We start from the raw sequence: 130,979 nt of genomic DNA, 5'->3' as shown, positions 1-130,979 counted from the left end.
GCGTTTTAGATGAGCACTGTAGCTCCTCTCCATTTACAAATATGTGTCAATTGTTTGAGTCAGGTTACTGACAACTTACTAGGCCCAATCCCAATTTCCCACTTTGGCTAATATGGCCGAGGAAATTAACATAACAAAGGATAATGTAGTTCACTGTACTGCCAGTCTCTCCCTCGGCAGGCCAGACTAAACTGAAACCCATCTAGTTGCTTTCATTAGCTTTGTGAAACAATCTAATTAGTTTGTGAGTGAAGAAGATTGGTCTCGACAATTACGCCATAATCATTCATCAGGGTTCCTGTTACAATCACTGGGCATTTACCCATGAGGATAAGTTTGCATTGTCCACAGAAATGAGGCACAGAAAAAAAGAGCTGTATATGCCAAAACACATTAAAAAGGAACAAACAAACCAAAAGCATGAGCTCAAATATAAGCATGTATTATGTCATGAAACAAGGTAAAGATCAAAAGCTTTTCATTTTAAACTTGACAGTACGCAAGCAGCTGTTTACTGTCCATGCTTGTGTTTGGTTGGAGCTCTACTGACTGAGATCATTGGAGCATTTGTGTTTTTTTAGCAGAAATACTCTTCAGTAGACCAGCAGCAAACCTAGAGTTTTCTGATGGATGTGAGGAGTTATGTAGGGTGAGAGGATGAGAATAATACACTATAAATGGGAAATATTTCAGAATGTCACAGGCAATAGGCAAGAGATAATGAACTTGAATGCTGATTAGTATTTCATTATATTCCTTAAAGTCTGATACAGAGGCAGACGGGCAATCTGTTTTTATTTATTTGTTTCTTTTTTTTTTTTTTGATTTGTCAGGAGAAATGAATTTGCGTGCCGCTTCATTCATATTTATTAATTCAGTTTTTACTGCCTGCTTTCCTTGGATCGTGCCTGAAAGTGATTCTCCAAAGGCCAGTGCTTTGTGTGACTTCTTTGATGGAGGTCTGGGGAAAAACAGATGTTGCCCTCCTTTCAGGCTGCGCTCGTCAATGCACGCTTCCGAATCAATTAAGCTTAATAATCAGAATTTACATCAGACTGGAGACAGCCATTCATTCCGACGTCTCGCAATGAAATCATATTTGAAACGATTTCACTTATTCTATTGCTTTCCTATTTATTTACTTATTGTGGCGAGGCTTGAAAGCCATTTCCTTGTGCTAAATTATGCAACTTACAGCTACAAAGGCAGAGCAAGAATTTTCTGGGTTGAATTCATACAAACATGGACTCCTCAGGCTAATGTAAAGGTGTCAGAGGGGCTTTATACGTATACACACACACACGGTATATATGTTTATTTTCAGCATACACTAACTCATACACAGACGAGCACTTTTATCTTCTCCATGCTTGCAGTCTTTGACCTGGATTAATGTTTTCCTGTGATTAGGATGCACTAATAGGAACATCTCCAAGCACCAGTGCTGAAGAAGTTCACTTTCAGAGAGTTCCCAGATATGCAGATACCAGACTATCTTCATTTTCACAACTTTCCAATCACCTTTACTGACACTTTATTGGTGTATCCATCTCCTTAACACCATGCAAGTCTTCTACATATACAGGAGGTTTACATTTCTCATGGTGCACCACCTCCTGTGCTGTGTGCCTTTTCCTATGTATGCAACAGCGCCTTTTTGTGCTCGTGAGAAGCCTACGCAAAAAACGAGATCTCTCTATGCGGTCACGATATTCTGGGATCATTCTTGCCAGTTTTTTCTTTTTCTGAACACTGTTCCATTTCATTCTGCTTCATCCTGCCATTATAAAATGGATTAAGATCTTGGCATGGGCCCTGATGCACCCTCAAGTTCAGAATTGCGCTGTAATGGGCAGCTGCGACCATTCATAAGACACTCAAAATCAATCTGGAAAATACTCCCAACCTTAGGAGGAGAAACCCTGTTTTAAAAATCTTACAGAGCTTCCTATGAGATTTAGCTTTTCTCTTTGAGGTCTATATTTTTTTCTTGGCAAACCCCAGCCATGTTAATAACATTTTACTTTTGTTTGCTTGTTTTCATATAATTTCTTTATCTAGATAAATGTTTTATATATAGGTAATCAATACCTGCATACGGTTCTTAGATATTCTCAGATATCATTTACAGTTATGGGGCATGATGTCCCATGATTACTAAATTAATTTGTTACATGATTACTAAATTAAGATATCCATCATAGTGAGAATTATTACTATTAATACCTCAATAAAGATTTCAAGTAACTTAGTTGGCAGAGTATATAAAGATGAAGAGTATTTCATGAAGGAAAAAAATGCATTTAAAATTATATATATATGGCTAAAAACTGCTGAACACTGTATCACCTACTGGATTTAACATAGAACTACAATATAAACTTCATTTTTAAGAAATATTGATTCAGTTCCTAATTTAGATTTACCAGCCTGCTTGGAAAACCATGATTGATCACTTACAGTATTTATGATAGAATTATTTTCTGAAAGGTATTTGGACTACTGCTTGTTATATGCAGTCATTATCAGATGAGGTTGTCTCATACACTATTTACTCATTAATCTTTTTTTTTCAAACTATCTGAATCAAGGTGGACAAATTATTGACATGTTGAGTAATGTTAGTGGGGTTGTGTGTTTGTTTTCTGTATATTTGTTTGCAATTGTTCAACAGATGTGGATTAATTTTGATCTTGTATTCATTTCCTTCCAAGATTGTATGAGACTTAACTATTTATGTTGATCAATTAGATATAGTTGGTATTTTCATAAGTATATTCAGATTGTTAGTGACATTCAATGGGAATGATTGATTTATTGAGTGGTTTTCTGTTTTAATGGATAATTTCCAGAAGTTTTTTGTCAAGTTTTGTCATTACACCTGCTATGAATTGAATATTTAATTAAACTATTCACTTGATAAAAAGATGTGTTTAAGTCTTGAGATTCAATGTGGCTGTCTGTTTGACTTTTTAAACTGCTGAGGATGACCACAGTTGAAATGTATTGCTTTATACTAATTTTAGATGTAAAAAGATTAACCGAATGCCTACTTTTCTTAAAGTGTAGGAATGGAAAATAAAGACAATGGCAAAGATTACTGACAGATATCATTTTGTTGTGTTTGGTCAGGGGAAAACATCATAGACAAACTTCTGTGAATTAAAACAATCACCTTACGTTTTGCCTTTATATTAGGTGACATTTAAATGTAATCAAAACCCCCTACACTTCAAATGATCGTCGTTCCAGTTGAGACGTGACCCAACAACAACAGAAAGAGAATGGACACTGTCTCTGCGTTTCAGATAACGGTCTGGTAGGAGGCCACCATAAACACCGAATGAAAGAATCTCTGTGGTTTATCGCTGCTCTCCCAACAGGGTAACAGGGAGTAACAACAGGGATCGGGTTCACAGCCCTCCGCTCCCTTGCATGATTTGATTCCAATCAATGTGTTCCTATGATGCCTGCTGAAAGAGCCAGGGCTTCAGGGGTCTGTCTACACCTTTGTGATCGCTTAAAGGCAAATACTGAAGTCCTCTTTATCTCCTTCCCCTCTCCCTCAGTAACACGGTCTGGAACAGTTGCACAGTTTTTGGGGGAAAGAATAATACAGCCTGGTTCAACCCATGTATCTTTGAGTGCTTTTCACAGTTTTTTTCTTGTCACTTTTTGAGGGAACAATATCCATTAAGTACATCCTTTACTTAAGTCGCCATTCTTCTATATTATTTTTGGAGCAGAAAGGCAAAGTTTTCTGTATTTGTTTTTCAGCCCATACGTGTACATATTTGGTGGGTTTCCCAAAAATTGAAAGTGCCTGGAAAGTGGCAACACAAAACTGATGGGACGGGTACAAAAGGTAAAATAAAAACAGGTTCACAATTCCCTCTCTTGATACGAGAAAATGTTGAAGTTTAGCACATTGCATCTATGCTCAGGCTACATTTAGCTGGCACAGCCCCATTGTTCCAGACAACAAAACAACACTTAATTAAACAAAGAGAATGATTAATAGAGACATCTGATTACATTTAAAAAAAACTTTAATCGAGTGAATGACTAGAAACGTTACACATTTTGTAGCATGGCACCATCAACAGTGATTCACAGTGAGATCAAAAGCTATCCAGGTACTTCCCCAAAGAAAAAAGGGAGTGAAACATCAACATCTAAAGTAATTCACACTGGTCTGTAACACTGATGGATGGGTTAGAGTCACACTTTAACAAAAATATTTGTTTTTTGGTCAAGCCAGGGGAAAGGGGTTCTCACACCCAATTAACCAGAGTTCCCCTTCCCTATCCTCACTTTCACAATGTGCCATATTGTGTTCTTTTGAGGAACTTGTGGTATAATGCATAACTCACATCCCAAAACCATACATTTATACATCAACATGCATGTGCATATTATTAGTGCGGACATAAATCATAAGGAAGTGAAAATTCAATTTCTTAACAAAGGTCTTTAAATACAGTTACAACATATAATTCAATCCATCTGAGCTATCAAAGGTCGCAGATTGCATTTTAAACACAGATTTCACTAGGTTATACCTTGTAAACCATATGTGATCAAGTATTAACTTACTGATTATTCATTTAATCAGACTGAATAAATATTAATAGTTTAGTCAGTCAGTTATTTCTAGCAGATCACTCCTCAAAGCCCATCCAGCGCACAGACTGACACCACGCTTACGTGCGTGTAGCGCAGATGTGTTCAAATCCGCCTCTCCTGGCCGTATTTCCAGCTGCTGTGTGCACGGCGGAGGCTGTTTCTCTGCTTGGCTCACACCCTTTTCTTTCCTCCCTTGGGATTTTCTCTCAGTATTTCATCCTGACTTTTTTTCGTGTGTTTTCCAGTCCTCCTCCCGGCTGCAAACTGCCCCCTGACGGCTTAAAAGCACATCGCTTTGGAGTTGCAGCGCAGCCTGTGAAATTAAATGCACAGTGATTGCGATGACACTGCTGGAGAGAAGGCTGAAGGAAGAAAGATGGCTTCAGAAAGCCAGAGTAGTCATGAATAAAGTTTTTTAATTATTATTTGATTTTCCCTTTCCCACGAAATGCACAAAATGCTCTATGGATTATCAAACAGTGAACTGTACCGGTGTCATGTATTTGGGCTAATTTGCAAGTGTAGACTATGGTTTTTCAAAGAAGACAAGTGTAACACACATGACACATTGTGTTCAGTTACACCTGTATGGTGACGGTGCAACTCAAACGAAACTTTTCTTTTCATCAGCGCATCAACTTCATTTTGGGGAGAAAAACGCAAAAATAAATTACTAAAAACAATGTCGCGCTATTCCTGCCATTTTGGGCAAGCATGTTCAAACAGCTCATTCGTTTTTGGACTGTTGTAAAGACGACTTTAAATATATAATATAGTTAATTCATTCATTATTTTCTTTTAAAGTACGCACCATTAATTTGCATATTTTAATTTAGTAATTAGCACTGTTAATGCATTTGATGAAATTGTGATTATATATAGAGATTAATCTTATTTTTTTGTAGCATTTGTGTATTAGTATCACCTTTATTCCTTGTGTATTTATGTGTAGAGAGAGAAAAACATTTGGCAACACAGTATATGTGACAAAGCGCTTTTGCTTAATGTTTAAAGTATCATATTAGATATTAAAGGACAAGGTCCGACAGCTAGTGAAAGGATTAGTAACCCACATGGTAAAACAGTTGTTGACAAAGATTCAATCTGTCGCAACGGACTGTATACACAAATTAATTAATCCTTCAAAACGGCTTTTTGACAGTTTACGGGGTTACAGACAGCCCCCTTTAAAATCCTTCCAGGCAACAAAGGTTAATTATTAATGCGTTATTTCGAAAGCATACTTCCCAGAAATGCATTGCATAGCCACTCACTTGTTGCTGCTCATGATCGGATCACTAGCTTTCCCATGTATTTGAATTGCCACATCTGCCCTTCAGTCAAATATATCTTATCTATCTAGTCCTCACATTGACTGAGTGGACCTGCCACAGCTGATTACATCATATCTCTTGTTTAAAGAACAAAGCAACCTAAGTAAGTTAAACTATTTTTGGAGCCTGGATCAAAACTATCAGTGGACATCCATCTTCAGGAACCTGATCCTTACCGCCTGTCTGTTAAGTTTACTGATCAAACTGACCATTGAAATAATAATAGTAGCACTGTAGTATTAGCTTTAGTATTGTTATTTTAGTGATTTTAAAACCATGTAAGTGTTTTACATATTCCCTAAAAGCAAGAGAGAGTCCATAGGCTATAACTCAGATTTTTCTAATAATGTATTAATAGACTTACATTCTTGGTTGCTGTTTTTAAGCTATTTCCCAAAACATCAAAGTCAGGGGAGGTTAGATTCGGGTATTGGGAGAAGGATCGCAAAAATTCACGCTCAAGGGTCTCCTGAATTTGGCAGAGGAAAATAACTTCTTCAGTAGCATTTCAGCATGAAAAGAGACAATGATCGCTGGAGTTTATTTTGTATCTTCTTTTTCTCAGGCTAAGGATGAGCCATCCATTACCAAACCAGAGTAGTAAATTGAAGTGTCAGCTACTTTCACATTGTGTTGACATATTAATTTACTGTTCCTGTATGGTGAGGCCCTCTCTCTTATTGATGAGACCTGAAAAACATAGTGTCCATTTGTGTGTACATGGGGGTGTGATTGACCATCTGTTTACCACAACATCCAGTAAATTACAGTATCTCAATTCTGAGAAATGGATATGTGAGACAAGATAATTTTACCTGTGAGAAAGCAGGAGGTGGTGGCACTAGTCTTTGTCATGTCTTGGATTTGCAGTGCGGCTCAAGAAAGCAGGTGAAGTGAATGTGAATCTGATGCTTTGAAACATCAGCCTTAGTTGTTGTTTAGTGAGCAATTTCAGCAGTAGAAATAAAATAAATTAAAGATATACCATCAAAATGTAATTCTCAAATCTAATGAATGAGCCGTGGCAGAGACTTATTCAGTTCTGAACTGGGAGCGTCCTTTGTCGTAGCTTTAGCTTGGGAGACCAGATGGTACACTAAAGATGGTTCTCACAGTCTTGCAGGTTCACAGAGTAGCAGTCCTTCTTGCCCATAAAGTGAGAAAGAGGAGGGAGTGTCACTTTTGAAAAATATGGTTCACACTCTTGATACTGTTAATATTTGCATACCATATTGACTTTAACACAAGACAACTCTACAAGGTTTGATGGACGGTGGTTCCTCATTTCATATAAGCTAATGAAAGCAATGCAGCATTCTTGTCTTTGACCATAAACATGGACTTTTTCGACAAACGATAAGTGCATTTGTGGTCAAGCAAAGGGTGGACACCCTATGGAATGAGCTTTAAATACATCACTGAGCTGTTTTATGTTTGAGTTGTTTTGTGGTGGGAAGTTTCAGTTGCTGTGTATCATTTAAATATTGTGCCTATGTATTTACAGGGGGGATGATTTTAGGCTACCGTTCTGAATGCCCGACTGGGTTTGGTGTGTTTCTGTGCATATGACATTAGGGTTAATGCTTCTTGCTGAATGCAAAGTCTCTTACTTTGATGTGTGCTGTGTGGTTGAGTACAAAATGTATAATACTCAGCCCTGGTTTTTCATCCTTTCATTTTTGCATGTGTGTTCCTCTGGAGTGGCCACTGTCCTGATCTTAAAGAGATGGCCCAGTTAAAATTAAATGTCAGAACAAACTCTAGCCACCCCTTTCTATTAATATCCCAACTTCTTTGCTTTACAAAGCATCAGGGAAAATTGACTACTGATTTAAACCATCATCTTCTGTGCTGAAATGCACCCATCTGCCATTCATGTACCACCCTCCATGGTTTCTTTAAACCACAAGCCAAGAGAAGGAATGGCCAATAAAAAAAAATATGTTCTACTGTTTCAACTTGAAAAAGCTTTTTTGGTTCCTGGTAGTTTCTTTAAACCATTCTTTAACATACTGTATATCACCAATTGCACATATTCAAAAGCATATTATATGAAGACCTTTTGACTCAAGAGTTCAGCATCCCTCATCTTTTGCAAAAAGATGTGTTATTCACCAAGAAGGTGACTTGTTGAACCTGAAAGCTGGTTTTATAGGTAGACATTACATTGTAAATATATGTATATGTTATTTAAGTTATTACAAACTTTGAACTGTCAAAACTACAGAGGTCTGATCATTTTTCCACTTGACCTTTCACATTTTACTATCCTTCTTACCGATTCATCTACATATTTAAGTGTCAGTTTAAACACAGGTTTTCTTTATAACCTTGTCAAAATTGCTGTTGTGTGTGTTGCAAACTGAAAGAAGTACAGTACTTGCAAATATTGTAGTCTTCTTTAGTGTTATAATATAGCATAGCATAGTATAGTATGTTTTTCAGAAAGGTAAAGCATAAAGAGACTGAGTTTTCAAATTCGTAAATGTGAGTGTTGTAGATTATTACTGGAACAGTCTAAATGGAATGTTCTATTCATTTATCAGCAAGGCCATGACATGATCTTCATAATCCTTACGTGAGATTAATAGAGTGCTTTTGTTATGTCATAGACGATACATTTAAATTGTAAAAACATGGTATTAAGCACACTGTCTAAACTTCTTTGTCACTTCATGTCCTGACAGGATAAAATCTAACGATGTTGTAAAATATTTAGTTGGCAGTCACATACAGTAAAAAGAGACTTTCTTTCCCCATTAGGTTTATAAAAAATACTTTTAACTATTATTATTATTATTACTAACATCTTGATTGTTTTATTTATATAAATTGTAGATCAACATTTATCCAACAACAAATACTTTAATTAAAGCAACAGCATTATCATATACATACATATGACCCAGTCACGGTGACAGAACAACTTCATTACTCTAACAATTGTTATCTAAAAGTTAAGGAAACATATAGCACATGACTAAAATGTATGGACTGTAAGGTTTTCCTGAGTAACACCCATTCCTAAGTTTAAAACAAGTTGTATTTATGTATGTATGCATGTATTAGTTAATTAATTAATGTATCCGTCTTTACGTCCAGGTTGGTTTTGTATATGTATAACGTTGGTACGGACTTATCTTCCTTTGTATGCATGCATGTCTGTATGTATGCGTAGTATATATATACGCATTTTCCATTGCAATGCACATGCACGCACTAAACATTTACACTTCTTTGCCAACGCAAAATACATTGTACATGCAGTACTACAAAACCTGTGTACTTGATTTCCCCTAGACTGGTTAACCTTTACTTTACAGCTAGCCTATACACGCATACCTACTCTGTTTTTCTTACGAAAGGCAGTTATCAAGTCCTCGATTACCAGGAGTTGGATTCGACTAGTTTCCATTCATTGCCCATCCTTTATTGTTCTCGTTGGTGACAGTTCATATCATTATCATCACCGCTATCACCATAGTAATCATTGGCCAGACTTGAGGCTGTCACGTTGTCTATCCTTCATATCTTTTTTGTTGTCTATACCTATAGCAGGCTGCCCGGGGTTGGGCAACCTTCTGTGGGTTTGATGTATGTGCGCCTGTGCGCTTCCCCTTTCTTAACTTTAAAGAAAATCAGCGAGCGCCAGTCCCCGTCTTTAATCAGGGGCTGAGGGAGGCGGTCCAAGGCGCACAGTGTAATCCGAGCGCTGCCTTAATGCTATTACATCCACATGCTGCCGCAGAGCCGGAGTCGACTCAGACGCGCAGGAGGAGCACAGGGGCTGCCACGGCGCACAGCACAGCCTGGAAACCAGTCCCTTCTGATAAGGGAACCGAGGCGAACTTGATCCGGGATTCATCCGAAAGAGACCCGTTTTGACCGGTGATGCCGTATTCGTCGCGCCTGTGCTGAATCAAAACCAATGCCACATTTGCGGAGAGAAGGGGAAAACAGCATCTCTGTTACTGGATTGGAAACACCCGACGGAGCCCAAGACAAGAAACTGGCTGGAGCCTCTCAGTCCACCGGAGTTTTATCAGCTGGGGAACTAACGTACAAGACCAGCAGAAACCAGTCGCTGTGGGTCCCTTCTTGAAATGTACTGAGAGCAAACTATTTATTTAAGGACATCTTTTTTTTCTTCTTTTTTGTGTGTTATCGGAATGCTGAATTTATCATCTGTGAAGCACCTCTTACGCAAAGATTAGGGAAACGATACTGAACTACAGTAACCAAAAGTTGTTGTTTTTTTCAGTTTTTCACACCAGAAAGCACACTCCAAGGGTGTTGGATAAGTGTGCGTTTGGAGAAGGAAAATAAACAGTGCACTAAACATTAAGAGGACAGTTTGACAGCAAGCCCCCCTGAAGAAGGAACGGGAGAATGAACAGCACCAAGATGGATTTATTCACGTCTCTGTTTGGATTTGTATTAATTTGTGCGTTAACGTCCACAGTACACGGGGAGGAAAGTAAGTTGTCCTAAGTTGCTTTTATATTTTTCACCTTGTTTTAAATAGATGTGTAAATATATTTTCCTCTTATAGAAAGGTCCCAGACGTATTTATTTGGGTACGTTAACGCCCGTTTATAGAGTTTGTGCGCTTTGCTCTGCTTGACAGCCTGAGCGCCTGTTTTCTCAAAGCTTCCCTTTTGGTGGAACCGAAACATCTGTTGTAAATCAAGGACTTAAACAGACACAAATCTGGTAAATATTTTCAAAAAGCCATTGTTTTTTCCGATAAACATTCCCACATGTCTCCACAAGGTACAACTCCGAAACGCTGCACGGTTAACGGTACGCGATGTAGCCAGAAACATAACATTAACAGAAAAGCCTCTGCGTAATCGTACGTCTTCCGCCAAGTGTCGGAGCGTGGAGAGGTTTTTTTCCTACGCCAAAACGATTTCCACACTTCAAAGGGTGCACAGATGAAGGTTTTTTTTTATGTAATAAAAAAAAACATTGCCTACATCGAGACAAATGTATTTAAGAAGTGTTGCTGAAATGCTTATAAATCCTATATTTCCCCCCAAACTGGACCATTCTTAAACCGCTGAACGGATCTGGCTCGGTCTGTGTGTGAATAACAAGGCGATTGTGCTCATGTTTTCAGACACATTTCCCTGAATTCTGGAAATGTATCAATCGCTATTCTTTTTGTGATACGTCACAGTTCGTAGTCATTTCTGGCATTTCATTTATCTACGTGCATATGCATTATTTTAAGTCACAGAACCGCACAAAACACTTAGCTTCATTAATTCGTCATTGCGTATTATTGTAATATTTTCCCAGCAATTTAAGTAGCTGACATATTTAGTCTGAGACCGGGGTGTTTTAGCTTACAGATAGCAACATCTTCAGAGTGAATTTGTTGATATGTTGATGTTTTTGCTCCACTTCGAAACAGTCGAAATTATATTGTAGCCTATATAAGAATTATTACTTTAATAGTAAAGCTGTATAGATAGGGGAATACAGACAGGTTGTTGTGTGAAAGTTGGGGTGCCCAAAAGTGTGTCGTGCGGGATCGCAAAATTCCAGGCAGCAGATGCGCAAATATGGCTTAACATTCACAGTTAATGATTTATTTTAATTACCTAGTAGCCTCCTCTAGATTTTAACTATTTTTTTTTCTTTCTTGTTTCACAATGGAAAAATAAGATATTCACGCGTATAGGTTGTTAGACATGGGAAGTTTACACTTTGCACGTCTAGTTGTGATTTTTAAGACTGTCATAAGTTGTTAATAATGCATAAAATAATTCATAAAACATGTATAACAATATATTATTGGTAGCCTATTTCTGACATGAGGAAGCTTTGTACATTTATAATGCTTATCTGTAACAAACGATCATTTAAGAGCAAGACAAACCTTTTAACACATACGATGCATGCTCGATGAAACAGTTCCAGTGGGAGACATAGCCTACATCAGTAAACAACTATTGTTATATGATTATGGTTGTTGTTAAGACAAGCAAAACACAGAGCTCTGAGATAAACATGCAGAATGTGGGAGTCTAACCAGAACCACGTTACCCTGGCCAGCAAAAGAGCAGTGGGACTCAGGCTGCAGTCTCGGCTCGGACGCGTGTGTGTCGGGATGTGCGGTGTAAACAGTCTGCAGCTAAGACCCTGAGCCTGGGGGGGCAACTCAAATCACTAATGTTTCCACGCGTTGTATTTATGTATGCTTATTAATACATATTTTTTCGGTCTTATTCTGTTTGCATATCAAGTTCGTGTGCCACTACATTATTTTAGTGACTAAGTTTATGTGTCGTTGGTTTTCCATAATAGAAGTAGAAGAGTGACAAAAACGAATGCTAATATGTGTGTATATATATATATATATATATATATATATATATATATATATATATATAATTTTCACTTCCTTTAAACTATGTAACGAATGAGAGACTTCTAAACTGTTATTTGTATTTTTTTAGAGAGAGTCTTCGGTTCATAGCAGTAGCCTATCACTCACCACAGGAGTGGACTGTAGAAGTTCTCAAAATTTGTTATTATTATTTTTTTAATTTATATTCCATATATCCTCAATTTTTCTTCCTAAAGAAAAGTCAAGTTCAGATACCATCATTAGTTTAATAATTCAAGTCACAGAAGATGCCAGGTGCTCTACCCTGCGTTTATTGTGACTAGAAATCATTCTTGATGCATTTAATATTATAAATGTTTTAAAATTATGTGTTATCAGAACTAAAACCTACGTAATCGACACGTGTTCTCAATTACAAACGTGGGGATTGTTGGGAAAAAAAAAGATTGTGTTTGAAATTAAAGTGGTTGTCTGCCGGTATAATTACAAAGTTAACTTGGCATTAGAAGGAGAGAACCATTCAAACAGAGAGGGTCTATACGATAGACCCTGTATATATAATAGACTCTATAGGATGAATACTCATCGCATGGGGCTGTCTAAGATTAATGTCTGTACTCTGTAATTTTAATATAGTTTAAATTATCTAGCGGCCGGTGTTCATGAAAAACTAGGTAGTTAAAGCTGATGACGAAATGTAAACATTGTACTGTGTCTTTACAGTAAACTGTCCATATGTTGTTGTATCCCCCCCCCTCCCCCCAGTGGTTCGGTTGATCTATCTATCGATCTAATATAATATTATATTTACATAGATATAAAAATCTACAATATTTCAATAGGTTTAGAAAACAATCTTTATCATTTGAAGTACAGTTTTACGAATTTCACTAGCAAGTGATAGTGCAGGTGTTTATGTAATGATGAGTATCTGTCTAAACAAATTATGCTGCAGTTTATTGTCCACCAAGGCAATTAAAGCATGCAGTCTTAAATCATCAAGCCATACATTCGACATAGTGGAATGGGCACGATTATAGGCTTGGCTAATCAATCCCAACAGTAGCATCGGCTCTTTCTTTGAGACAACATGATTCCTGCTTCTTTTGATTACTTAATAGTATTGATCAGCAATGAAATTGGCTACTCACCAGCCGCAGTTACTGAGCCATCCCACTTGTTACCGCCTGTGGGCTGCGGTGTGGCACTGACCACCTGCTCCCTCCCTCATTTAAAAACCCCGTTCCCGCTATGAGCTGGATGCTATGCAAGACCTGCCCAAGGGCAGATTCGCGGGGCTGTTTTTAATTACACAGAGGCGTGTCTTACTTATGCAAGTTTAAGAGGTAGCACTGTTACAGTATACAGTGGGGTAAATGCTTGGATAAGCTTTGTTAGTTTATATACTAATTTAATTTTACTTCATTTACTTCTTAAATCGGCATCACCTGGTCCACCCTGACTAACAGTTGTTTGGGGAAAAGAATGCATGACGCAGACCGCCCGCCCTGCGATAAGTCAAGTCACACTTAACTACACCTCCGTGATGAGATTCAGATGTTCGTCTTTGGCAGGCAGCGGGGCTTGGATCTCTTCCTGTGGAGTACTTCATGTTCTACCTTCCTTTGCAAAAACAACGTGTCAGACATTTTGGATCAAAGCGTTAAGGAAACAAGCATGCTCCTGGGCAGATATATATCTTAAGCATAAGAAAGCATTGCACTGGTATCTGGGACCGTGATTTCCAACGCCGAACGCCTGAGGACCGGTGGCCTCGTTCTAGAAGCGCAGGTTTCCGCAGTTCTGCGGGGCTCCACCAATGGGATCGGCGAGATTCTGCAGATCTGCGCAGAACTGCGTCTAATGGTTCAATTAATTTGACCGCTCACATGGTGTCTTATGTCTCCTTTTTGCTTAAATGTGTTAGTGGACAACTACCTCTCTAAATCCTGCTGCGGTAATTCAACACTTGTGGTTTATGGTGGTACCGACACACTATCAAAAGGTCGACACAAACCCGATCGCTTTTAAACCTTTATATCCATGAAATAATTCTGTAATGTTCCTTTGCGTCATTTGTTGAACAAAGGAACTGTTAAGTTTAAACCTAAACCTCAGACTATGTATGAGTGACGCTTTATCCTATTATAATATTAATATGCTAACTGGAATTTCCAGTGGTCTGATTTCTATAGAAACATACTGAATTTAGCGCAGGAAATTAAGTATTTCCCTCCTCATTGTAGTCTTTCAACGTTCAATGTCTCAAGTCTGCATTCATTAACACAATGAAAATATCCTTGTAGCCAAAGTTTTAGGAAAGAGTCTTCCTCAGAAGTCTTCTACAGCTTCTCTTTTTCCATGTCACGTCTGGAAAGTTTATGATTTCATCTTCCCATCTTCTATGTCGTCGTCTTCTAGGTCTTTTTTCATATCTTGGTATCCATTCAATAGCTTCCAATTGTTCCGTTGCAGTGTCTGGCCCATTGCCATTTTCACATTTTCACTCTTTTTCAGTGATGTCACATATTTTGGTTTGTTGTCAGATCCATTTACTTATCTCTTGTTATTCCAAGCAGACATCTTTCCATGCTTTCATATGTATACCTTAATGTAGTCTATATATACAGTTTGGTTGTTGTCTTGGTTATTCAGCTTTCTGTGAGGGAGTATAGTATATACACTCACCTAAAGGATTATTAGGAACACCATACTAATACTGTGTTTGACCCCCTTTCGCCTTCAGAACTGCCTTAATTCTACGTGGCATTGATTCAACAAGGTGCTGAAAGCATTCTTTAGAAATGTTGGCCCATATTGATAGGATAGCATCTTGCAGTTGATGGAGATTTGTGGGATGCACATCCAGGGCACGAAGCTCCCGTTCAACCACATCCCAAAGATGCTCTATTGGGTTGAGATCTGGTGACTGTGGGGGCCAGTTTAGTACAGTGAATTCATTGTCATGTTCAAGAAACCAATTTGAAATGATTCGACCTTTGTGACATGGTGCATTATCCTGCTGGAAGTAGCCATCAGAGGATGGGTACATGGTGGTCATAAAGGGATGGACATGGTCAGAAACAATGCTCAGGTAGGCCGTGGCATTTAAACGATGCCCAATTGGCACTAAGGGGCCTAAAGTGTGCCAAGAAAACATCCCCCACACCATTACACCACCACCACCAGCCTGCACAGTGGTAACAAGGCATGATGGATCCATGTTCTCATTCTGTTTACGCCAAATTCTGACTCTACCATCTGAATGTCTCAACAGAAATCGAGACTCATCAGACCAGGCAACATTTTTCCAGTCTTCAACTGTCCAATTTTGGTGAGCTTGTGCAAATTGTAGCCTCTTTTTCCTATTTGTAGTGGAGATGAGTGGTACCTGGTGGGGTCTTCTGCTGTTGTAGCCCATCCGCCTCAAGGTTGTACGTGTTGTGGCTTCACAAATGCTTTGCTGCATACCTCGGTTGTAACGAGTGGTTATTTCAGTCAAAGTTGCTCTTCTATCAGCTTGAATCAGTCGGCCCATTCTCCTCTGACCTCTAGCATCAACAAGGCATTTTCGCCCACAGGACTGCCGCATACTGGATGTTTTTCCCTTTTCACACCGTTCTTTGTAAACCCTAGAAATGGTTGTGCGTGAAAATCCCAGTAACTGAGCAGATTGTGAAATACTCAGACCGGCCCGTCTGGCACCAACAACCATGCCACGCTCAAAATTACTTAAATCACCTTTCTTTCCCATTCAGACATTCAGTTTGGAGTTCAGGAGATTGTCTTGACCAGGACCACACCCCTAAATGCATTGAAGCAACTGCCATGTGATTGGTTGGTTAGATAATTGCATTAATGAGAAATTGAACAGGTGTTCCTAATAATCCTTTAGGTGAGTGTATAAAACATCATTATTCTTGGTTTTGATCCATGACAAGCATTATGTTTACTGCATGTTAAAAATCCATATTACGCCCACATATAGGGACTAAATCTTTAAATGTGTGAAAAACAAGGTCACATATTTGCATTCGGGGCAACAAACAAGTGCTTATTTAATCTTCAGAGGCACAGAAAAGTGCTGAAACCATGCTATCAGTAAGAAATTCAAAACAAGCACACAAAAAAACTAAACCTATAAATAATGCAATGGCATTATTATTTGCCACTTTGCTGCTTAGAAGCATTTAGAGTTATTTATTGGGTGCAGAGCAACACTAGGGATAGAATGCACAATGCACAGACAACAACAAAAACTCTTTAGATATATTAACTTTGAGGCAAAAAATAAATAAACAGATAAAATTAATCGTGACAGAGCATATGTGCTAGATTTGATGCTCCGAGTGACAAACCTTCAGCAGCTTCACCATCTCCATTTTTCACTTTTTTTAGTGTGCAAATGTCCTGTTCCATTCATACATTAAGGCTGAAAAGCAAAGCACTTTTATCTTCCTGTGTTGAAGTGTAGTTTTATTTTCAAGCTCTTTGCAGCAATGCAAAATTTGCTGTCTGAATGTAATCATGGATTCTGCAGAGGTGAAAATGTACCTGTACAAAACATAGGAGAGACACTGAGATGATAATTCGACCCACTGGCATGGGAAGAATACAGACAGCAGCACTGTTTAAAAACTTTCTGATCTTCATGCTGCTTGTTATATTGCCTGGAGGGGAGGCAACCATTTGGCCTTAAGCCATGGACCCCCAGAGATTTATTTTCTCCTATAGCAGTTTATCATCCTATAGGAGTTTTTGTTTTTCTCTCCTCTGTGCCTAATGGTTTGTTTATTTATTGCTACACCTTGTATTAATTGTTCAAATCCGTGTTCTGTGGCTACCTTGTGAAGGGCACTATTAATCAGTAAATATTGATTGATTAATTGATAGTGTAAGCACCTATTTCAATTTATACATTATGTGGAGAGCCTTCCTGCCCACCCTTTAGTCACAGTTGCACACCGCGACCTTAGATTAAAGCCACTAAAGAAAAAAGCCACAATTAAAGAAACCTGAGCAATTGTACTCTGAACCAAGTGTGCTTAGAAAATGTTTGAGAGTTAACTCCTACCTGAGGCAGCGGAACCTATATACATATATATCATATTTATTTTAATTGAGATGGGAAAATAAATTATAGAAAGGTTTATCCTGCCCTCAGCACATGTCTGATTGCTTTTCTAATGCATGGAGGTGAGATAATTCTAACTAATAATTAGGCTGCAGACTTAGTGGCCAATGTTTAGTTCAATGAAATGAGCTTTACTGTTTTTGTTTTTAAGTTATTTTTTTAAAGCACAAAACGTTTCCGTTCAATAGTGTTTCCTCAGAACAGTTAAGTGTAGCCTATGATACCAAATTCACTCTGGGACCCAGGTGATGGGTTTTGATCTTATGTGTTTATATGTTTCAAAGCAGAATGCAAAAGCAGAAAAGGACAGCAACAATCCCTCACTGCTTCCCGTGTGATGAGATTGCTCTCTCTCTCACACACGCAGCACCCGCACTGTATGGATGTAAGAGTCAGATAATAACATATGGCAGTCAGGGAGATAGAGAGTGTGCTCAACTCAGGAAGACACAATAATTCATGAGGTTACAGCTAGCTGAGTTACAGCATCCATTTCTCCCGGGTGGAAATTAATTCTTTTTTCTTGCTGACTGTGGCCACGTGCTGCCATGTTTGCATCGGCAGGAGATCTGAACAAACCTGATTAATTGGATTCATAACTTTCTTCTTCTTCATCTTCTTCCTTCCCCCCACCGCAAGTCGAAACAAAGTTCAAGAACTGCAGAGTGCTGAACACACAGATTTCTGTCACAGCTTAACCTCAATAACAAGTTGAGCCGGGCGAGAAGCATGACAGCACTGCTGTTGCATTCTTGTCAGTCAAAATGGATTCTTGATAAAGGACCTTTATGTCTGACTTAGACATGCAAAATGTATTTAATATATGCAAGAGGGGGTGGATTCTAAAGCAAGAGAGCTAGTGCAATAACACACATTGTAAAGCAGTGTTTAAAAATATGTTTATTATGTTTATGTAGATTTTTTTTTACCACTTGTGTTATATGACATAAAAGGACAGGCATATAATATCATGTTCACAGTTGTGGTATTCAGTGTTGTTAATGAACTAAGTTCCTCTCAAGGAATGTGTATAATTCTGCTGCTGGTATTTAGGAGATTAAATTGTTTTGAATGGAATTGACCCACAGTGTTCATTATAATTTATAAAAGGACTGTGTGCCTCCAAAAGTCAGGATGTAATTGTTACCAGGCGGCCGGGGAAGAGAACCACAATCCCAGTCTTGTCAATTACAGTGTCTTTTCTTCAGAACCCTTTCCAAAGCTCTCTGTTGAACCCGTAATGAAAAGGTATAAAAGCGTTTAAACAAAAACGTACGTGTGTGTGTATGGGAGGGCACAGTAACAAGTGTATTTTTAGTACAAACATTTCAAACACTTTTTAGTCGTATGTATCCCAAAACTCAGCGGTTTCACTTAAAAAATAAATAAATAAATAAAGGATTCGGATTAGTGCTTAAGGGCTCACTACATATAAAACTGAAATTGCTCATACGATTTTTTTTATTATTGTTCGCAGGGGAATATTTTCTATTCCAAAGTGTCATATTAGCCTAGTAGGACGTATATCTTCTGTCTGCCGTGAATCAAACAAGATAAAATCAAACGCAAAGTACCCAAACTTGCCTCTTTGAAAAGAAAAAGAAAAGTGATGGTGAAAAATCCTAAGGTACATTTAAATGTTAACTGGCTCTCAAGAGGTTAAGCAGTCTCTGTATATCTCAGGCTCACAGATGCTTATATCCCTCTGCTTCTATTCCTCTGTGAAAGTACCCTTTTGTTCCTAAGTCTTTCTTTCACAAAGTATAAAAAGATATCAAGTGTTAAGAACTAAAGGATTTTTTCCTCCACCGCTGATAAAACACAGGGAAAATGCACGCACAAGCTTGGTTAAGATGGGGATCAGCAGCTGAACAAAAAGTTCACACTTCAGCAGAAGTATCCTATTGTGGCCAATATTATCTCTGTAACGAATTGAGATGACCTGTGAACTCCGAATACTTGGCAAGCCTGGCCTCCGACCTCGTGTCTTTCAGTTGTCCAGTACATGGACAAAACTTACTAATAGAGAGATCTGGTGCCAGGAGCTTTTATAACATCAACTAGAGGCTGAGAGAAATGCTTAAACCTTTGCAGAAACCAACAAAACGGCACACTTATGGAACACGAGACAATACAATAAATGTAGTATAGGGGGACTGACAGCTTAAAAGGCGAAGATTTGAGATATAAAATTGATCAAATGTGGAACAGATGATAATATAGGATTGTCCTTTTGGGATTGAGTGAAGTTGGAGTGAAAGTAACAAAGTGTCCATTTACATTGTTTTTTTTCCTTCCTTTCCTCGCAGAAGAACCATGTGGAGGGGAGTTGGATGCCAGTGACGCTGGCTACATCACCTCCCCAGGTTACCCCCACGAATACCCGCCTCACCAGAACTGCAAGTGGATCATCACGGCCCCGGAGCAGTCGCAGCGGATCGTGCTCAACTTCAACCCTCACTTTGAACTTGAAAAGCTCGACTGCAGGTGAGAATTGAATGCCATTTTCAGCATGGGAACCAGGCCACCACACACCACACGCCACGGTGCACTCCCAGCTCACCCGGTTTGCCCGGGGAAAGCGTGGCAGCAATTAAACGTTAGAAACTCAAGCCATGCATGTTCTGTGTGGAAAATAGGAATGAGGAGGATAATGATCAAAACAGGGGTGCAAAGGTGCCATCAGTACTGGTATTTTTCCAATTAAGCTGGCACAGCTGTGAGAAGCCTGATAAGCCTCAATCAGAGTACAGTAAAGGGACAACTTTGGGGGCTTCGAGCTGTTCTTACGCGGCTCCATTTCCAATTCTCATTTCCCTGCCATTTTCTAGGTGAAATGATTTTGCTCGCTAGTCACAAAGTACAACTGCAACTTGCTGAAGTTATGGAAACTTCCTATAATCCAATGTGCTTTGGCATTTCACTCTCTGGCTGCTAATAACAGTGGTCTTCATGGTTATTATGGCTGGCCGGGTTGAATGAAAGGTGTCTGAGAAGTTGTACCAAAATATATGGAACAACAACAATAACAACAACAAAATAAACAGAAAATTCTAATAATAAATTCAAGCATTGTATAGATTTTAAATGGGTACCTTCTCCAAACATGTGTAATCAGTGAATGCCAGTGTGTTCACAGTGTTGTGAGTACCCTCTACTGGTCACTGGGAGAAACGCAACCAAGTGACACATCTTGCCTGGGGAAGGACAAGTTCCACATTCCTCACTATCACATGATGCTTTAATATGTATATACATATTACTACAGAGTGTAGACAGGAATATGACTTGGAAACTAATCAAATTGACACATCGTTTATTGTGTTTCTAATGACCATTCACTGTAACCAAGGGAGGGGTCTTAGTTGCATTTCTGAACTCATCTGAACTCTGGGTACTTTCTAAAATGCAATGACTTCAGCTGTAGAGTGAGCAAACCCTATTGTTTACTTTTAATATTATATCCCCACTCTTTTGATTTGCACAGCCTGTGTGTCCATGTGTTATGATAATGTGAAAAAGTATGTTATTGAGCTAAATAATTGTATTAGTTTAATGTTTGCAGTTGAAATCATTGTCTTGAGCTAATCCCATTGTTTTCTTAAATTTGTTTACAGAAGGAAATCACTTACATTTATACATTTTTTGAGTAAAGATAACATATCCTTCCCTTCCAGAAATCTCCTCTTTATAGAAAGCCTCTTAAGTTTAAGATTTTTAAGCTCAGAAATCTGTGAGAAAACCAGATATTTCCAAGACCTTCATTCTATCCACTTGTTCTAACTCAAATAATATACATACAAAGCTTAAATAAATAAGTATACATAGATAGTTAGTTAGATAGCTGTCTATTCTCATACTATATTAATTTAATTTCCTTTCATTCTCTTCTGGGAGTTACATTTTACACATGCGCTTGTTTACTCCCTTGCATTTAGATAAACTCCTAGGCTAGATAAACTGCCTGAATAGGTGGCCTGCCCGGTTGCACAACATTTTACAACCAAAAATACATTTTGTTTGCGAAATGTGCTTTCCAGCTAATAGCAGATGGACTACATCCAAGCAGAGTCCAAATGTGAGCCGACCAAAGGGGGAATTCTCCTCCGGTGACTGTTAATGAATGGATGCAAACAGTCGCGGGGTCGTCTGTGTCACAGGGCCCAGTGAGCTGACCTCCATTTGGAGGGGTGAAAGAGAGGGCATCCCAACTGTGTTTAACCAAAATCTGTGCTTCTTCCTAAAAAACACTTGAGGCCACAGAGGCTGTGAAAAATGGGAAATCCAGCTGAGCAGACTCGTTTTAGCCTGAAAACACTGATCCACACTTTTATCTCTGATGGGCCCAGCTGGGCACTCTTCCATCATTAATACAGCCAGGTTCAGCAGCATGTCACAGATAGGAAAATAGTGCCAAACAGCATGATTTCTGGCAATATTTCAAGACACAATTCCTTTTCTTTTCCTTTTAGTTTTCCCTTCTTCTTTTTTACGCATTTGTTTGTGATTTTTGTTTTGTTTGTTGTTTGGGTTGAAGGCAAGCCGCCGGAGTGTAAAACTTAGTGGTGTAAAGACTGCATGGTTGAGGTGTCAGGGCAAGGATATTGAATGATCACATACAAGGAGTGAGAGAGAGAGAGGGAGGCAGTGACTGAGAAAGAAAGAGGTGCTCTTTGTGCTGAGAGCCAGGAATTAGCAGAAAAAACTGAGGAGAAAACTCCATTAAAAACAAGGAGGGACTGTAACAAAGTCTTTCTCAGTGAAAAAAATGTTATGACACATCTGATAGGCAAGCTCCAGCACCTCGGAAAACAGCGGAGTGTCATAGAAAGGACAGCAAATATTTATCCATACATGTTTAACCACCTTTTGTTTTGGTTTTGGTTTTCAAACACGTACATGATAACCATAGATTAGCGTTTCTGTATTTTGTTTTTTTATTTGTTTTATTTTGTTGGTATTTTAGCGTTTGGTGTTCATCATTCAACATTTCATTGGCCGGTCAGTCGGGATTGATTGGTAAGACCCCAGGCCGCTGGTACAGCAAAAGATATCGCTGATTCTCCGGATCCCCAGCGCAATGTGTGTGTGTGGGGGAGATGGTGGGTGCTGTCAAGGAGAAGAGAGATGCATTTTGTCACAAAGCAGATAATGCGAAGATGCTTGTCAGCTCACAATGCAGCTGAACCCTGCGAATGTGGAAAAACAAATTTTCCATCAACTGCCATTTGTGCTGGCCGAGAAAAGCTTGTCCATAAAACTAAGGGCCAAACAATATTATCTGTGTTTGTCAGGGGCTCCAATAACACTGATAAAGACATATGTGCCAATGCTCGCTCTCTGACAAAGGGTCAGATTGTGTCGTCGATGCGTCTCCAGTCAGCGTAGTCAGAGGCTTGGATAGCATCTTGTTTTTCTTATCTTTTCTTTTTTATACATGTATTGTCCTTATTATTTCAATCATTCTTTATAATTTAAAAAAGAAAACGTTTTTTGTGGAATATGCCTGGCAGTGGCTGTGGATGTCATTGTTTTGTTGTTGGACTACTTCTTCATCAGATATTGTTTTTCAAAAAAGCACAGAAAGCTTCAAAAGTTGAGGGTTTGCTAAAATAGAAATGTTTTACACAACTTATTCATGGGCAACATCATTTGCGTGATATTTGGACTAACCTGGGAGACAGCAGTCGCTTTCTGTCCGGTAGCCTTTTAAGTGAAGTATCTGGGGGGAAACAGCTGTATTTTATGCATCCATTAGTAAACAGAGCCAGAAATCCATACTTTTATTTATTTATTTGATTGTAGGAGCTCAGTTCTCAAAGTAAAGCTCCTGCCGCTGAGAATAGTAAAGCAGTGTGGGGTACATGCTAATCCCCACCCAGGACTCAGCGGTCTCTTGATCCAGTTACATCCTTAGAAGACTGAGAAGCCAGGAAATTGTTTCATTGCCGTGTAGTTCTGCATTGAAAAGGACCCTATTCTGCACCTAACATCTGTAACGAATATTGAATGTCGGAGCCTTTACATAAATACAGGATAAAGTGTGCTGTCTTAAAAAGAAGCATTTAAATCGAAAATGAAATGGAACCCACCGGTAAACCTACCCGGGAACTCAGAATTTTAATGTCGTCTCTCACCCATAGCCAGAGTCCAAAGACAAGTCCTGAAATTAAGCCATAATCCTTTGGACACGGCTGTGGAGTGGTTACAGCTGCATTTTGAATGCTGACACGTAAGCCGAACCATTGACCTTTTTCGGGCTTAGAGTTTCTCCCTCTCGAAGGCACTGCGGATCATTCTGGAAATAAATACCAATAATGTACACTAGACCGCCTAGGACATGTCCTCCGAGACTGGCCACCTCACGCTTTTTTTTTACCAGCATGCCGATTGTGCTCATAAATCCGCAGAATAACGAACATAGTCATCATTTGAGCCATTTTGAGTGAGAGGGCTAGGGTTACAAAGCAAATTATTTACAGGGAAACTACCAGGGCCCACATAAAGACAAGCTAGTGTGAAGCCAACCACACAAATGTAAAACTATCACTTATTAAAAGAAAATACATTTATGAAACCAATTGAAGCATGCCGATGTTCTTCCCCGCTGTCCCAGTCAGGGTTTCTGTCCAGAGGTTTCCCCCTGAGTCATGCTAACACATTCTACGCTGGGTCAGTCCGTTAGTCACTGCGGAGGACAGAACGGCCATTGTGAAAAGGGGAACAAGGATGAGGCTGTGAGCACCCCGAGACTCAATCTTCCTTTGTGAACTGCAGCCTGAGTCAAGGCAGAGACACTGAGGGTATCTTTTTCCCCCTTTTCTGCAGCACACAATTAAGGATAGTGTGAGGACGCCTGGCTTAAACACAGGATGTCAAGCTTTGTTTACGAGCTGCAGCCAGAGTCGTCACTCTCCACTGTAGCAGGCTGCTGGATTTCAAGGCCCTGTGGTTATTAAAATATCCACGATTCGCGTTTTGCAGATTGGGACAGGGGCAGTACTTAAGGGCACGTCTCTGTCTGTTTTTGCAGCGTACCGTACTCAAGCAGACACAGTGTTAAGGTTAGGTAGCACTTAGTTTTGACCTCCTCTCCTTCCCTGGGCCCAGACTTTGTATCTCTTTAAATTGTTCGTTTTTAATACAGTACGCATTCCTCGTTTTTTTTTTTTAGACATGAATAAAAAGGCCTGAAAATGGGTTTTCTATTGATTGTTTAAGTGGAGAAAACAGAAAACAGAGGGCAAAGCTTGCCCTGTGGAGGGGAGATTGTGTATGTGTGTGTGAGTGAGAGATAGCAAGAAAGAGCAAGAGAGAAAGACACAGAGAGAGAGAGAGAGAGGTATACGTCTTGATACATGTACTCTGTGAAAGTGTCTGAAAGGAGCTAAATCCCTGTTCGCACTATTGGATCTATCACAACTTTATTCCCAAAAAGCCTTATACCATGAGCTCGGCTTATAAGGGATGTTTGCTAGTAGACGCATTTTGTTTTTACAGTGTTAGGCATTCTGGTACACTTTACATTACGAATCGCCCTCTCAGCGGCCTTGTTTGTACAGGCCCATCAAAAGAGGGCAGCAGTATGCGTTCTGTAGATTAAGGGAAGAAGGACGCAACACAAGCAACACAAGGTACAATACATGGATGCTAATTGTGTGCCTACTGAAGAGCACTCTTATTTAGTTTTGAACCTGGCCAGTGTTGTGGCTACTTCTCTGGTGTTTAAGTACAGCTGAGTGTCGTTGCCTCTCCTCACCAACCCCGAGCCTCTGCTTTACATTTATTTGAAGTGACTCATCCCTGATGCACAAGCCCATGAAGATTTAAGGACATGCTTTGTCACATGATTTTCTGCAGTATATCATTGCACCAGCTTTACATCAACACAGGCCAGGTAGGTGGGGCTTGTCTCTCTCAGGACTTAGCATTCTTGTCAGCTCCATATTCCGGTTCCAGGATTTCTGTTGTGACGGTTGTTGTACAAATAAGAACATAAGAAAGTTTACAAATGAGAGGAGGCCATTCGACCCATCATGCTTGTTTGGTGTCCATTAGTAACCAAGTGATCTAAGGACCCTATCCAGTCTATTTTTGAATGGATATGACTGTAGCATTATTCCGTAGTTAGGTGCTTCCTTGTCTTGCAAGACATTTCAACAAAGACACCATCTCTTCTTCTTCTTCTTCCAAGGTTTGGATTTCTTCTGGAAAATGTAATTGTCGATTTATGCCGGGAAAGTGATGAGAATAAACATCACTTGGCCTTTTGGCAACGGTGTCGCCTTTAGTAGAAGGCGATTACTCTTTTTAAAATGCTTAAGTGACTGAAATGGGAAAAAAGTGCAGTAGTGGGCTTAACAGCTAAGCGGCTGGCAGCTTAGAAGTGCAGAGTCATTGTCCAGACCGACTTTAAAAGGATATGTTAAAAAAAGATGAAGAAAACGGTGATGGAAAATAAAATGTCAAAAAAGCAGACAGATTTTATTTTTTTAGTTTTTTTCCCCCTTAACATCCAAAGATGTCAAATCATATTCAAATCTCCTACCGTTCCAAAGTTTCCATTATAAAAGGTGATATATCCGTAATGTAATATGCAATTACGGCACTCTAGTTACATCGACATTGCACAGTGGTGCTGCATAGCAATGAGACTGGGGTGGCTAACTGGCAGTGGAAATGGACAGATGTGTGTGTTTTTAATACTTTTAACTCAGTTTAATCCTGTCTGTTATTGTTTGTATAATTTAACAGCAACAGAACTTACCAGGTATATTTACTGCATCCCTGTCACATAAACAGATGATAAATGGGGCCTGCTCAAAGACAGAGAAAGTCAGGAATCTCACGTATTTATAATATGTTTATATATTTATATTGCATTCTGAATATTTTACGTATATGTATATTTATGAGTTTCTTTATAGGGCTGTTATTTCGACTAGTTGATATTGTTAGGTATTTTCTATTATGGTGCACCAGATTTAGAGATTTTCAAGTCTATATTTAGATCTGAAAGACACCAATTACATCCATTCACATGTCACAGAAAATGCTTGGTGGTGTTTCTGGGAACACAGAAGGACACTGATTTCAGCTCAAATGATATAGTTTCATGGCCAACACATGTAGGAATGAGGAACGATAGTCATCAGACTTTTGATCTCTCCCGAAAACACAAAATGCATTTTGCACCTTGTTTTGTACATCAAATGCATTTGTGAGGAGCACGGTAAGAAATCTAACACTATTTGAAATGGGTGTATGGAATTATAACACGATTTTGACACTTCTGGAGAGACATATGGTGAAAATGAAGCCAAATGTCTTTTTATATCATTTGAATGTCTTTTTTTTCTAGTTGTTCTGTCTGTAAGGTATCATAACTGGGTAACTGAAAACAAATATTGCGTTGAAGTCTATGACAAGCATTGATCTGGGGGTGGGGGAGGGGAATAGGGGGATGGGGAGTTGCCTCTGTCGGGTCTTCACATTATGTCATTCAGCAGACGGAAACAAATTGAGGGAATCAAATGAATCAATTCTGCTGAAATGAAAAATCAATAAGAAGTCACAGAGTTCAGGTTAGGAGTAGTGATGTCATGACTGGACTGTCTGTATCTCAATTGCCCTTTTCCTGCTCTCCACTGTGTAAAATGCCGCACTGTCATTATTTGCCCCATTAGACACCATTCTGGTCCAACCGTTCACCTGGTTTGCCACAACTTCTTCTAGGCTCATTTAAGAAGTTGTTCTTGGTGTAAATCGAACCATTGCAATAGAGATGAAGGAAGAAAACAACAGCACACAGCTTAATGATTTGTGCTGAATATAACTGAGTATATTTAGGCCTAAGCACACTTCCAAACATCTGTTGTCATTATTATGACTGGAGAGCATAGACAACCCTAACTGTTAGGTTGTACCCCAGTTTGTTGAGGATTGTGTGCCACGTGTTTTCCAGATAAGTTTGAAATGACTAATGAAAAGAGGTTGTGGTTAGTATTTGTTTTCAGTTAGGACTGAAAATGGCAGCAGTGTAAGCCCCTAAGGGAGTTCATTCAAACATCTACTTAATATTTTAGAGGCACTTACAGCATATTAGGTTCCCATGGGCAGTTGTGTTTTTTTCGGCCTGATGTTTTTTTTTTGTATTTTAGAATTTCATTGCTCTTCAATAGTTCAGAGGACATTTTCCGAATGTTCAGATAGGGGAAAATGTAAAAGCTCTCTGATAAAGTAAGTATTTTGCACTTGTATTGTTCTCAAAGTTCTGGAACCATGGGTGGGGAAGCCAGATCCTCGTTTTAGGTTGCAGTTGTCCCAGTCCTCCACGCTCCCGATGAAGGTCCTAATTCTGTTGTAAACAAGGCCTGTCATTCCTAGAGCTCCCTGACTTTTAAGTCCCTGTTGTTTGAAGGCAATGTGCAGGTGTGAAAAATCTGTTTGGAGGGGGCGGGGGGACGGACCAGGGACAAAAACAACAACATAGAACGTGTGAAAGGCAATTAACAGCCAGGCGTCCGCAACTTCCCTGGTAGCGTCAGAGAGTATAAGAGACTCAGAAGTGTTTGACAGCCCAAGGGACGCAGTGGTTTGTGTTTTTCCGGTCTAGGGAAATGAAGTGGTAGGCTTAGTACAAGAGAAGTGGTAGATGTCAAGGAAGAAGTCACATTGTCTTAGACCCCCACTGCGTTCTTCTTTAGGGTTGGTTGTGTAAATGGGAGCGAATGTTGACAATCTCGCATGTAAGACACTTATTTTACCCAATAACCCGTGACACCATTGAAATCAATTAAAATCCAATTCCAGTGAAGACAGATCTCAGTCACTGTCGTCGTTTGCCTGGCTTTTTGGCGTACACGGCGAGAACATCCATAGATACCGACTATGCTCTGCATGCGCTGCTGGTAGTTAGAATGTCATTATTGTTACTGGAGTAATAGCAGAACTAATTGAGAGTATGTAAATGAATTGGAGCTCGTGGGCGTCGAAATCTGCCCCGCAGGCTGCCGCTTTCTTGGTTCAAAAGCGAAATCTTTCCCTGGCTCGCTCCAATACAGTGCAAGAATCACACGAGCATAAATAAAAGGTCCTGTCAGGTTTAAGCAGAATTTGCTTCTGAAACCCTCTCAATAGCTCAGTGTCACCGTTCTAAAAATACCACATTCCTTTCGATGACTATTTTACATACCAGTTTCCATTTGAAACTGAAATTAGCTTTTTTTTTATTTATTTTTTTAGCTTGTGTTTTGAAAAACACTATTGCTTAAAAGACACCTGCTGAAGGCAGTCACAATCCCAATGGACACAACAAATCATTCTCTTCCCGTATGATAATATAACACAGCCTTGTTTATTTATTTGGGGCACTGTTATTCCTATAGGTGGCTTTTTTATCGCTAGATATCCTAAAGTGTTTAAGACCACTGTGACAGACTGCACTGGACATTAATTAAAATATTAGAGTCTGCTTTCAAGTGAGGGCTATTCAATGTTTTTGTTAGACTGAGTGAATGCTCGCTTTATGGGTGAAGCAGATTGCATGACAGCAAAGTTTCATTCATACAAGGTGATACAATCAGCTAGTCATTGAGGGAGCAGAAGCCATTGTTCTGGAAAGATCTTGGAAGGGAGATGAAAGATCTTTTCCATGTCATATAGTCATTAATTTCCTTGTATTCTTAAGTTGTGCACATTGTATCGAAGGATGCCAAGTCTTCATCCTACTATTCCAAAGAGATTTTACCACTGTAAAACAAAGACAAACTCCTTTTGTTTCATACGGGAAATGTCAGCATAGTTTTGACTTTCAGTGCTTGATTTGTCTCAGGCATGGGGTGGAAGACAAACATTCAAGTGTTTTGTGTCGTTTAAGAACCAGGCGTGCACACATTTTATTTTAAACCTGATGTGTGTATTTCATGAATAACTGATTTAAATATCTTTGACCAAGGTCTCATTTTCAATTAGCTTCACTGGGGCAATACAATTTCCAAAGCAAATTAAAAACCTTATACAATCATGGTCATAAACTCATGCGAGGAAGCACTGAAATAGAATAACAAAGCCAGCCTGTAATATACTGTTTATTCCTTTAACTAAATGACAAGGAGGATGAATGGCAGCTGCGCAGACATTCACTGTCCTCCCACGTTGACGACTAAATCTTTAAAGAATAGTTTAGGTATACCCGTCATTTATTGTCTTGTATATGTTCTTAAAGTCCAATTCAATCTGCTTGCTTTGAGCATGTGGGAGAACCACTTCAACTACTTATCATAAGACGCCTCACTTTTTTAGTGAGAATGTAGGAGGGGGATTTTTTTTAATGATTAAAGCTGTAATGGTTTTGTGTTATCTATGACCTCCCGGGGGCCCAAAAATGATTTTATCCAGAGTCTCGCTTAATAAAGTTCTTAAACTTTTAAATGCATTGAGTATAACTTTACTCTCCCTTCTAGTCATGTCCCTGATTCATTGAAACAAACTGCCTTTTGCCTTTCCCCTCTTGTGCTGATGGCTTCGTTGTTGCTCTCCTCCAGGTACGACTTCATTGAAATCCGGGATGGCCCTATGGAAGCAGCTGATTTGCTGGGGAAACATTGCAGCAACATCGCCCCCCCTGCCATTATCTCCTCTGGGAACGCGCTGCACATCAAGTTTGTGTCTGACTACGCCCACCAGGGGGCAGGATTTTCTCTGCGCTACGAGATCTTCAAAACTGGTACGGCAGCGGCTCCCGCAATTTAAGTAGCACCCTTTTCAATGCATCTGTTTAATGAATCATTCCAATGGTCTCATGACTGATTCTGTGTTTTGTGAAGTTTAAAAATAGAAGAGTCTTCCAACAAGAATATTATTTAACAAGTAGACCACGCCTTCCTCTATGAACAATTCAGTGACCGCCTTCCTGTATGAACAATTCAATGACCAAACCTTCCTCTATGGGCAGAAGGAAGATAGGGAAAGGTGAAACTTGTGAACGGCAGCCTGGAGGAAGGAGTTTGGCCTTACACTGAGATTAGTAAAGTATCATGGCTGTAGGTAATGGTGTGGGATATGATGAAGCCAAAACGTGTTTGAAATACAATAGCCTGCAGAGCAAATCCAAATAGTCTTTAACTTTCACTGATGGTAAAACTTTGACTAAGGCTCGAAGAATGGACCAGAGTTAAAGCAGAGACCTTATTTGGACGAGAAAAGCGGAGCGTGTTTACATTTTTTTCCAATAAGTGGTGCTTGTATCATTGCAAGACATTTAAGAGCCATGATGCATTGGTATCCATGGTAGCTAAATGCATTCACAATTAGATATTGGGATATAAACGAGCACCATTTGCAACATTTCCCGTCTGTTTGTTTTTATCCTTTAGTTAAACTACTGCAGCCAGGCACTGAAACACAAACAATGGTTAGCTCACTGTCTGTGTCTTAAACTACTTAAAACTACAACCACAAAAATCTCACATTGTGTTTATGATGTTCACCTGGTATAGCTGTAGTGGGACATATTTCTAAGTAAATAGTGTCAGGGAAAAAGTAAAAAAAGGATATTCAAAGAGCATTCTTGAAATACCTCATTAATTGTGTCCTAAATGATTCCCCTTAGGAGGTCTAGAATCGAGGGTGGGTGGGATTACAAGACAAAACAATGCCAATGGTCCCCTCTTATCCCTCAGAAGAATGCAGATTGAGTAATGAAACTCCTTTTTTAATTGTTATAATCGGGTTCCTGGGCAGTTACTCTTGACAACCGAGCCCAAGGACTGAAAAATATAGCCCGGCGACTGAACTCAGTTTTTACCTGAGAGATGTAGCTGCCGGTTAGATTCAGATGAGGGGATATGGAGGATCAGATATGTCAAAACCTGCCTGGGTTTTACATCTCCTGTCAAAAATTTTAAGCATCGTACAGTGCTTGCAGTCTAGCCCTTTCCTTTCACTCTGGGGGAAAAAAAAAAAATTATATTAAAAAAACTAACACAAACTTCCCTTTCTTTGAAAAGGAAGGTTTTTTGTTTATCTGTTTAAACAGCGACGATTCTTACAGTGATATGGATATGGTTGCCATGGCATTTAGAGGATCTTGTTCTGCTTCAGTGATGACTGTGGGCTAGTATGTTTGTGAGGGTGTTTGCATGAGAGTGTGTGCATGTATGTGTTTGTGCGTGTGTGTGTGTGTGTGTGTGTGTGTGTGTGTCATCCTGGTTTTGTGAACACTGAAGGAATAAGGATTCTTCCCTCCCTAGTGTTGTTTGTTTTAAGATGTCAGCCTCCTGCCAAATATTTTTCAAACTGTTGTTTATGAGTAAAAGCTGCCAGGAACTGCCAAAAACCCAGTGCAAATCTGTTTATTTATAATTGTTAGGAGGCCGTCTGTGCACATTTTCAACCCCCTAGTCACTGCTGTGGGAGGGCCAGCGATTTGTATCATCGATAGGATGTTAAATAAATACACAGCGCAGAGGTGTGTCCGCTCTGCATCGCCGACAGCTGGAATAAAGAGCTGAGTCAAGTCCTTCCTTTCCTTTGTGACAGGAAATCATGCTCTTCTCTTTTTAATGTCTTCCCTGGATATCCTTTGGATTTAATTTGCTGCTCTCTGGCCTTCATTTGTTTGTTTGGAGCTGTCAACACTTTTTTCCGTTTTTTATGAGGCGCAGTATATTGATTGCAGTCCTCTGCCTGCTGTACCGGGTTAAAAAGTGGCCCAAATGGTATATGCTTCTCTCTCCTGGACCTTTGCGACTTGCCAGAGCTGCTACTCTTGGTGACACCGTGATCTTGGGAAGGAAGTTAATTAAAAGATCTGGCCCTTCAGCCGTATCCTCATTGCAAGAAAATAAGCCTGTGACTTCTCTGGAGTGCAAGATAAAGAAAGGATAAAGGCCTTTTCCTTTTTGGACCCTTCGCAGTCAATTGATCTCTGGTGAAGGGAGTGGAAGGATACTGATCCTTTGTCCTGTCATCATTACTCAGTCCTAAAGTTTAGTCACGGCTAATTGTTTAACCCCCGAAAGCACCTGAGAGGCGTGTGGCTCACTAACGTTTCCACTGAGACACTAACGGTACATCCTGGGACATTTGTCCACACATGCCCACTGGTCTCACTTGGTACCAGACAGGGGATGAGAAAATGACGAATCTGGCCTTCTTTTAAACAGCACCTCAGGCACCTCGAGCTCAACCTGTAGCCACTGGTGTGCAGCTATCCAGCAGTCAGGGAATTTTACCACTATCACTTATTTAATTGCCACCTGTAAACCCATTTGGCACCTCCCCCAATAAAATAGGATCACACCTACACAATGCTTTAACAGCTTCTCTTAGTGTGAGTGTCTGGGTAGAAAATGTGTCCCTGAAATGCCATTTCCGCTGCGGGTTTTCACCTGTTTGCCCTTAGCTGTTTAGTGTAATATTGCTGTTTTTTTTTACATGCTGACTTGATAGTGTTTGTTTATTACAAAATTCTGTGAGTACTTGGGAAAAATGTACCACAGAAAAGAGACTTCTGTTCTGTTGTCCAACTTTTCAGCTATAGTGATACACACATACAGTTACAACAACAAGCAAATATATTTATTTAAGTGCAGTGAATGGGCAGAAATGTGTATATGGCATTGTGAGAATATTGTACAATTAGTAAAAACTTTTCAAATCACCACAGTGGGTTTAAATACTGTGGATGATGCTGGAAAAGCATCCAGGTGATTCTTGAAAGATTTAAAGACATCTCTTAGCAGCCTACTCTAGAAATTCTCTCCCCCTGTGTTTCTTTCATTTCCAAATCATCTTTCCCTTTTTGCTTGGCATTCTGCTGGCTGAGCTCAATTTGCTAGAATTCCACCTTATTTTTTCCTCCAAAATATTTTGAAGACCTCCGTTTGGTCTCCCCCGAGTCTTGCTCTACCGAGGCTAAAAAAGATTTAGGTTGTTCGGCCTGTCATCGTAACTCTTTCCTTTCTGCTGATGAAAAAGCCTAGATCCTCTCCTCTAGACCATCTCTAAGGCATCATGATGTTTTCATGACATGGTGCCCAGATCTGACTACAGTATTCCATATGTGGTCTGACTTGGGCATTGCACAGTTTCACCACAGGTTCCCATTTCCTCTGTCCCATGGTCTTAATTATAGAACCAAGAATCTTTTTAAATTGCATTTCCACAACGCTCCGATGCTGACATCAATAACTCCAACTAACTTTGACTTCAACACCTGAATAATTTTCCCCCCATAAGAGGTCTAAATATAACCATAATTTGAATTCAAAATATGAGACGTTTCAAGGGCCTGAGGCTAAAAACAGGAAATCGTTACAAATGTCTCATTGTTTTGTTTCACAGCGCCGTTTATTTACTTTTTCCAAGTCCTGCAGCTCAGTTTTTAATGATTTAGAAATGCACAGCTGTCTGTATTGGCAGGCACACTTTTCTGCTTCTCAAGAAAGTACCTTTTGAAGTCAGATGTCTGACGTCACTCACAGCAAAGGTACAAGACAAGCATATTTTCTACTACACTGGTGTCTACCCTATAGGCAACCTGAATCTTAACACAGTCTCACGAATACATTGTGATGTAAATAGTTGAGATAAAATATTAATTTACAGAGAGGAACACGGCCTTGGCATCCACCACAGGACTAAAAAGGATGAGCTCAACAGGCGTGCCGATGTAGCAGGCTTCCCTGTAGTGATAATTCAGGTCATGTGCGTTTTACAGCGAAAGCAGAGGTATGTCATATGTGTCGCATTCGTATAAATGGGACCGACTGTGGCTGGAAACTGGAGGTGCTTCAGCAGAACATCTTCGGGGTATTACAGTCTGGTGAACGATGACCTAGTAACGCCGGCTCCCAGGTTTTCCATAAAGGAATAACTCATGCATGCTATTCAAATTGGGGGAGACCTGGTGTGTGGCAGAGCTGACATGCTGACTCAATGAAGCTGCTTTTGTCTAAGGCCATTGTGCAGTTTGCCAGGCTGTTTTCGTATCCCGACGCAGACACTCGTAATGCGTTATTTATATCGCCGTGTGGGAGATGGCTTGTGTGGCTCCCATGCCTTGTTTTTACATTAAATCTCAGCTGCTCTACTGCCTGGCTGTGGTCTAAATTAGAAAAAAGTAAGATACAGATATTCCTGGTGAGCTGCGCATCCCAGTAAATCCCTCAAGGCAGATCCCTGTAATGAAGATGTGACATCTGACAGGGTGGGTTGGGTTGGTGAGGGGGTGTCTAATCAGCAGACTTGATCAGCGGACCTCTCTATTCTTATCTCTTTCTGAGGGTTGTGTCAGTGCACAGGCTGTATGAATAGCGTTTGCTCTGGGGACTGCCCCAGAGTCAGGGCCACTCATTCTCTCAAGTGTAGTCACAGTACAATGGCAGGAGTCGACACAGACAGGGTCGAAGGCCTGAAAGTGTGCTGTCGCCAGCCAAATTAGCTACTGGTCCTTGTACCTGACATCTGGGGTGGCTATCTCGTCTCAGACGTTCTTGGGAGAGCAGCAAAATTAACAACAAACAAACAAACAACTGAAGGGATATCATAAAAAGAGTATCCCGTTGATTTGAAGTCATTCATCGGCAACGGAGCCATGGGAAATGGCTGTGTAGTCTCCCTCCCTTGAGTCGGGGCTGCTAGGAGTGATCCACTGCCAGGCCAGTCTGTTTCCCAGTTTGCATAGCATTGTATAAATAACAGAGGTATCACAGATATTTCACAGTCGAGAGCCACAGATTAGTAGCTGTTTGTTCTTTTATCCCCTGAAATCCCTCCCCTCCCCATCCCCTGTCAGCAGGCAGCCTTGTAATGGTGGACGGCAGCTGGGAAAAAGTAAAGCTGGGTTGCCTCTACCTGACAGAACAGCCAGTATGCAATCCTGACAGGCATGGCAAAGTAACACAAGCAGGCTGGCTGTGCACTTTTTTTCAGCAGTGTCCCGCAGATTGGCCATGCGGAATAACTTCTAGTCCTGTACGTACTATTAAAAAATTTTCACAGGATCAATTTTCAGAGATTTTGTGCTCCACTTCATCTTGTTTTTCCTAAGGAACTCCTTGTGTAGCTTTGTCACAAGAAAACATTAAATATAAATGAAATGGCTTGTATCTAAAATACAGCTTTTGGCAAAATTTCCATTACCTTTTGAAACTGTTTTTTCCTGTTAAAAACAATAATTCCTTATAGTGTTTATATTTTAAGGTTGTTAATCATTTTAAGTACACAGTTTTTTAACAGTAGATGGAAATCAGTTTGAGACGGGGGGACTGGCCCCTTTAAGAACATTTCCTGTCCTCTGTGAACATATATAGCACCATATTAAAGCTGTCAACCTTAGAGCAGTAATACTAGGCAAGACTCCAGCTCCTGACATTCTGTGTCAGCTCTTCTTTTTTGCCTGTTTCAACCCTTTCCAGGAGAGAAAGCCTTAACATGTCATGTATTTATTTTGTTGGAAAAGAAAAAGCAATACATACTACATGGAAACTATGTTGATTAGCTGTCAGCTCCTGTATCTCCCTATTCAACTGACAGTGAATCCGCTGACTCATTGCTTACCTTTCATTAGAGATCCCAGCTCAACCTTAGAGTCAGTGTGGCATAAAACACAGTCAAACCAGGAAGGCCTGTCAACAATAAATACACAAATTCTGCACAATGTAAGCTTTTCTTTTGCTCATCAAGAAATAAAAAAGCTGATTATTTTCTCTGGTGTTAATACAGTACCATTTCTATTTGGGTTTTGCATGAAATGGATTACAGTCTTCCCAAAAGACCTAATTGTATCCTTTTATATAGATCTGAGGGTTATTTCTTTGGCTGGCATGAGAGGACCAGTTCTTTCAGCTCCAGGGTTGACCCTGATGTGACAAAATACCTGAGACAACCACAGAGGGCAGAGTACGCCTCAAGGAAAGTCAGCACCAGCCTTTTAAATGCTAGCCCTCTTCCAGGAGAACAGGAGTGAGAAGGCGGTCGTCAGCCTGTCAATACCTAAGGCCATTTGCACTCTGGGGCTTCTCCACTATGTACTTTGGTGATTAGGCTAACACTGTAGGAAATTACCCAGTGTGCACTAATGGCAGGCTTGCATAGATACCTGTCCAGATCAATGATCTCTCATGGGAGATCCAGCATGTGGACTGGAAGAATAAATAAATAGAAATGTGCTTTCACTATTATTGTTGTTATTGATGTTGTTGTTTTGTTGTTGTTCTTCTCCTTCTCATCATTTATCTTCTTCTTTAATTGAATCTCTTGTTGAGAACTCTACTGTATGAAAGCATTTCCATCTGATAGATAGCTCCGATTAGGACAGTTATGATAACATTTAGTATCTGATGTCAACTATTCATCATTACCAATGAATTTTATTCTGTGCTTTACAGGCTCCGACTTCTGCTCCAGGAACTTCACCAGCCTGTCCGGGATGATCGAGTCTCCTGGGTTTCCCGACAAGTACCCCCATAACCTGGAGTGTGTCTTCATCATCGTCGTCCCTCCGCGTATGGATGTCACCTTAAAGTTTCTGACCTTCGACCTGGAGAATGACCCCCTGTTGGTGGGCGAAGGGGACTGTAAATACGACTGGCTGGATATCTGGGATGGGCTGCCCCAGGGTAAGGAACAAACAGGGCTGCACACTCAAATAATGGGGGAACGAGGAAACGCATATCAGGACTATTGAGAAATATTGTTGGACATCAAACTAGATTGAATGTCAAGGAATGGGTTACTAATGGACTGCAAAATGGTCCAGATAAACGAATTACGGATCTCTTTTTTTCAAATGCACATGAACAACCAATTACTTACCAGTGTTTACCTTGGCTTAGTGTAATTACACGGCTGCATAAATGAGAGAAATAGTCCAAAACACCAAGGTCCACACAGGCAGCTTGTCCTCGTATTGTCCATCGACAAAGACATGGCGTTGGGCCTATTTTTGTCCACCTCATACCAGGGCCGGTGTCATGCACCACCGCAATGCCATAGTGGTATTCAGTCCCCTATTTTATTACAGCTATTTTGGAAACTTCATCAGAGATTAATGCTGCTGGTCTTTCTTATCGTCTGGCCTGTGCTGAAGGCGCTGCAGCATATTATTCAGTTAAAGGGGAAGGCGAGCGGAGGAAATAGCAGTCGCGTTAACCTTTATCGCCAGGGTAAAAATAGGGCTTGAATAATGCCGCATTGGGACTTAATCCTTGTCTGGAAACGGTGCAATAAAATACCCTCTCATCCCCTCCCCGTCTGAATACTGCTCCAGCGTCGCATTCACCGGCGATGCAGTCCCAGAGATGCGACATTTAGCTGTGGTCTGCTTGTATTCATGCGAGTCTCTGCAGACTTGGCAGGGTGCTTGGAGGGACATTGATTTTTCTTCTTTCTGTTTTCTGTTCATGTCACAAAGCAGTGGCATCCACTTCAGTTTAGCAGGATGGGTGTCGACTTGGCAGCATTTTCCTTTTCTCTTATTTATTACTTGTTGCGTTTAGCGTGCGTTTCCCATGGTTCTCCAGGTGTTCTTTCATCTTCATTTAATATTTGTATGTAACGAAATTTGAATTTCTAAGTAGGCCTACATTTGTTTCCATATCCCAGTTTATAATGTTGATCAAGTCCGCAAGCTGTTGCAACCCATGTAGAGAGAGACAAAGACAACATATGCATGTCCTTGACCCTGTTCACACTTATTAGGCCGGCCCTGGGCCGCCTCAAATTTAGTCCGGCTTTTTTCAGACACCCCGTTCACACTTAGTCCTAAGTGCGTTCACATATGCGGGCGAAAAGGAGCCCTAAATGAAATGCATGCCGGGAATTAAACAAATCTGCTCAAACAAACCAGTGACGCATGACATTACTATTATTAATATCGATTGGCTATTGTTCGGTTCTATATTTTATTTGAAAGTAATCTTACCCTTTGCAGCCGAAGCTTTCTAAAATAATTCAAATGTGCTGGTTCAATGGGGAATCTAATTCATATATTTCCCTTTTCAAATGTCTATCTTCGGTTCTGCAAGTCTAAAAGTGCTGTTATACAATTCACCCGAAAGCGAAGCACCTTTATTAGGACATGCACATTAAATCACATTGTATGCATTGGTATGCAATCGTACGCATCGAAAGCAGCCTCTGTGATGCGTCTATAGTTATATCCTCAGACAGCAGCGCAGTGCACTTCCTGCGGTTTCTGTTTTAACTTTATCTTCCATCCACATTGTAACCCTAACTCTAACGCCGGCATTTGTGATTGTACTGCTCAGCTCAGTATAACTGCATTTCGGATTGCATAGTAAATAACTGGTCTAGTATTAAAATGCACTGATTTGAATGGAAACCTGCTTCGGTTAAATTTATATCGTTTTAATGGAAAATTAATACAGTTATGGTCCCGTTCACAATTTCACAATGCAATTTCCACGTGTAAAATGCATACTGTTAAAATTCAGACTTCAATCATACTTAGTACAAGAACAAATAATGGCAAGTTTACCAGCTACACACTTTTATTTTAATCGACCGAGTAGTTTGAACTGTTTACATTATAACTCATTACTTAGCCTAGACTTTTATAATATATATATAAAGATGTGAGCTAGCGAAATGTAACAGTACATTTAAGGCTATAGATCGATATGACATTCAAACAATATAGAGACAATACTGTGTGTCCTGTACTGGTGTGAGCTGTCTTGGTGCCCGTGTTTATTGTGTGTTTATTCTGTGTCTATTGTGTGTTTATTCCGCGTCTCTCAGACATGCAGTCTCTGGGGGCGGGGCATGAGTTGCGTCACATGCTGACGCTTTCCACCCGTCCCAGGGCCCTCCGTGTTCACATTCACATTTAGGCCGGCGTTAGGCCGGGTCGAAAGATTTAGACTGGGTCGAAAAGTGGGACTAGTTTTGACTCGGCCCTGGGCCGGCCTAAATCTCAAGTGTGAACGGGGTCCTTGTGGGCAAACAATGGCAGTCAGGCAGTCAGTTTCTAGTGGAAGTAGGGTTCAAGCATCACTGATAATGCTCACCGGCATCCAGAGAACCAACGCAGTCACTAGCTAAGGAAACCTGACTGACTAAGATGCTGGTGCCTCACTTCAGTTTCTGAAAAGCTTAACAGCAGGAAATTCTGTTGTGTAAGTGTCAATCCTCCAAGCTGAACAAAACCATTGCATGATGCTTTGGATTCGGATTGCCAAGAGGAGTTAAAGCTGATGGATTTTGTGTTTGTTGTCAGGTTATTCCAGTTAGTCAGTCTTGGGACAATGAGTGTATTAATTGAAAACGGCATTGCATTTTGATTAGAACCACCAAAGAACACCTGAAAATGTTGGCACTAGAAAACATTCCTTTGCTCTCTTGCCAGGTGAATCAGTCTTTCTTGTCCTTCAACTGCATGTTGATTAATCAATACTAATACTTGCAGCTGTACTTCAAGTTTAAGTGTTAGTCACCTCATGCAGCATCATTATAGCCCCTAACAAGACTACACAATCATTTGAAAAATCGTTCTCGACAGCAGGCAATAAATGAATAATGCTTTGGTTGCAGGAGAAATTTCTAGAAGAAGAGTTTTTCCTGTTTGGTCACAAAAAATAAAATAAGAAGGATAAATAGGCATCCAATAACAGCAGAGAATCCAATAAATACAACAAATTCGAAACCGAAGAACCGAATTGCTTTATTGACCCTTATTCAATGATCTTTTCAACTATTCACCTTTCAAACACCAATGTATTTCAATAACCGTTTCATTATTTTTCTTGTCCTGGACATGGTCAGTATTGATTTCTGCAGCTGTCACAGTCCTGCAGTGGAAAGGATTAGAAGGGCCTTTTCATTAGGCCTGCCATCTTAAATCGAATACATCTGTTGACAGCCTTGGAATTAAAAAGTAAATCACTTTGAACATGAATCAAGGGAACTTAAGGAAATCGGGACTTATCCCAGATAACAGTTGAAGTTCAGTTAAAGAAAAATGAAAAAGAAAATGCTTTACTTATCACACAGAAAATCAGGCCAGGTTGTGAGTCAGTCAGTTTAGTAGTATCTGCCTTGTGTTGACAGTGGGACCCCTCATCGGAAGATACTGTGGCACCAAGATCCCCCCTGAGATCCAGTCGTCCACGGGCATTCTCTCGCTGTCTTTCCACACCGACATGGCTGTGGCAAAAGATGGCTTCTCTGCCCGTTACAACATGACCCACAAGGAAGTCAGCGACAGTGAGTACACAATTCCATCTTCCTTTGCTTCACTCGGCAGGATTATGAAGACCAAATTGTTACAGAATCAGTAGCCTCTTATGTTGAGTTGACCGGCCCAAACAAAAATAGTTTGACAATTTCTATTGGTGATATATCTCACATTTTTAACATGACCTTTGGTGCAATATTGTGTTTGCATTTTCGCTTTTCAAGTGAAGTCTGCACCACCATTTCCATTAATATATATTTCCATAAGGCCTGTTTCCAACTGGTTTTATTGGAAAATGTAAATAGTCAGCAGAGACCTGAAACATGAGAGCTACATGAGCATATAAGTGGTAAAATGGGAAGTTGTTCTGAGATAAGCGGTCATGAAAAAACATAAGCAGATAACCCAGTCTCGAAGATGGTCTTGGTAAAAAAACAAAATGGCAGAAAAAGACTGTGTTCTTTCTCCATTGGTGACTGACTCCACCATTGCTCAGTGTATTTTGTGTATCCATTCTGCAGTATTTCACTGCAGCAGTGCTTTCGGCATGGAGTCTGGGAAGATCTCAGACGACCAGATCACCGCCTCCTCGTCCTTCTACGACGGGCGTTGGTCAGCAAAACAGGCCCGGCTGAACAACGAAGACAATGGCTGGACGCCTAGCGAAGACAGCAACAAAGAGTACATTCAGGTATGCCATTGTTGGACCTCCCTGGAGAGCATCTACACTTGTCATGAAATCTCCCTGGATGCCTTTATTCAGAATGGAGAATCTGAGTGAGCATTAACAATGTGTTTTTTCTTGTCAAGATAAGCAAGCAAGCAGTGAGGGCCATTACTTTGTTTCAAACCTCTGAAAGAATATTAGAAACATAACTTTCTCCCAGAATGGTACCCCCCCCACACACACACACACGCACACGCACACGCACACGCACACACACGCACACACTGAATTCAGTGGCTCACACAACACAAGGGATTTTCAGAGAGTGTAGGTGGGTGTCAGTGAAATGCCGACACCGGTGTGATTGGGCATTTTATGAAAGCGCTGGTATCGAAGCCAAGGCCGAGACACATCAATAAACAATCCCACCAGTGTGAGCTGCGTTTCTTGCGGGGCCCGCATGCTTTCCCTTGCTTTCAGCTGCTTTCTTGTGTTAGCACCTAGGAAGAAATCTCAGTAAACCCTGTCCAAACAGCTGCTGTGAAAGCCCAGAGGCGAAAAGCGCCGATGTTGCACCGTCAGATGTCATTTGTGATTTGTGTGTCATGTGGCGGCCTAATGAGCGCCGAGGCTGGTGCCGCTGTTCAAATGGAGCAGAAGGCACCTTATTATGGGAGTGCAGTCCTGGCAGACTTGGAGGCAACAGCTTTGCCACTCAGAAGAGTGCTAGGCAACGGGGCTCAGCACCTGATCGTTATTATTACCTCAGCATGGATTTCATGAGTTCATAAGAGTTTAATTTTCTCCAACCTTTTCTCTCGTTATTGATAGCAGTGTTCGCTTTTCCAAGGCTTAACAATCTACCTCGCATGGCTAGGGAGCACTGAAGCACTGTTTTTTGGAATTGTCTGGTGGTGCTCTGCAGGTCTGATGATAACTGCCACATGATTGATGAGTGAGGTTTCTCGGGAATATGCCAGTTTCGAGCAGTCCTCTCTGCTATTGATTTTTGTGTCTAGGTACATTTTGTTTGTCTCACCAACATACCAGGACGGCTGTAAAATGTCCCACCTGACTGACTGATAACAGGGATTATTTTTTAGTGCAGTAATATTTGAAATGTAAAGGGTGAAGATGGATTCATATGTGTGTGTGTGTGTATAAACGCACATTTACGGGTACAGTTTCCTGAAGATATCACACGGGAGTAAAGAAAATATATTATTTCAATGGTTTTAGTTTGTTTACTGCGGAACCCCTAAACAAAAAAAGATATTCATGTCTTCTCACGCGCATGAGAAACTATCATGTTCTCACCTGAAACTTATCTTGTGCGCACAAGCAACTATCATGTGGGCACGAGAAACTTATCTTGTGCGCACACGTTGCTATTTCCCTATAGTCACATTCATGGCTGCTGAGCAATTGCAAATAGGGTAAATTAAAATAAACTGGATTAAAAAGCTACATGGATCATGTCATTCCTTATGGTTGTTCCACAGGATTCTGAGAGTACCAGGAACATTTTATCATTTTCTGAATCCATGTGGCATGAATAGGAAATAGTTTCTCGTGCGCACAAGATACGTTTCTCGTGCCCACATAATCGTTTCTTGTGCACAGAAGATAACTTTCATGTGCACTCAAGATAAGTTTCACGTGCGCACATGATAGTTTTATCATTTATATAATTAGACATTGCTATAATTTGTTTTCCACATTGTCCTTTTAGGGGTTCTGTAGTTTACCACAACAAAACTACGTAATAAAAAGGCTAAAATCCACTACATGAGACACATTGTGGTGATGAGAAGAAAAGTATGTGAAAGTTAAGACATTTCTTTCATTCCTTTCTCACCCAAAGAACATGTATTTGATAGTATGATGCTGGGAAATGGCAGGAGGCCAACTTTATTTTGTTTATCCTCTAGGTTGACCTGCACTTTCTGAAAATGCTGACTGGTGTTGCCACCCAGGGAGCTATCTCCAAGGAAACCCTCAAGATCTATTACGTCACCACATTTAAGCTGGAGGTCAGCACCAATGGCGAGGATTGGATGATGTATAGGCACGGCAAGAACCATAAGGTAAGCTACCTGAAGTGCCTATTTGAAGGGTGGAAAGGAAGGTTACCTGGCAACCACATTACAAAGCTTTTAGCCACCTGCCGAACAGAGGCCTAGCAGAATAACTTCCACGCTGAGACATGGCTTCCTTTTTAATCCATCACTTATGTCACTACAAAGCCACAGTGAAATGGGTCACACAGTCACCTAGCTGAAAGGTCTCCCCATGCCCATTAATTTATCATCATTATTCTTCCTCTCTTCTCGGGCCTGTCAGTTATCTATCATTTTCACTTGTACAGATTGTTTTTTAAACGCTCGATACAGAACCTGCGAAAAAGCGGAACTGAGGAAGACAGCTGTGCCCCCGCTTCTGTAACAGAGTCATCTGTGAGGGCAAAAAGTAGTTTTTTGGCAATCCATGTCTTTTTTTGGCTCTCATTGTGCTTGTGCTCCTCTTGTACACAATCTCTACCTCGTTGCATGTGCGAGGCCAGTGGGATTTCTAGGTAATTTACACCTTTGCTTTGAGGAAGGCCCTGATTTCAGCTCTGTGGTGGTAATGGAGGGACTAGAAGGGTGGCTGGGATCAAGGGGCCAGAGATGGTAATTAACAAGGAGAGGTTTTCCGCACGCCGGCTCTCTGGGGCTGGGCGGCCACTAGACATTGTGTGACCGGGAGGGGAGGGCTGCTTTGGCTGGGCCTTGACACAGCAACTGTGTCTCAACCTTTGAATCTTTTCATTAGCCCCAAAAAAAAAAAGAATTCCTGTTTACCTGCTGAGTTCTTTAATGGAAAACTAGGGATATCTACAGGGGGTGTGGATAGAAAGACTTTATGGCAAAAACAAGCAACAATAACAACAACCACAAGCAAGGCTAAACAAGTGTGCAGCTCTGGACTTGGCAAGCCTACGCTAAGCCTCAGAGGCGGGTAAAGGAATTAGGATTTTCTACCTGCTTTCATGCAGTTTTCCAATTGTTGTTAAAACCGAATGTGAATTCTGATTTTGGACTCCATTTGGCTGCTGTACTTGTCAGATGTTTACTTTACAAGCCGATAATCACATTTGTATGTAAAAGTAGAAAAATGTTGGCAAGTTGAATGTAAAATGTGTAGTAGAGAGTATATATAGTAGTTACTATATACATTCTTTGAGTGCCTTCTCTTAATATACAGAAGGAGACTTTTTTTAAGTTTAAACTTAGCATTTTTAAAATGACGAATGCTGATTGTTTTCTGCAGTGAGATTCAGTTCCTGTTACTATTGAACTGAAGGTGCTTCTGTATGGTTTAAAGATTACTAATTATATATAATTATAGATAGATAGATATTCATTCATAGCATCTCAGGGACTGCAGGAAGTGGAGCTCCCTGTTTCGATCCCAAACCATGGAAAAGACATGTGCCTTCAGGGTGCTTGTCAGCGTTAATGTGGCACGCTGTGTAATAAGCTCAAAGCTTCTCCTTCCCTTTTGTCCTGTGTCCACTGCTCTGTATTAGTCCACAGTGCTGCAGGGGAAAATTACTAGTCTTGGGCTTCGGTTAATCAGACTCGGGATAAGAACACATCTCTCAGACACCTCTTAATAAACTGTGGCATTCCTGGGGATTAATCATTTCTGGCTGCCTTTGCGGTCTGTTTTCCTTGGAGAAGCTGAATGGGTTTTGCTAAAGACATCTTGTAAGCATGTAGTTTTGTACAAGGCACCATCTGCTGAAGCCATCTCGGAGCCTCCAACAAAAAAAACGTGATAAATATTGGCATTACAGATGTTGCATTTTGGGTAAATATATATTCTTGTCAAGTCAAGGGGCATGTGGCTGCTACTGTAAAATAATATATATATATATATATATATATATATATATATATTTTTTTTTTTTTTTCTATTTCACACTATATTTTTTATGTAAACAGGATAGAAATGTTATTGGTGTCACTATTCTAAATATAAATATACGTACTTTAGTGACATTTCTGTTTTCGGGATCTCGAAAACCAGTGAAAGGGACTCACAAAATGCTGATTTTCCACTGAGTAATGAAACCCCAGCACTCGGCTTTCCACTCCGCTCTAAATGTTATCTTCGCTAAGCAGGTGTGTGCAGCACTCTTGCGGTCTAAAGAGATAGGTTTCAAGAATAATTACAGAAGATTAATGCCAACGAACGGCAGGTGAAGGGTAAACTAATCAGCGCGGATTGCCTGGAAAGAAATGTAAATAGTGCTCAAGATTGATCTCTCACTCATGTCTCCGGACATGCATTTCCGGAGTCAGTTGTTTTGTCCACGGGGAAAGGTCGTTCTGTACCGATGCTAAATTGGACATCCCAAGGGAACATCATTTGGGAAAAGTTCAGAGAAAAAAAGTATAGATACCTGTTTTTTGTGTGTGTTTTTTTTTTTTTTACGTGTGTCGTTAAATCTAAATTAGAATGCTGCAGAGGATAAGATTGATGGATCCACATACACTTGTAGAAAAATAATGATAACATAACAATGCTGTGTGTAGTCTGAAACCCATACCAGAAAGAACAGACTTTCTCATCCCCTCCGCTGTAATGAAGACATATGTTGGAATGTTATTTTCAGGTCTTTTTTTAACTTTAAATGAGCAGGTAGTGGTTGGGGGCTGTTCCTGTCTTATTTACTGCCACTTATATGACATAATAATGTATTTTTGCCTGAAACTGACACTACAGTGAATTGCGAATTGTCTTATTCTGAGGAGATGTTGTTTTTTGAGCAAGTATACACGTGTGCACACCCCAGGGTCTCAGTCTTGACAGGATCAGTAGCACTTCATCTTTTGAACTAAAAACTGCTGAAAATCCCAAATCCCAAAGTGAGAAGTGCGCTGGACAAATTCGACACAAGGTTGGACTGAACCTCCCCCCACATCCTTACAAAGTGCTGTGAGGGCCCAGGCATGCTGCTTTTGCTGTCAGTGCTGTGATTGTAGCACTTGTCACTTACCACAGCACCATATGAGAAGCACTTACGTGTGATTTGTTTTTTCTTTGTGAGGGGTATGTTAACCCGCAGTCCATCAGCGTCAGTGCCCCACAGCTTTCCGATTTTTTTCGACCCCTCCACCCCCCAAAAAAATGACCCCCACTCTGAAGAAACAGCCGTGGCACCCATCCAGCTGGAACCAAGCTCAGTCTGTCAACGTCTTCATCGAGAGAGCCGAGAACAGGGAGAATAATGTCTTCAGCAGCGCCGAGACCACTGACCGCATCTCCCAAGGCGGCTGTCAGAGTGTTGAACAACACTCCCGGGCAACATGTCAGCAAAATAACGAAAAAAATTAATGAAAAAGAGGGAATTGCTATGACCAGGCCAGTGCTCCTTTTCCCATCTTTTTTCCAAACTCTACTACTCTAATACTTCTAACCTCTACCTAACACAAGCTCCACTGTTTCTCTGCTGCTGTGGGCCTGACGTTACATTCCTCGCTGTCAAGCTTTAGTAAACCTCTTGTACCACTAGTGTGGCATTCAACTATCCATCCCCGATAGACTCTTCTCCTCTGCCCTTTTCTGTTTTCCTGAACGGCATCAGTAGAGAGAGAGGGAGAGGGAGGGAGGCAGGGAGGGAGGGAGGGAGAGAAATAGTTTTTTTATCATCAGACACAACACTGCTCACACTCCTGGCCCTATAATGTATAAATAATTCAGCTGATTCTGATTACATTCTATTGAGTCTTTCTTCTAACGCAGGGATTCTACACCTGAGGTTTAGATTATCTGAAAACCCCTGTTGGTAAGCCCTCAGCCCATGCAGACATGAAGCTGAGTTTGCTTTTCCACTGATAACAGTTGGCAAACTGCCTGCAAAACCATTGCTAAATTGATAATTTTTAATGCACCCCCCTCGCCTCCCCACTCTCCCCTTCCCCAACTCAAATATCAGTCCACAAACAATAAAATAATGGGCGACTGTGGGAGTGGATCCCAGTTTTGAAAGGTTTCAATTTAACTCTCATTACTCTGCAGCTTGCAAGTTCCGTTGGCGTCGATTAAAACTCGCTCACTCAGAGACTCGCATCTAATGTTTTCTTTAAGGACATCATTTGTATGCAAAAATATGCCCTGGGAGGAATGTGCCTTATGAGCTCACAAACTCATTTGCAGAGATAAAACGAGTTCACGCTATCTCGGCTATTTTCTGGAAGAGAAAGAACTTTGACCCGAGAGACGCCACTAGCACTTGCAATCTCATCTGATAGCACCGAAAATAATCGGAGTTGGGGGTAAGCCTGGGCACGAAGAACAAGCCTGGGTAGCCTTGCAGATTCTTCCTCCCACTCTTACTGATAGCAGTGACAGAGGGGGAAAGACTACAGTTGACAAACAGGGTCTGCTGGCATTTTTTTGGAAAACCGGCAGCAACCTCCAGACTGCATCTGTTTCCACAAGGTGGTCTCTCTCACTCACCGCAGAAAACAGATTGGATTACACTAGAAGAGCCAGGCAGACTGCGAGTGCCTATTGGAATTGGGTTACTATACTTCAGACAGTTACTTCTCAGGGGACAACAAAAAAGGAACTGGGAGTTTTTCGCCTCAGTTATTCCCCCCCTCCCCTTTGCCCTGTAAGGATTTTTTTTTCTTTTTTTTTTTCCTGTGTCGCTTGTTGGCAGACTTGGAGTCGTCTGGACTGGGAAAGCAGAAGCCTTGAGCATAATCAAGCTGGACTGCCAACTGTCAAGAGGCGACTTTAAACAGACACAAACGGAGGGGGGTTCCATAACCATAACCCACCACACAAAAATGCTTCAGGTTTGCAGGTTTCTTTCAATTCAGTGGACATTTTCAGCAGGCATGCCCGCCCACCCCGTTTTCAAAGACTTTGGATGCTCTTACAGGCAGAAACCACATCCACTCCCAGGGTGGAGGCCCAGCTGGAGAAGGTACATAATAAAGAGAGCGCCATACATCAAGAGTTCACTTCCAGTTCATACCTCTAGCGACAGATAAAACGAACAACAAAAGAGGTTGGGGTCGCGATTTTTCTTTGCACAAGTGGAGGGGCACTGTCTCCTTAACCCCTTAAAATAAATAATTAAGGAAACGGAAGTTAAAATAACACTTCCCAGCTGTCCTGCGCATTCCCAGCTGTGTGGGTTAAACACATGCCTCTGTTGACAAAAATAAAGGCCCCTGCAAATTCCCTCACTGCCTACATTACATTAATGCTCCCTTGATTGCCCTGGTCCCCACTTTGCTCCCCTTTGCGATTAGTCCTGAATTGTACAGATGCCCAGCAGCAAGGCAGCCCACACAATGCGCCCGCTTCCTCCTTTGGCACTTGATTACTTCAGTCTGACAACACTTCACTCCTTCCCCAAGCCCCTAGCAGGAAACTCCCCCACCATCACCTGTGCCACGGCTCTGAGTGAAGTTTGAAGAGGCTCATGGTGGTATTGTGGTCAGTGGAGTGTGTTTTCGGGGGTTTTGAGTAAATGAACAATAATCCGTGTTTTGTTGGAACAATTCCTCTGATGGTTCCCATTCTCATAAGGAAGAAGTCTGTAGACACACATGTCTACCCATAATACATGTAATTCTTATTTATTATAAACAAAAGAATCGCCTATAGTGTGCAGGTGATACACTTCATATACCAAGGCCTGGTGTTTTTGTGTTCTTGTTATTGTATTGGAGCATTCAGAGATGGGGGTTTTGAATAGACAAGTCTGCATTGTGCTCCTCATGAAAAGTACCCCTCTTGTTTTTAGCTTCTCATGCCTGACTACAGCTGAGGAATGCCCTTACTATCAGGAATGGCTCATTAGTACCTGAGCATTCCCACACAGAGACTGGATGAAGCTTTCTGTCTTACCTGGAATTGTTTTGACAGCCCAGGAACTAGCGTCAACGAGGGAGGTTAAAAGGCGGCAGACATTAGCGTTCACAAACGGAAATGTTGTCTGTGTTTAACGGTGTAATCACCTTATTTCCCCCCTTCAAAATGTCTGGCCCTGCTGCGATTGACCCTTTGTGCTGTACAAGTGAGTGCGCTTTGAAAAACATCCAGTTCACTTTCTCAAAACGGGGGAAAACATTCATAATTTGGATAATGCACTCCAGCTTGGAAGGCAGGACTGCTGAACCTTGCGCTATTCCCCAAATCATAATTAGTCTTTCTCTGGAATTCCAGATTGCTGGATGAATAATGAGATGACAAGGCCTCTGTAAATAACTCCAGTCCTGAGTGCAAATTGTTACAGGCTTTGCAGTCCTGGCTTAAGAGACGCGAGTATGAAGTACGGCGGTTTACAGGGGACTGCCAAAGCAGAAATATCCCCCATCCGAGACAGGAAACAGGGAGTTATTAAATCTTCCTTATAAAAGTAAATTAAAAATAAAGGTTAAATGCTTGCTTCGTAAATGAAAGCCCTCTTAATTTGGGAGGCAGCTGGTTAAAAGTATTGCCACAGGTCTGTTTAAAAGATCACCCTCTAATTTGTGGAAATTAGAAGCACAGACAACAACCACCGGACCTCGTAGACGCAAGGCTTGGTGAGGCTGAACACTGAGAGGAAGCTATGACCTTCGTTAGGTTGTATGCAGGGTAAACACCAAGAGCATTTTACCAAGATGCTTGACAGGCCTGTGTTTGTGTTTTGAATGTTACAAGACATCTGTGTCCAGGTCATTAACAACTACTCTGTTTAAATTGCGTGTGGGCTTTCAATCCACCCGCAGATATGAATGCAGGTACTCCAGCTTTTCGGTAAAGAGCACCAGATGTGTATGCCGTATCCTTATACCGTATTGTATAACTGTTTGGTTATATTCGCTTAATTTACTGTCTTTTCATGAGTAATGTAGAGAGGGGAGAGATGACAGAGTTGTTTAATCCAATCTGAAGTCAGCAACACCTGTATAAAAAAAAATCCACGTTCAGTGATATTTAAAAGGAGAATGTCAAATGACATTTGTTTTGCAGACCAATAGTAGGCCTCTAGGGGCACTTGATATAATTGTAAATCAGATTATATTCATACATCTCACTTTTTAGATATCCTATTATAGTCTTATGTTTCTCTATTTTGAATGCTGTTAATGCTAGCTAAGATTTGTAGTTCTGTAATATGTCTTTCTCCTAAATTTATGATGCACAAAGTAAGAATTTATCAGGTTAGTCAAGCACTTGGAAATTAGTACCTGCTGGGAAAAACATGTTTTGAATGTGTAAGATGCAGAGAGGGGGAGCGAGATAGAGATATTAACAACTTAGATCTCAAAAAAACTTGCTTAAATTGATAAAAGGGGGTATTTAACCAGCGTGTTTTTTTTGTGTGTTTTTTTTAAAGCAACTATAATAAGGAGAAGAGATGAATGAATCATCAAGTAATCAGCGAGACACACTAAATCTATGAAAGGTTTATTAACGAGACTGGTTTTAACATTTATGGCACCTCAGACCACAAGCGGCAGATATTTCAGACTGCTGAGCTCTTAGCAGGCAATTTTTTTGTGTGTGATGTCCCCTCCCAAGGTGCCTTGGATGAAAGCAATTGAGAGGAGGCATATTTTAGTTTTACATCACTAGCTGTGTTGGTGTGTGTACGGGGAGGGGCGGGGGGGGGGGGGTTGTGTAATATGTACGTGACATCTTGGTTTATCCCAGAGACAAGTTCTTAGACAGATACAGTGAAATATTGTTAGCCTTCCCCTTTAGAATGGTACCCTGCAGACAGATAAGTCTTTGACCCCTGTTAAATATTAACCATGGGAAATATTTCCATGTTTCACTGTCAGGTATTACTGTTTACATTCACATGGACACATAGCAGAGAAGCCTGCTGTATTTGTACCACTGGTATAATTAGAACCAGCAGCGTGGGTATCCGAGTACCAGCACCATGTGGCAAGTATTGATTCAGCTCCAGTTCTCTACCTGGCAGTTAAGCTTTATATTTTTCAAGTTCCTTCTGACTTAGTGTGACCCTCGTATGGTTATATGAAATGTGTAACAAGAAGAAGAAAGCTGTATGCTCTTTCTGATAGTGGTTTTAGCTGTCTTAGTAATATGAGAACCTCTAAGACAGGCAGGGCTGTATAAATTGTAAATTTTTTGGAGGTTAGGGTTTGGAATAAAGTGATTATTTTTAACACGACATAAAGGGTAAATAAAAGCCACAATTGTGCAGTTCCACTCTGCACTTTCACTTTGACTCCCTTGGCTCCTGCTTCTTTAATCTCACCTTCACAACTAAATAATACAGAGCTTGCGTCTCACATTTCCCCCTTGCTTGAGTAGTGCTGTGTGGTAAACCAATCCATATGTTGCTTTGAGACAGAGGAAGGAAAAGAAAAAAAGATGAGACAACATTTCAAAGGCGTGTCACACTTCGAAGGAAAGACTTTTGCGTTCGTGACCCTGTGAAAAAGGCAGGCGTCGGAAGCATATAGTTTTGAGCAGATTGGCATTTCCTTTTGTCGAAATAACAGAGGGAACTGCAAATCTCACCCGGCTGCGCAAAGGGATGAACGTTCACTTTTCGTTGAGACGTGTTGCTTGACAGGAACAATAGCCCTTGAATGAGTGTTTCGGAAACCGTCCCCTCGGTTTCCTGCAGGTTTCCGCCACCTGCCTCGCGCTCGGCAGAGGATGTTCTCTGTGTTCGTGGCCTTTGTCCTGCTTCGCTCGCTATCTACCGGTTATTGCTCTGGATTGGTTTCAACGGAAACTGCAGCTACAACCAGGTTAGGTCATGCGAGAGTGCATTAAGTAAAAAGCCCTCAGACCTTCCCTTGAGGTGCTCACAACTCAGCCAGCTGGTCACTGGTATCAGATACCTCTGCTGGGCACTGCGAGAGATGACTTCCGAGAGTCATGCTATTCTCCTGGTGCAGTGGAGCAGCTCGCCGCCCCTTCGCCCTCCCTCTCCAGCTCTCTCCAGAGAGCCTGAAAACAAAAGGAGGGCAGGCTATCAGGCCTTGTCATCTTGTCTACCCATCACTCAGACATGAAGTCCTGATGTCCGTTTCCTGGGAATATTAACCGCAGGCACACTCCCAAGCCAGGAAAAGGCAGGGGCACCCAAAACGCTTCTGTGGGAAAAACGAGTCACTTAACATCTGCTGTCTCTTGATGATTTGTTTCATCCACCCCCCTGTCCTTCAAATGCGCTGAAGCCCATCAGAGTTTTGATCTCCGCCGCCTTGCAAAGTTTTGTTGTATTTGTAATTTGTTTGAAATAAACGATCCTTCTGCTGTGGTTGAGGAGGGGTGGCGTGGCGCCTGTTTCTCTGAAGTGGTGTCAGATGCTGTGAAAGCACTTCCGTGACGGTGATGGAACTCGTTTTTTGTCTGTCTTTTCCCTGCAGGTGTTCCATGCGAATACAGATCCCACGGAAGTTGTCCTGAACCGGATCCCTCAGCCAGTTTTGGCTCGCTTTGTGCGGATCAGACCCCAGACGTGGCAGAAAGGAATCGCCCTCCGATTTGAGCTGTATGGTTGTCAGATTTCAGGTATGGGTTCACATGATTTATTTGGATGCCAAGCAAATGCATTGTGGGATGACAAGAAAATGGGATATGGAATCCAGCAGTGGGACGAGAGGATACTTTGATTTTTTGTTCCGTGGAGTAGCCCTAACAACTAGAAACACTTTGAAGAGGTCGATGAAGGCCGTGTAAGACTAATGAATACGCCTCCTCATGCCAGCTTGTAGGGGAGAGCCCACAGCAGAGAGAGAGATGGACAACCCCTCACTCGTGTCAGATTAATTGTGAAACTGCCACCAGGCTGCAGTTTTATCTCCAAAGTGATGCCAACAGGCTGTGTGCACCAGCATAAAACCTTGACACACAAAGTGTCATAAAACAGCAGATAAAACATGCTCCCAGAGATTCATTACAAGTAGAGCTCAGGGATGTAATTTGCTCAATCAATTTTTTTCTTTCCCTGCCCCTCTCTGCTCCTGAGTTATAGTTCCCACAGGGTGGTAATATATTGTTTCAGGACCTGGCTACTTGGTATGTAAGAGACAGAACCTCTTTTCTGTAACATAAATGGTTTTACCTGTGATTGAATTTAAAGAAGCTACGCACGCTGTGTGGGGCCAAAGAAACATTCATGTGCATCCACAACGATTCAAGTTTGTTTTGTTTTGCAATACGCAGGTTGAAACGCGAACAAAAAAAATCATAAATCTTCCCCTTTTTGGTTGTATTCCAACTGACCCCTTTTGGAATACGAAAGGATCCTCTGCATTTCGGATTCCTTGGAAACCTCGTGGCCCCCTTTCAGAGTTCTGTGTCAGGTTTCCACCACAGCTTTGGTTGAGAGAGCTGCTTAACTGTCTCAGTCTCTACCGCAAAAGTGGTCAAATAAATAATAACTGAATAGTGAATGCATAATAATAATGAATTCCAAATGAAAGCCAGAAAGATATAAGAATTCTATCTTTCTCACTTCCTCTCAGTTCTGGGTTTTGATTACATGGATACGGCCTTATCCCTAGCCTGCATGTCAGCTCTAAAACTATTTCTAACCCACATATTTCCCCTTAAACTCACTCTGTCATCTTTCCCAGGTGAACTCAGGGAAAACGTCTGCTTAACAATGTATTCTGTTTCCTGCGTTTAGACTGGGTTATGCACTAATGATCTAGACCCAAACAAATAGGGGAAGAAAGGCTGAAAGCAGCATCTTAAAAGTCCAAGCTACAGTGATATAGTTCGAAATCCCAGCCGCGGAGGTGTCCGTCTCACAGGAAAGATTCTGTGCCCATGTGGCTTGATGACAAGGGAGCCTTGATCTCAGTGTGTGGGAACTGGCAGCTGGGACACCTGTTAGCCGCAGGATCAACTGAGAGAATGGCATAGCTACTGAGAAATGGAAACCACATGTGACTTTCAGCTATTGAGCAACACTTATATGCTAAATGCACAGCCATTTATTGAAGCTTTGTTATCAGCTAGAATACGGACAACGAAAATTAATATATATCTACATGCACTACCCCAATGTTCACATACATTGCATTGGTTTGAACATATTTACACTTTACTGTCTCTTTAAAGTACTAAGATCGCTTTGCGGGGCATGGGTCAAGTGTTCTGTGGCTGTGTTTGAGTAGTCCTATCTTGCAGTGCAGATCTCATTGCTGTAGTTTCACCCCTTGGTGCCATCTGGAGAGGTCTTGGATAATTACCTTGCGTCTGATGTACCATATGTATTCGGAAGGTGCAATTATTGTTTCCTTGTCTACTACTGACATCCCTGACATCCCTCTTTCCCTCTGTACACAGACGCCCCCTGCTCTGAAATGCAGGGCATGCTGTCCGGGCTTATCCCCGACTCCCAGATCTCAGCCTCATCAGCGCGAGACATCCACTGGTCCCCTGGCGCTGCCCGTCTGGTGGCCAGCCGTTCGGGGTGGTTCCCCAGCCCCTCGCAGCCCCTGGCCGGAGAGGAGTGGCTGCAAGTAGACCTTGGCGTCCCCAAGATGGTGAAGGGGGTCATCACCCAGGGTGCTCGGGGAGGAGAGGGCAGCACCAACACAGATAACCGAGCCTTCGTCAGGAAGTACCGCGTGGCCTACAGTATGAACGGCAAGGACTGGGACTTCATCATGGACACGAAGATCATGCACTCCAAGGTGATTTGGGAAAGTCCAGGCTACTGGTCCATACTCTTCCTCAGGTCCTTGGTGAACTCCTGGGTTTCCATCTTGGAATCGTTGCATGTACTTTTTCATTGAAAAACTTTTGCTAACGTTATGTCATTCACCGCACTCTGTCATTAAAGTCTGGTTTAGTGAACTGCATTATTTTATGTGATTTTATTTAGAAAGGAGCAATGGATAAAACTGAACATTCTTGTGTAACCACAAACGTGTAAACAACAAACAAATGAGAACAAATATCAGGCAAGTGCAGGAGACATCTCACCATCCCTGCAGAAGAACCCTTATGCCTTATTCCACACCTCTTTCTGTGTGCAGATCTTTGAAGGGAACACCCACTATGACACTCCTGAGATCAGACGCTTCCCGGAGGTACCGTCTCAGTACGTGCGCATCTACCCAGAGAGGTGGTCCCCTGCTGGCATTGGAATGAGGCTGGAGATCCTGGGCTGTGATTTGCTGGGTAAGGCCAACTCTCAACTTCGACTCTCGGAGAAAACAAGCAATTGCGCTCAGCGTTTCAGTCATTGTGTTTTAAAATACCAATCCAACAGCCTAATTATAGTGCTAATGTGTGTCTAGACAGCATGATGACTGTTATCTAATAGCAAGTTTGGTCCTTGCACTTAGGGAGAGATTTTGTTATTTTGCTTTCTAATACTAAAGGATTTTGGACTCTTTACATAAACCTGTAAATACCTCTGATATTTTCAGCGTCGTCTTGTTTATTCTTGTGATAAATATAGCAACAGGCACATACTCTCTGTGACAATATCCTTCCGTATTAACCTGAGAACTGCACTGTCATGCTGGGAAAGTTGCCTCCTTGCTATTATTATTATGCAATATACACTTTTTTGGTACATGACAAGGTGTCACAGATATTGCTGTAAATGAACTTTGTTATTCTTCATTCCTGGTCTATTCAGAAGACTTGCTGTGGAGCATTGATTCTGAATTCTGAATTCTTGGCATGCGGAATGAAGAAACGTAACCAAAACAACATCAACAAATACTGTCAATTGTAACAGTTGTTCTTGTCGTGTCCCCCCCGTGTGGAAGCTGCAGTGACATCTTCATTTTGGCTTGGGTTTTGCGGCCTGTGAAGCTGTAAATGTCTTCCAGTTCGAGTTGTGAGGGCTGTTCATGTACGGAGAAGGTTGTGTGGTGGGTTTCCACTGGAGATTTGAGAGGCAGGCTGAAACGTTAAGCCACAGGCCTGAGAAGCAGGGCCGCAGCGTTGTTCAGGGAATATGGTAATTGTTCATTCCAGGGCTGCGCACCAGATGTTGGGGATGTGGGGGGGACAGGCTTTTTAATTTTTAACAACATCTATAGACAACTGGGCTTTCACAAATTCCTATCGCAGGAAGCCAGGGAATGAATGAAGGCTGTTATCAATCTAGGTTGAACACACACACAAGCTCCCCCAGTCTGCGCAGCCCCAGTGGCCTATAGGGACCCCTGGATTGCAAGCATGCAGCCTTTTTGGTTGCACCGCATGACAAGGCAAGAGATCCGCTCAGACTGGACCGCCCCCTCCATGGACAGAACAAGGTTCATGTTTCTCTTAGGAAGAGCTGGAGCCATGGACTCTTGGCTCCAGCGTACACTGCAGTGAAATGGAGTTTGCAGAACCCGCAGTCTGAATAAATACCAAAACAGACATCTTTAGTGTGTTGTCCGGATCTGTCTTTGTGTTGTTTTGGTATTTTTTGGCACAGCATTTTTTTGGGTTTGTTTTTTCTCATAAGGGATGCTGTGTATGTGTGGGGGGGCATAAGTTAACTATTCAGACTTGAAACTGCCTCAGTCCTGTGCAAATCACTGCCCCAAAGACATCTGCTGAGCGATTCAGTCTGATGGAAAAAAAAAAAAAAACACATTCTGGGGTGAGGGGAGTCTGCCTTTTCAACAAATATGTAAACTGTGGCCAAGTTAAGATGCACTTTTCTTTGGCTTTCCGTTCCAAAACGATTTCCTTACCGAAATAAGATTTAATCATGCCCAGCTTATGCAAGCATAAACAGCGCACAGGACTGAGATGTTTCAGACAGCCCCACACAGTGCTTTGAAATTTCAACCTAGTTTTTTGATTGGATATTTTATTTATGAGTATAGACAGGCTAGTGCCGTCCCTTCTGATTCAATGTATTTAAAACAAAACTACAATTATGCTGTTTAATTTATGAAAAGTAAATAAATACTTGAAGTCTTCTCGTGCACTTGACCTCATCTAAACCACAGACACCTTGGAATTCGCTGCCTAAGCAGAAGGCCCCAACCTGATGACTTTCAAACGCCAGACTTCGGGCAGATGCGCAGTTGCAGCTGTCAGGGAGCGCCAGGGCTAATATTTGATGTGCTCCCTAGATGATATCCCCCTGTAAGTAATGGGATGGAAAGACAGGCTCTTTAAAGCACAGGCCATAATCATTTCAGAAGCTGTGCCAAACTAGGCTCTTGTTAATTAAGTTCCAGAATAGCGATGCGCACAGGACACAGAACAGAGTAACCCATTAATAATGGCAAGTGGCAGATTTCCAGGTTCAGAAAAACGGGGTAGGTAAAAAGTGGTTTGTCAGAAATTGGCAACCACTCAACCTTCCCCTCCCCCAAACCCGCATGGATGTTCAACCACTATCTTTTGGGAATTTGCTTCTGGAAGGATGACACTAGGATCGTTAGCTAATAATCGTGCATTCGTAACGTACGGCACATATTTAGAGGAGATCTACCACATTCTTGATGAATCCCACATCTTTGAGGACGCTTCACATGTGTTTTCTGTTGAGCTGGCTTCGGAGTGATTAGGGGTGAAGTTCACACACTGCAGAAGCTGCGCAGATAACTACAAAGTGTAAATATTTTGCTTCTCCTGCTCTCTACCCCCCATCCCCATTTTTCCATCTGCTCCTTCCAACTCTTACGTAGTTTTTGAAGGTATTTACTGCTGGGGTTTTTCAGTTTTTGTTGTTGTACAATATCGACTGACTCAGGACTGTCGTTTGGTCTTGTTTAAGAGTGAATTGGACTGTTGCAAAATTAAATCTTATTTATATTCATCATGTATAGAACCTAATAATTTATGGCACAAGTGCTCTTTCTTCGGCTGCGAAATATGGTACTTTGTGTAACTAAGTGTATTATTATTATTATTATTATTAATAGTGGTACAACTATGCTCTAATACTGCGAAGTGGCAAAGAGAGGGTTAATTGCTTGTCTCCCATTATAGTCAGTCTTCCAGAGTCTGAGCCTTTACCAATTATGTCTCTAAGATATATTAAAAGTATGTCTGTGAGAAAAGCCAAAGTAATCATGGTCTTTATCTCTTCTCAGATATATTCTGAACTGTACGGTTAAACTTTTATCCCTTTTAAATCTTTCATTTTAATTTGTGTGAATGGCATCCCCATTTGTTTTATGTGTCCCTGGAATCCATCTGTTAAATATGCATTACTACTAAATAATTAACTTTTAATGATCTGGTGGAAGAATCCCCATCAGAGGTGGCACACATTAAAACATCTTCAAATAGGATTTCTTTTCCCTTTTTAACTCTTCATATCTCAACACACAGGGTGTGAAAACATTCTCATAAAATTGCAGAGTTTCATTTTTTTTTTTAAGTTGTTAAACGATGTCGTACTTTAATGCAATGTGATTCAAGTGAGTCAGTGAAAAGAACCACAAAAAAAAAAACACCGGCTCCATATTTATTGAAAGTCCGTTTAATTACACTTCCACTAACCTACCTGAAAGCCATCTCTTTCCATTTTGTAATGAGGTGTTGAGAATTTGATTAGTTCATCAATGAATGTTAAACCTTACTATAAGTTTTGCATTTCCTGGTATGTGTGTTTGTTTAATTACCACATCTTAAATGTACACCAGCTCCCTATGGATAGCAGCTTATTCCTTCGCTTTTGACCCGTAATTTATCTTTGGTAAATGCTTATGCAGTGATAGACTCTTAAAACGACATAGTTATAGTCTCTGCATTTCCCTCTTGAAACTAGATTGGGCCAGATAATATACCGAAAGGCAGCACTGTGCCAGAAAGGCTTTCTACATAATTAAAGTTTTTTTTTTTTTTTTTTCTTAATACCTCCTTTGCAAAAAATTGCTGTGTCAGTCTCTTTGTACTGAAACTTGGAGACAGCTTCCAGAAGGTTTGGGATTCTGAAGGAGAAGCACGTAGGTCCCATTCTGTTGGCAGCTGTTGCGTTTCTGGCCAACAGCATGTGTTTCCAATTACCGTTCTGCAAAACACCAGTATCTGTATTTTGAAAGTGGAGACTTTTCTCACTAAGCCACTTCTGGATTTTCTTTCTGTTGGACTACTTAATGGGCTATAATCAGGGCCTAGACACGAGCAATCAATAAATGTGTGGTGAAATGGAATTGCTGTAATTCCCGTCGGTGAGTGACTGAAATAGCCCGGCATACCTGGGGCCAGACATTAACTCGGTTTCACACGTTATTTAAACAAGGCGTGGTAATTATTTAAATTCATTGTAGGCCCCTGTTGTACTGTAGCAGCAGATTGTTAACTGTTTCTATGTCATATTCTCACTGTTATATGTCCTTTTGGAGGACTGGAAACAGTGAGCAGCTCAGATCTCCAACTGAGGCACCATCCAGACATGATATAATCAGCTCTATGCATGTAATAGTTAGCCAGATAATTATGTATGATTATATTGCATAAATGCTGCTTCCCTACCAATAATTATATGCTTGAAACAGTTATTATTTGCCCTTAATTTATAATGTTATTAATCAATGTCATCAATCGTTCTGGCTAGCTGAGCTTTCTTGCTTTTCTTGTATGCGAGGCTCACGATTCCCTTCATGGATTGGTCAATTATTATAATATTGACCCCAGTTGTCTGGCTTGTTATCTGCTTTGAACTGCACAGATATTAGATGCCTACTTCATATAGCATTTGTATAACTGCACACTGTGCTTGGGAGGGGGGTGATTAGTACTGATTCATTTGCACACGAGGAGGTCAGAAATCCCACTCTTCAGAGGACCAGAGATGAGCACATGTTCCACTTGTTGATTGCCGTGCCAATGTTGGACCTGGGCATCAGCCAATGGTGGCCATAGTTCTTATGGTTAGAGTGTAGACTTGTGATCTCCTTAAAAATAGTTTTCCTCTCAAAGATCAACTTTTCTCTCCCATTTTGGCTACCTTTGCATCTTGTACAGCTCACTGCGGTGTGAAAATTTCTCAGATTTCCTTGGAGAAAATGCCATAACCCATGCAGGCAGACATATCACGTTTTGCATCCACCTCTGGTTGCTTCCTGTCTCCCTCGCACTCAAAGGCAGGTGACAGTGGACCAACGTGGTAAATGTTGCAAAAGGTCAGATTGTTTACGCGGTGACAAGTGCTAACCTTTAAATCGTACCACAAAAAGTTCAAATTAATACTAATCGCGTCTTATTTTATGTTAAACTCTCTATCTTACATTAATTTTGTATGGAATGGTAATGTCAATCTTGGAGTGGAGTCGCACAAACTGTGCACTTGTGCGCCTTACACAGCGGTCAAACGTGGCCTCCAAGGGGGTTAATTGCATCTCTAAAGGGCATGGCATTAATACATTTTAATGTCAAAAATATTGCCAGCTACATTTGTGTGATTTCTCCTTTAATGTTCCATTTAAGATGTTTTTTTCTTTGTGTTTCCCTTCACATCGTTGCCAATTACTTTTAAATTAGTGCTCTCTGATCTCACTAATTAGGCATTGCGAATTCTGAGGTTTTTTGTCACCAGCTCTGCTACAACATCTGAGATAATGTTAGAGCATCGTAATTATGAGAGGCACTGTTGAGTGTTGCCCATTTCACATTTGTTTGTTTTGCCAGGTCTTTACATGTTTTTTTTCAGAATAAATAATGGTATTTTACATGTTGGCAGGCAAAGTGAGTTTTTTATTCATGCTTCAAACGATTAGTTTTACAGTTATGACTGCATCGTGTATATGATTCCCAAATGCGCAAACCCATTTTTCTTTTCTGCAGCTTTTGAATGATATTATTTATAGATAGATAGATAGATAGATAGATAGATAGATAGATAGATAGATAGATAGTTAATGCGTTTTAATGTGAACAGCAGCTTTGTTAATAAAAAATAACTGCAAACAGCCTGTTTAACAACATAATCCTGTTCTATTTTTGTTCTGCTTTTGAGAAAGTTCCCATAACTTTATATGACCTAATATAAATTTATATTTATAGTCCAGTAACATAAATATTTTCATTTTATGATATGTATAATATAGTCTATATGATTATCATTTTATTATGATGGTTTTAACACTCTATTAAGCACAGAGGAAGAAGCAGGGAGGGGGTAGGAGTGTGTGTGTGTGTGTGTATATATATATATATATATATATATATATATATATATATGAAATTGCAAAAGAAATTGACCTTAAACTGAACTAAACAGTGTGCTTTGGGAGTAGTAATGCTGGAGGTGTGTTTTTGGTTGTCTGAATGGCTGATAGGAGAGCAATGAGAGTGACAACATTAATTAATCAGCCAATCAGACGCCCCCGGGACAGTACCTCCAGCCTATAACTAATTAAGAGCCGGGCATCTGCTGTGAGTGGAACTTAATGGTACATGCCAGCTTAACAATACAGAAACTTTTAATAATGGACATTTTTTTGGTTGCAAAGGTTTATAAATGAAGTTTTTTAAGTTTTCAGCACACAACTATAGAAAACAAAACAAAAAAAGGTTTAGGATTGTAATTGTGGTTTGTTTTGTTGCTCAAGTGTGGTTACTAAACAACCCTAATTGATGTCACTGGTTGTATATTTTTCCCTTCATTTGGTTCTCCCTTTCACTGGCAACATTTTTTGTCTACTGTTGAATGAGTTTTGCATCTGAATAGTTTTCCATCTGTTCAGCATGTCATGTGGGGAACAGGGTTTCGGTCTCAAACTTTCTACTCAGTACATTTTTGCTGTGAATTATGGATCGGTTCTTTCTGAACACATTAAAGAGGTGATTTGCGATTCACAAAAAAGTTATTTTACCATGTAAGTAAGGGAGCAGACATTACAAGAACAAGGCTAGAGAAAGGACAGATTGCTTTAGTTGACATCCAATACTAAATTGTGTGTAATACTTCAGGGCAAGTTCACTCTCAGACATATATCCATTATGAATATTTCAAATTTAAATTCATAGGTAGCTGTTTTATGGCACTTAAGTGTGCATGTGACTTTGCATCTTGAAATGATGTCCTAGATTTAAGAAATAGAAAAACAATTTAGTGTTTGTATTTATTTATTTATTTATTTATTTATAACTTAAGTGAGATAAGAGAAGGAGTTGAGCCTCCATTTTTAATATTTTGTACAAAGAGAAATGTCTTCCTGAAAAGCATCTAACCTGCATTTTTTCATTTGTAATTTATTTTTTCCAGAAACCACCTCCGTCGCCGACTTTGTAACTCCGACCATGCAAAGCGAAGACGGCACCAGTGTTCAAACTCCTTGTGCCGGAGACAGGTCACGCTGTTCAAAGGAAAACCCAGGTGAGTTAGCAAAGTCCAGATATGGGTCTCTCCATGTCAGAAGAAGAGTTTTGAGAGCTAAAAGTGTATGTTATGATTCGGGGGAACGCAATTCGAAAAATGAGGTCAGATTCGCTGTGTTGCTTCAGTCGGAGTCTGACAATAACCACACAATCGTGTTAACAACGCATCAACACAAAACTGATTCTGTTAACCCAGTCCGAGAACTTCAGCCACTAAGATCCACAGTCTCATAAGTGCAGTGTAATACAGTCCAGCGGTTTCCTTGTTGTCTTGGTCAGATTTCCTATTCATCAGAAGTAAGCTATTAGACACATGCAAGTCACATCCCTCCATAAGCAGCCTTCTCCGCGATTGACCCCCAGGGTGCCCAGAGCAGATAGAGCAGTGTATTGGAATGGACAATTGGATGCCTTTCCCCTGTCACAACACAGCAATTGATGACCTGCCCCACATTATTAGCCAGGTTTAACAGGGAAGGAGTACCTGATTGATGCCACTCCACTCAATCAATACCTGTCTGGTCAGTGACAGTGACAGATGAGGAGAGTCAGGACACTTACCGCCCGGCTGGATCGTTTCCCTTTCCAAGACTCAAGTGAAATTTAGTAGGGGGGAGGGGCTTAGATGTCCTATTTGTTTCAGATATCCTAAAACAAACCTTAGATTAAATATATAACACTCCTTTGTTGTTACAATCTGGAACAAACTCCCCAGCGATGTGGTTGAAGCTGAAAACTTAGGAACATTTAAAATCAGACTGGATAGGATCCTTGGATCACTCAGTTATTAATGGACACCAAACAAGCACGATGAGTTGAATGGCCTCCTCTCATTTGTAAACTTTCTTATGCTCTTATGTTCTTTTTTTAAAATAAATATAAGGCTTTTCAGGCAAAGTCACCGACTCTTCAAGTGTGACACGACTGGAAAAAAATGCAGGCGGCGTCGTTCTCTGAGCTCTCTCCAATTTACAGTATGTGGGTTGTTTATGAACCCATAAGGAGCTCCAGTTATGAATTCTAATGACACAAGCAGCCCCGAGGCCCCCTGGTTATTAAGCAGTCTGCGACATCTGTTGATGGGAGTTCGCTGCTCTGAGGCCGGCTGCTCTGAGGCCGGCTGCTCCTGTTTTAGTTTTTTTTTCAGTTTTGCCTTCCCTCCAGCTGTTTCAAAGAAAGTGATGAGATGTTGTAGAAATTACCTATAAAGGAAAAAATCTGCTGAGACTTATAGGAGTTGATTCTTTTTTTGTATGTGTGGTACATTATGGATTTCAAACCTGGTCTGCAGGTCTGTAATCCTCCCAGTACAATGTACTAATGTATTTTTTCTGCTCTGTATGCGTCTGTGTTATTTACAGCCCCCACCGCAACAGCCTCCAGCCAAGGCTCGGTCTGCAGTTTTGAACAAAACCTCTGCGGCTGGACGCACGACCCCTCGTCTGACTTCAACTGGTCCCTTCATAGCAGCAGTGGCACGCTAGGCCTGGACCCCAGCCAAGACTTCCTCCTGGGGACAGACGGTGAGTGGCTGTTAACCACAGCTGGAGCCCTAGTCAATGGGTCTTTCTGGCTATATCTCCTTTGGGAATTGAGTCTCCCAACAGTAAATTATTAAGCTGCATCCTGTCTGAATGTCACACCGAGAGCACAGATCATTCAATCACCACACGGACCAGGAAAAACAGAAGCGGGGGGACCCTTACCCCCAAAACAGGGTCCTATAAATTGTTTCTCCCTCGAGCCACATCACGATTGACTGTTATTTTAGTTTATGATTTCTTAATGAAGGATTCTGTAAATCGTATTAATGCTCTTCTTGTTCGTTTAAACATGAGAGAAAAACACAACAACCATAACACGGCGTCTGCAGATAAGGCTACATTCTTAAAGTAAAGTTTCTGATTTCCGTTTGCTTACTTAACTACAGCACCAGAAAAGTGTTTCCACTAGCTTCTCTAGAAAGACAGGCACTTTATCGTGATTTATTGTGAATAATAACTTATCTGCTAGTCAAAATAAATATGAACCTGTTTGCCTTTTTTATAAGAAAGCAAGCTCTGCTGATTACAGTTCAAAGGAAACACTGATCGGAATTGGGTCTGGTCCCCAGTGTTTAAACCTAGATAAGACTTGTGAAAATAGAATTGGAAAATAACGATTAACAAAATGACAAGCTTTTCTTCTCTGCCTTCAAAGTTCTTTTTCTATTTTCTCAGACAATAACTTTCTATCTTATTCAAATTAGCAGCATTCACTTAGAGATAATGGAACTCTGACAAAACGCCAAGCACAAAATGAAGCAGACACCAACACACCCAGCTCTTATTACGTGTCAGGGTTATTTTGGGCGGGTCAGAATGCATGTACTTCAGAGCTGAGTGGACATGAATTTTCAAAAAATTTCTGTCATGGTCCACAAAGATCTGTTTTATAAATCGTATTACTGCAAAGAGAAGAAAATAAGAAATATCAAATAAGTAAAACTTTTTCAGTTTGTTTTCCGGTTCGGTGGTGTTTATTCATACAGTGAGGGAAAAAAGTATTTGATCCCTTGCTGATTTTGTACGTTTGCCCACTGACAAAGAAATAATCAGTCTATAATTTTAATGGTAGGTGTATTTTAACAGTGAGAGACAGAATAACAACAGCAAAATCCAGAAAAACCCATTTCAAAAAAGTTATAAATTGATTTGCATGTTAATGAGGGAAATAAGTATTTGACCCCTTCGACTTAGTACTTGGTGGCAAAACCCTTGTTGGCAATCACAGAGGTCAGACGTTTCTTGTAGTTGGCCACCAGGTTTGCACACATCTCAGGAGGGATTTTGTCCCACTCCTCTTTGCAGATCCTCTCCAAGTCATTAAGGTTTCGAGGCTGATGTTTGGCAACTCGAACCTTCAGATCACTCCACAGATTTTCTATGGGATTAAGGTCCGGAGACTGGCTAGGCCACTCCAGGACCTTAATGTGCTTCTTCTTGAGCCACTCCTTTGTTGCCTTGGCTGTGTGTTTTGGGTCATTGTCATGCTGGAATACCCATCCACGACCCATTTTCAATGCCCTGGCTGAGGGAAGGAGGTTCTCACCCAAGATTTGATGGTACATGGCCCCGTCTATCGTCCCTTTGATGCGGTGCAGTTGTCCTGTCCCCTTAGCAGAAAAACACCCCCAAAGCATAATGTTTCCACCTCCATTTTTGACGGTGGGGATGGTGTTCTTGGGGTCATAGGCAGCATTCCTCCTCCTCCAAACACGGCGAGTTGAGTTGATGCCAAAGAGCTCGATTTTGGTCTCATCTGACCACAACACTTTCACCCAGTTCTCCTCTGAATCATTCAGATGTTCATTGGAAAACTTCAGATGGGCCTGTACATGTGCTTTCTTGAGCAGGGGGACCTTGCGGGTGCTGCAGGATTTCAGTCCTTCACGGCGTAGTGTGTTACCAATTGTTTTCTTGGTGACTATGGTCCCAGCTGCCTTGAGATCATTAACAAGATCCTCCCATGTAGTTCTGGGATGATTCCTCACCGTTCTCATGATCATTGAAACTCCACGAGGTGAGATCTTGCATGGAGCCCCAGACCGAGGGAGACTGACAGTTATTTTGTGTTTCTTCCATTTGTGAATAATCGCACCAACTGTTGTCACCTTCTCACCAAGCTGCTTGGCGATGGTCTTGTAGCCCATTCCAGCCTTGTGTAGGTCTACAATCTTGTCCCTGACATCCTTGGACAGCTCTTTGGTCTTGGCCATGGTGGAGAGTTTAGAATCTGATTGATTGATTGCTTCTGTGGACAGGTGTCTTTTATACAGGTAATGAGCTGAGATTAGGAGCACTCCCTTTAAGAGAGTGCCCCTAATCTCAGTTCGTTACCTGTATAAAAGACACCTGGGAGCCAGAAATCTTGCTGATTGATAGGGGATCAAATACTTATTTCCCTCATTAACATGCAAATCAATTTATAACTATTTTGAAATGCGTTTTTCTGGATTTTGTTGTTGTTATTCTGTCTCTCACTGTTAAAATACACCTACCATTAAAATTATAGACTGATCATTTCTTTGTCAGTGGGCAAACATACAAAATCAGCAGGGGATCAAATACTTTTTTCCCTCACTGTAGTAGCGCCCGATTGGTAATGGTGATATGTATGTGTTTATTGTATCAATTTATAATGATCCAGATTTTGGTTCAAGTAATTTATCAAAACACTTCCCAACATAACAGTAGAACACCTCATGGCCTTGACATCTCAGCATGGAAACTTTTACCATCACCACATTTTCAGACGGATCTAATTTTACTCGCAGATGTTGAACTAAACACAGTAGCATAATATAGCTGACAGTACAATTCAACTATAAGTCAAATTTCATTATTAACCAATCAAAAACAGCTTCATTTAATTTCCCTAAAGTGATGTCATAATATTTTGAGTACAATGGTCTTCTGTCTCTGAGCTCCACATACACAGGCAGAGTTCTCTGTCCCTTCAAATTTCAGGGGGGAATAGTTATGTATACTAATCAGAAATATTTGTTAATGCATGCAAAACATCTTATGTATATTCATCTACCACATGCTGGCAGCGATTGGCTGCTTCATCTTCTTCCTGACATGTGAGTTGCAAGTTATTGACTAGCTTGCGTTCTTTTGCTGACCTGTACTGTATGGCCTTCCGCTTTGTGAAAAGAGAACTGTCAACTCCTGTAATTAAACCGATTGTACCTGTAGAAGTGCACTGTCCTTATCGATACTTATCATAGTCAGATGTGCTGCATTGACATTCTACGACATATTGGGAGAATGGCACGGGAAATGTAAGGAAAGCATGGAGACTCACTGTGAAATGTATAAAGAGATGGTCAGTTTGTTTACTGTACAGGATTTATTTAAAGTACTTCCTTGGCCGAGCAATGCATGGTTTCATAGATCTGACCTTTAGGAATTCTTCTTTCGGGGCTTTTGTTTCAACGGCTCGGCACATTGTTCTGAGATGCGTTTGGCAGGCATGGTATGTCTGAGTGCTGGAGGCTCACCCTGCATCAGAGAACACTGGCAGTGCCATCAGTGCCCTTGCCAGCATCTTCCCGACAGGAATCCTTGTAGATGAAGCCCTCCAATACATCTCTGTGTGCGTGCGTGCGTGCTTGTTTCCTTTCATCTGACAAAACGAGAGCAACTTACTTCATGAAGGTTTAAGTTTGTCTGAAGAAAAGGACTTTGAATGCGGGCTGCCTTGACCATTCTCTTCACACTCGCACAATTCATTTTAATGGCTTGTTTTTAAAAGAAACCAAAAAAACAAAAGAAAAATGCTTTGTCTACCAAAAGACATGCTGCAGCACTCGCTTGTTCAAGGGGCGGAATTGTTGTTCAGAGACTCGATTCTTCTGCAACTAATGAAGCCCGGTGGCTGCCGGGGACAACAAGCTCAGATCACAATTAAGAGAGCCTGCCTCTCTTTTCTTTGGTTTCCTTCTCAGACCCTGTCAGCGTAATAATGTTTAATTAATGTAATAACCCTTCACAGGATGCAAGGAGCCCAGTTTTCTTCTTTCTGATGGAACTTTTCATTTCCCCTCCCCTGGGAATCTGTAATTGTTCACTTTCATTACTCCCCCCCCACTCCTCCTCTAATAATAAGTATTTAATGTCTGCTAAAAAAAAAAGAAAAAAAAGGTTTGACAGGCCGTGTTCTCAGCTCTTGCAGCATCTGCTCCTCGGCGGAGCAAAATATGTTGTTAACTGCTTGCTAAGCTCCACACCGCTCCGAGGCCCGTCTCCATCTATAACAGCAATCTGCAGTCCACATGCTCCATTGAAGTGGGGGGGTAGGCACTGAGGGGCGAAGTCCTATTTAATAAGACAAGCAACTACACTTCACACCCCGTGTTTATAATAAACGTTTTTTAAACACATTTGCCACTGCTGCTGCAGAGTCACTTACTAGGGAGGCTCAGTTTGACATCTCACCCAATGGGGCGGACCTAGGAGGAGGTTCAGTAACTTGCCCAGGGTGACCCCACCGTCTGTTGGTGGCCAAGCTGGGGCTCAGAACCAGGAACCAGGCCTTGCTGCAGATTGCACGGATTGGTCTGAAACATTAAGAGTGTGCGAACAGTTAGACATGCACAAAGACTACAGAAACTGCATCACAAAAACAAAACACAGAAACTCATTCAGATATAAGTCCGTATCAAATTGACCATTCACAAAGGGTTTAATATGAAACAAGCTGTCCAAAAGCATATCAGTCGGTTAACTTGAGGCACAAGCTGGATATCCAAAAGGTAACTGCAGTTCCTTTAATATGAATAACACTCCTCTTAATCAGCACTGTGTACTCCATCTCAATTAATATATATATATATATATATATATATATATACACTCACCTAAAGGATTATTAGGAACACCTGTTCAATTTCTCATTAATGCAATTATCTAACCAACCAATCACATGGCAGTTGCTTCAATGCATTTAGGGGTGTGGTCCTGGTCAAGACAATCTCCTGAACTCCAAACTGAATGTCTGAATGGGAAAGAAAGGTGATTTAAGCAATTTTGAGCGTGGCATGGTTGTTGGTGCCAGACGGGCCGGTCTGAGTATTTCACAATCTGCTCAGTTACTGGGATTTTCACGCACAACCATTTCTAGGGTTTACAAAGAATGGTGTGAAAAGGGAAAAACATCCAGTATGCGGCAGTCCTGTGGGCGAAAATGCCTTGTTGATGCTAGAGGTCAGAGGAGAATGGGCCGACTGATTCAAGCTGATAGAAGAGCAACTTTGACTGAAATAACCACTCGTTACAACCGAGGTATGCAGCAAAGCATTTGTGAAGCCACAACACGTACAACCTTGAGGCGGATGGGCTACAACAGCAGAAGACCCCACCGGGTACCACTCATCTCCACTACAAATAGGAAAAAGAGGCTACAATTTGCACAAGCTCACCAAAATTGGACAGTTGAAGACTGGAAAAATGTTGCCTGGTCTGATGAGTCTCGATTTCTGTTGAGACATTCAGATGGTACAGTCAGAATTTGGCGTAAACAGAATGAGAACATGGATCCATCATGCCTTGTTACCACTGTGCAGGCTGGTGGTGGTGGTGTAATGGTGTGGGGGATGTTTTCTTGGCACACTTTAGGCCCCTTAGTGCCAATTGGGCATCGTTTAAATGCCACGGCCTACCTGAGCATTGTTTCTGACCATGTCCATCCCTTTATGACCACCATGTACCCATCCTCTGATGGCTACTTCCAGCAGGATAATGCACCATGTCACAAAGGTCGAATCATTTCAAATTGGTTTCTTGAACATGACAATGAGTTCACTGTACTAAACTGGCCCCCACAGTCACCAGATCTCAACCCAATAGAGCATCTTTGGGATGTGGTGGAACGGGAGCTTCATGCCCTGGATGTGCATCCCACAAATCTCCATCAACTGCAAGATGCTATCCTATCAATATGGGCCAACATTTCTAAAGAATGCTTTCAGCACCTTGTTGAATCAATGCCACGTAGAATTAAGGCAGTTCTGAAGGCGAAAGGGGGTCAAACACAGTATTAGTATGGTGTTCCTAATAATTCTTTAGGTGAGTGTATATATATATATATAACTTTTTTTTTTCCCACTGTTTTTGGCTCTAATTAGCACTCATCAGCAGAACTCCTGTAATGCTCATGGTAAAAAAGTAAGAGATATTAACGGGTTAATGCTGCTCTCTGACTAATTAACTTCTGTACAAAGGATACTGATGAAAAAAGTATATTCCCCGTAGTTCAAAAATGCCCTTAAGTTACCTTGGGGGCTGAAAACTTTATGCAAAGCAGTTACTTATAGCCTTGTTGCCAAAAATAAGAATTAATTTCCCTTTATATTTACTCTGGATCAAACAAGAAAAGTTTTCAAAGGATTTGTTTTCATTTATTTTTTTGTACCCTAATAAAAATGAAAAATATGACTTATTTAGGCGCTATTACGGTTAGACTAAAGGCAATTTAGACCCCTTTGTGTTTGAAATTCATTAGTTGGGATGCATTAAAAGTAGGTGATAAATGATTTAACAATCCGTACCACCAGTTGCAAGTATTGAATAGCAATTCAGCACTTTCTCTCTGTAGAAATTTGGAAAATGTATGTTGGCATCTGAATATAACTATAGCACAGGCACTGAATGCAGTAATGGGTGCTGTCACACAGTCATATCAAATTACTCAGTTGTTTTATTTGTTCTGGAGCAGTTTCGATATCCTCCAACATTTTAGGTGTCAGAGAAAATGAAATAAATATATAACGCCAATACGCTAATCAAAGCCAACCCAAAATGCTACATATTATTATGTTTCCAAAGCAGGCATTGATCTTTTCAATGCTGGAAGACAACATGAAATAGATTCATATTTTATTCATCATTTGCCAAGCATATTCATTGGTCCTAATCTGGATTCGTCAACATAAATAACATGCAATAATATAACATTATATATTATTGTAGGTGTTTACATTTGCTGTAATCGCTTTCAATAGAATTCCTTCTTAAATGCATTGAAGGGAAGATGGAGCTACAACACAGACCTTGGTCTCGGGTTTCCACATGTACATAGACCGCCCTCAGATTGCATCCACAAAACACACCAACACACTTGTTGTACACGAGTACAGTTGTATCAGACATGTTGTTTACACTCCGGAAAGTCTGGAAACCAGGTCTCTCTGTAGGTTGGTCTCAGATTAGCTACAGCCCAAGTATAGTTTGAGACTCCTGCACTGAAATGAACATGTCTAAACACCTCCAGCAATTCAGCAAACCGGCAAGCTCCAGTTTCACTCTACCTCAAAACACCGTCCATTGTGTAGCATACACAAACCCCCGCATACACTTTTTTCAATTTCATTTTTAACAATAAAAAAATGAAATGAGCATCCTGATGACTGGTGAATACACACTTCTTTCAGAAATAAATTGAGGGCTTTATTAACCTTTCCTAATGCAAACTAATCAAGAGGCAGCATTGTTTTTAATAAGCGGTCTATTCAATTGATTGTTGTATGAAATGTAAAATGTTTGAACACTAAATAAATGTACAAAATGCATTGTGTTGAGCCAGGTGATGCTGATTATATATGTTTGTTTTTGCTTTAGAGATTATACAATGATAGCAGATGGTTCACTAATTTGGCTTTTTTAATACACTATTAATCCTTCTGCCATTTACTGTTTTATCTAGTACAGTATGAGACTACCAATTACTGGCCAAGTGTACTCATGAGCTTTTTACAGTGGATACATGCAAGGTAGATAGGACATTGTGTAATCAAATGTAGTCATTTGGGTCTTGATTAGCAACGATGAGATAACATTCAGTACATGGGGGTTGCAAATGCGGATCATTTGGCGTTACATCACCGCTAAATGGCCCCAATTGTCGCCACATGTCTCGTTGCGTTTAATCCAATCATCCGTAAAGTAATCTTTTGGGTCTCGCAAGGCTCGGCCGAGGTAAAGGAAACATGTCAGGTCCTGAACCACAGGAACTCTGACTTACATCTGAGAATGCGATTTTGGAAATCCACATCCTGAAACGTGTCTTCTATTCATTTACTTTTCTTCTTCTCTGCATTCCCACAGAATACGGCAACTACTTGTACATTGAAGCCAGCCAGAAAACAGATGGGCAGCAGGCCAGACTCATCAGCCCGGTAATCAATCCCGATGAAGGCCCTCTCTGCTTGGTGTTTTCGTACCGTATGAGGGGGGAGAATGTCGGGACACTGCGTGTGTCCCTGAGAGACACGGACCTGGAGGAGACGCTGCTGTGGACCCTGAGAGGAGACCAAGGAGTGTCCTGGAGGGAGGGACGAACCATTCTGCCACGGTCGCCCAAGGAGTACCAGGTACTGTGTTGTAATGCACTCCAAGTAGTCCAGTGGTTTGTGGTGTTATGTGCTACAGGCAGAAAAGGGGTGGCAGTCTTTGAGAGACCCATATTAGAAGTAAATAAATCTGTACTTACAAAGAACAAGTAAAGACATTGGATTGCGTAAGGCCCTGCATGAAATTGGCTTGCTGTTCCTGTTGTTGACTGTGTGAAGTTCGTGTGTACATTCTCACAAAACCACTAAAATGGCCCAAATACCTAAGCCATTTGAATTCACTGAATAATGCAAGCAAGTTATTTGCTTGTGGGAGGGAAAACACAAAAGTTGGTATTTTTATATTGTTCTTTGAAAATAGGCCATCTTACCCCAAACTTTTGTGTGGTAGGCAGGAGAAGTGGGAAATGCTTCAGTTCAGTAAGCGGCACTTCTGTTGGGAATTTGACTTTTTGGAAAGACTGCCACTGCGTTTGGCTTGAAAGTGAGAGGAAACTCAGGAAATTGCTTGCCTGTCTTAGGGATATTAAAGCAAAAATAAACAGAAGGCTAATGGTGTTATATTTAGAGCCCCACCCTACCTCGAGAGTAATTATTCAATGGAAAATATTCCTGTATCTTTGATGGCTTATTTTCCTGCATATCCCCGAGCTGAAGATCTGATACAGTGTGCTACCAAGTTATCATTTTGTACAAATCACAAAAATAACAGAAATATTTATTACAAACTCAGTTCTGGTGTCAATTTGTATCTCATATAGCTCTATCTTACCCTCTGTGCCACATTTTGCTCACGTTGTTGTGTCCTTCTCTTCAGATTGTGATGGAGGGGTATATTGACCACGGAGACCAAGGGGATATCTGGATAGATAACATTCACATGACCTCCAACATCCCTCTGGAGGAATGCACCCGTAAGTCCCCTCGTCCCCAGCCGTCTCTTACTCTTCATTTAGAAAAAGAAAGACCATCGCCACACCCAGTCATTTTAAGATTCATTGATTCCATTTCGTTATTCTGGGGGCTATAAAGCCATTGTGTGATGCTTTCAAAGCTAAAAAAACAAAACAAAAAAGCTCTGTGTGTGTTTTCTTTTTCTAAAAAAAGTAGGCCACAAATGCCTAGTGGCCTTAGATTCTGATCTATGTTTTATTAGATTTCCCTTTTCCTGTTGTATTTGTAAACATTGCTTCCGGATCCTTCGGAGTGAACAGCTAGTTGAGCCTCTGTTCCTAATTATTTTTTCGAGTTTGTTCTTATAAAGGTTAAAAGTGGACAAAAACAATCCTAACCCCTATACTGCTGGTTTAAAACTGACTTTTTGCATAGCGAGACACATTTCAATATGAATGAAAACCCTTAAGACTAATGCATGTTACGTTAGAGTGATTCACTATCTGTCTCTTATATTTTCCTTGTGCCTTGAAGTCAAACTAGCCCCAGTGCTATAATCTCAGTTTTAGTTTGCAGTGCAGAAGCTACAGTCCTCTCCCACATTTCAGCAGTATTGCACACACACACAGCTCCGATTTCTTTACTCCTGCTTCCCCTCCTGGGACAGCCTTGTCAATTAATGTAATGCTTCATGCACAGAAGCAATACATTCTTGCCAGACTATTCCCAGGGTTCTTTTTTTTTTTAATTGTCTTTGCCACTCTATTATAAATATCAAGCATCCTATTTTTTTCTCTCACCCGGCCCTTCCTCACTTGGCTCCGAGATAAACAGAACTGTAAACAACAGCATTTAATATACAGCGGAACAAGGGAATTTCTTTATTATTTGCCGCTAAAGCTACCAAAAAACAGGAGCAATTTGGAGAACCACAGTCTATACTACCTATACCATGTCTATAACTTTTCATTGGTTGCTACCCAACCCTTAGTTCTCCCAAAATAACAATATATTATTATTTTTTCTTCCAGAGCCCTACAGCGCATTTCCACCTGATAAGACCGGTAAGCTTCCATGTCTTTTTTTTACACTCATTTTTTTTGTGCTTACTGCTAAATATGCATCAGAGATATACAACTTGGCAGAAACTCAAGTGCTTATCAGGATTATGCTGCGGAACCGCACTGCTCCAGAACGAACACCTAGGTTCGACAACTGCAGCTGTGCTTAGAAAAAGCATCGATTCCCCACCCGGCCAACTGCTTCGGTCAAAGCTGTGTGCGAAGCGCTGCGTGGCGGATAGCTTGGTGGTGCCTTGGTGATCGAACAAAAACCAAAACATCATTAAACTATTTGATTTGAAAAGCATGCGCAGGAGAGAGAGGTGCATGCTTCCCTTACATTTCAAGGCTATTGGATGTTACATTTATTAAAAAAAAAAAAGAAAGTAATTTCAGTGTCAGGGTAAAAAAAAAAAAAAAAGTGGCAGTTTTTAATCTTGTGTTCTCTGTTTACTATCCAACAATCACATGAGAAATGATAACGGCACGTTTGTCTAGTTTCAGTTCTGGTGGGTGTATAATTGTCTTGCAGCCATTAAGACCACCCCTTCCCGGTCCCCCCCCCCCGACACACACACCCTGAGAGTTGATATGTTTGAGCAACTGTGTGGACCGTAACTGAAATCCCGTCAATACTGCAATCTGTTATGTGTGCAGACTTCTAATTAATGTTTTGTATAGTAGGTATGCGGACTATTCTGTCTGGTAATTGCTTATTTCACATATGTCATCATTAAAAGGGGAGAAATTCATGACCATAGAAGGTACTGTTAAGATGACCATGTTGACTGTAATAAAATGGATTTGGTTTCTGTCCAAATACCATTTACTTCAACAAAGGGTGCAGGGACATTTTGGAGACAGTTACACTAGAGAGCGCAGTAGCATCGAGCAAGAGAACACAAATTGCTCATTTGGTTGAGGTTTCTCCACGGAGAAAAAAGAAACAAAAACTTAGGGGCACATCAAAAGCTTAAGAGCTAATATTTTGGAACTGAAATGGAACTTTTTTTTTATTATTAATTATTTTTATTTTTCTTCTGTCAATCTTTAAACACTAGTAGCCTGGGAAGGTTGCACTGAAACCATTTTAAGTGCTTTTTAAGTTGTTGTTTTTTTCACGGGAGACTTTGGCTTGAGGCAGAGGATATCATTTGAAAACCATGCATGCAGATACAATTACCTCCAGCCATTCCCGCAAAGAATTCACTCACGGAAAAGATCCATCCCCGTGCCAAAAACTAATAACAAATGTTTAACATCTGACTGGTCTGTTGAGTCATTTAACAGCGGATCTGCCCTGTGTATGCCGACATGATAGGAAAATATGTTTCAAACAGCTACCCAGGTTTCGCTTTTAAGTTAGAGCCAACCCCCCCCCATCTACCCCCCCTATCCACCACCCCCCCTCCTTTGTGAAAATTTAAACAATCACATTCAAAGCACTTGGGGAACGTGGTTGGCTGGAAAGGATGTGGACTCAAATAGGTCTGTCTTTTCCATGCTGTTGCATCATTTCAACCTGGTCACCGACCGTATCAGGGTTCTCAAAATTCTCTAAAGATTCTTAAAAGGTCAGCAGCATATATTCAGCTCAAGGAGACTAAGAATAAGGTTTTAGCAACAGTATATGAACCATATAGAGCAATATATGAATTAAGTAACCCCCACAAAAAGTATCTAGATGACCGCTTTGCCAATTTGGTTTTGGTAACACCTGTCAGCCCTAAATAACAATGTTACAGGGTATTTCTGTGTGGTGACAAGGACCAACTTGATTCAAATCTATGTATATGGCCCATATTTGTATATTTTTTGTTCTGAACACATCCAGTTGCCTACCTCTAAAATACAAGTTACCTTCCTCCTTGATCTTGAGTGAATTCAGTTTGCAGAGACATGAAAGAAACCAGAGGTCTTTTCACACCAAGGTCAATACATCAAAAGAAAATGTCACAGGGCTCCCTGCTCTCTATTTATGAATGATTTTCTCTAACAGTTTTCACATACTAACCAGCTAGTGTAAAAGTGAGCCCTTTTTCAAAGCAGAATACGTTTGTTTTGGCTTGTTATTAAAAAAATTGCCATCTGCCTTATCATCCCTGCTTCTCAAATGTCATGTTAATGGCACCTATCAACACCAGCCAAAATAAGCAAGGAGTTTTGCAGCTATTATTTCTGCCACATATTCCAAATGTGGGTGAGGAACATACTGGCGAGAATTTGTCTTGATATTTCAAATGCGCCCTACATATTTCTCAGTCGATTTAGAACCACACTTTCTCATTGCCCTAATGCCTTGGTACGCTTGTTGTGAAAACAAACCACTTGCTTCTTCTTCTTTGCTTGGTGTGAAAAGGCCTTAACACTTCAAGCAGCTTGAGTACAGCCGTCCCCCTTTCGCAAGCCGAAAAACCACGGTACATGAGAAAAGAGCTACAGCTCAGTACGGAGATATTGGCTTGCGCTAACCAAACCACAGGAAAACCAAGCATGCATGCGTGTCTGCGTGTCCGTGTTAAAGTCAATGTCTGTTTTGTATTGTTTGCAAAACAAAATCTAGTCTGCATGCTTCCCTACCCAAGCCAATTCTTCTGTGTCTCTCCACTAGGGGGCACCCTTCCCGGAGGGAGCGAACCCACAGTAGACTCGGTGTCAGTGCAACCCATTCCAACCTACTGGTATTACGTAATGGCTGGGGGAGGCGCTCTCTTGGTGCTGGTGTCCGTCGTGCTGGTCATGGTACTCTGCTGCCACCGGTACCGTTATGCAGCCAAGAAGAGCCAACACTCTGTCTCCTACAAAACCTCTCATTACCCCGTGACAGCTGCTCCCGGTGTGGAGCCCACACTGACTATTAAACTAGAGAAGGAGGACCAGAGCCCACAGTGCTGAGGAGGAGTTCTGTAGGACATGCTTAGAAACAGATCTCACTCAAGATATTTGCACTTTTCTAACTGTTGTGGTGAAAAATCATATATTATATATATATATGTATGTGTATATATATATATATATATATATATATATATATATATATATATACACACCACATTTTTTTTAAATGGATGCTGCATCTAAAAAAAAGAATGAAAAATACAAGACGTGTAGAGGATATGCAGATTGGATATTGGGGAAAGGAAAGTTTTTTTTTTTTTTTTTTTTTTTTTTTTTCTTCTTCTCTTGGGTTCCCGGGCTGGATAGTTAAGGAGGGTCCAGGCAGGAATCGGTGTGCCAAGCTTTCTTTTTAATCGACTCATGAGCTTACGTGGATGAGATCCAGTTATTTTAATGAGCTCGGTCATGAATGCAGCCAGAAGGTTCAACTGGGGCCGAGTTCAGAAGATAGCGAGATCTATTCTCTCTACATATCAAGGACTGCTAATGATCTCAGGCTCCCGTTTTGAGTTGCATGAAAGAGTACTACTCTGACAGGTACCCATCTGTTTCTTAACCTCAAACTGGATGTTCTCAGGTATCTGGAGGTTTTTCAGCGTTCAAGGGAGCGATCGAAGCGTTAAGAGCGATATCAGGACTCCGGCAGAGCTTTCACAACACACAGCTAAATGAGCTGGTATCCAAATCTTTTTTTTTCTTTTTTTTTTTTTTCTTCTTCTTCTTCTTCTTCTTCTTCTTCTAAAAATCATCCTTCCCATGCTCATCCACCGATCACGCTGTGAGCTGTGGGAGGGAAATCACACTTATGCCTACAGTTCCGTTGCAGTTGGATTCCAAGGCATGGAATACTTTTTTTTTTTTTTTCAATCTGATAAAATTGATAGCTTTTTAAAACCGCCTTCTTGGATAGAGTTACTTTTAAGATTGATTCATATTCTGGTGCATTCGCAAGATGCTAGGTGTAGAACAGCAGTCTCCGCAAGGTAGAACTTCTTTGTCATGCCACACGTACGGGCGGGAGATCCCAGGAGAAGACAAGACAACGGGACAGGATCGTTTTTTTTATTGTATCTGCACAGCTATGAATTGAGATGTTGTGTTTACTATATGCAAAAAGGCTTCCACATGCCTTACTCAGCCTTTTTTCTGAGAAGCCTTTGATGCTACTTTTACATGGCATTGGCCTTAAGAAACCGGGGAGGGGTGGGGATACCAAATGTCTGTGAGGATAGTTGACTTTTTCTTTGTGTTTTTGGTCAACTTTAAACTACTTTTTGCAGTTGTTGTTTTGTTTTGTTTTTTGTTGGGCTTTTTTTGGGTGGAATCGGAAATGTGCAGTGACTCAAGTGAAGATGAACATCTGTAGATATGGGGAGTCTTTGTGTCACCATGGGATTGTTAAAGTTACTCACCTCACTTTGGAAGTCGGGCTACCTTTTGTGTCAGGGTTTCGCCCTTACTGTAATAACAAGAGAGCATTGATCCAACCTTTTTTATTATCCTGAAATTAGACTAATCCATCCAAGTCAGCACATTTCAGCCTCTTTTTGGATCCACAGCCCAGCCTGTCTGGCCTCGGCATAGATTCATAAGTCTTTGTTTCTGCTTCCAAGCAGAAGCAGTTTCTGTAACTTACAATTTCTCACAAGGGCTGTTTGAGTATTACAGTGTTTTTGATCTGAGCTTTAAGACTTGGCTCTTTGAAGACGGGTGGGTGCGAACCCATAGTGCGTCAGGGGGATTTTTTAATAAGTAGAATTGGCAGGGATGTAACATGTATTCCAAGCTTTCACCTCGTGGTTCTTGATTGGCACACATTTTGTTTTTCTGTTAGTAGCTAGAGCAGTGCCTGTCCTTTTGAGAGATAAAAAACACATAGGTCTAGAACACAATTGCACCCCCACGCACACACAATATACACACGATATATATATGCTTGTGTGTGTGTGTGTGTGTATGTGTGTGATATATATGAAACATGATATTAATTAGATCTGACATCCTATGCAGCACAAATTCCAGTGTGTTCAGCAGAGATGAGAACCAGTTCCAAAGTGATTATTGAATTACAAGATCCCATATCCCAGGCATCTCATATGGTGTCTAATATGAATTCACATGTTCTATTAAGAGCAATGTAAATTATAACTTTTCTAATTGGGGCTGCAAACAGAGGAGGGGAAAAGAAAACAACCTAAAGACGATAATCCTTTCATTAAGTGTTTGGCTAAAATTCTCATATTAATCTAGAGTTTATTATGCAATATGTGGAACATGAGCAAATGGAATTGATTCAATCTGAAAGCACATGAACAATCTCACATATAAGGACCACCTATCTCCCACCAACGTCTCTTTATAACCCGATGAAAGGAGATGTGCTTTCGGCTGTTCTGTAATTGGTATATTATATCATGTAAGCCCTCAGTTTTACTTTTAACATAAAGGATGGATTAATACAGTAGCGCTGAGCCTGTCATGAATTGAATGTGACGAATCCATGGTTGATCATATACCAAAGAATATTGCATCCAGCATCATAATGTTCCTGTTGAAACCTACATATTGCTTTAAAAGCTATATTTCAGAATTTGTCCTTTTGTAGGTTTATTATTATGAATTATTATTAATATTATGTGAATCGACCAAGATATGTACTGCACTAAAATAAAATCCAGTACAGTTGTGTGAAATGTACTATGGTATATTGAAACCTTTTGGTTGAGGACTCTTGACTTTCATTGTAATAATGAGTTAACAAATTGGAAAGCAATTTAAACCTAACCGTGTAGATCTATAGCATTGAACGCAGCCTTCCCTCTGCCCCGTCATTGCTCCTTTACAGATTCAGTACAGGTGACACAGACCTCAGTTTTTTTATTACACTACCAGTAATGTTTTATTTAATTTTATTCTTTTGTATCTTCTATTTCCTGGAGAAACAAGAGGTACAATAACTTCCCTATCCCATTGGTGCCCTATCCCATTGGAGGCGATACCAGATTTGAGTCTTATTTGTGTCACGTCATTTATGTCGTATTGTATCACTTGGCATTATCTGTTGTGAAATCACTCTTGTATGCATATTGGTAGGCCTGAATACAGGAATCTTAGCAAAGGCAGTGGATTTATAAATAGTTTCTCTTTGCTATGGCAGTTGACAAATACATTTAAAAATGTAATGCTGATTAGGAAGTATTTGTTCTGTGTTTTTTTTTTCCTCCCTGAACTTTATGTGTACAGTGAGGAGAGGAATCCTAAAGCCTAAATTCAAATTCACTACCACTAATCTTAGACTACAAACTCAGTGCTTGATGCCTTTGTCTGTGAGCTGGAAGTCTTTCTGCTCCTAGCTGGTTTCGTAATTTGCAATTGGCAGTTGGGTGGAAGTGTTGATGTAAAAATGGCATCTTTATCACAAAATGAAGAATTGGGGCGCGTTATATTATATACAGCAGCCTGATAACAGACAAAAACTTTACTATAATAATAATTGAGAGATATGGATGAATAAATCTAAAAATCTACTTTTTTTTTTTGTCCAATGTAACATAACAGTGATCTCCATATGAAATAATGGGTTTAGATAAGACTCACATTGCTCTGGAAGTATACCAAAAAGGCTCCTTAGTTGTTGCTCAATGCAGTTAAATTACAGAAATAAATAATTTGTTAAAATAATTGTATAGGACTCAATGATTAAGAAGAAAAATGTGTTGTTGAAAGTCTGGCACAGGGGAATTTATAAGGACTGAAATACTTGGGAAAGTTTGGCATGTCCCCATGATGTGTGTTTAAATCAACTTTAGGCTCTGTCACTCTCCATAAATTATTTTAAAGCTCTTAATATTTTTAATTAGTTAATGGACCAGATAACATTTATTAAGCCTGCAGTAAGCTTTTCTTCCCCCTCCCTAGTTCATGAACAAAATATTAATGAGAAAAAGCACTCTGAGATTTGTTTTCTCCCTTTGGTCTTGAGCTTAACAAAATGAAGGAGTGAACAGTGCCAAGCTGTGGCTTCTGGCTTAGCGTGTGTTCGACTGTTGCAATCGCGCTTGGTAATTTAATAAATAAATAATAATAAAAAACAAACCCAATGCTGCATGCATCCTGCAGCTGTTGCTATAGCACAAAATGACTCATGCATTTTTTTTATGTAAACAGCCCACTTCCATGTTCACAAAAGTTATATTTTTTTCCTCTCTTTTAAAGGGATTTACCAATTTCTCAAAGTGAAAGTATTAAGCCTGCTGAGATTTGTTTTCTCTGTCTCGTGGGTTCTTCTGCTTCTAGTCAAAGTAAGGATGCAATGTGCCCTGAAAGTGTGCAAAAAAGAAAGAGCAGGATTCTAGTTAGAAGGACTAAGATCTACATAATGTTTTTCTCCATTTAATTCATGAGAAATGCAGATTGAATATTCCCAGGTGGTAATATTTTTAATTTCCCCAATTCGATTTACATATTAATCTTGCACAGAACATTGTTTTGGTTTGTTTTTCTTTCTTCTGCATATTTTGTGTCCTCTATTTGTGAATGTATTGCTTTGACTGTGATTGTTCCATGTTCTGAGCCATGGCCATTGTGCACTTCAGCTTATCGCCTGTTTGTAATGAAAGACAAAAGAAAAAAAAGATACAAGGAATATTTCAGCTTGTGGAATTTTATGTTCTTGAAGATGTATTGTGCGGAATGTAACAATAAAATGATATTTTTGTAAAAGTGCTTTTGTTTCTTGAAAGCAAAATCATCATATCGTTGAATTTCATTTTGTGTTTTTTATGGATGAAGTATAGATGGCATGCTAAGGTTTTGGGGTGATTTGCCAACCCATGCTTTTCTTTGATAACACATTGTCTCTTTTTTGACAACAGAAAATTGCACAATATATTTGTCTAATCAAATCCTGTACAATTTGAGGTTCTGCATTGATATTTGGTGCCCTGTTCTAAGTTGTAATCTTCTAAAGTAGCTGTATTGTATGCCATGTCAGAAACAACAGATTTTCAAAATATGTGTCCAGATATTTTATCAGTACTTGTTAATGCTGCACCATTCCTTTATTTAAACACTAATCATTTAAGGCAGGATCCTAATAACATTAAAAACAGAATTTTTCAGATGTCTCCAGATGTGTGATTGCAATCTGAAACATTCCAGTTCAATTTTGGACATATTTCAATATATGGATCATGACACAAGTCACACATGACACATCCTATGCATTATGACCACTAATGGCACACTAAAATGAATACAATCTTGCATACAGTCCTCAAAACCTATAAACATATATAAACATAATCATCACACACTGGAGTATCTAGCTCAGTTTCAGTTCAGCATTATACTTGCTAAAATAATTACTTGTATGGAATTAGTATACTATTATGCATGGTGGCAAAGGGCTCAAAAGTCTGCTTCTGTTTTTCTACAGATCTGAAACATGTCAGTGCTGGAGGTGACACGTTATCCAACGGCATGGACATACCAGACTCAGGTAATATACATTTAATACGAAGATATTCTGCAGTCCAGAGGGGCTCCTCAATGGGCAGAACATCAAACAGATTAATGAGAGCACGGACCAACATATACAAAACCCGTGAATCTGTTTGTATCTATTCCCTGGTGGTGATTACACTTCAGTAAGCATGTGCATGAACTTCTCCAATGCAAGCTTCCCGGAGATAATTAAATACACTGTTTAATCACAGAAGTGATAAACCGCATTTGCAGATTTAACTACAAAGACAAAGACCTCTAACAACTTCAAACTTTGCAAATGATCAAACACTGGTTTTAATTACCTTTGAGAATCGTTAACCTATGAAGTTAATGTAAAGTACATTGTCTTTGAGGTGTAAACAACATCCATGAATAAACACCTATAATTTGGGGCTGTGCTATCAATTATATTTTGTTTGTCATACATTTATGTCATACATCAATCATACCCCAGATATCTGAAGACACTAGCTAGTGACAGACTTCCACACTGCGCCCAAGGTGTAACATTTGACCGGGTTAAACATTTCTGACTGGATCATTGTGCAGCCTATATTTTAAGATAACCTGTCCCCTTTGAAGTCTTTCTCATTTCAAGTTAATTAGAAAGAGGAGCAGTGCAAATAAACTGTGGGCAAGAAATGTTCTCGCTGGTCATTAGACAGCCAGAGGGACTGCTGTAATAATGTGATTGTCTGCATCTAAGATTAACAGACTAGCTAACAAACTAGTGAAAAAGAAGAAAGATGTTTCAAATAAAAAGCCAATTTCGTCACGTTATCTCCCCGGCTATCCTTGAGAAAAGCATGACCGGTGAGAGGTCTGCTGTTTACACACTGATTACATTTGATTTCCACAAGGGGAAGCAAGTGTAATCAGATTATTTCTAACTGATACATAAATGCAATGTTTGTTGGGAAATCACGACCAGACAAATTCATAGACCAAGATATTATAAAAAGTCTGCATCCCATTGAAAGAAAAAATAAAACTAATTATGGCCTGTAGAAGAATCATTCAGTTACTTGTCATTCATTAATGCCTTTGCCTTAACAATTGTAAATGTGATCTGTGGCTTTTATTTTTCTTGGCTGATGTTTGCTAAATTACATGTATATCAAGCCTGCCAACGCTATATTAACAATAAACAAATCAAAGAGACTTTTTTTTATTAGCTTTGGCAAGACGGCAATAAAAAAAGCTGTGCAGGGTATAACGCTAGGTACAAAACAGTGTCAGTTTCTTATTAACCTTGCATAACCTATTCCAGGGGTGACAGAGGCTGAAAAGTGCCAGGACAAATAACCATGCTCATTATTTACTGTTATTTGGTCGGGTTTAGCAACATATTATACTAGTCTTGGCTTTCGCTGTGCAGAATGGGGGAGCAGATTTAATTCTGCGCAAGAGCAAAATGCAGACTGGGGCTGCAAAAACAGTAATTGACATTTTGGCTGCACTGACACCAAGGGACAGATTAAGGAACTCAAAGCTATTACATTAAATGCATTCATCTTACCCGGAATGCATTAGTATTCGCTCGTTAGGATCACATAGCACAGCTGATGAAACACTTGCGTGATTCTCTTTTGGTTCAATTGAATCGGAAATGCCAGGCTTTTCCCTATTCTCCGAACATGGCTGCAATATCAATGAAGGTGAAGCGCTTCCTATTCCTGTCCGACAGCAGGAAGGACTGTGGGTATATGTTTAAAAAGCTGTGTTGGATCTGAACTTGAATGGCTGAGGAGCGGTTGAAATTACTGAATCAATTTAAATTCCTCAGTGAACGTATGAGGAGTTTCAAAGAGAATAGATGAGCCTCCTGTTGTAATCAAGTTCGTTAAAGAAAAAGTTTCCATGAAATAATGTATCGATGGTATCTCTTCCAAAGCTTTGTGCCACAATGATTCAGCCTAGAGAGAAAGCTGCCCATATCTCAGCTGATTGTGTAAGGCAGTGTAGTCTACATACTTATTCTGCATTTCTTCTGTCAGGATTAAACGATGTCTGCTCCTTCTCAATGTTCGTTGCAAGCTAATGGCAAAGTGGTTTCTGTTGAGCTGCCCAAAATGTGAGTCAAGGTTTATCTTCAGGGTTTCTACAAAATGAACTTGTCCATGACTACTTCAACAGTGTCTTCAATTCTCCTTTCTCTCGCTCCTCAGATGACCCATTCCAAGAGTGGACCACCCCCGGGCCCTCTTCAGATCCCCCCGTCACTAAGATATCTGAGAAGGATAACTCCTGGCTGTACACCTTGGACCCCATCCTGGTCACCATCATCGCCATGAGCTCTTTGGGCGTCCTGTTGGGAGCTATCTGCGCCGGGCTGCTCCTGTACTGCACGTGCTCCTACAACGGCCTCTCCTCCCGCAGCTCCACCACCCTGGAGAACTACAACTTCGAGCTTTACGACGGAATCAAGCATAAAGTCAAAATCAACCAACAGAGGTGCTGTTCTGAAGCTTGAAAAGCACATTTGGCACCAGACTCTTTCCTACGCTTTTCGTCAAAGGAACTCGCCCCCCAGTGAAGCTCGGCTGCAAGAACCAGCGAGTGATCGTCAGGGACAGCTCCTGGCCATCCCCGACCGACTGTGCCATGGGTGCTACAAATATGAAGACATATCAATTCAAATAAACAATGCCTAACCCAAAAACAAAGTATAGATATTATACCGTTGAAGAAAACAATCTACTTTAATAGCAAGAAAATATGAAAATCGAAAAGAAAAATATAAGAAACATAGATCCAACCAGAAATGATTGGTCTGCTGCTCAAGGTTTAGTCGATTGCCACAATATGTGAAACTGGTGGCCAAGGATTTTGCATTTTGAAGTTGAACATGAAGATTGTGGATTTTTATTTTATATCAGTGTATAATGTAATGGCTTATGTTTTACTCCCTGATGTAGACTGTGCTATTTTTTAGAGATCATTATTTTGTATGTGAAGTATCACAGTCTTAAGCCTCTATTCCAAGTGCAGTATGTGTTTCATATTAGATGTTTTTTTGTTTTGTTTAATTTTTAATTTTTTTTGCTTTGGATTGTTGCCCAGTTTTTGAAAACAAAACAAAGAAAAAGTCTTCTGACTTACAAAATGAGAAACATGAAATGTTTGTTCAATTAGATTTAGAGTAAGGATATTTTTGGTGTTTATTTTTAAAGAAGATATTCATGTGATGTTATATGGAAGCATCCCGTGAACTGCGAAGATGTTTTAGTGCAACCTATGGATTGCCAATGGCTTGAGCCACAGAGACATTAATGCCTTGCAGAGCTTCAGTTCAAAGAAAGACAAAGATGATGCAAATTTGAAACCACAGAAGGAAACCCACACTACACCAACTTAAACAAACATTCATTTCATGTGTGGAAACTCATGAATAAAAAAAAAAGGATGCAGAGAGAGAGACACGTTTTGGACATACTTATGAGCCTTAAGCTAACTGTTCTTGGAGGAGAGCCATTGAAAAATACTTGCTCCTGGATATAACCGAAGAGGCCTTGAGGACTAGGCCTTACGCTTGTTGTTTGTTTATTTGTTTGTCTGTTTGTTTTCATTTTTTATAAAATGAAATTGAAACAGGAAACAGACTGTAACTGAGTCTTGAATCGCAGTCAGGGTTACCTGTTTTGTTTGTTGGTTTTGTTCGTTTTTTGTTTTAAACTCAAACTTTCACTGTACCTCAGAATTCCAATACACAAAAAAAAAGAAACACCCCCAAAAGTGAGCAGACGCTAAGGTTGGGCACAAGCAGCTGAATCTAAGGAACTGATTACAAGGTGCTGAAAATGCTGATGGTGGATTGTGCTCAGCTGGTGACTGGAAATGGAGCGTCAGGCCCATTTTTCAGCAGCCCTTAATTTGACTTTGTTGACTCTTTTCCAAGTGCCTTGGAACAAGCCTGATTTAAATTTACTTAGGAGTCGATAGTATTATGTCTTCTGTCTGGGACAGAAGGGAAAATTTTAATCCCGGCACTGGTCAGATATTCAATTGCTGTTTATAGACTTTGTACAGAAATGTTCTTTTTTATTATTATTATTATTATTATTATTATTATTATTATTATTATTATTATTATTATTATTATTATTTAATAAACAATTGATAACATAATTTAGTGTCACTGTATTCCCATTCTGCATGGTTTCTGAAAGCTTCTTGGTGTAAATGGCATTCAGGTGATTGTTTTTGTCCTGCATAGTTCATTTTCATGTGAGTTCTGGGTGTAAATAACTTTCCATCTTCTCACACATATTATGGATATCCTCACATTGATTGGTAAGTGTGCCTCGGCCCAGTCTCTTTCTTTCTTGTCCCCCCTATATATTTCTGAAATTGTAGACCACCAAACGTGTTTAAATTACGATCTATTCATTTGAGTCTTGGAAAACTATGCAGTAACCTACAGTAACTCTTCCACCACCACCAAAACCAGCACCACTACCACCGCCTCTTCACCCCTCGCCTCACTCATAACCTCATGCTTAATCAGTCACCGCTCGTGCGTATATTTATTTCAATTTCTTCTCAAAATATTATGATTTTCTTATATCGGGCTTTAAGACAGTGATTAATGATTAATGCCCGATAAGTGTCAACAAAACAAGAGATAATGCCTGATTGGGCTGAGCTCCAGTCTTTCATTTATTTTGGCTGCAAACACTGTCATCTGACAGAAGAAGGGGTAATTCAGTCTGCAGAATGAGAGTATGGGAGATGGGGTGGTATGTTCTCTGTTATAGACCACACAGTATTTGGAACTAAATGAAGCTGATGAAAAAAATGTGGCCTTGGCCATTGTTTTCATTATATGGAAATTAAGGTTAAGTTGGAGCTGAAAAAATAATTGCTTTTCTGTTCCAATATATTTAGTGCAATCTCTTTCTCTCTCTCTCTCTCTCTCTCTCTCTCTTTTAATTTGTACCAGTGACGTATATTAGAGCCACCTTCTCACTGATAGCAGCACTGTCGGGAAGAGCGAATACAGGTACCAGTAATGTATGAATAAAGAACTTGGCTAATCACATTAGAAATTTAAATCAAGCTTAGTAGACTCTGAAGTGTGTACCTGCGTTACAGCGATTCCTTCAATGGTGCCACCTTCCCAAACCACTTCGATACTGCTGTGGATTCCCGCTTTTTATTTTATTTTGTCTGTTTTAATTTATATCATTTAGTCATCTCAGATGTGGACAACACAGACAAACCCCAGCTAATATAGGTCAGGGTCTATTACAAAAAAAACTATTAAGAGATTTTCCTGCAGAACACAGCCAACCTGTGGAGAGCTTTGATTCAAAAGGGGTAGTGGGTATTTGCAGGTAGATCTTTGGCAAGAATCACTGCTTGAAACCTCTTTCTGACCACTTCTAGTCAGGTTGAATTTTAAAAGCTTGGGGATCCATTTCCAAACTAGCTTTCTCAATGCTAAGCTTTCGAAAAAGGACTGTACATCAATATTCATGAAGCAGACTATGCATTAAATGACCAATTGACTTAAATGGCTCTCCTGTCATAATTGTGTATTTTAACGATTCAATTGACACCAGTCTTGCTTCATGTACTGTTTGTAATTGTCCTCCAAGTTGCAATATTTCCCGTTATGCCCGTCCCCCAACCGACTGTTGCTATAGTTACTAAATGACACCAAAAAGCTATTCGACTCTGCAGTGAACTCCAGTGCCCTTAGAAAATAAAACCTTACGTTAAATATTAAATCAGTTCTATATTAGTGCTGTTCTTGGTTTTGATAAGTTAGATATGTTTTAGCTTTTGTGATTAATAAAAATAAGTTTCTTCCAGTTGTTTTCCACTTGATGCCTTCATATGTTTCTGATGTAGGGTGGCTTGTCAATCACCTTGCAACTAAAATGAACATATTCTAAAAGATACCAAAAATAGTTTTATTTGTCTCCAGGATACATGCAAATTAAATCAATATTGAAGCCCTTTGAACTTCAATTTTTTTTATTGAAAATAATTGCTAATGTGTATATGTGTATGTGTTTCTATATACACTCACCTAAAGGATTATTAGGAACACCTGTTCAATTTCTCATTAGTGCAATTATCTAACCGACCAATCACATGGCAGTTGCTTCAATGCATTTAGGGGTGTGGTCCTGGTCAAGACAATCTCCTGAACTCCAAACTGAATGTCTGAATGGGAAAGAAAGGTGATTTAAGCAATTTTGAGCGTGGCATGGTTGTAGGTGCCAGACGGGCCGGTCTGAGTATTTCAAAATCTGCTCAGTTACTGGGATTTTCACGCACAACCATTTCTAGGGTTTACAAAGAATGGTGTGAAAAGGGAAAAACATCCAGTATGCGGCAGTCCTGTGGGCGAAAATGCCTTGTTGATGCTAGAGGTCAGAGGAGAATGGGCCGACTGATTCAAGCTGATAGAAGAGCAACTTTGACTGAAATAACCACTCGTTACAACCGAGGTATGCAGCAAAGCATTTGTGAAGCCACAACACGTACAACCTTGAGGCGGATGGGCTACAACAGCAGGAGACCCCACCGGGTACCACTCATCTCCACTACAAATAGGAAAAAGAGGCTACAATTTGCACAAGCTCACCAAAATTGGACAGTTGAAGACTGGAAAAATGTTGCCTGGTCTGATGAGTCTCGATTTCTGTTGAGACATTCAGATGGTAGAGTCAGAATTTGGCGTAAACAGAATGAGAACATGGATCCATCATGCCTTGTTACCACTGTGCAGGCTGGTGGTGGTGGTGTAATGGTGTGGGGGATGTTTTCTTGGCACACTTTAGGCCCCTTAGTGCCAATTGGGCATCGTTTAAATGCCACGGCCTACCTGAGCCCATCCTCTGATGGCTACATCCAGCAGGATAATGCACCATGTCACAAAGGTCGAATCATTTCAAATTGGTTTCTTGAACATGACAATGAGTTCACTGTACTAAACTGGCCCCCACAGTCACCAGATCTCAACCCAATAGAGCATCTTTGGGATGTGGTGGAACAGGAGCTTCGTGCCCTGGATGTGCATCCCACAAATCTCCATCAACTGCAATATGCTATCCTATCAATATGGGCCAACATTTCTAAAGAATGCTTTGCACCTTGTTGAATCAATGCCACATAGAATTAAGGCAGTTCTGAAGGCGAAAGGGGGTCAAACACAGTATTAGTATGGTGTTCCTAATAATCCTTTAGGTGAGTGTACAATGAGGGGAAAAAAGTATTTGATCCCCTGCTGATTTTGTACGTTTGCCCACTGACAAAGAAATAATCAGTCTATAATTTTAATGGTAGGTGTATTTTAACAGTGAGAGACAGAATAACAACAAAAAAATCCAGAAAAACACATTTCAAAAAAGTTATACATTGATTTGCATGTTAATGAAGGAAATAAGTATTTGACCCCTTGGACTTAGAACTTGGTGGCAAAAACCCTTGTTGGCAATCACAGAGGTCAGACGTTTCTTGTAGTTGGCCACCAGGTTTGCACACATCTCAGGAGGGATTTTGTCCCACTCCTCTTTGCAGATCCTCTCCAAGTCATTAAGGTTTTGAGGCTGACGTTTGGCAACTCGAACCTTCAGCTCCCTCCACAGATTTTCTATGGGATTAAGGTCGGAGACTCGCTAGGCCACTCCAGGACCTTAATGTGCTTCTTCTTGAGCCACTCCTTTGTTGCCTTGGCTGTGTGTTTTGGGTCATTGTCATGCTGGAATACCCATCCACGACCCATTTTCAATGCCCTGGCTGAGGGAAGGAGGTTCTCACCCAAGACTTGACGGTACATGGCCCCGTCCAACGTCCCTTTGATGCGGTGCAGTTGTCCTGTCCCCTTAACAGAAAAACACCCCAAAGCATAATGTTTCCACCTCCATGTTTGACGGTGGGGATGGTGTTCTTGGGGTCATAGGCAGCAGTCCTCCTCCTCCAAAATTATAGACTGATCATTTCTTTGTCAGTGGGCAAACGTATAAAATCAGCAGGGGATCAAATACTTTTTTCCCTCACTGTATACAACATTGATTTGTTATACTTATTTTAGTTTATGTTTGAAGTGAATGCATCATGTATCTAGCATCGTATAAAACAAAACAAAAAAGCACAAATGTAGGTACAGGAACAGCAAGTTGCTTGAAATTGATTTGGCTTCCAGAGATACCAAATTAATGAGAGTGCCTGCAATTAAATAAATTTGTTTACAATAGAGGAGTAGTTGACCACAGAACCAAATGCTTCTGATTAAGTTTGAAATTGCTCCAACACTAACTTTGGAAACAAATAGCACCACCAGTCTGGTGGGATTCATCAGTCCACTTATATGCCTACAAATGATCTCTTTTCCATCAGGACCCACAGAGTGTTTTGAAGCCAAAACTTTCATCAAATTAGTGGACATGGAACTGCACCAAGTCAATAGTCATTTGAATCACATTATTTATACGACCATTTTGATGATGGATTTTAAAGCTACACGTCTTTGCTCAGTTTGCACAAAGTAATGTTTGTTTTTTTCTCTTTATGTCATCAGCAGCCCACTAACCAGGCATTGTTGTTGTTGTTTTTTTTGTATTCCCAGTTTATTAATCCATTTATTTAATTATTTAAGATGAAGGCTGGTTTATTTTATTTAGTAGAAGACTGTCAGCCAGGAAGGGACTTCTGAGTGCGAAGCGTTTATTTACGAATGCTCTTTGCTGTGGCTCAGTGCTCTAGTCCTCGGGAACATCCATCACATCTGCCTGTGGCCTAGTGGAGAGGCAGGCATTGAGCCAAGACTACCCTCCAGAGGTGAGCACAAGCTGTGAGGTGGCAACAGACAGGGAGGAAGGAAAAGAAATGAAAAGCACAAGAGACAACAAGAAGGATGGAACAGATCGTCTTTGATCGACCCCCATTGTGGACACTCTAGCTTTTAGTCTCCTTCCAGAAAGATCATGATGATGTTTACTCCCCCACTGGGAGCCAGTTGAAAGCAGTCGAAAAACGGGCTGTGCTTGTTTCCTTGTCAGGCTTTGCATTGAGACTGTCTCTGTGATCCAGTTCTGCTGCTGAAGGATTCTCGCAGCCCTTTTTTCATCTGATGTCAGAAATCATGTTTTTTGTATCAGACAGTTCCCTGTGAAATGTCTTTCTGATCTCAATGAAAACCGTTAAGAAACATGAAGGAGTTGGGAGCTGGGTAGAGATGGGTACAGCTGCAGCTCCGATATTAAAAGACACTTTCTCCTTCAATCTTCAGCTGGGATTTATTAAGGAAAGTCAGCATCACCTGAGTGTGTCTTGGAGGAACCTAGATAAGGAAGTGTTCAACAAACAGTTCAATCTCAAGTCCGGTTATATACTTGCTTATGTATGAGCCCAGGAGTTAAATATGAATTCTTCCAAATGAATTCCTATAGCATACTTAAGACTATATTGAAGGAAAGAAAGAAATGGGGAGAAATAAAACTAAGCTGAACAATCTACCATCTGAGAAAGTTTCCCATTAGCAGATGGCTTACATGGACACAAGGGAGCAGGAGATGTAGATACAGCATCTGCCAGTTTTGTGGGTTTTTTTTTTTATGAACTGGTGCTGTTTATATACCATGAATGATAATGAAATGGCTTTAAATGTGCTCCAGTACCCGCTCGCAGTGCTGGCTGTGCTCGATTCCAGACGGTTAGCCTCACTCCCTGAACGAAACCCCCAAACGCCGCTGTGAAAAAGAGGATCCATAAATCAGGTCTTCCTTCCATCGTCCTTTGCAGGAGTTCAAAGGAGTTTTTCGGGTCAGAGAAAGAGGATGGGCATTTAGAATGGAGCCTCTCTCTTAGTGAGATCAGTCTCTTCATTTTTTAAATGAACAAACACATTTATGAACAAAGCATATTAAACACAAAACCAGACAGCTCCAGTTGGGTCACACTAACGTTTCTATCATGGTTCTAGTTAGGCTGTGTGTCAGGGGTATATTTTTCTGGGATTTATTGTCAGGACTGGCATTAGTCAATGAAACAGGAAAAATAAACCATGATTGTACAACAAGCTGTGAGTATTTGTGCTTGAAATCACTAAAGTTAGAGGATTTAATTAAACCTCTTCAAGAGGATTATGGCTTAGAAAATATCTAAAGAATACAGACAATGACAACAGTTTGTACTTGACCTTTAGTTATTCTATTATTATTATAATTATTATTAATATTAATCATCATCATAATAATATTCAAATCAGCTCCTAATAGACATTTTATTGAGCATACTGAGAATTGTTTATTGGTTTATCCCCTTTCCTACCCAGTATAAGTTGAAGTAGTGTCATTAGAAACAAGCTACAAACATCACAACCTACAAATGGTTACAAACAAGCAGAGGTCCTTTAGTCGATCTTGCTAATATTGTTTTGAGTAGATAATCCATCAGAGAATTTATTTCAGCCAAATCCTAAATAGAACCCAGAAAATCAGCTTCGGCTACATGGCTGGATAGTTTGTTACAGACCCACACAAATCTCAAGGGTAAATAAATGAATTCATCAACCCTGCCTGACAAAGGGATCAGGCCAACTTTTATGTTCTCATCAATACTGATAATTCTTTTTTTTCTTTTCCTTTCTTACAGCCCTATAGTTTGATTGGAAGTCTAGATAACAATTACTTATTTTCTCTTCTCCGAGTGGTTCGTAAGTTGTCTTATGTTGGCAGCATACAAGGCCGACGCTTTTTCCTCCTGCTGGATGTTAAGTTTATTAGGTCAGGATATGTTTCTGCCCTTTCCAATCTCACATGGACATCCAAATGAGATGAAGCCTCACCCACAGGATGTCAGATTGAGGCCAAAACATTCAGACAGGAGAAGCCAGCGTATCTTTGCCCACTTCAGTGGATGTTCCCTCAGATCTCCAACTACCTAGCTTGGTAATTCCCTTAAAAATATCCTGATATAGTCAGCTCTGTCTGATGCAATAGAATGGGTACCTGAGAAAAGGTTAGATTTGGTGTTTGTTTGTTGGATTGATAGTTTCTGTTATCTTTCACATCGGAAGCACTGCCCAAGGGGGAGGGGTTTCTGTGCACTTCCATAGGAACTCGATCGAAAACCTCACTGTATCAAAGCTGCCATTGGCACCTGTGCACATCACTCAGAACAGGTCCCTTCCCACTTCCTGTTCTATAAAATGTGACGTCTGTGCAGGTTCGTCCTCTTTTCGCTAGACCCAAGAATGTGTCTCTGTGTCTTGTGCACTAGACTTATTATTATTGTCACTGTTTTTTTCAGTCGGTTGGTTTCATGGCTGTGTTGTTTGCCACTGTTTTACTTGTGTGTGTGTCTCTATTTGTTTTTATATTAGTTATTATTGATAGCTAATCCGATTCTGTTCTGTCCGCGCACTGGGGCTCTGGCTACGCTTTTGGTTTCAGTTTCGAGCACTTATAAAAATAATTGTCTTGTTTATTTAGTGCCTTTTGCTTTTTCCTCCACAGCTAGCAATGGCAGTAAAATCCGAGGCCCGGCTGCCTGGCCTGAGCCTCGGTGTGTCATAAGAGATCTTGCCCCCACGTGAGGTTCTCCTCCACCGGCTTGCGTCCGCACTACGGCCTGCAACTGTGGCTGTAGGAGATCTCGCTCTCTCAGCTTGCTGGGATTGAGCTCTGCTATGCCTCCTCGTCCGTGTGTGCAGGCCTCGGTTTTAGGCCCCACTTTGGCTGGTGGCCAACTACCCTCGGCCCCCTCGGACCCCTCGGACCCTGGACCCCGTGTCATTTGGTGTCTCCAGAAATCCTGGCACACAGGGGGGGGTTTAAGCCTACGGGTTTACGTGGCGCTTGTATCCTTCACAGTGTTCTATCCGGCAACAACAAGGTTGCATCTGGTTGGTGTTGCTGTGCCCCCGTGTCCATAAACATTGCTGGGTGGAGACGCACTTACAGCGGTGGGCCCGCTAGGCACTCCACTTGTCGCTCCACTTGTCCCCTGTTACAAACACTGACCGGCACCCCCACTGCGCATGTCACACACATGTGTGCTCTGCGATGAGCTCCTCTCTCCACCACCATTGTGCCGCTTGCGGTCGATGCACCTTGTCTGCCTAGAGTGGTGAGGTCCTCTCCCCCGTCTGTCTGGGCACCAACAGCGGGCGCGAATTGGCCATGACATGGCCGCGCCCAGTGATCTCCCACTCTGGCAAGTGATGGTAGGGGTTCGGTGGCGCTGGATCTCCGTCTCTCACAGAGCCCCTCCGTCTCCTCCTCCAGACACGCAGCTTCAGAGACAGCTGCGCCTCCCATGCAGCTCACACCGCGCCGCTGGAGTCTGAGGGGAGTCTATCTACCCCATTCCCAGATGAGAGCAGTGGACAAGCCAGCTGGGAGGAGGACCGTCAGTCTCTGGGTCCACACGACCCACAGAGCTCATGGAGGAGGAGCTGGTTTCACCCAACCCTCCACCTCCGTTGAGCATGGACATCCCTCCTGCTCCTGCGGGACAGAACCGGGAGTTCTGGGTGTCATTTAGAGGGCCATGGAGTGTCTCCAGCTCCCCTGGCCCTCTGATCCTGCCCCACCGTGCTCAAGGTTGGAGAGAGGTCAGCGCTCACAGCGGTCCACAAGGGCCCTCCTGCTGATTCCTGACGAACTGAGGGCCACCTGGAACGATCCAGCAACAACCCCCGCCCTATGCAGGAGAGAGGAGGCTTCTGTAGGAAGTGGGAAGGAACTTGTTCTGAGTAGCGTGCGCAGGGGCCAATGGCAGCTTTGATAGAGTGACGTTTTTGATCAGGTTCCTATAGAAGTGTGCAGAAACCCCTCCCCCTTGGGCAGTGCTGGCTTTTTCAGATAACCAGGGTTGCATTCACTACCTATCATTCTATATAATAGTTAGGTGCAAGTACAAGTATATATACGAAAACCTGCACTTCAGCTACAGATAAGTATTTTGAGCCTTCAAACACTTTTCATTTGACACGTAGATTGCACAGGTGTCAAGGTCCCTCTGAAATTTTCAAGACCTGGAGACAGAAAAATCAATGCATCATCCAACCCAGTGTATCTTGCATTTGACTGGCTGTTTCTCTTCAGCCTAAACTGGGGGTGTGGAGACTAACAGTGGGATTTCACTCCCCGAATAAATATGCCATACCATTAAATTCCTGCTTAATCGACTCTCTTTTCCACTCTGCCTGCTGTGTCAGCATGACCCCCTGTCACAAAATGCTGCACTTCGGAGATGGATTTCTACAGCACCTGGGATGCACTCTGTGATCTGTTATCCTCCGCAACGAAAAGCTCTGTAAAAGCTCAGACGGTATACACTCACCTAAAGGATTATTAGGAACACCATACTAATACTGTGTTTGACCCCCTTTCGCCTTCAGAACTGCCTTAATTCTACGTGGCATTGATTCAACAAGATGCTGAAAGCATTCTTTAGAAATGTTGGCCCATATTGATAGGATAGCATCTTGCAGTTGATGGAGATTTGTGGGATGCACATCCAGGGCACGAAGCTCCCGTTCCACCACATCCCAATGATGCTCTATTGGGTTGAGATCTGGTGACTGTGGGGGCCAGTTTAGTACAGTGAACTCATTGTCATGTTCAAGAAACCAATTTGAAATGATTCGACCTTTGTGACATGGTACATTATCCTGCTGGAAGTAGCCATCAGAGGATGGGTACATGGTGGTCATAAAGGGATGGACATGGTCAGAAACAATGCTCAGGTAGGCCGTGGCATTTAAACGATGCCCAATTGGCACTAAGGGGCCTAAAGTGTGCCAAGAAAACATCCCCCACACCATTACACCACCACCACCAGCCTGCACAGTGGTAACAAGGCATGATGGATCCATGTTCTCATTCTGTTTACGCCAAATTCTGACTCTACCATCTGAATGTCTCAACAGAAATCGAGACTCATCAGACCAGGCAACATTTTTCCAGTCTTCAACTGTCCAATTTTGGTGAGCTTGTGCAAATTGTAGCCTCTTTTTCCTATTTGTAGTGGAGATGAGTGGTACCCGGTGGGGTCTTCTGCTGTTGTAGCCCATCTGCCTCAAGGTTGTACGTGTTGTGGCTTCACAAATGCTTTGCTGCATACCTCGGTTGTAACAAGTGGTTATTTCAGTCAAAGTTGCTCTTCTATCAGCTTGAATCAGTCGGCCCATTCTCCTCTGACCTCTAGCATCAACAAGGCATTTTCGCCCACAGGACTGCCGCATACTGGATGTTTTTCCTTTTTCACACCATTCTTTGTAAACCCTAGAAATGGTTGTGCGTGAAAATCCCAGTAACTGAGCAGATTGTGAAATACTCAGACCGGCCCATCTGGCACCAACAACCATGCCACGCTCAAAATTGCTTAAATTACCTTTCTTTCCCATTCAGACATTCAGTTTGGAGTTCAGGAGATTGTCTTGACCAGGACCACACCCCTAAATGCATTGAAGCAACTGCCATGTGATTGGTTGGTTAGATAATTGCATTAATGAGAAATTGAACAGGTGTTCCTAATAATCCTTTAGGTGAGTGTAGATTTAAGTGAGAGATGGATTTACGATTGAATGTAATGTTTCAGACATTTGAAGTGTGACTTCGTCCAATCGTACGGGTAACCACATTCTTCGCTTTTCTCCCTGCTATGCTCCCATATTACCTGTCCTGATGATGCATCTATTTGTATATGTATTATCTCCCTACCTCCTGCTTTCTCCCTTTATATATAATTAAAATCCATACAGAAGCATGTGCATGTATAGCTTACACACTGATAATACACAATACTTTATTTTAGCGCTGTTTGCACGCCCCCACGGTCAGTGCATAGTGGCAGGATTTTCAAAAGAGCCCTCTGTATCACCATTAAGTCCTGTTATGATTCATATTGGCAAGAGGGGATTATTTTAAGAAACTCAAAACATTGCCCTCCTCTTTACACAATGATAAGCACTGTGTAAAGCCTTTTTGTATTGCCCTCCAATTATACTGTATCTCTTTGAAAAATACACCACAAATTCAGTCTTCTGTCAAAAATATAAATAATAATAATTATTAAATAAATCAATAAAAATAAAAATGTTTCTGTAGGCAGATGCATTCTAGTACACACCTCCTCCTTTCCCTGCTATACTTAGCTATGGAAAGGATAACATTTTTTTTTTGCTTGATTTTCACACTTTTTGATTGGAATAACACATTCCTATAATATCAAAGGGAGCTGTTTGTTATAGCCAACCTCCCTCACATAGAGTTTTATTCTAAACTATAAAGTACTGGAAGTATGTTTTCAATGCTACTTTTATAAAATGATACACAAACTAATTCACCACCCTACAACTAAATACTCCTGACCTAACTAATGACCTGTGGTAAATACTTAATGACCGAACTCTATACACTGCTCCATTGTCGATATAGACAACTGAGAGTATATTTCTTGGTGGGTAAAGATTTTTTAATTATTTTAATTTTATTTTTGATGTTTTTCATCGCCCGTGTTTTAAAGGATGCCAAAAATATTCCCCAAGCATTATGAAAATAAAAGATCACATGATTTCTAATATAAATTCCTTGACTGTGCCTTGAAGTTTTAATTTGACCAAAGGCAAACCGACTATAGGAATCAAAAACCCTTTAATTCTGCAATCAGTTGCACATACAGCATATCCTTTAGCACAGTTACAGATACAGTATATTCTAGAGTACATTGACAGATATATTATTTCTTATAGTACAATGATTTCTAACCCAGTTCCCAGGATGCCCCCTGTAGTCCTTGTAGTTCTTGGGGCCTTGGGCTGAGACCCCTGCTGTTCTAGTGTAATATATCACTTAACACAACTACTTAACTTATCATGTTATTAACTAATCTTCATAATAATAAACCACAGAATAATTCCAACATTTGGGAGCATTTCAATTCCATTATATTCTGTAAATGTTCATCAAGTTCAGCTTCAATAGGTTAATTTGAAGCTGCTCAAGAAACTGTAATTGTTTTTACATGCAGGTCTATATTAGCTCCATCTGTAGGACTCCATTTTCACATTCAGTAGTTTACAACTCCAATTGCGAACTGGTGTGAGTGATTAATTATAATTATAATACTTTGCTTGACTGAGGGAATGACAGGGTGGCAGCCGGGTCCAGACCAATATGGCGAGCCAAATTATAATTTAGAGATATCTAAATCATTTAAAAATATCTTCAGATATTTCAAAATATCTTCAAATAATTCCAGATATCTTCAAACATTTCAAGATATCTCTAAATCATTTAAACATATCCGCAAATCACTTAGAGATATCTGCAAATGACATCCTCTATGTAGCCCTGTTTTTACCTGGCTACTCTTTCTTATTGTTGAACGTCTTACCAAGGATTCAACTGAAACTGTGACCTACAAAGAAACAGAGCAGAAGAAAACAAGAGAATAGCACTGGTAACTAGAGTTCAAATGAAATCGTCTTGGGATGGGAAGGGGAGGTTAGTAGATTGTAGGGTCCTATGGGCGCGGCCTATTTTGTTATGACGTATGACCTAACCTTATTAATATTCCTACGTCATAATTGGGGGGCGTGATTTTAGGTAGAGTTATTTCCTTAATTATTCCTACGTCATATCCGTCAGAAAGTGTACACCCATAAAACCCTGAACAACAAGGCCACCCATAAATACCCCCACCCCTCTGAAGGCACCGCCCCGAAACTCTCCTCTCTATTTAAGAACCCGTGCTGCTTTTAGGCAATACCTCTTTAATTCTCAGCATCTGAAACATCCAGCTTCTTCAACATGTCCAGCGACATCAACATGAAACCCCGCAAGAAGCAAGTCCGGGCAAGGGTTCCTGTACTTACCAATTTGAAGATTGAACGCACCTGGGTGCTGTTCTGGGGGGCTCGACGGGGTTACCGCTTTAAAAGGGACCCCAGCTATGTTGGAGTGGAGCTTTTTGCTTTGGGAGAGAAGGAGGGTATGTTGGAACCTTTTGAGATGGTAATTGAATACTCTGATGAGAGATCTGGGTCTTGTGGATAAGACTCTAGAAGACTTGCAAGAGGGTCCAAGAGAACGCGAAATGGGCTCTCCGACTCAGGGTTTTGAAAGGTGTGAATGGGAAAGCTTGCAGAATTACGGTAGAGTGGTGAAGAGTCTATCGATAACTACCGATCGCAAGGTTTTGTTTAGCAGTACCCTGATTACAAACCCTATTGAAGGGGTTGTGGAGGAGCCAGAAAAACAGGTTACCGAAATCATGTTTGACGACTTGGACTGGCCGTTCTTGAAAGAGGTCATAACCTGTATAAATGACGGTTTTGACATCTTGATCAAATGTTCGCAACTGGATTCTGTTAGAAGGAGAATATGCTGGATTATGGATTATATATCCCCCTTGAAGGACAACGACGATGATAAAACAGAAGACCTGTGGGGGTTTGGAGGGGGGTCTGACGGCTCAGGGGCTACTCTCTTCTAAGAGGGCGATGTGTCGTGACGTAGTGAAGAGATAGGATAAAAGGCGCAACACTTCATTCATGGTTTAAAATTAAAGAGAATGTCTTACCTGAAAGCTGTGGACATTGACAGGCTCTACAGGCCTCTTCAAACCCGGGATCTCCCCTGGTTCTATTCCCCAGATTTTATATACACTCCGGAACCCTCTGACTGCGGCTACCCTCCAAGACCTCAGCCCCCGGTCCCTCAGGACGAAACAGCATGCTGTGCCTCGATTTTGCTGAACTGTCTACCGTCTGTGCGTCTCAGGAGGGGGTCGGTCCAATGGATGTAGAAACACCCCACAAACCACCAGGCAACCCAATGAGCATCGAACTGTCCCGGGGGCGTGATGAAGATGCTGGATTTATGCCCGGGGTATGTGACCAAGTAAGCAGAGTGGTTAAAAGCACCCTGGTGTATATTCTGAGTGCTCTCATCGACCAAGCTCTGAAAGAAGTCTGTCTGGGTTGTGAAGTGAATCACCCCATTCAGTTGAGACAGCTGTTTGTTTGAACCAAACCGCTACTATTTCCTGTTCTATTTCAATGTGTTTTACAGAAGACAGAACAAACCGTGGCTGAAACCTGCGCTAATCAAGGCGCTGTCTTACTCCCACATACATGTCACCCCGGGGCAAGTCCAGAAAATCATAGATGAGATTTTGCTGGAGCTGAAAATGGAGCCGTTTATAATAGAGAAACTTGGTCAGCTGCTCAATGACCTGGTTGAGCCGAGTAGAAAAAACGCTGGCAAGCTAAAAGCTTATTTCTTCCGTAAAGAAGTTAAAGCTGGGGACGGCAACGAAGAATTTGACATCTACGCCACTGATTCAGACTCTGACCTGAACTAAGGGACTTTGAATATGGGGAATGTTCTGGACTGCTTCTGCAACTGGTTCTGTCATCAACACTCTGCAGCTAACCTGAGAGCGCTATTACACCATGTGCTTGACAAAAAAGTAGCCAATGCGAGCCTTTTCTCTACAGATTTAACCATCGATGAAGATCAACTTTCAAACCTGGAAAAGTTAATGGCTGCTGTAACAAAGACCGGGGGGTACGAACACTGGGATGAAGCGCTCAAGGGGGCCAAGAATGATATTAGGCCATTTCATCAACATCTGTATGACCTTTTACTGAGCATGTTTAATACACCTCTGTTTACTTTTAAAATAGGCCATATTGTTGTTTTATTTACATATGTAACTGAGGTGTGAGCCTACAAGATAAAGAAACAGGTATTTGTTGATATAGATCAAGTAACCAATCATCTGATTTATTTTTGTCTGGACCGTAGAAAAAATTGTTGTGTATGTTATACTTTTCTCAAATGTCTAAAAAGGGGTATCTGCTCTCCTGAAGTTGAATAAAAAACCTTGTATAAAAACTTTGCGCATAGTGTGGGTCTGTGTTGTTATTTGACAGAATGACTCGGCAAGCTCCCCAAATGCAGGAACTATACTACAACCCAGCCAAGATTGGGGGTTTGGCGGGTAAGAAGGGTTTTCAAAGAGGACTCGCGGAGGCAGGAGTGAAGGCTAATGATGTGGTTGTTTCTGAATGGTTACGGGATCAAGACGCCTATACCTTACATAAACCTCTCAGGATTAACTTTAAAAGAAACCGCGTATATGCAACTGACATAGACTCACAATGGCAAATGGATCTAGTCGATATGTCAAATGTATCAAAACATAACAATGGTCACAAATTATGTTGATGTGTATCGACGTGTTATCGAAATATGTCTGGGCTCGCATTCTACATAATAAAACAGGTCGGGCGGTGACAAGGGCCTTGAGGATATATTGGGCCAGGGTCGATGTCCTAAAAAACTGCAGACTGATAAAGGAAAAGAGTTTCTCAACAGAGAATTTCAGAATCTACTGAAGAGACACAAAATGCATAATTTCACCACCGGTAATGAGCTTAAGGCATCGGTGGTGGAGAGGTTTAACCACACCATAAAGACCAAAATGTGGAGATATTTTACAGCGGTCAACACGTTCAAGTATTTTGATAAAGTTCAGGATTTTATCGATGCTTACAACTGTAGCGTAAGGTACACTTATAAATTTCAATTAAAGAAGTGAATTTATAGTATCACCTTATCACGAATCCTGGAATCTTGTAGAACTCAATTTCTGTAATAATTGGACGCAGACACCAATTCCAAAGATATAAATTGTCAAATTAATTCAAAAACAAAGACTAAATGTAGCACTACACTAATTATACAAAAGGGAAAAACTAATTAAAATTCAACTCTAGATCAACAAATCAAAGACAAATCACTTCCGTGACCAAATCAAAGACCATGGGATTGCATATGATATCACACAAATCGTTAAACAAAAAAGTTTATAAACACATTGACTACAATACCGGTTAGTAAGACGAAGGTGAGTCTCTCGTTAGTATTATTAGTCAGACATTAAATAACTACGCAGGTTAGTATTTATGTCAGGTAACTTCTCGTTATATATATATATCAGTCTCATTTACGTTTAGGTGCCGAGAAAGATCCTATCATTACTTGTTACCACAATTTCCCTTAACTGATTATTATTCAATGATTAAGGATAGGCAGGGCCACCACTAATCTAATGTCTATTAACCTGTGTCAATTTCAAACTAAACAGTTAATCAGGAATGAGAAGATATTTCTCGGCGTTGACAGATTTTATTTCTAAAATTATCAACAAAACAGTTTAATGCAACACACATTTATATTTAAGAAAACTAAATGATATTACACATTCTAGAGTTATGAATTTCTAATTGATTTCTCAAATGTCATGAATCATGAACTCCAAACTGTTAAACTTATCTGAACTTCGTCGCAGAGAGGCCTCTCTGTCTTCGGGCTCAGATAACAGCACACGGCACGAGGTCCGTGTGGTTTGAAACAAAGGCAGTCCGGTTCGGCTTTGTCCAAGAACTTCCACTCAGTCGATGCACCTGGAAGTTGGGGTTTCGCGAAAGTAGAGTCGTTTCCAAACAGATTTTCCACTGGTTTGAAGGCTCCAAGGTTGTGCACAAAATCTTCTTGGCGAGCAGGGTCTCTCACCGTACTTATTTGAAGACAAAGTCTTTGAGGAAAGCAGGGCCCTGTTCATTCCAAGGGTCAAGTTTCTTAAGACTCAAATAGCTATTTAAATGACTGACACTTTCGTATACAGTCGACTTAGTCAATTGTCCAGCTGTAAAACTCCACTGATCAGGTGGGCACAGGCGGGCAGCACAGTCTGTAAAGTTCTTTATTTAATAAAGTCCTTTAAAAGAATTCTTCGTACGGCTCAATCTCCTTCTCCCAGTTTAACTCTTCTGTTGCCGGCAAAGACTTGGTTGGTTTCTGGTTCCGGTTCTGGCAACAGAGCTACAGGTTGAGCTGTGGCAGCGAGTTACTGGTTCAGGTGAGAGAGAGAGAGAGAGAGAGAGACTGTCCGCTGTTCCTTATAGTCTGTCAGATCAATAGGTGATTGGTTCTTGAGTTTTTGAGATTGGATTTCGGTTTCAGCCCCCAGTGTCCTATTGGAGGGGGGCTTGATTTATGACTGATGCCATCTTTTGGAAATGCCGGTTGGCCTGGGTTCGTAGCTCTATGTCGGGATTTCGGCTCTCGTCCACTTCAAAGAGTTTTTATCACCTACAGGCCCCTTTCTCCAGACATCTCATAGCAGAATTCCAAACTATTTGGCCTCTTCTTGGTGCCATCCTCCCCAAAACTGTCACTTTGATGCAAACCAGTTCCAAGCTGATGAGCTAAGGGAATCTGATAACTTTGGGGGGGAGAGGTTTTCTTTAGATCAGTGCTTCAGCTCAGAGCCCAAATGCTCTTATCCAAATACACCCAACATAACGCTACATATTAAAATGGATACCTCGAGGGGTTATGTCGATCCTAGCGCCTATGTGGATTATTACAAGACGCAAGCCGGGAACGGCTTGCCTGGTTTTGTAGGAGCCCCCACAATGTATGGAGCTGGTCTAGGAGGGCTCTTTCGTGGTCTCTTTAGAATGGCCGTACCCCTGCTTAAGAGAGGCTTTGCTATAGCCAGACCCCACTTGAAATCAGCAGCTAAAAACATTGTTAGTGACGTGTTCACCAATGTTATGAACCAGGCAGCTAGCCATGAGCATCAGGAGGGTTCGGGTCTCATGGTAATGGCGAGGAGTGGGGGTAAAAGAAGAAACAGCAGGTGTCCACCAGGGCGACGAAGATCCATGGCTAACAAAAAACGAAGAATCGCTCATTCTCCAACATATCGTGGAAACACTCGGAGAAGGAAGCAGCACAAGAAAAAACCTGCAAAAAGAAAGTCTCAAAGAAAGACAAATAGAGCCTCAGGATACATCTTTTAAACATGTCTTTTGTCCACAGTCTATCGGAAGAATGCGTCAAATCGGAACTGGATCTGTTTACAGTTCCATACACTCAAACAAGTATAGATAAGAGCAAATATGTAGAGAGTCCCCCTCTTTCAGCAATTTCAGACATGGCCCTTCTGGAGTTTTTCATAGCAGGCAATGGCGAGGATTATATTGATTTGAATAACACATTTATTTTAATGAACTGTAAAGTGGCTGATGAGGATGGTGATGCAATCGAGAAGACGACCAACGTTGGGGTCATCAATTACCCGGTGGCCACCATGTTTTCACAGGTGGATGTGACCCTGGGAGATCGGCTCATTAGTCAAAGCAGCAATACTTACCCCTATAGAGCCATGATGGAGTGTATCCTTAATTATAGTGAGGAGACCCTAAGCAAACAGTTCAGCCCCGGCCTTTTCTTCAAAGACACCCCGGGAGCTATGGACGACAAGGATCCAGAGGGACTCAATAAGGGTTTGCAAAAAAGAACGGCCTTTTCAACAGAAGGGCGGTCCTTTGAGCTAATGGGGCATATTCATGCAGACATATTTTTCCAAGAAAAACTCATGCTCAACGGGGTAGACATTAAAATTAAAATGATCCGTAGTAAAAATGCTTTTTGTCTGATGACCCCTGATACTGAAAAATATAAACTGACCATATTATCGGCCTCGCTGTTTGTGAAAAACGTGTCCGTCTCCCCGGCGGTTAAACTAGGACATGCGCAGGCGTTAATGACGGCAAACACCAAGTACCCGATCGAAAGAGTCTATATGAAAGTCCACAGTATCCCCGCAGGGACGCGGGTGATGAATCAGGAAAATCTGTTTCTAGGACAGCTCCCAAAACAGGTTATTATAGGGCTCGTGGATAATGATGCATTTACCAGGGTTTACAACAAGAATCCCTTTAACTTTAAACATTATAATGTGGAATTTATAGCGTTGTACGTTGATGGGGTGCAGGTTCCATCCAGACCTTTTCAACCTGACTTTGAAAACGGCAATGCTGTTCGTGAATATTACAGTCTAGTATTGGCTACGGGTCGCCATCTCAAGGATCAATCTCTGCTGATCGATCGCCGGGAATACTGCAGCGGTTACACCCTGTACGGCTTCAACCTGACCCCTGACGAAGAGTGTGGACAACATTTTTTGCTGGTGAAGACGGGCAATATGCGTTTGGAGATGCGTTTCAAGCAGCCTCTACCACGCACTGTAAATATGGTCGTGTACGCTGTGTTTGACAACATTATTGAGGTGAACCAGAGGAGAAACGTTCTGTATGATTATTATTAAAATGAACACCAGAGAGCTCAACCACATCATGAATGCCATGGCCTGCTCACGGAAACTGTTTCAAGGAGTCTACGCCTGCGACCAGCTGCCTAAATTTAAGATCAAGAATTTACCCGCAATGTACATAATCAACACACACCCTAAAAATATGCCCGGAGAACATTGGCTGGCTATTAATCTAAGGGAGGACCACCGTGGTCAATTTTTTGATTCCTATGGAAACCCCCCGGATTTCAGACCTTTCCCTCGGAAGATCAATAACTTTCTGCTCAACAACTGTCAAGAAACCATTTACAGCGGTCGTCAAGTACAAAGTCTACAGACCTTCACTTGTGGTCAACACTGTGTGTTTTTCTTATATCATAGATCTAAAGGAAGGTCATACCCCGATATTATGGCCTTGTACAGCGAGGATTTAGGCCAATATGATAAAAAAGTGGCAGAGTTTGTCAGGTCACTGTGGACCCCCCCTTATAACTGTCACGGTCTCCCCTGTTTCTACCTTAGTTCACCACCAGAGGTCTCCCTCTCCCGAATACTAGTTTAGTGCTTCTCCTTTCCTTTATCCAGTCAAACCAGTCTTTCCACATTCTTCCCTACCAGGTGCACCTGTTCTGTCCTCTTCTCCATTAGTCCATCATTGGTCAATCCTTCATTCACCTTGTTCAATCCCTCTCTCCTTCACAGTACTAAAACCCCTGTTTCCTAGATTCATTGCGAAGTCTTGAATTCTCTCCTGGATCATTTCTAAGTCTTGTTTCTTGATTGCCTTCCTGTGTATTTTTGACCTCTTGCTTCCTTCTCTCGTTTACCCCTTTCGGATCTCCCTACTAGCCTGTTCGCTTGATCATTTGACCTGGACTGTCCCTGTTTATGCTCTCTCGTTTTGCCCTTATTGGATTATCTGCTTCAACTCTAAAAGCCTGCACTTGGATCCTTTCCTTTGGTCTTAGAGGACGTCACAATAACACATTGACTTACGGCCCTAGCCAACCATGTATACAGATGGGGTGTTCTTGTGAGGATTTTAAAAGATGTCATGCGTGTTAAGGGTTATGTTATAAATAAATGTACAACATTTGAAAAAGAAAAAAAAAAAAAAAAAAAAAAATTCCCAATCCCCTGGTCTGGTGACAAAGATTACAGAGTCAGTATCATGATAGAGCGTGCGTTCCTGCAGCTGATCCATTAAGTTGTACAGTTCAAGCCGGGCGTAAGCCGTGGTAAAAACCGCTATGAAAACATTAACATTACCCTGTTTGGTGGGGAAATCTTTAGGGGCCCTCCACTGGACCTGTGCCATGCGGTCATTTAAGAATTGAAAGTGTGATACAGCATGTTGTTTGGAAAACATAAATTCTATAAACTGTTCAGGGGTTTTAATCAAGGTTGTGTTTAGACGGTTATTTCTTTCCCGAAACTTACCCCACAGACTGTTTAAAATCAGTTTGGACATTTGTCTCTTGGCGGGGTTTACAGTTATGTTCCCCCGGTTCTAGATGGATCCCTTCCTTTTCAAAATATTGCTGAACGTAGCACTCTTTGTCTGCGGCATCAACACACCAAGAGGGATAGCCCGATGCCTCCTGTTTCCCTTTCAGATGGGTCATAATGTAATCAGCAAAAAGAGTATCAGATTTTTCAGAAAAATGCCAAACCTCATACACCTTACCAACTCTGTAACCTTTCTCCACCGCCTTGTCAAGCTCAATGCTACACCAGACACCCATCAGCGCTCTCTCTTCATCACTGTGCAGACAAGAGGTCGTCTGATTTTCAGTTTCCACACACGTTCTACACAGAGGGAACATCAATTTTCCCGAACACCTGTAAGGCAACACGGGTAAGAACAGCTCGCGAGGAAGGTACATGGTGACCTTGATCAAACCAAAGTAATGACCGAGTTCGAGAAAGTCACGATAAATGATGGTTGGATGCCCCACCGGGTACATTTTGGTCTTGTTGACATAAGGGTACAGACTGGTGAAATCATAGTAATCTACTCTCTCCCCCTCCTTTACCTCATAATGTAAACAGATGGCGTTGGTACGACCCCCAAATAACGCATCCTGGGGCTCTAGACGTTCAGGAAAGTCCAAGGTTTCCATAAACCATTGTACCTGCTGCTTCAGGGCCGTCCACTCGTGTTCCCAAATCACCAGCACGTTCAAATCATAGGTGTTTTTTAAAGTTTCAAGTCGTTCCTGGGAATCATAGTACATATCACCGCAGAGTTTTTGTGTTACTGGGTTAAAGGTGTTTGGGTCGAAGCACTGCGGACAGCCATGGTAAATACAACCAGCAAACTCATAAGCGGTACGCCTCCCGGACACGTCACTAAAACCGTCTAAGTAGTAAGGTCCCATTTTGACTTCCCCTTGATTTAAAGCATGTCTGATGAAGATGTAATCCCTGACACTCAGGTATTCCAGCCACTGTATGGAGACAGTCGAAAAGTTATTTTGTCTAGCATGATAGTTGTCAGAAGTGGTGACGGCTATAGTGTTTTTCTGCAAGAAATTGGCCCGATACATTTTCATGCAGAGAGACGCTATGGTCACACTTTGCAAAGGGTCGAGACCTGAGGTGTTGATAACCTCAATGCGGAAACGCACACAGGCTTCTTTAAGGATCACCACATCATTTTTACAATAAGCGGCCATCTCTTCTCTGAAATCAAAAACACCTCCCTTAACCGTATTGTACCATTTAAAGAATTCTGCCCTCTCATGAGACATCATAGTATCAACCCCGTAATTAGAGGCGGGCGGGTAGGACCCTCGATAATTTTGAGTGTCCTTAGTATAAAAAAAAATGGCAGAACCAACCTTTCTTCTGAGCCTCAAAACCCAGAGCTTTAGGCAAAGCGCTCAATTTTATGGGGAGGAAATTTAATGAGTATGTAACGTTGGTTGAAAGCTTCGTCGGTGAAACACATGATCTTGCTACCCTGAGCTATTATTTTTGGGGTCACCCCATTTTCCACCAGATACTTCATCAAAATGTAAGAATCATAACCCTTAGCATTGTGTGCAATAAATGTGTAATTGAGGTATTTTGGACCGCGATACCGTGTAAAGAAATCCCTGACACAACTCTCACCGCTGGCTGACCACTCACGATCCAACATATCAATACAGTGTATATAATTAGCAACGTGGACCCCGTTTTCTTGCCGACATTCAAAATCAAAAAAGACATTGTGCATTGTGCGGCAGCTCCTTTTTAAGCGGCTGAATAAAGCACTGGTGCTCGGACCCCAGGGTTAAATCAGCATTACAGATCCTGCATCTCGGCTCCAGACATTTGTGTGGTTTAACCTCATGAAAACGGTACTGGAGGCAACACTGCGGGCAATATTTAGTTTGATCACAATAACTCAGTTTTTTAACCCCCTCAGCAGCTGCCCTCTGTACCTTATGCTCGGAAAAACAGAATGCAATCTTTACATCGGATGGTGGGTGCCAAACCCTTACGACATTGCGGATTGAAACAGACGTTACAGTAACCGTCACAGTGGTGCTTAAGCTTATCATTGAAGGCCTTATAACACCAAAGACAAATGTACGAACAACCCAAAAAAGCCGTCAAACTCTTTATTCCAAAGTAATGACTATCACTTAGGAAGAGAAACAGAGTCAGAGTTCTGCAAAATTAAAACACTGAATCATTTCAAAATTGTTATAGGCCGGTCTATCTATAATCACGGGATCACTGGAACTCTTGGACACATCATCATTTTGAACAAAACTGTCACCCCCTACATTCTCACAGAGCATGTCCTCTACAGCCTTATCAGTCTCAGAACCCTCCACATCCCGAACACCACCACCGCCGCCATCTACAAAACCCCCCTTTTGAGGAGTCTCATTTAAAGCCTGTAAAAGCCCTTCAAAGATATCCAACCGGTTAATGTCAAGATCCTCCTCTATAGAGACGGCGGCTTCTGCCGACATCCTGTGTTCTAATTGACTCAAATCATTTATAATAGGGGCAGAATTTGGTCGGGGTAGCTCCTCCAAAGCCTCCACCATTTCAAACAAATTGGGTGAACTAGGGGGAGAACCTCTATAGGCCCTACCGGTGGGAGGTGGTTATTTAGATCATTGACCATCTGTAACAGGTCGGGGTTCAACGGTAAGTCTGTTAATTCATGTTGGCTCGGAGGGTTTAATTCTATCGGTGGTAGTTGGTGGTTATTTAAATCATTTATAATTTGTAATAGTTCCAGGTTCATTGGAACATCAGAGGAGTTCACAACAGGGCCGGGGACGTTCTCTTGGGAAGGTCTTTTTGGGGCCCTAGCTTGTTCATAATCCTTTAGTTCGTGAGTTCTTTTACCAAGTCCGGACATTTTTTAATTTATTTTTTATTTTTCCAACAACCCACAATAGTAAGGGATTTTGTAGCTATTAAAACATTAAATATGGTACAATTCGTTAGTAAGGGTATTAATAAGGGTGTTTTGGCTCTCTATCACCAGGTTTTGCCCCACTAACACAAGTCTTTGATTTTGTAACAAAGTATGTAGCAACTCATGCTGACCTTCGGGAAGTAGCTCCGGGGGCTGGTGGCCTGGCTCGGCTTCAAAGGATGGTCGCTCCGGTAAATCTCCGGAGGCAGGGAGCGAGCGTATACTCACGGCCGGAGACCAAGCAGGCCTTTGCGGTGATACCCTGACCAAGCGCAGGGTACTGTTCCGCGTTTCTGTAGCCAAGAAACGGGTCGGGGGGAACGATGTTGAAACCAGACCGGCGTTGGGGGGTGTGTCAGCCCTGACTGACGGCGACCCCTGAGGTTGTTGGGTGGCTGTATTTGTTCCGCCCGACAATGCGGCGGGCTGAATCTGGGGTGTTGAATTACCCCCAGAAGGCTGTGGCGTGAGTAGATGTTTGGGGGTCTCCAAGACCACCGTGGGGGATCCTCTCGGTGGTCTCACCGGTGAAGATGTTTGATCCCACTTAGACGGTGTAATTGTCCTCAATAGCTCATCCACCGAATGACTATCCCAAGAGTCTTGGGAAGAATAAAAAATACATTACATTTATATCTTTAAACGGTGACAGAAATCAAACTTAAAACAACCTGTGCAGGACATTCAAACCCTTTAGCTTTTTTAGACCTTTGAAAATAGCCTTAGACATTCACTACACTGCCTTATTATTTACAGACACTATATTTATTAGGACTTAATAAAATCTAAAACCTTATAATAAATGTAAAACAGAGAAGCCGCTGTAAATAAGCTGTTTCTTAAATGTTTCTTTAAAAACTGTAATATTATTAATAAAACACATTTATATACACACACACACACAGCAACATTTCATTTTTAAACGAACCTTCCAAGTGTAAACGCTTCCTGATCCCGCGACTTCCTGTTTCACAAGCGTTTTCACGATCTGTTTAAATATTAAATACAATGAACACAATCAATCCTTTTCCAACAACCACTTTAAAACAGAAGTATAATAGCGGTAGATATGCCAAACAACTTACTAAACCCTTTCGGCCAGCTTAACTTCCTAACCAGACAATCGGCCATTTCTAAACACGTTTCCCAGAAACAAGCCTAGACATGTCTGGACTTCTACAGGTCTTTCCCAGAACCCCCATCCTACAGGAAACAGGCACACATCGCTTAAATATTAACCCTAAACGGGCAAACAAATCCCTTTTAAAAACATTAAAGTTTGAAAGATCTTACTTACCTCCACAGAATAACCGTTTCTTATGTTTTTCGGCTGGTTTAGCTTTTTGCACCGCTGTGAAGGTAAGGTGTTTAACCTTTAGCCACGCCGCTTTATAAAAAGCTTTAACCTCTTATTTACAGGCTGCAGATATATACTCACAGCTATCAGATACCGGGGCTGACGGCCTTTCAGATTCTTGAAAGGTTACGGTTCTCGAAGGTAAAACTAAATAAGCCCTCAATGTGGAAGGCCTTTCGTTGTCTCGAACCACGTTTCTTAATACTGTTAGAAAGGATAATTTTTTTAAATTAACAAAACTGAACTCAAACATCTTACAGAAACGTGATACAAACAACCGGGGGTTTAGTTCTTACCCGGTCGGCAGACAGCTCGTCTAGGGACAACCACTTCTCTCGGTCGATCCTCGGAGACATTAACCACGGGCCTTTCGATAGTTTCTGTGTAATTAAAGAGACCGGCATTAATATATATTAAAATGTTTTCAAAACTCTAATGATCCGCTTCAAAACCACCCCCCCCCCCCCCCCCCCCCCCCCCCCACACACACATCCTTACATAAGAACCCATGAGCGCAAACACAAAAAGCTTACCGGCGTTGTTCCAGATGATCTCCTGTTGACTGGCTGAAAAATAATTTTACAGAGCTTAAAACAGATGCTATAGCCTTATTTACAATACAGGTACACAACACGCTCTGAGTCAATGAAATTAATCTGAAGACTTACCTAAAAACTCGTTTAAATCGAAGTCGCTGATGTTGTTTCCGGCCATTGTTGATCTTTAGTCTTAAATCGAAAGGTCAGTATGAGTCTGTCGAGCTGAAGACCTGACCTTCATACTTATACAGCTGGCCATATGCCGGAGCTGCTTGTAAGGCATTGTTCTGGTCTGGACTTTGTGCCGCCCTGTTACCAATTAACATATCAAAACCAACCAATAAAATGGCACTGCATCAAATTTCAAATAGAAACCAAGATGGAGCCGATCTCTCTCCTCTCAACTCTAAACTTTTATTAGAACCTTTTTGGCTCTCAAAAAAACATTTTTAAATCATCTAGACCTATAGTCAACAACCACTAAGAATATTTCAGGCCTTTATAAGTGCTAAAAAAACAACCTGAACCAAGAAAATAACTATAAAGATCTAAAATAACCATCGCTCTAATAGTTTTTACAGTGATTTTTTTTTTTTTTTTTTTTTTTTTAAATAGCTATGCTTTGTCTGGTATTAAACAAGTCACAAACTACTCAGAACAGCGTTTATCACCGCAAAAGAGATATTTGGGTTTATTTTACAAAGCTTATAAATTATATAGGTTAAAAGTATTCTGAATGTTTTGATATCACATGTCATACCTACTGTTGTCTGACCCGCCTCCCGCGGTGTGAGCGATTTAGCCTTGAGTGACGTGCTCTATTTAGCATTGAGTGTTGTGAGCTATTTAGCATTGAGTGATCAGTTGTTTTTATTTCTGAAACGATGCCTTATCATTAGGTATTGAGACAGCTAAAATACATTAAAAGCACATCATCAACTCTTACGAGCTTTAAGACCCTAGAATGTATTTAAGTAAAACGAATGAACACATTATGTGAGAGAGCTAATATAAAATAAAATATAACCACAGCTTTGTTTTTGTAAAAAAATAAAAAATTAACCTATACAGACACACACACACACATGCTTTTTTAATTTAATTTTTAATAAAATTTGTCTTATTATTAAACAAACTGAACATCATCAGATGTTTCCAGAGATTGGTGGCGAGAGACAGAGACAGAGACTGTGTGGATAACATAAGTACCCTATGCAAAACAGGCATTGTTAGGACCTGGGACCATTACAGACAACAGACCTTGTTGATCTTATAAAATGATTGGGCGAGAGAGACAGACAAAGACAGAGACAGAGACAGTGTGGATAACATAAGTACCCTATGCAAAACAGGCATTGTTAGGACCTGGGACCATTACAGACAACAGAACTTGTTGATCTTATAACGGTTTAGATTTCCTAAACCATTACATGTATATTAAAAAAAAAAAAAAAAAAGCCCCCCAACCACTACAGGAGGATCTGACACATTCACACTCGACAGTTGACCAACAAGAACAACAAGAAAAACAGGGTTATGGGTGGCCTTGTTGTTCAGGGTTTTATGGGTGTACACTTTCTGACGGATATGACGTAGGAATAATTAAGGAAATAACTCTACCTAAAACCACGCCCCCCAATTATAACGTAGGAATATTCATAAGGTTAGGTCAAACGTAATAACAAAATAGGCCACGCCTATAGGACCCTACTATCTACTGAAGTTGTCTTCAGGACTTTTAGTAATAATAAAAATACTTAACAGAAAAACATTCACAAATCCTAAAAGTCATGCCGATCCAAACCTAGGTCCAATAAATGCAAACGCACACACAAAACAAATCCCCTGAAACTATACTGTCAGTCCACTAGAAAAAAAGGCGGTTCTCTGGCCTGGTGGTCCAGTTAAGGATATGGGAGGAATTCCAGGAAGGATGGTCAAGGTTAGGGAAGGTGCTGATGTAATGCAGGAAGTGTGAAATGACCTTACATTTCCTGCTATATCGCCAGCCTGCTGTGAGAAAATAAACTTGTGAGACAGAGCACAGGGAGGTGCGGTGGAGGATGGAGGTGGTATCCTATGCAAAGAGCCCACTAGACAGACCTGAAAACAGAACTTGTTTTCCTGTACTGTTTGACCAAAACTTAATTCAATAGAATAGACTTTCAAAAGTCTTCCATTCACTTATTTTGTTTGTTTATAACTGTTTATGCTAGAGAGGTCTGAATGTCTGAGAGAATGTTATTCTTTGATCAGATGCACTACATAAAAGGGGTTAGAGTATGGACAGTCTACTGATGGTGTGTGTTGTAATTCAACAGCTAAGGAAAACCTGCTCGCTCTAGGCCTTTCTGATGATCAAAACACCTGATTAATCTTATACATGTATTCGGTCCTATACTCTAGGTCAAGCAATGTTTTAGAAGGCATTGCTCCAAATATCCCAAACTAACTCAGCACTGTGGTATTTATGTTCACGTTGGTGTTTATTTTAGTGATAACTTACCTTTTAAATGTCTGTGTTCCAACCAGAGGTCCATGGAAGGGATGAAGGGAAGAGATGAAAGAAGGTATCCAATCCTTTTAACTAGCTTTCCACTGGATACCAGAAACACACAAACAGGAGCTCCATTTGGATGATGTAATTGACTGCTACAGAGTCACTTTTAAACCCTCCAGGTCTCTGTAGTGGTTTGTGTCTTATGCTTGTTTAAAGTTAACATGCAGTAGAAACTGCCCTTAATAGCACTGCAAACCAAACCCTCCTTTTTCATTAATGGACACTTAAGTAAAATAAAGGCAATGTAACCTCATGTAAATGTAAAGTAATATGCTAAGTGTGTAGTTAGAATTACACAACAGACCATTTCACCTCGAAGATCAATAACATGTCATAAGCAGTAATGTTTACACAGAATATGTAATTCAATTATATATTTCAGATATCTTAATTTCATTCTATGGATCCATCTATGTATCCATTTGTATATAATTTAGCTTTGTGTAATACAAATAGTAATTGCTACTCCTGCTCCTGGAAATTATAATAATATAGATTATTATAATGATAATTATTATTGTTGTTGATGATGTTATTTAATTGTGTATTTTGTATTTTGTTTCATGCTTTCATTAATTCCCCTCTTGATTAATTGCAATTCTGTATCTACTAGTTTAGCAGTCAATATACTCAATATCTTCTACCTTGTTCAGTAATCAGCTATCAGATTACTGACCCACATTTGTGTCTTTGAACACATCATGCCTGTTTTAAAGTCGATGCATTGAATTCCTGTAATATTTAGTATTTCCTTTAATATTGAAGCTCTTAAATGGGCCAGAGCCCTATATTAAAGGATTTTATTGTCCATATGGACCCATTCAATCACAGATCAGGAAGTTACAGCTTATTGGTGGAATGTAGTCATGAAAAAGCCATAGTTAAATACACAACAACAATATTTAATTATACATAATGTGCACCTGTCCTATACTAAGTATTGGCCAACTATTTTTCATGAAGGTTAGCTGCATTAGCTGCCCTGATTTTGGAATTATATCCATTCTGATTGGTATTATAAAGACTGAGTCTCTGTATTATTTTGTCTGCAACCTGAACAATGTTCTGGGATCCCTAGGTGTGAATGTTGCTAAAGAAAGATTTCAACTGAACTGAATTGGATTGGATGTTTTGGATGATCTGTTGGCTCTAGTAATATGTGTTTTTTGTGATGTTATGGAAGAAAAATAATTGAAAATAATCCCTAAATACGATATTAATCTATGAAAATGTCTACAATTCTGCCAGAACATATTCCCACCGTAGCAAAGGTGATTGGATGTGGCGATCGAGACCCCACCCGTCCAAAGTGGTCCCACCAGGTGTCCACACCCCCTTTACGGTGCATTCCAAAATGGCAATCTTTGCAAAGGATAACGTTTATTCGAGTAGAGATTAAATTATTTAAAATAATAAATAAATCGCGTATGGTCACTTATTGGTACCGTATGTATAGTATTGACTTATATAGCTTTATCTGTGCATTTCCCTGCTAACTCATGCCAAGGTTTGAAGGAATATCAAGTTTAATGACCTGTGGTAAGTATAGATTTTATTTTTGTCCTTTTCTTTCTTCTTTAAATTAATATTTACTGAGGCAATTACATTGTTTTAATTTTATTTTATTAGGATCTCTTTTAGCCCAAGGTTAGTTGTCTTTGTGCATCACTTTCCACACGAATGCATTCAGCCTTCTGTAACTGCATATATTGTGAATGTATGAGAATTGAAATATGCAGGTTTAGTCTTGCATTCCAAAGTTTTGTAGATTGAGTTTATAGTTTTAGTGATAAGCACTAGTGAAAACTATAGAAAAAAAACATTAATAAAATGTATTATTTTTAGGGGGTTGTGAAACTGCATTTTCAATATGCACCACATCTGCTTTGTGGTGTAGGTTAGTTGAATTTTAGTAGAATTTTGTCTTCTATACTCATGTTTTTATTTAGAAATATAATGCATTGTGATTTTGTATTTGCATTGCTATTATGAATTTCTTTATTGTGGAATATACTACAGTGACAAGAAAAACTATAAAACTATAATTACAGAATGTCCATGTTTTTACCATGATAGCCTTCTTGAATCAAAACCAAAAGTATTTTCTTAAATATCCAGTAGGGTTTATATTAACCAATTCCATATCTTTAGAAAACAAAATAATGTATGAATTAAACAATCAATGAGTAATTAAGAGTCAGGGTATGTGAAAAAGTAAGTGAACTCTGGTTCTATCAGCTCAATTAAAGGGGATAATTATAATCAGGTATGTCAATTTGGGGGTGACTTTGGGAGGCCCCATCGTATATATACACCGATCAGCCATAACATTATGACCAATATTGTGTAGGTCCCAAAACAGCCCTGACCCGTCGAGGCATGGACTCCACTAGACCTCTGTAGGTGTGTTGTGGTATCTGGCACCAAGACGTTAGCAGCAGATCTTTAAAGTCCTGTGAGATGCAAGGTGGGACCTCCATGGATCGGTCTTGTTTGTGCAGCACATCCCACAGATGCTCGATTGGATTGAGATCTGGGGAATTTGGAGGCCAAGTCAACACCTTGAACTCGTGATTCATCAGACAAGGCCACCTTCTTCCATTGCTCCGTGGTCCAGTTCTGATGCTCACGTGCCCATTGTAGGCACTTTCGGCAGTGGACAGGGGTCAGCATGGGCACCCTGACTGGTCTGCGGCTACGCAGCCCCATACGCAACAAACTGCGATGCACTGTGTGTTCTGACACCTTTCTATCAGAACCAGCATTAACTTTTTCAGCAATTTGAGCTACAGTAGCTCGTCTGTTGGATCAGACCACACGGGCCAGCCTTCGCTCCCCACGTGCATCAATGAGCCTTGGCCGCCCATGACCCTGTCGCCGGTTCACCGATTTTCCTTCCTTGGACCACTTTTGATAGGTACTGACCACTGCAGACCGGGAACACCCCACAAGAGCTGCAGTTTTGGAGATGCTCTAGCCATCACAATTTGGCCCTTGTCAAAGTCGCTCAGATCCTTACGCTTGCCCATTTTTCCTGCTTCTAACACATCAACTTTGAGGACAAAATGTTCACTTGCTATCTAATATATCCCACCCACTGGCAGGTGCCATGATAACGAGATTATAAGTGTTATTCACTTCACCTGTCAGTGGTCATAATGTTATGGGTGATTGGTGTATGTATATATATATATATATATATATATATATATATATATAGATCAGAAACTTTGTGAGCTTGGTCTTCACCCTACAGGCTTGTGTGGAAACACATCAAGCCACGATCAAAATAAATCTGAGGACCTCAGAAAAGCAGTAATTGATGCTCTTCAGAAGAATTAATAAGGATTTGGGGCTCCACCAATCCACTGTCAGATAGTCTACAAATGGAAAAAGATCAAGACCACAGTCATCTGCCCAGGAGAAGTTGTACTGCATTTTAAGACAAACATTTTTATACAGCTACATAATAATGATAATGAAATTACTGATTGCATTATATTTTTAGGGATAGGCTAAGCATGATTAAATGCATATAAATTAATATCAATATCAATAAATACAGAAATAAATACATACATATATATTAATTTAACACTTAATTTAACAGACTTAGTAATATATAGAAACATTTTTAAATCCCTTGGTTTTAAAATAATAAGTTAGTTAAAGTTGCGCACTTCTTGGTCTTTCCAGGTGTAGTTCCAAAAGCACTACAAGGAAAATATGAATAATAATTGTACAAAATACGAAAAACAGCGACCGCAACAGGCCACATGTTCCCCCACCATCTTGTCATTACTTATCTGGGGGTGGAGCCACATGTAGAGAGTATGTTCGAGGGGTGAGGTCTCCCCCAAGTGGACGATCCTCCTCTGAAAACAAACCCCACCTATTTCAATCGATGAACAAAGCAAAAAGTCTATCCTGTTGAAAAAGTGCCACAAATGCAATGAATGAATATTGCCAGTAAGATTAACATAATTAACATCATAATTTAATTAACATCATTTTCAAAACTCAATTTCCTTTCTTAGTAAAGTTGATATGCAACATGGATTTATATTTTATTACAATTTTAGGGTAAACATTGAACTCTCGTCTTTTTCTTTTTCTCTTCAGCCATTAAGTGACTCCCCTTACAACAAAGCTTCCTTTTTGTTTTGAACCACAGTGTGTATGCTTCACTGATGCAAAAATAGCTCGAGTGCTACAATATTCAATTGTATTTCCACATACACACATTAGACACTTGTAAACACCCTTACAAAAGAGCAATAACTAGAGATTTAACATCAGTCCAACATTCACTTCTGTCCATGTGATACAATAAAGATGTGGGATTTTATCATAAAACATTTTTTTAATGTAATTTCTAGTTCAATGTTTGATTTTGGCTTTATATTCATGTAACCAGCACAAAGGAGACCTAGCAAGTCTGTTGCAGCCCTTTAGAAGTATGAATACCATAAAAAAAAAAAATGAAACCCATATTTAGAAATTAAATCTAGACGTGCAGATCTTGGAATGAAACCCCAGAGATATTTAGAATTCATTCTTTATAGTAATGTTATTATTGGTGTACCAGAGAAAGAGCTCCAGTTAAATAAAATCAAATTTCTTTCATAATGTAACTTTATTTGTTTATTATTCAGTATGAGAATAATTAGCTAACAGAAGCAGTGGGAAACAGTTCTCAGCACCATATTAATGTGTTTAAATCTCGAATCTGTCTTCATATTTTGCTGTCAGCAAGTTTGGATTAGTGCTTTTTAAAAGTGGCAAAATTAAATACAAAAGCATTTGTTTTTCCTGCTGGAAGTAGCCATCAGAGGATGGGTACATGGTGGTCATAAAGGGATGGACATGGTCAGAAACAATACTCAGGTAGGCCGTGGCATTTAAACGATGCCCAATTGGCACTAAGGGGCCTAAAGTGTGCCAAGAAAACATCCCCCACACCATTACACCACCACCACCAGCCTGCACAGTGGTAACAAGGCATGATGGATCCATGTTCTCATTCTGTTTACGCCAAATTCTGACTCTACCATCTGAATGTCTCAACAGAAATCGAGACTCATCAATCAGACCAGGCAACATTTTTCCAGTCTTCAACTGTCCAATTTTGGTGAGCTTGTGCAAATTGTAGCCTCTTTTTCCTATTTGTAGTGGAGATGAGTGGTACCCGGTGGGGTCTCCTGCTGTTGTAGCCCATCCGCCTCAAGGTTGTACGTGTTGTGGCTTCACAAATGCTTTGCTGCATACCTCGGTTGTAACGAGTGGTTATTTCAGTCAAAGTTGCTCTTCTATCAGCTTGAATCAGTCGGCCCATTCTCCTCTGACCTCTAGCATCAACAAGGCATTTTCGCCCACAGGACTGCCGCATACTGGATGTTTTTCCCTTTTCACACCATTCTTTGTAAACCCTAGAAATGGTTGTGCGTGAAAATCCCAGTAACTGAGCAGATTGTGAAATACTCAGACCGGCCCGTCTGGCACCAACAACCATGCCACGCTCAAAATTGCTTAAATCACCTTTCCTTCCCATTCAGACATTCAGTTTGGAGTTCAGGAGATTGTCTTGACCAGGACCATACCCCTAAATGCATTGAAGCAACTGCCATGTGATTGGTTGGTTAGATAATTGCATTAATGAGAAATTGAACAGGTGTTCCTAATAATCCTTTAGGTGAGTGTATATACTACATATATGTATCCAGGTTATATTAATTCATTTCACATTCAAATGACATCTGATCAAAATAGATTGTTTGCTATATATACATGAACCATCACAACATTTTAAAGCATTTTTATTATAGCGATTATACTTACAATACAGGCCAAATACTCTGAAAAATTGAAAGAAAGACATGTATTCGCTGAATTACTAATTCATTTCTGTGTCCGAACAGATAACTGACTGCTCTTTAGAAATGCACAGTAGACGGTGCAGAGCAAGCAGTCTCAGAAGTATAATGGGGTCTTGCTCTGAGAAAGTGTCATCTTTTTACAAGGAGAGCTAGACAGCTGGGTGGGGTGTGTGTCTTGCCTCATGAATCTTCATGTCCAGAGAAACCAAGACATTGCACACACCCTATATGTGACAAAAGACACACCCTTGGCTGCTGGGCAGCTATCCTAGTGAAAGAGGAATACAGAGGCCTGCAATTACCCTCCAGAAACAGTTTGGTCAACAGTAGTGTATTTTTAAAAAGATGTCTGTTATCTGTTGAGGCACAGATGTATGTACATATTCCAGGGAGAAGAGAGAAAAAGAAACAAGACACCTGTGCTCTACCCTGTTCAGGTTGTACATGATCTTTCCTTTCAAACTTTTGGCCAGCACTGTATACATATTACAAATTGAGTATTATATATATACATATACACATACATATATATATATATATACACACAGTGGCAGATGAAAGTTTGGAAATAATAGAAAATATTCTGACTGCGGGAAAGAATTGTACTGATTCTCCTCTCTACTCTTTTATTAATGCTGTCCACATCTATCCACATTCACCCGTGCCCGACATGCACACCATATCAAACATGGTCTGCCTGCTTCTGCAGTCCATTTGTTGTTTTTTTGCTTGGTGACCTAAGCTTTGGACCAAACCCACTCTACTTTCAGTCTCAATTACAAAATGGTCCCAAAAATCCACTTGAAGTGCGAAACACACTATTAAAAACTGACAGTGTTGCTGTAGCCTCCATAGCTCTCCTATGACCATCCTAGCAGTCATTTGTATGATACCTAAATGAGGTTGGACAGAGGAATATTTTCTTAATTTGCTGCCGGATGATAATGTGATGCAAGAAAGGTTATTTTAAGTGCTTTGCTATGCTATTCATTAAGGAGCGTCAGATGGCACTTACGCCAATAACAAGAAGATACAAACAGCTAAAAATACACAATTGGTCAAGGCAGTTATCAAGGAACAAGCATGTGAATATGCAGACAACACTGCATTACTTGTGTTCATGGTTTTGCATTATCACTGTGTCACATACCTTGAAGGCACTTTCACTTTTACACACTGATGAACATACTATGAACATAATGAACATACTAAGTATACTTTGACCTGTAGCTACATTACCTACTAGGGAAAGGTCAAGGTGAATTGGGGAGGGAGGCTGTCTCATATTCACATTCACAACTTACTTCAGCAGGTTTTTAACTAGGATCACTAATGAAGGCTCGCCTAGTATCATAAATCAGCTGCTTACTTCAACCGAAACATTTCAAATAACTCTGTGGTTTTTAAAGTCTACCGTTGTATAATGTCCTGTAAGTCACACAACTTCAGCCACACCCGAGCATGCTGTAAATCAAGACTCCGGGAGCGAATAGGCTTTGGCATAATTGCAATTTGGGGGTTGAAAACAAAATGTAATGGCTTATCTGTCCCTTATATATTAGATGGTATGCTAAGACTTGATGAGCACTAATCCTTGTATTTTGTTGTATGTTGTCTGGATGGATGGTCAGAGATCGATGTCCTGGAAACCTATGTACAGTGAGGGTAAAAAGTATTTGATCCCCTGCTGATTTTGTACGTTTGCCCACTGACAAAGAAATGATCAGTCTATAATTTTAATGGTAGGTGTATTTTAACAGTGATTTGACAGTACATGGCCCCCGTCCATTGTCCCTTTGATGCGGTGCAGTTGTCCTGTCCCCTTAGCAGAAAAACACCCCCAAACCATAATGTTTCCACCTCCATGTTTGACGGTGGGGATGGTGTTCTTGGGGTCATTCCTCCTCCTCCAAACACAGCGATTTGAGTTGATGCCAAAGAGCTCGATTTTGGTCTCATCTGACCACAACACTTTCACCCAGTTCTCCTCTGAATCATTCAAATGTTGGCAAACTTCAGACGGGCCTGTACATGTGCTTTCTTGAGCAGGGGGACCTTGCGGGCGCTACAGGATTTCAGTCCTTCACGGCGTAGTGTGTTACCAATTGTTTTCTTGGTGACTATGGTCCCAGCTGCCTTGAGATCATTAACAAGATCCTCCCGTGTAGTTCTGGGCTGATTCCTCACCGTTCTCATGATCATTGAAATTCCACGAGGTGAGATCTTGCATGGAGCCCCAGAGCGATGGAGACTGACAGTTATTTTGTGTTTCTTCCATTTGCTAATAATCGCACCAACTGTTGTCACCTTCTCACCAAGCTGCTTGGTGATGGCCTTGTAGCCCATTCCAGCCTTGTGTAGGTCTACAATCTTGTCCCTGACATCCTTGGACAGCTCTTTGGTCTTGGCCATGGTGGAGAGTTTGGAATCTGATTGATTGATTGCTTCTGTGGACAGGTGTCTTTAACATGCAAATCAATGTAAAACTTTTTTGAAATGCGTTTTTCTGGATTTTTTTGTTGTTATTCTGTCTCTCACTGTTAAAATACACCTACCATTAAAATAGAGTAGAGTAGAGTAGAGTAGAGTAGAGTAGGGTAGAGCACAGGTGTCTTGTTTCTTTTTCTCTCTTCTCCCTGGAATATGTACATACATCTGTGCCTCAACAGATAACAGACATCTTTTTAAAAATACACTACTGTTGACCAAACTGTCTCTGGAGGGTAATTGCAGGCCTCTGTATTCCTCTTTCACTAGGATAGCTGCCCAGCAGCCAAGGGTGTGTCTTTTGTCACATATAGGGTGTGTGCAATGTCTTGGTTTCTCTGGACATGAAGATTCATGAGGCAAGACACACACCCCACCCAGCTGTCTAGCTCTCCTTGTAAAAAGATGACACTTTCTCAGAGCAAGACCCCATTATACTTCTGAGACTGCTTGCTCTGCACCGTCTACTGTGCATTTCTAAAGAGCAGTCAGTTATCTGTTCGGACACAGAAATGAATTAGTAATTCAGCGAATACATGTCTTTCTTTCAATTTTTCAGAGTATTTGGCCTGTATTGTAAGTATAATCGCTATAATAAAAATGCTTTAAAATGTTGTGATGGTTCATGTATATATAGCAAACAATCTATTTTGATCAGATGTCATTTCTTTTTTGGCTCCTAATGGGTTATTTAACATAAAACAAAAAAGTAATTTCTTGAAGGGATCTCATTTATTAAAACAGAAGCCTTCTGTTACCAATTATGAATTATTGTGAGAGGCCATTCTTTAACTGGTTATCCAACAAAGAAGCAACCATTCATGTATAATTACCTTACTTACCACAATTGCACGTCGTACACAGTACACTTTGTATCGGCTGGTTTGCAGAAATCAATAAATAGGTCTGAGAGTAGCTCTCCATATTATTAATATCCCGGTAATTTAAATGCGGTTTAGTAGGCATATAAGCATCAAATGTCTAATGATATGAACACATGTCTGGTGCCCACAAAAAAAGGCCCAGGTAGAGAATGAAGCAAGACCATAATCACACAAGAAAATAAAAGCAACTTTTCACAGACAGTAACTAGATAAAAGAGAACTTACCTCAATAATGTGAAGGTTCTATTAAAAATGCATTAATGCATGTATTCTTTATCAAGCAAATCTCAGTTACAACTGTATTAACAAAATCACAGTATTTAAATGTGAGAGGGTACATCATTATTTCTGGAGCTTGTGGAGAAAGTCTTTAGCTGACTGCTACTGGTTTATTGATGCAAGACCCTCACCAAACCTTCCTGAGGTTCATTCATAATACACTATCAATGTGCCCCTTGGACCCACAGAGCTTTGGATAAAGAAGTGTTCCTTGGTACAGGTATGAATATGCTGGTTTAATTTAGATTTCACCCCCCATGACATGAGTTTTGAGGTTGATATATGTAAATTCTCATTTACTGTTCCAATAGAAAGTCTACAACACCTTTCAAAATGTTCACCTTTTGGTGCCTTATAGCCTGGAATTAAAATACATTTAAATTGTTTTCTCATTTATCTACACATCCTACTCCACAACTTCCAAGTGAAACAAATATTCTAGAAATGTGTAGAAAATTACATTAAAAATGACAAATGACCCAGTAAGAGACCAATTACTGGATTACTGTCCATCAACGCTCCCCAAGAAACTTAACAGACCTTGAACAGTTTTGTATAGAAGAATGGTCACATTTTGCCAAATCTAAGTGTGCAAAGTTGGTAGAGACATATCCCTATAGGCTCACAGCTGCAATTGCTGCCAAAGTTGCTTCCATCAAGTATTAACTCAAGTGGGTGGAGACCTATCCAAATATGATATTTAAGTTTTATATTTTTTTTATATATAATTTTCTTCACAATAAAACCTTTTGTCCCCTTAACAGTGTGGAGTATGGTGTGTATATAAGTGGAAAAATCCTAATTTAAATGCATGAAACTCTGAAGCACTGACAACAAAATGTGAAAGAAATTCAAGGGGGTGTAGACTTTCTATAGGCACTGTACACTCACCTAAAGGATTATTAGGAACACCTGTTCAATTTCTCATTAATGCAATTATCTAACCAACCAATCACATGGCAGTTGCTTCAATGCATTTAGGGTTGTGGTCCTGGTCAAGACAATCTCCTGAACTCCAAACTGAATGTCTGAATGGGAAGGAAAGGTGATTTAAACTATTTTGAGCGTGGCATGGTTGTTGGTGCCAGAATGGCCGGTCTGAGTATTTCACAATCTGCTCAGTTACTGGGATTTTCACGCACAACCATTTCTAGGGTTTACAAAGAATGGTGTGAAAAGGGAAAAACATCCAGTATGTGGCAGTCCTGTGGGCGAAAATGCCATGTTGATGCTAGAGGTCAGAGGAGAATGGGCCGACTGATTCAAGCTGATAGAAGAGCAACTTTGACTGAAATAACCACTCGTTACAACCGAGGTATGCAGCAAAGCATTTGTGAAGCCACAACACGTACAACCTTGAGGCGGATGGGCTACAACAGCAGAAGACCCCACCGGGTACCACTCATCTCCACTACAAATAGGAAAAAGAGGCTACAATTTGCACAAGCTCACCACAATTGGACAGTTGAAGACTGGAAAAATGTTGCCTGGTCTGATGAGTCTCAATTTCTGTTGAGACATTCAGATGGTAGAGTCAGAATTTGGCGTAAATGGCGAATGAGAACATGGATCCATCATGCCTTGTTACCACTGTGCAGGCTGGTGGTGGTGGTGTAATGGTGTGGGGGATGTTTTCTTGGCACACTTTAGGCCCCTTAGTGCCAATTGGGCATCGTTTAAATGCCACGGCCTACCTGAGCATTGTTTCTGACCATGTCCATCCCTTTATGACCACCATGTACCCATCCTCTGATGGCTACTTCCAGCAGGATAATGCACCATGTCACAAAGGTCGAATCATTTCAAATTGGTTTCTTGAACATGACAATGAGTTCACTGTACTAAACTGGCCCCCACAGTCACCAGATCTCAACCCAATAGAGCATCTTTGTGATGTGGTGGAACAGGAGCTTCGTGCCCTGGATGTGCATCCCACAAATCTCCATCAACTGCAAGATGCTATCCTATCAATATGGGCCAACATTTCTAAAGAATGCTTTCAGCACCTTGTTGAATCAATGCCACGTAGAATTAAGGCAGTTCTGAAGTGGAAAGGGGGTCAAACACAGTATTAGTATGGTGTTCCTAATAATCCTTTAGGTGAGTGTATATTGTATGTGTCAACATTTGTATTTCTACTGTACCCTATACTTGACTTACTTTAGACTCCTGTGGTGATTATCGTAGCCTTTGTCTGAACCTTTCTGAACAGAAGTGAACATGAAATTCTGGATGAGTGCTTTAGCTGTATTGTCCAGCTTACAGTCTACCCAATTCCAGTAGTCTATATGTTTTATCCGTTTGGATTAAATTACTTCTGATACAATACAACTAGAGGTATATAGAATGTGCAACTCTAAAAAGTCTTCGATCTTTCAGATCTATCTGTAAAAGTGCCCACTAGAACAGATGATTCTGTTTAGAGGTTAGTCAAGCTGCATTATAACAGTCATCATTTATAAAACATTTAGGAACCATTAATAATACTATTTATACATGATCAATAATCCTTTATAAAATATCATTTATCAAATACAATTTGAAAGTCTCTTTCAACAAACAAGGTCCAACTCTTTCAACAAACAAGGTCCAAGTCTAAAACAATGGTCTACAATTTTAGAAAAGCAAACCTTGAACGTATGAGACAGCACTTAGAAGAGGTAGACTGGAGCACATTGGATACAGAGTCAGTTGAAAATGGATAGGTATATTTTAAGAATATACTACTTGAGGCTCAGGAGCAATTTGTACCAAAACTTAGCAAATTGAGGACCAAAAAACACTGGCCAAATGGTTTAATAGAGGTATGCAAAAAAATATCAAGAGAAAGAAAATGTTGTATAGCACATACAAAAGGGATGGTGACGAAACAAAATACATAGAATATGTTGAGCTGCAAAGAGATCTTAAGAAAGGGATCAGGAAAGCAAAGAGGGAAATAGAAAGAAACATAGCTCTTGGAGCTAAAACCAATGCAAAGAGCTTTTTTCAATATTACAACAGCATGCGGTCAATAAAGGAGGAAGTGAAACAGATAAAGGGCAAAAATGGAGGTATCTTGGAAAACGAACAAGATGTGGCAAATGTTCTAAATGAGTATTTCACAGAGGTTTTTACAAAAGAAAAAACAGATGACATGCCACAGGTTGACAATCAGTCCAGTCAAACCCTAAGAGAGATCAGGATAAATGAGGAGGAGGTACTAAAAGGAACTAGCAGAATTAAAAACCAACAAATCACCTGGGCCATTTGGATATTTCCAACAGTACTTAAAGAAATGAGGGAAATTATTTATAGGCCGCTAACTCAATTATTCCAAATGACACTTAGAACAGGGGATGTGCCCACTGACTGGAAGACAGCAAATGTCATTCCAATCCACAAGAAAGGGGACAAAACTGAGCCAGGAAATTACAGACCACTCAGTCTCACCTTCATCATTTGTAAAATGTTGGAAAAAATGATTAGACAGAAAATAGAGGAGCATCTTAATGAAAACCATATTCTTGGAGACAGTCAACATGGGTTTAGACGAGGCAGATCATGTCTTACTGATTTATTAGAATTTTTTGAACATGCAACTGCAGCTGTAGATCACGTGAAAGCATATGATATGATATACTTAGATTTTCAAAAAGCTTTTGATAAGGTTCCATACCAAAGACTGATCCTCAAATTGGAAGCTGTAGGCATTCAGGGTAATGTAAGTAGATGGATTATGAACTGGTTGATGTCTAGGAAACAGGGGGTGTCGATTAGAGGAGTTGCTTCTAACTGGAGTGAGGTGGTTAGTGGAGTTCCACAGGGATCAGTACTAGGGCTTGTGCTTTTTCTAATCTATATTAATGATCTGGACTCTGGGATAGTTAGCAAACTTGTCACATTTGCAGATGATACTAAAATAGGTGGCTCAGCAGATACAATCTTGGCAGCACAGGCTATTCAGAGGGACTTAGATAATATTCAGTTGTGGGCCGGCACCTGGCAAATGAAATTCAATGTGGACACGTGCAAGGTAATACATGCAGGTAACAAAAATGTCCACTATAATTACTCTATAGGAGGTACAGATCTAGATGAAGTAACGCATGAGAAAGACCTAGGAGTCTATGTGGACTCCTCACTTTCTCCATCCAAACAATGTGGGGAAGCAATAAAAAAGGCAAACAGAATGTTAGGGTATATTGTCAAAAGTGTAGAATTTAAAACAAGGGAAGTAATGTTAAGACTGTACAATGCGCTAGTTAGACTTCATCTGGAATACTGTGTGAAGTTCTGGGCAACAGGATATTGCTGCTCTAGAGGCCGTTCAGAGGAGAGCAACCAGACTTATTCCAGGTCTGAAGGGAATGTCCTACTGAGAGACTGAGGGAACTGAACCTTTTCACCCTGGAACAGAGGAGACTAGTGGTGACTTGATTCAAGTCTTCAAAATCATGAAAGGCATTGACCACATCAAACCAGAGGAGCTTTTCCAGATCAGCAGGGACACACGCACCTGGGGACACAAATGGAAATTGGGGTTCAAGGAATCCAAAAGGAAAACAGGAGACACTTTTTTACACAGAGAGTAGTCACAATCTGGAATAAACTACCCAGCGATGTGGTAGAAGCTGAAAGTTTGGGAACATTTAAAAATAGACTGGATAGGATCCTTGGATCACTTAGATATTAATGGACACCAAACAAGCACGATGGGTCGAATGGCCTCCTCTCGTTTGTAAACTTTCTTATGTTCTTATGTTCTAATTGAAACAACCATTGCATTATTCAACCATCACCAAAACATATATTGGGTGTATAGATGTAAATAGTAACACAAGTTTACCAACAAGAGGAGGTCATTCCACCCATCATGCTCTTTAACTAGCTAGTATCTCAGTGATTTAGCAATTGGCTTCAACACCATGGCTGGAGAATTGGTTCCAGACTGAGAAAACTCCCTATGTAGCTTCCCAGGCAAAATATACATTCAAGGCGCTCTTTTGAACAACAACACAACAATAATGTAAAAAGCCATTATTAATGGGGCTTGTCTTTTGTATATTCACTCATACCAATTTCACATCTGTACTCCCATAGATCTCTACAGAGTTCTAGATCTAAGAATTGAAACCCCATGTCATTACTTGTCTTTAGTTCAATCAGCTGGAATATTTACAACCGCAGCTATTTTCATATGTCCTCAGAAAAAGGGCCAGGAATAGAAAGTTCATCCCCTGGAGATGGGCAGGTAGTATGTTTATTATGCTGTGTTATGGACACCACAGTGTCGTGAACTGCTCTATTTAAAGATGACATCTGAAGCTTTGGTACCTGGAATGCAAAAAAAGAAAGAAGAAAAGACAAAAAAGGAAAACAACCTCTCCGGGATTCAGCATAAACCTTTGCTTCCAGTATTTCATAAGACTGGAATCCTCATTGACCATCATTTATGTTTCCTTTGTTATCCTGGCGGCAATACGATTGTTTCAAGATACAACTCCCTAGAGTGCATCTCTGTTTGAAATTAAACATCCTGCCTACATTCATTATAACATCCCAAACTCTTCTGCCTGGGGGACCCCTTTTCAAGCCATCACTTTCAACATGGTGCCCCACCTCAATCTTCTGGTTTAAACTGACATTAAAGCAATTTGAAAGATATTCATTACAAAGCTGACATTAACAATACAATACAAATCACTGTTATGCAGAGTAACACATCCTCAGTGCATGCAGTGACCACATTTCTTATTAATGAAAGGCAACATTCATTACCAAGTAGTAAGTGTTGAGTTGCCTGACCTGTTTTCGGATGTTGTGTTTGCATGTGGTTTCTGAGAAGTTCCTTGGACTGTCCCTGAGGAACCCCCCATCCTCTCCAGACCCTCATTTAGGGACCATTCCATTACAAAAGACATCTGGAAAAAAAAATCAGCCCCTCCTCAGCATTGTCTTTGAAAGCTGTCACTGTCACTTTCATTATTCCTTCTGGAATTCATTACCAGGATTGCAGCACCTGCAAAGTGAAAAGCTACGTTTCAGTCTTTATCCTTTTACAAGCTAATTTTCTGCATTCTTGTGATCCATCGTGTGATGAGAAAAATACCAAATAAGTAGAAGCTATTACACAATGATTAGTTTTATGTATTCCATGTGGAAATGCCAAGGTTTGGCTATATCATAAAATAAAAAAAATATTGGCAAATGCAAAGAATTCATGTTAATAGCAGTCAGATGTTTCGAGGATAGAACTCAATGTGTTCCATACTGATCAACTGTTATTGTGGGCTGTTTTGGCCTTCCAGGGGATCTGTTGACATCAATGCAAAGCAATGATGCTAAAGCCTGCCTAAAGTATTACACGATCAGAACTGTAGACAAAAAGAGTTCTAAATGAATCTCCAATATTGTAATATCCCAGGTTCATCAATAAATTATTTATTGCACTCGTAATTGTTCCCAAATATGAATTATGTCGAGAGAGCGTTTTTCTGTGCCTCTGAAGCGTTGCCACAGACAGCCTTTCCCAATACAGAAGATGCTGCAATCCTCTGAAAAAAGAGCCCCAGAGG

The 130,979-nt window shown here is 40.6% G+C and overlaps 1 protein-coding gene across 3 annotated transcripts; it reads left to right on the top strand.

Moving 5' to 3' along the window:
- The first annotated feature begins 9,653 nt into the window (after positions 1–9,653).
- Positions 9,654–87,000, top strand: LOC136711913 (neuropilin-2). 3 transcript variants are annotated; one of them, XM_066688504.1, is made up of 18 exons: positions 9,660–10,437; positions 19,762–19,939; positions 29,998–30,179; positions 36,847–37,077; positions 40,529–40,684; positions 41,177–41,346; positions 43,254–43,409; positions 52,737–52,881; positions 54,667–55,016; positions 55,362–55,506; positions 62,507–62,617; positions 63,981–64,142; positions 72,267–72,532; positions 73,329–73,425; positions 74,437–74,469; positions 82,802–82,864; positions 84,870–84,946; positions 85,041–85,181. In XM_066688504.1, the coding sequence occupies exons 1-17, from the start codon at positions 10,350–10,352 to the stop codon at positions 84,911–84,913; spliced, it is 2,577 nt and encodes an 858-aa protein (XP_066544601.1). In that variant the 5' UTR covers positions 9,660–10,349; the 3' UTR covers positions 84,914–84,946; positions 85,041–85,181. The 3 variants fall into 3 exon arrangements, with proteins under 3 accessions (XP_066544600.1, XP_066544599.1, XP_066544601.1); XM_066688502.1 differs by lacking the exon at positions 84,870–84,946 and having other exon boundaries at positions 9,659–10,437; positions 85,041–87,000; XM_066688503.1 differs by lacking the exons at positions 82,802–82,864; positions 84,870–84,946; positions 85,041–85,181 and adding an exon at positions 77,078–82,086 and having other exon boundaries at positions 9,654–10,437.
- Positions 87,001–130,979: the final 43,979 nt, after the last annotated feature.

Source organism: Amia ocellicauda, chromosome 16, assembly GCF_036373705.1.
Source record: "Amia ocellicauda isolate fAmiCal2 chromosome 16, fAmiCal2.hap1, whole genome shotgun sequence".
Taxonomy (NCBI): Eukaryota; Metazoa; Chordata; class Actinopteri; order Amiiformes; family Amiidae; genus Amia; species Amia ocellicauda.
Note: the sequence above shows the minus strand (reverse complement) of the source record. Positions and strands in the feature narration are given on the sequence as shown.

What these genes read in the sequence shown, in the direction of transcription:
- LOC136711913 (XM_066688502.1), top strand. Translation starts at nt 10,350, where the DNA reads ATGAACAGCACCAAGATGGATTTATTCACGTCTCTGTTTGGATTTGTA. An exon ending in CTTCCTCCTGGGGACAGACG is followed by an intron (nt 64,143 to 72,266) that starts GTGAGTGGCTGT and finishes GCATTCCCACAG; the next exon opens with AATACGGCAACTACTTGTAC. An exon ending in ATTTCCACCTGATAAGACCG is followed by an intron (nt 74,470 to 82,801) that starts GTAAGCTTCCAT and finishes GTTTTTCTACAG; the next exon opens with ATCTGAAACATGTCAGTGCT.